This window comes from Martes martes (genome assembly GCF_963455335.1).
Source record: "Martes martes genome assembly, chromosome: 15".
NCBI lineage: Eukaryota > Metazoa > Chordata > Mammalia > Carnivora > Mustelidae > Martes > Martes martes.
In genome coordinates this window covers 39,451,093-39,565,984 of record NC_137903.1, presented here as the reverse complement: position 1 = coordinate 39,565,984, position 114,892 = coordinate 39,451,093, and the positions used below count along the sequence as shown (strand labels likewise).

The 114,892-nt window shown below is 55.5% G+C and overlaps 4 protein-coding genes and 1 pseudogene across 14 annotated transcripts; 4 read left to right on the top strand and 1 right to left on the bottom strand.

Moving 5' to 3' along the window:
- Positions 1 to 14,463: 14,463 nt before the first annotated feature.
- LOC308356007 (left-right determination factor 1-like) lies at positions 14,464 to 18,044 on the top strand (the record flags this gene model as incomplete). The annotated part of the gene is made up of 4 exons (XM_080824607.1): positions 14,464 to 14,713; positions 15,776 to 16,022; positions 16,273 to 16,515; positions 16,839 to 18,044. The coding sequence occupies 4 exons, from the start codon at positions 14,464 to 14,466 to the stop codon at positions 17,200 to 17,202; spliced, it is 1,104 nt and encodes a 367-aa protein (XP_080680733.1). The 3' UTR covers positions 17,203 to 18,044.
- Positions 18,045 to 21,754: 3,710 nt separating this feature from the next.
- On the top strand, positions 21,755 to 25,056 carry PYCR2 (pyrroline-5-carboxylate reductase 2). Its single transcript, XM_080824431.1, has 7 exons — positions 21,755 to 22,008; positions 22,226 to 22,296; positions 22,744 to 22,923; positions 23,035 to 23,256; positions 23,454 to 23,546; positions 23,698 to 23,861; positions 24,354 to 25,056. The coding sequence occupies exons 1-7, from the start codon at positions 21,942 to 21,944 to the stop codon at positions 24,517 to 24,519; spliced, it is 963 nt and encodes a 320-aa protein (XP_080680557.1). The 5' UTR covers positions 21,755 to 21,941; the 3' UTR covers positions 24,520 to 25,056.
- An 18,158-nt stretch (positions 25,057 to 43,214) lies between these two features.
- LOC308355937 (left-right determination factor 1-like) lies at positions 43,215 to 50,647 on the top strand (annotated as a pseudogene). The gene is made up of 7 exons: positions 43,215 to 43,318; positions 44,988 to 45,281; positions 46,618 to 46,861; positions 47,162 to 47,404; positions 47,709 to 47,999; positions 49,737 to 49,936; positions 50,520 to 50,647. The product of its transcript is annotated as a left-right determination factor 1-like (transcript).
- TMEM63A (transmembrane protein 63A) lies at positions 50,012 to 75,516 on the top strand. The gene is made up of 24 exons (XM_080824993.1): positions 50,012 to 50,083; positions 52,952 to 53,134; positions 54,843 to 55,042; positions 56,672 to 56,751; positions 57,818 to 57,884; positions 58,764 to 58,801; positions 60,745 to 60,887; positions 61,944 to 61,995; positions 62,208 to 62,316; positions 63,391 to 63,461; positions 65,287 to 65,367; positions 65,551 to 65,674; positions 65,764 to 65,897; positions 67,013 to 67,150; positions 68,264 to 68,417; positions 70,333 to 70,439; positions 70,567 to 70,653; positions 70,989 to 71,051; positions 71,452 to 71,614; positions 71,957 to 72,062; positions 72,496 to 72,663; positions 73,275 to 73,390; positions 73,697 to 73,762; positions 74,430 to 75,516. The coding sequence occupies exons 3-24, from the start codon at positions 54,857 to 54,859 to the stop codon at positions 74,553 to 74,555; spliced, it is 2,379 nt and encodes a 792-aa protein (XP_080681119.1). The 5' UTR covers positions 50,012 to 50,083; positions 52,952 to 53,134; positions 54,843 to 54,856; the 3' UTR covers positions 74,556 to 75,516.
- Positions 75,485 to 109,657, bottom strand: EPHX1 (epoxide hydrolase 1). Of its 10 annotated transcripts, none has more exons than XM_080824999.1 (11): positions 103,124 to 103,187; positions 91,775 to 91,846; positions 90,527 to 90,643; positions 90,000 to 90,187; positions 87,756 to 87,936; positions 80,725 to 80,952; positions 80,104 to 80,233; positions 79,445 to 79,650; positions 78,649 to 78,757; positions 76,231 to 76,356; positions 75,485 to 75,901 (listed from the first exon to the last, which is right to left on the bottom strand). In XM_080824999.1, exons 4-11 carry the CDS (start codon positions 90,180 to 90,182, stop codon positions 75,700 to 75,702), a joined length of 1,365 nt encoding a protein of 454 aa, XP_080681125.1. In that variant the 5' UTR covers positions 90,183 to 90,187; positions 90,527 to 90,643; positions 91,775 to 91,846; positions 103,124 to 103,187; the 3' UTR covers positions 75,485 to 75,699. The 10 variants fall into 10 exon arrangements, with proteins under 10 accessions (XP_080681125.1, XP_080681122.1, XP_080681124.1 ...); XM_080824996.1 differs by lacking the exons at positions 91,775 to 91,846; positions 103,124 to 103,187 and adding exons at positions 97,806 to 98,596; positions 99,263 to 99,607; XM_080824998.1 differs by lacking the exons at positions 91,775 to 91,846; positions 103,124 to 103,187 and adding an exon at positions 109,538 to 109,624.
- Positions 109,658 to 114,892: the final 5,235 nt, after the last annotated feature.

Genomic DNA, 114,892 nt, shown 5'->3' with positions numbered 1-114,892 from the left:
GGAGGGAGAAGCAGACTCCCCGCTGAGTGGGGAGCCCAATACAGGGCTTGATCCCAGGACACCAGGATCATGACCTGAGCTAAAGGCAGATGCTTCACCGACTGAGCCCCTCAGGCGCCCCCAGGCCCTGGGTATTTAAAGATACTCTCCTGCCCCTGATAAAACATGGCTCTGAAGTGAGGGGTTCTTAAGAAGTAGCCCACATGCCAACCATGACCCCCTGTCCTCTGGGAGTGCCCAGGGCTGCGGGGGGAGGCTTAGCTTCTGACCTCTGCCCCCAGTGGACACCCCCCACCCCCCACCAGTCCTCCTAGATAAGCAAACACTGTGTGAACCCCTTCTTGAATTTGCTGCTCACAAAACCCTTCAGAGTAGACACGGAGTCCAGCCCCAAGTTAGAGACAGAGACACGAGGCTTCCTTATACAAAAGACCCTGCCCCAGGCATACCTCTCAGACAGGCCAGAGTTGGGGCTGAAGCCAAGGACCTTGGGCTGGGAGCCTGTGCTCTTCCAGCACCTTCGGCCCTCCTTGCCTGCCGACCCTCCCCAAGCCCAGCCTGGGAAGCTGGCTTCTCCCTCTGCAGATTACCCCCAGAGCACCACTGGGAGGAGGCCAGGGCCAGCCCCCGCCCCAGAGGAGAAGGTGCCAGAAAGGCCTCGTAGGATCTCTCCATCACCCTCTGCCTCTGTTGGGCCCCTCCCTGAGGGTGGAGAATTCTCCCCTTTGCTGTCAGACAGCTTAGCGTCTCCCTCTTTGCGCCTGTGGGGAGCGGACATTCACAGCTTATTCAACCTCTGTGAGCCCCATGTCCCTTACTTATAAAATAGGGACCCCAGTTCCTGCCTCCTGAGGTGGTCTCAGAGGTTCAACGAGGCAAGTTGTCCCCTCCCGGGGACTAGATTTATGACCCTGTGCTGTCAGACCAGAGCCTGGGAGTGGGAGCAGGTGGGGCTGGCTGACCAGACCCCACTGGAATGAGAGCCACTGCAGATGCGGGTTTGACGCTGGGCTGCGAGACAAGTAATGGCCTCACACGTGGGCTCGTAAGTCTTGTTGAAAAAAATGACACCGTTTTGAAGACAACAGTATTAAAGGCAATTCTGACAATTCAACATCAAAGGGCTCGCTGGCACTGTCTGTTTTGGAACGCTTTCTGGTTCCTCTCCTGTATTCTGGCATTGTTACTGTCAGTAGGTCAGAAACATATCCGCCTTCCCCTCTGCATCCTCCTAACGCGCCTTTGGCTGGGCCCTCAGTGACCTGGTGGACAAACCCGCCCACTGCCCACCCCACCGATGCTGCCTGCGCGGACAGGCCGCTGAGCACCGAGGACTCGGAAGGGCCCTCTGCCTCCTCTCTTGGGCCAGTTACTACTGTCCATCCTCTCCACTCAGCAGATGGAATTATCTTTTAAAATTAGTTTTCTTGGGGCACCTGGGTGGCTCGGTGGGGTAAGTGTCCGACTCTTGATCTCAGCTCAGGTCTTGATCTCAGGGTTGTGAGTTCAAGACTTGAGTGGGGCTCCATGCTGGGCGTGAGCCTACTTAAAATTCTCTCCTTCCTCCTCCTCACCCCCTTCTCTAAAAAGATAAATTTAAAAAATTAGTTTTCTTTTATTGTGGTAAAATATGCACAACGTAACATTGACTCTTTTGACCATTTGAAAGTGTACAGTTCTTGGGTGTCAAGTATGTTCATGCCATGGTTCAACCATCACCCCCATCCCCCTCCAGAACTCTCTCACCCTCCCAAACTGAAACTGTCCCCATGAAATGAGGACCCCCTCCGTGCTGGCCGCTGACACCACCCCTGATCTACCTCTGGATCTAAGGCCCCGAGGGACCTCCTATCAGTGGAGTCACACGGTGTTTGTCCTTCAGTGACTGGCTCAATTCCCAGAGTATGAAGTCCTCAAGGTTCCTCCATGGGGTTGCAGGGGGACAGCCTTTCTTTTTTAAGGCTGAAGAATATTCCATTGTGCGTGTATAGGACATTCTGTTAATGCATTAGAATTATCTTTTAAAATGCAAATCCAATCGTGTCCCTTTTCTTGCTTAGCCCTCCCAGTGGCTTCCTGGGCCTCTGAGTCACGAGCCTTCCCATGGCCCTGGACCCTCTCCGGCCCCTGGCCCTCACCCTCACCCTGGTCTGCAGCCTTGCAGGCTGCTTCCTGACCTCCAACACACACACACACACACACACACACACACACACACACACACACACACTCGGTGTCCTTCCTGGGCCCCACGGGCTGCTCCCTGGCCTGGACCTGCCCTCCCCACCCCCTCATGCTATTCCTGTCTCCCCAGACCTCAGACATGCCCCTTGGGGGAGGGCTTCCCAGTCACTCTCTCTTTCATGACCCTGTTTACTTCCTTCCCATTATCTGGCTTCTCTGCCGCCTTGTTTATCGTCTGTCTCCTCCCCTGGAATGGCCCAGGCAAGGGCCCGGGCTGTGTCTGGGTCACGGCTGCGGGGCTCGCGGGGGAAGGGGAAGCGCTGATAGGCGCCGGGCTGCTGTGGGAGCCGCAGGCGATCTGGGGGAACCGGCCTGCTGTGACTTGTTGTCACCTGCCCTACAAGCTCATTTATAGCGAAGCCGGTACAGGCAGGCGGCGGGTGGCCTGGGGAGGGGCTGCCCTAGCTGGTCAGAGTCCCGGCTTGCTCTCCTCGCTCAGCCCGAAGGAGGCCACCTGCATCCAGAAGTTTGTTCTGGGGGAAAATTGATCCAATAAACACAAAAAAAGGAATTTATTTTCAAATTACATGTATCTGTAAAAAAATGTAAAAATACGTAGTTAGGGAAAGATGAAGGGACCCAAAAGGGGGGCCCCCGGTTCACAGAGCAGGGGAACAGTGAAACACCTCCCTGCTCTCCACGGTGACTTACAATAAACATGTTACTGAGTGTGACAGTTACCGAGAACAGGGACCACGTCGTAAGGTACAACATGAAGTTTCTATACGCAAGTGGTGGGACCTGTTCCCGGACCGAGCCTCAGAACAGGGCCAGCGTCTAAAGCCCCTTTCTGCGAACCTCTGGGCAGTGCCTCCCACGGGGAAGCATGACCTGGGCTTCCACAACGGACCACGTGAGTTTGGACGTGGATTCAGCCTACCTTTCTGGGCAGTTGTCACTTGCTCACATTTGTCACTCGGCAGCATTCTGTCCGTCACGCAACGGATGACGGATAGGCCTTTGGATGGTTCCCAGGATCGAGGCTGTGAACATTCTAGCACGTGGTTTTGACAGGCACACAACACTTGCCCGTTGGCCGCACAACTGCACGGGCCCGAGGATGTGTGTATGTGCAGCTTTAGGAGATGGAGGGAGGAATGCTGACCCGGGGTACTTTCTGTCCCTCCTAACAGTGGGATCATAGCGGCACTGTGCTCTGTGTCAGCTTGCGTTCCCGGACGCCTGGTGAGGGTGAGCCTCGTTTCCTGTTTGTTGGCCACTTGGACACCCTCTCTGCGGCTGCTCTGCTGCCCGTTCCGCTGTTGGGTTTCTGTGTGACTCTTGCTAAGTCTTTCTGTATTCTGACTACGAATCCTTTGCCAAATACGTAAATTGTAACTTCTGCTATCTGGCTTGAATTTTTACTCTTAACGGTGGTGTTTGGGCAGAAGTCTCAAATTTAATATAGGCTAATTTATCAAATTTCTTCCTTCATGGTTAACTTTTAGTTTTCTGTTTAATTAAAATATCTCTGATAGGTAAACATCCCTGAGTTTAATGTAGTTGAATTGAGCAATCTGGTTTGCTGTTGTTGTTGTTTAATTTTAAGCAGTGAGCCCAATGTGGGCCTCTGTCGCGGGATGCTGGGATCATGACCTGAGCTGAAGGCAGCTGCCCAACGACCGAGCCACCCAGGCACCCCATCAATCTGGTTTGTTTGTTTTTTAAAATTTATTTATTTTATTTTTTTTTGAAAGAATATTTTTTTAATTTTTTTTTTTTATTTGACAGAGATCACAAGTAGACAGAGAGGCAGGCAGAGACAGAGGAGGAAGCAGGCTCCCCGCGGAGCAGAGAGCCTGATGCGGGGCTTGATCCCAGGACCCTGGGATCATGACCCGAGCTGAAGGCAGGGGCTTTAACCCACTGAGCCACCCAGGCGCCCCAAATCTGTTTTTTTTAATGATCGTTCTGTCATAGTTCTCATCTCCCTACTTCGTTATGATTTTGTGCAGCTGTAGGAGACAGAGAAACTAAAAACTTTGAGCTAGTTTTAGGATAGTGTTTTACATGTTTAAGAAATCTTGCCCTATCCTATGTTCGGCGAGACATGGACACTTGTTCTCTCCTGAAAACTTTGATAGGTTTGCTTTATACATTTAGGTCCATACTCCACCAGAAACTGATTTGTGTGTATGATGTGAGGTAGGGGTCCAATTTCATTTTTTTGCATATGGATACTTAATAGAGTCAGCATTATTTGTTGAAAAGGCTGTTCTTTCTCTATTGCAATGCTCTGCTACCTTTGTTGTAAATCCAGTGTTCACACCCCCCATGGGGTCTGTTTCTGACTCTCTTGTTCTATTGCTGTATTTATCTATCGCTACCAATATCACACTGTCTTACTTGCACTAAAGACTCTGAAGACAAGTTGTCACTGTAGCTATAAGTGGGGATATTTCCTCTTGATATTTTCTCCAATTGATGTCTGCAATTATCCCTTTCCAACACGACAGTCTGGAGGAAATGAAACAATACATATGAAAGATAATCAAAATCATAAAGAAGGACAGCTTAAAACAACACCGAGAAGTCATTTTATGGCTCTTGGTTCCCAAGAAAGCTAGCTTTGAAGATTCCGTGTTGAGGATTCTGGGAAACACGTGCACTCATTTCATTGCTGGAGACTCAGAAAATGTGAACATGCTACTGGAGTGCAATTAAGCCGACAGAGTAACGAAAATGCTAGTACCATCTGCAATTTTACCCCCCTCAAGAAAGTAGGTCAAAAGAGAAAAGAAGCACATGCACAGAGATGTTTGTAATAGTGCTCCCAGTAGTAAAAACTGGAAATACCTTTGGTGTGGCTCCAACAGTAAATCACATAGCTATCAGAGCGCTTAGTATAGTAAATGTGCATGACAGTGACGAGTAATTCCACTGCATTGAAAACATAATCTGTCAAACTTGGAGGTAGATTGTCTACTAAGATTTGGTGTGTACATGGATACAAGTTGTCAGGGCATAAAAAGAAGAACGAATAAGTTCCTCATAGTGCAATTGCTGGGGACACCTGGGTAGCTCAGTCGTTAAGTGTCTTTCTTCGGTGCAGTTCATGGTCCCGGGTCCTGGGATCAAGTCCTGCATCAGGCTCCCTGCTCAGTAGGAAGCCTGCTTCTCCCTCTCCCACTCCTCCTGTTTGTGTTTCCTGTCTCATTGTGTCTCTGTCAAATAAATAAATAAAATCTTAAAAAAAAAAAGCTTTCAGGAATTCTGGGAAATACAGAAAGGTATAAAGATGACATTAGAATTCACACAGGTTTCTCTAACCCAGGAATAATCACTGTTAACCCAGCGGTAAATTTCCTTTTGTCTTCTGCATATATTGACTGGAATCATACATTATAAACAATTCTGTGCATTTCTTTTTAAACCGATGCTGCATAGTGTGAGTGCTCCTCATGCCATTTACAATTTTTTTTTAAGATTTTATTTTAAAATAATCTCTGCACCCAACATGGGGATCGAACTCACGACCCCAAGATCGAGAGTCACACACTCCAACTAAGCCGGCTGGACACCCCATTTAAAAAATCTTTTAAACATGATTGTTAGTGACTAATAATTTGTTTTGTGTGTACACCATCCTTTGGTCTTTCCCTTGTTGGGCATTTGTACTTTGTCAATTTTTTTGTAATTATAGAAATGCTGTATAGAATCTTGGTAGACAACTTTTATCTGAATCTCAAAGTGTCTTCCTGGGACAGACTCACAAAAGTGGAGCAAGGCTGGGAATATTTTTTAAGTCTTTAGTTCTTCTTCTTTTTTTTTTTTTTATTGAAGTCTAGTTGGCACACGATGTCACATTCACTCCAGGTGATTCAACGGCTCCACCTTACTCTCCGCCCACCGCAGGTATAGCTACTGGCTGTTAAGGCTATGAATATTTTTAAGGTCTCTGATCTATATTACTGACTTGTCACAAGGGGTCTTCACTAGCGAGGTGCCTGTGGGATGCTTCCTTCCCGCTGACCAGGGCTATGCTCCACACATGGGTCCTGGCTGAGGGTCCCAGCGTCCAACAGCCTCCAGGATCCTTTCTTTTCCTTTTTTTAAAGCACTTAAATAGGGCTTTCCTGTTCTTTCTAAGTGCCTTTTTAAAAAAAATTAATTAATTTATTTATTTGAGAGAGAGAGGAGTGAGAACAAGCAGAGGGAGGAAAAGAAGGAGAAGCAGACTCCCCCCTGAGCAGGGAGCCCGATACGGGGCTCGATCCCAGGACCTGAGATCATGAGATCGTGACCTGAGCCAAAGGCTGAGCCCCGCAGGCGCCCCTCCTATGCGCTTTATAAGTACTAACTGATTTAACAACCCTGCAAAGAAGGCCCGGTCCTTCTCCTTGCTGCATAGATGAGGAACAAGGGACAAGCCCAAGGCCACAGGATGCGTGGGCATGACTAGCATGCATCACCACCTGGCAGCAGGTGCAGGGGCTGCGGGGTGGGGTGGGGGGATATCTCTGCCCTGGGAAGAAGCCAGACCCTCTGGCCTGGGTCTCAGGCATACAGTTCCTGACTCATCACTTTCTTTCTTATTTCTTTGGGTGTCCTGAGCTTTGAGCTGTCACCAAGCCTGGTCACGTGAACTGGGGCCCGCAGGCAGCCTGGCGGGTGTCCTTTGGGATGGCAGGGAGGCCCCTGGCTTTATAGTCAAGGGTGTGGCACCAACGGCAGTGTCCAGTGTCGGCAGTGTCTTGAGGGGCTTAGAGCCTGGAGTCAGTTTGGCGGGGCCTACGCCCAGCCCAAAGGCTCAAGAGGATGGCAGTCAGCACAGAGGGTCCCCTACCCCAAGAGAAGGAAGATCTGACATGGGCTGCTCTCAGGAAACTCATAAGAATCCATATTACCGGAGGAATCGACTAGGCCGGCCCAGTCATCGCCTGGGTCCGGGGCTGAGCTCCCTCAGGGCGGGGCCTGTCTTTGTGTCCCCAGCCCTGTCCCCTTTGCATCTGCTGATTGATGGGTGCTCAGGGACTCTGGATGAGGTTCATTGGCCACCCAGGAGGGGCCCGCTGCTGGGATTAGGAGTTTGCTTACCCATGAGGTGAAGGTGCAGCCTGGTCAGGCAGGGGCCCTGGGTTCAAATCCCAGTGGGGTCCCTCACGGTCAGGCTGCATGACCTCGGATCCGATTTAGTTTCTGCACTGTGGCCTCAGTTTCCCTTCTGAATGCCTACGCTGTGTTGAGGGTGGAAAGAGAGATGTGTCAGCAAGGAGGCCTGAATAGACAGACACCACAGGTGCTAAGCCTTGGGGTGTGGGCAGGGAGCCACAGGGCCCCTGTCTGCACCCCATCTTGCTCCTTCTGAAGACAGGGGACACCATTTGGGGTTCCTGGATTGACTGACCTCCCCTCCTCACGAAGAGGCTCTGCCCTTTGACAGTGCTTCGGCTGCCACCCCAAGGCCAGAAGCTGGCATGCAAAGGCCGCTGGGGGTCTGCCTGGAGAAGTCTCAGAGCCAACCCCGTCCCTGGAGAAATTTTGGCAGGCTCCACCTGTCTCCCCTGGGGTGGCTTCGGGCCCTGGCTCCCCAGCCCAGACATCTCCAACATCCCTGCCCCTGGTCATTCCTGGTGACACAGCAAGACCCCGTGGGCTGCTCCAGGTGCAAGACCCGGAGATCTGAATGTTCTGTGCTCATTTGCAAAAGTGGCAGAACTAAATTACCCCGGAAAGGAGGATGGAAGGCAGAGTGAGGGAATGGAGTCAAGTCCTCTCGGACCGTGGCAGGGCATCAATGACCTTGTCTAAGTCAAAGGAAGGAGACCCCCACGCGCAGTGTGCGTCCGAAGTGGGGTTCGTCCGGGGAAGGACCCAGCAGGGAGACGGGCGCTTGCAGCTACAGACTCCTCTTCCCTGTGGGGTTCTGTACCCCAGACACATCCTTGAAAACACATGGAGCAGATGTCACGTGTGCACACATGCGCGCACACACCCCTCTTTAGGAAACTCACCAGCTCCCACCAGGAGCCTCTCAGAGGACCCAGACCAAGAGGCGGCGGCCAGATGCTCCCAGGACAGCTGAGCGCCGCATGGCATAGGAAGCCAGAAGTGTCTGCAGGAGGTGTGGGGGCTGTGTGGTGGCGGCGGGAGGGTCACACCCCCTAATGAACGCACAGGAAGCCCTGGCGGGCTGGCCAGGAGCTTCACACCCCAGGGGACAGCAAAAGCTTGTTTCCTTTCCCAGATAGCTGCTGCGCTCTTGATAAACTTGATAAACCGCTGGGGAAAGGGGCTGCCCCAGCGGGACAGGGCTAATCCTCGGATCCCCCAGTGACTGCCTGCTCATTATTATGTATTGTGTTTACTCAGCCCACCTTTCTAGTCGTCCTTCCGAAGGTGCAAATCCTTCCTGCCCCCTTATCAGCCCAGCTCTGGAGATTAGAGCCCCAACACCATCATCTTCCAGGGCTCCTCCCTGGAGGGGGGGCTGGGGGGGTGGGGCTGGATCCACACCGAGGGACTCAGGACCTATGGCCTGGAAACTGGAAACGGTGATGGGTCCTCATGGAGAAGACTTCTCATCTAAAACAAGGTGACCCCACAGAAAGGCCAAGGCGATGACCTGGGGGCAGGAGAACTAGGGTAGAAAGGGAGGTCAGACGTGGGCGGGTGAGAACAGGAGAACATGCCCCCATTCCGGTGTGATTGCACACCTGGGCTTGTGCAGGTTGAGGTCCTGGAAATGTACCCACAAGACATCTGGGGGCAGGGGGCAGTGTAGGACACACTTGTCCCTGTCTGTCTGTCCACCAAGGGTATGTTTTTCAACCTTGAAGGTGTATATGTTCCTAGTTACGAGTAACCTATTCTGGACTAAGATCTCAAGTCTCTAATTTCCCCCCTTTGGGTTTTTTTTTTTTTTTTCTTAGCAAAAAAGAAATCCAACCATGCATTCTTGTTTCCCTTCCTCCCCTCCCCTACACCCATCGTACACTGTTGGAGCACCGGCTGTTTGTGAGTCCCAACAAGAGAGTGTCTGTCCCTTGCTGGGCTTGCTACTCTGATGGGCACCTGTCTCCTCCCTGCCAAGACTGGAGGGTCATCCTGCTGTTCCCACAAGGGATCAAGGACATCCGGAGAACAGAGGGATGCACTGGGAGGGGAGAGTTGGGGGTGATGAGTTCATCAGGGGAGGATTTTCACAGAGGAAGGGAAATTTATGCCAGACTTGCCAGATGAGAATGTCACAAAGGTAAAGAAGAGGAAAGAACGAGCCCGTGTTGTGTGAGAGGCCAGTGTGTGGCTTGCAGGGTGGCTGGTGGGGGGAGGGACGTGGGCTGGGGAAGCCAGGCGGGGCCTCGGGAGAGCCTCCGGGGTGGGGGACTGAGGAGGGGGAGCCCGTGTCTGTGACACAGAAGTGACGTTAGGGGTCACCCAGGCAGAGGGTCAGGGTTCGCTCACACCAGACTCTGCTCCTCTTTTGGGGTTCCCAAAAGTGAAAATATTCACCAAAAAAGACACCAAAGAGTGTTCTGCAGGAAAGGCTGGTGGGGGGGAAGTACCAGAAGTTTATTTTTATTTACTTTTTAGATTTATTTCTTTGAGGAGGGGAGGTGCAGAGAGAGAAAGAGAGAGGATCTCCAGCAGGCCCCACGCTGAGCGTGGAGCCTGATGTGGGGCTCATGCCTTGAGCTTGAGATCATGACCTGAGCTGAAACCAAGAGCCAGCTGCTCAACAGACCGAGCCACGCAGGCGCCCTGAAGTAACAGGAGTTTAGAGGGAAATATTGACCTACATGATGCTAACTTCAGATGTTAAATATGAAACCTCACCTGCATATCGTGATTATGTTTGGAGCTTTTAGAGAGAGGAAAAAAAACCTTTCCGTTCATCTGTTCTTGCTCTCAGATGCTCTGGGAGAGCCCAGAAAAGACCTCAGGAAAAAATTCTTTTTCTTTTTTTTTTTTTTTCTGAATTTTCCTTTCTTTTTTCTTTTTCTTTCTTCTTTCTTTCTTTCTTTCTTTCTTTCTTTCTTTCTTTTTTTTTCTGGGCCCTTTCTTTCCTCCCTGGGGCAATCAGGAAGCTGAGGAATCATCTGGAACATGCCAGATCCCCATCACCTTCATGGCAGGACAGGCGTTTGTCCCTTACAGGCCTGCTGTTGCCGCCCCAGCCGGACTTGCCCTGCTTGGGTCAGATTCTGTACTGTGTGCCCAGCGAGGCCCATGCAGGAGGCCCGGCATTAGATGGGTTCCTGGGTGGTTCCAGGCAGAAGCCATCGCATACAGGGATAGTCTCACAGAACAAACCTGGCCTGGGAGAAGGCCAGAATCGTGGGAGAGCTGCATGGAGCCCCATGCCCATGCAGAGGGGGAGCCCACTCTCAAAGCCCAGCCAGCTTGCATGTCCAACACAGCCATGTTGTGCAGAGCGACAGAACCGGGCCATTGCACGATCCAAGGAATCCAGGAATCCTGCACCGAGAAGGACCCAGTGAGCTGGAAGGCTGGGCTCTCTCTGGGCCCCCGGGGTCAGAGGAGACTTTGGTTCAACTGTCCTGGGTCTTAACGCATACGCATGTGAGCTCAGTGTACAGCCGACCCTTGAACAACGTGGGGATTGGGGTGCCGTCGAAAATCTGCATAGGACTTTCAACTCCCCCAAAACCAGAAGCCCCACCGATCACCTAGCAGGCTGATTAACACATAGTTTGCATGTTCTACACGTTATATGTTGTATTCCTACAACGAAGTAAGCTAGAAAAAAGAAAATGGCATTAAGAACATCATAAGGAAGGGGCGCCAGGGTGGCTCTGTCCGTGGAGCATTGACTCTTGATTTCTGCTCAGGTCATGGTCTCTAGTTCATGGGATCAAGCCCCGTGTAGGGCTCTGCACTCAGTGGGGAGTCAGCTTCTCCCTCTCTGCCTGCCCCCCACTTGTGCTCTCTCTCTCTAAATAAATAAATCTTAAAAAAAAAAAAGATTATAAGGAAGAGAAAATACACAGCCAGAATCTTAATAAATAAATAAATCTTAAAAAAAAAAAAAGGTTGTAAGGAAGGGAAATTACAGCCCAGCACTATATCTATTGGAAAAAAAAAAAAATCTGTGTGTAATTGGACGCGTGCAGTTCAGATCAGTGGGGTTCAAAGGTACTTGCCTTCTTGTACGGCATTCAGACCATTAATGCTCCCGGCATCCCAACATATCTCTGAGAGAGAAAAGTCTTTACCTGAAGCTACTAGAACACTGTGTGTTAATTACCCTGGAATTCGAACCAAACCAAACCTCATTTTACCATGCCCTAGTTTAAAGAAAAAATTCTTTGCAAAACTCTAAAATTCCCAGCAATACAGGTTGGTAAAGGGTATGGGTATCTTCCGCCTTACAAAGCCTGGGGGAAGAGGGCAGATTTAGACAGCTTTAGAAGTAGGCTTCCCTCCTACAGTTCAGGAGAGGTGATTTTGCTGTTGTCCCGCTTTTGGAGCCCACCCTGAGCCCACAGACTCAAGACCAGACCCCCCCCCCCCAACCACAGTCCCTGAGGGCCTGCCCTCCCTCCCACTAGCTAATGAGCCCCTGGTACAAAGCGTCTCAATCCACATTTGTGTTTTTCTTCTGGCCACTAGCTAATTGCCCAATTATTTTATTTCCCCAGCAAAACTTCAGTCGGCCTGGAATCCACATTCAGGACTAAAAGCCTGTGTCCAGGGAGTCAGGGGATTTGTCCTCTGTCTGTCTGCTTCTCCTCCGTGGTCCCCAGATCGTCTGGGGTTGGGGGGGTGGGGGTGCGCCCTGCCCACTTCAGAGGTCAGCCAGGACCGTGCCCTGGAAAGAGCTTCGGGGTGTGGAAGGAATCCTGGCCTAGGAATTGAAGGCCTGGCTTTCTGCTGGCAGCCATTGGAAACTGGGAGCTGGGGCAAGGAGTCGCCTCTCTGAGCCTCAGTGTTCTTGGCTTTAGAAATGGGGGGGGGGGATGGGGCAGATTGGCCTGGGTAGGCCCTGTGACCCTCAGCTTTCTGAGTCAACAGAGTAGCTGGGAGCAGGAGCAGGGAGCCAGGCTCTCCTGGGGGGAGGCCCCCAGGATCTAGAAGCATTCTGGGGGAGCCCCCTGAGCCTGGGTTCCAGAATCCCATTCCTCAGTCAGAAATGCTGGGTGTTGACTGGTAGTTCCAGTCCCCACTGAGACCAAAGCTGTAGACTCATCTCTGTGCTGGGAGACCCACCCCGGGGCCCAGGGACAGGCCTGGGGGAGGAAGAGAACCCAACAGAGGACCATCTTTCCCATTTACTTTCTTCTTGGAAAAATGAAGTTTCAATATAACTGGTTGGCAATCCCAGGTGCAAGAGGGGCTCAGGCCGCTGAGGATTCCCAGGGGTTCTCAGCCCAGAGGTGTCTCCTGGGTGGGGGGAGAGCCTTGTGTCCCCATGCCCACTCGGCGTGGGAACAGCATCACTGGGGGCCTGACCTCCCCCAGCCCTGGGACAGCCGGTCCCTGTTGAAACCAATATGGGGGGCCACACGGCTTCATTGTGAACTTCCAGGCCCAGGGGCTCCTGGGGCCTAGATGTTGGGGGCCCAGGGAGGGGTCCCTGGCCTGCAAGGGGCAGCCTGGGTGTTACTTCCTTGGCACCGTTGGCCCATGATAAGCCACCGGGCTTCCTCTCTGCAAGTGGCGAGGGTGGCGGACCGCTGCATATTTATGGAACAGCGGCTCAGGATGGCTGCCAGGGACTAAGGGCCACGGGTCCTGGGTTGCCTGCGAATGTGACACTTCTGCACCTTTTGGCTTGACTTAAGGCCCAAATGTTTGCAGCAAGGAAGTCCCTGCTAATCACTTGCAGAGAAAAGCCACACCTTGGCTCCCAGCAGAGGCTGTGCAGCCCAGACAGAGCAGGCGGCAGAGGCTGCGCCGCCCAGAGAAAGCAGGTGGCCCATGGGGTCTCGGGGTGCCGGAGAGTTCAGGCTGCGGGAGAGCTGCAGTGAGCTCTCCGATGGGTTCTCTGTTCTGCGCCTTCCCTGAGCGGTGTTCTGACTTTGCCTCTGAAAGGTGCTTGAGGACACCTGCCTCCTCTCCTGTTGCAAACACCTGCTCAGGGCCTGGGACATGGGGAGCACTCAAGGAATGATTGTTCTAGTCACGTGCATTTTTAGAACAGCCACTGGTAATAAGGGGGGGCAACCCTTATTGTGCACTTACTGTATACCGGGCTCTGGGTTGCATGTTCTCCATGTGCTAGTGTGTTTGCTTTCCAGACTAGCCCTGAGAAGGAGACCCGATTATGACTGCCCCTCCTTCAGCTGGGGAAACTGAGTCACGAAGGCCTTGAGGAACTTGCTAGAAGGTCCGACAGCCAGCAAGGTGCACAGGCCCCATATGTGCCCCCAGCCAGTCTAAACCCTGTGTTTCGGAGGCCCCAGAAGGCTCCCAAGCCCAGGTGCTCAGTACCTAAGGGTTTGGACAAGACAGGACTCTGGGCAACTATGGCCTCACTTTCCAGGTCCTGGTCCCTTGACCCAGTCCCCCTGACTGCCAGTGTGAGCCCACAGCCAGACCCAGGCCATGGAGTGCTCCCAGAGCGACTGACACAGCTGACGGGCCTCAACTGTGGGACTGCGAAGACACTTGCATAGTTGTCCTTCCTGGGACCTCCAGAGAGCCAGGCCTGACGGCAGTGGCTTCCCTGACCACAGACAGGACTCCGTCTTCCGAGTGCCTGTGGAGAGGAGCAGGAGGGGTCCCACAGGGATGGAGAGTAGGGGAAGATGGCTCGGGGGCTTCTGTGGGTACTTGCTGGATGGGGCCTGGCCCAGAGCGGGCCCCATCTCCTTCCTTCCTGACCAACACACCGATACCCAGACTGGCCTCCAGGAAAGGGATTTCAACAGACACCTGATACGATTCTCTTTGATACAGAATAGGCCCACTTTTTCATAGGTTGGGACCAGGGTAGCACCAGGAAAATTTAAGAGGCACTAAAGTCACTCCTGAGCTGCCCAGACAGCCATGGCCAGAGGCCCCAGTCTGGTGGGGCATCCAGACAGGCCTCCGTGCGCGATCTCCACGGCCCCCTCCTTCAGGCTCCTGGACCTGTCTGGCTGCTCAGCAACCAGGGGGTCCGAGGGGTGTGGCCTCCCTCCCTCCGGGCTCAGCCCCAGGCTGCCTATAAAGCCAGTCCGACCCTGAGCCCAGCCAGCCCGGTCCCTCCTCAAGCCTCCTCCCGGGACAGGTCTGTCTGCTCCGCCACCAATCCTCCTCCCCGAGCGCCGCCCCATGAGGTCGCTGTGGCTGTGCTGGGCGCTGTGGGCCCTGCCCCTGCCGGGCCCCGGGGCCGCCCTGAGCGGGGAGCACATCCTCAGCACCCTGCTGCGGCAGCTGCAGCTCCGAGAGGCGCCCGTCCTGGACGCAGGCGACTTGGAGGAGCTGGTCACCCCCGCGCACGTGATGGCCCAGTACGTGGCCCTGTTGCAGCGCAGCCACGGGGTCCGCTCTCGAGGGAAGAGGTTCAGCCAGAGGTTCCGAGGTGAGGACCCCCTGCCGCCGCTCCCGGGTCCTGGCTGGGGGCGGGCCGGGAGAAGATGGGAGGAGCCTGTTCCGGGGGCGCCGCGACAGGGACCTCTGGGTGTGAGAACGGCTTCCCCCAGGGGAAGGGGGTCTCTGTCTGCCCTGAGCGCCCCTGCCGCTCAGGCCCAGGGGGAGCTGCCCCATTGCCAAGGCCGAGGCAAGAGAGGAAGGACCTCGGGGCTCGGGGCTCCCCTCTGCTATTTGTCGTCCTGCTCTAGACGAGTCCCCCGATGTCTCTGAGCTTGTTGGCTTCTCTGGAAACGGGGTTGAACTGGCTCTGATTCCCTCCCAGAGTGGGGGGCAGCTTGTGAGATGAGAGGGAAGGGCTGATTCCATCATTTTCAAGGTCAGCCTGTGGAGAGGTGAATGGCACTGCACCCTCTCACCTCCGTGGGGCTCGGGACCCCTCTTCAGTGCCCAGGGACAGACCCACACCTGCTGCTTTCCAGCTGGGAGGGTGGGTGCCTGGAGGCCTGGAGACTGGGCAGAGGTGACTGCCCTCCCAGTTTTGCTGGGCACCCTTTGCCCAGCGAAGGCTGCATGTGACTCTTGATGTCAGGGTTGTGAGTTTGAGCCCAACACTGGGCATAGAGATTTCTTAAAAATAAATTTTTAGGGGCACTCAGGTGGCTCAGTCGGTTGAATATGGACTCCTAATTTTGGCTGTTGTCATCATCTCCAGGTCCTGAGATAGAGCCCTCCTGGGCTCAACACTGGCGGGGAGCCTACTTGAGATCTTCTTTCTCCCTGTGCCCCTCCCCCTGCACCCCTCCTTGAGGGACCTACGTGCACTCTCTCAATAAAATAAAATATTTTTCAAAACAAACAAAACAGACAACTGCATGCCTGTGCACCTGAGGCCAAGCCCCAGCCCCCACATCGATCCTGCAGATTCCTGGGGACCTCCCTGTGGATCTCCCTGGGGACTCCCAGGGAAATGATATTGGCTGGCCCCAGATCCTGATCCCCTCGCAGCCGCCCTGGTGCTGGAGAGGCCTCCTGACCCTGTTCCTGTCCCCAGAGGTGGCGGGCAGGTGGCTGGCGTCCGAGGCCTCCACGCACCTGCTGGTGTTCAGCATGGAGCGGCGGCTGCCCCCCAACAGCGAGCTGGTGCGGGCCGTGCTGCGCCTTTTCCAGGAGCCGGTGCCCAGGGCCGCGCTGCGCAGGCACGAGCGACTGTCCCCGCACAGCGCCCGCGCCCGCGTCACCGTCGAGTGGCTGCAGGTCCGCGAAGACAGCTCCAACCGCACCTCGCTGGTGGACTCCAGGTGGGTGCTGCTAACGGGGAGAGGAAGGTATGGGAGGGGAGAGGGTGTGGAGGTCGCAGCGCGGGGCGGGGCGTGTATGGTAGGGGAGGGGAGGAGAGGGAGGGAAGGGAAGGGAAGTCCTAGCTCGGGGGAGAGGGGGCGGCAGTCCCGGGGTGGAGGGGCTCCAGCGCAGGGGATGGGAGGAGAGGCTCCCCGGGGGGAACCCCCAGCCCCCAGCTCAGGCTCCCGTCTCCGCGCTGCCCTGTCGCAGGCTGGTGTCCCTGCACGAGAGCGGCTGGAAGGCCTTCGACGTGACAGAGGCGGTGACCTTCTGGCAGCAGCTGAGCCGGCCTCGCCAGCCTCTGCTCCTGCAGGTGACGGTGCACAGAGAGCACCTGGGCCCGCTGGCCTCGGGCGCCCACAAGCTGGTGCGCTTTGCCTCCCAGGGGCCCGAGGGCGCGCGGCAGGGCGAGCCCCAGCTGGAGCTGCACACGCTGGACCTGGGGGCCTACGGGTAGGAGCCCGGGCCCCACGGGGGACCCCGATCACAGGGCACAGGGGGAACTCCAGCTCAGTCCAAGTGGGACATTTCAGGGTGCCCATGGGAGTGAGTGCCCGCAGGAGATTGTCCTTCAGTCTCAGGACAAGTGGCACTTGTGATGTACTGTTTGGCTGTTGGTAGTGACCCGTCCTTGCCACAAATAGCCTTTTGAACATAAGGAGAGCTGGATGGTAAAGCTCCCTCCCAGACGCTCCATCCCCCGTACCCGCCCCTGCCCCGCCCCTGCCCCGCCCCCCGCTGACCTCGGCCTCTCCTTACTCCCGCCCCCCTCGCAGAGCTCAGGGCGACTGTGACCCCGAGGTGTCCGTGACGGAGGCCACCCGCTGCTGCCGCCAGGAGATGTACATTGACCTGCAGGGGATGAAGTGGGCTGAGAACTGGGTCCTGGAGCCCCCGGGCTTCCTGGCCTACGAGTGCGTGGGCGCCTGCCAGCAGCCCCCGCGGCCCCTGCCCTTCGAGTGGCCATTTCTGGGCCCGCGGCAGTGCGTCGCCTCTGAGACGACCTCGCTGCCCATGATCGTGAGCGTCAAGGAAGGAGGCAGGACCAGGCTCCAGGTGGTCAGCCTGCCCAACATGAGGGTGCAGAAGTGTAGCTGCTCCTGGGACGGGGCGCCCGTGCCCCGGAAGCTGGAGCCTTAGGTGGGGGGCAGAGCCACCCAGGTGTCGGGCTGGACAGGTGCACAGAAACAGGTCTTGAAATAGGTGTTAATTTCCTCCTTAGCAGGTGACCCCTGGCCCCACTCAGCATCCTGTTTTACCTTTCCTGCACATTCTTCCATTTCTTGTCCTCTTCTGTACCATCACCCGCCCTAAGCACTTACATGAGTCACTAATGCAGCTGAGTTCTAGAAGGAAATCCCAGCCTCCTTGTTATAGGATGCAGCCGGCTCAGACAGACTGCCTGCTGGGAGTTTCTGTTCTCTGGCAAATTCTCAGCTGAGTATGGTACAACGTGCCCTATGATGTGAGCTGGGGAAACAGACTGATTTACTCTATTACATGATGGGAATTAAAACAAAACTTTAAAAACTCCCCCAGTTTCCCTAGGTAGGGAGGAGGTCTAAAAAAGAACACCCTTTCCCCAAAACACCAACCCATTCAGGATTCTTGTGAACAAACTCCCCTGAGAGATTGCTAGGAGGGAGGACCAAGGGCTTCCACCTGGGGCAGTGGGCAGGGAGTCAGGACACCTGGTTTCTGGATGGAACAGGGTCACAATTGTGACCTCAAGCCAATGGGGTCACCCTTTCCTCTTAAAAGGGAGAAGGTGGGAATCAGCTCTGAGTCATTGCCCTGGGGGTCAGAGAGCCCTAACCTCTCCTGCCCCCCACCCCCAGCACTTCCTGTGCATTGTTGCATTATCTCTGCCATGGTTTTAGAATTTTCCCCACCAGAACCCATGTGTATTTACTTTTTAAAAATGTAGCCAAAAGAGTTGAGTGTAGATAATTCTCCAAAATAAAGTGACGGTTTGCTCTGTGTTTCTGCATTTAGTTTCTGGTACCCTTTACACGAGAGAGAAGGGAGCAATGATGGGGACAAGATCTCATAATGACGTGAAGAGAGGGGGTGACCGAGACCCCCAGACACTGCAATAACTAGGTTTAGATTAAGCTTTCATTTATAACACTTAGATTCTCCACCCCCCCCTCACTCCAAAATCAGTATTGTAAACAATCACTCACACATACCATCTCTTTGGAAAAAATTCTCCCCCCACCTCAGGCAGTGGTTATGGGGACAGGACCCGGGGTGACAATGGTGTGGCAAGCAAACTAAGCCTTACTGAGCCCTCACTGTAAGCCAGGGTGCTGTGCCAGGCAATTTTGTAGAGCTTATGTCACTTAATTCTTGCAACAAATTCCTTGAGGTAGGTATTATGATTCCCATTTTCCAGTTGAAGAAGTCAAGGCAGGGGCAATGCAAAGCTTTTGAATCCCTATGCCAAGGCATGGGTTATAACACTCCTTCCCACTGCGCTGCTGCCCCCCTCCCCATAAGCATGCTCTGCTGAGGACATGGGCGTTAGTGACCAGGTCACCTGGAAGCTGCCACAGCTGGCAGCGTCCTTACACAACCTTTCTAGGCAGCTGGGCTTCCCTATGTTTGGCTGTTGAAGTTCTTGGGCTCTGTTTTTACCTACAAAGCTAATTAATAACAATGGACTAGTGGACGGGGAAATGGAGGCCATCTCTGGACAGGTGGGCTCTGAGAATGTGGCAAGTGTATGGTTGGAGGCAGTGGAGAGGACTTGGCTCGAACAGAAAGGCCTAGATCACCCCCATAAGACGTCTGAATGAAGCCCTTCCAGGTGGGATGCTGTGAATACCAGGGTAGACCACTGTTTTCTTTATAAGAAGGGTGTCCATACCTTCTAAAGGGTTCCACCAGCTACTCAGTGACCTATCTGCGGCTCCAAAAGGTCTGGGGGTTCCCAGCCAGTCCGTTCAATCAGGGGCAAGAGTGGGCCTGCTCCCAACATCTCCTGTGATCTAAAAAATCCAGGAGATAGGCCTCATTTCAGAATGGAAGGAAGAGTTCCGCCGCACAGGGAGACAGTGTGGTAGGCAGGGTGTTCTCCCCAACACGCCCATGCCTCCCGATCCTTGGAGCCTGTGACTGTCATTTTATATTTCAAAGGGGATTTTGCAGTTGTGATTAAGGTTACCGACCTCAAGATAAGGAGATGATTCTGGAATGACCAGGTACATCTAGTCTCATCACAGGATTCTTTCAAAGCAGAGAACGTTCTTTGCTGGAGGCACGGAGATGAGGTTTTAGGGAAAGTCAATGTGAAGATGTGAGTGCTGGCTGACCCGTGAGCTGGACCCAGGTGAGGGAAGCTCTTCAGTCCCTTCCCTGTCCTTGGAATGTGGATTTTGGTTGCCCTTGCCCAGAAGCTGCCCCCAGGACAGCCTTGAGACAGGGATGTGGGGCAGGGACCATCAGGGACGGAACCCTGCTAAGGCCGATCTGAGAACCGTGAGGAGCAGGTGGGCAGAGATCCACCATCTAGCGGGCCCCCAAGACAAGCCTCCTATATAGTTCCCTGTGCTTGTTCAACCCATCTGGAGCTACCTCTTTCCTCCGTCCCTCCCTGTCCACCGCATCTGGGCACCGGCTTCAGATCACACCCAGGTGCTCCCAGGAGGAGGAGAACCAACAAGAGGCAGCAAAGGAGGCCAGAAAGAGTTGAACCACGAAAAGGGAGGGACCTGCCATTGCTGCTTTGCAGATGGAGGGGACCGTGAGCGCAGGAATGTGAGGGCCTTCCAGAAGCTGAGAACGCAAGGAAAGGGGACCTCAGGCTACAGCCACACGGAGCCAAATTCTGCCAGCAGCCTGACTGCGTCATGGTGCCGATTCTCCCCCAGAGCCTCTAGGGAGGGACCCGGATCGGCTGCCATCTTGATGTGGCCTGTGGGACCCAGAGCGGAGAAACCAGACGGACCCACCTCGACTTCTGACCTGCGGCATGTGAGGCAACAGGTTCATTCCGTGATGCAAAATTCGCAGTGCATTTCTATGGCAACAGCAGAAATGAAGCTGGTCTGTCCAAGTCTGCTAGAAGTGAGGTGTAATTACAATATTTTCACATACAACGTGAACACCGTACTTCTTTTAAAAATCAGGTTTGGGGGGCGCCTGGGTGGCTCAGTGGGTTAAAGCCTCTGCCTTCAGCTCAGGTCACGATCCCAGGGTCCTGGGATCAAGCCCTATATCCGGCTCCCAGCAGGAAGCCTGCTTCTCCATCTCCCACTCTCCTTGCTTGTGTTCCCTCTCACACTCTCTCTGTCAAATAAATTTTAAAAATAAAATAAATAAAAAATAAAAATTATTTTAAAAAATCTTTAAAAATCAGGTTTAAGGGCATCTGGGGAGCTCAGTCGGTTAAATAAGTGTCTGCCTTTGGCCTTTGGCTCAGTTCATGATCTCAGGGTCCTGGGATCAAGTCCTACATTGAGCTCCCTGTTCAGTGGGGAGTCTGCTTCTCCTTCTTCCTCTGCCCCTCACCTCTGCTCATGTTCTCTTTCTGTCTCTCCAATAAATAACATCTTAAAAAAAAAAAAAAATCAGGGCACCTGGGTGGCTCAGTGGGTTAAGCCTCTGCCTTCAGCTCAGAGTCCTGGCATCAAGTCCCCACATCAGGCTCTCTGCTCTCTGCTTAGTGGGGAGCCTGCTTCCCCCTCTCTTCTCTGACTGCCTTTCTGCCTACTTGTGATCTCTCTCTATATAAATCAAATAAATAAATAAAATCTTTTTTTAAAAAAATCAGGTGTAAGATGTGCCTGGCTTATAGGACAAGGGAGTGTAGTTACATTCCAAAGAGTCAGATTGGGTCTCTTTACGTGCTGGGATTAAAAGCAATATTCATTTTTTCATTTAATCAAATTAAAAAAAGTTTCTACAATTAACATGGGTTACTGGTGTAATTAAAAAAAAAAAGAAAAGAAAAAGAAAAATGCATGCAAAATGTTCCTCCTTGGAGAGGTTCCTAAGTCAGGATGGACTGGAGTCAAGAGGACTTGGTGTAGGATTCCCTGGAAGCTGGAAGCGGTTCAGGGTCCTCCCTCATTCCCTGGATCACCAGCATTGTTACAACAGTTGAGCCGGCTAATTAGACCAGGAAGGGGGCCTGGCCTTGGGTGGGGAGGGAGGGGTGGAGGTTACCCAGAAAAGGGGAGGCAGAAAAGACAGCATTATCTACTTTGGGAAGGCAGGAAAGGGGCCGATCCCCAACCTAGCTAGGACCGATTCTTAGGGGCAGTGCAGGTTCGGGTGGACAGCCGGGGCTGCTTCCGAGCCCCCCACCCCGCAGGCCGGGAGGGGGCGGGCAGCGGGGGCTCCAGCCGCTCCGGGCCTGTCCGAGCCCCTGGCCCCATCCAACCCCGTAGTCCGCGACCTGTGTAGGCCTCCCTTCCGGCAGGCCAGACGCAACACCATCGGTCTTCGGCCTGGATCCCCGCCCTGGGCCCCACCCGCGTGGGGGTGCCCAACCTGGTCCCTGGCAGGCCCGCGGGGCGGAGACCCGGGCTGCCTCGCAGCGCGCCGGTGGTTCCCACCGCCAATCCCGTGTGCGCGGGGCGGACACACGGCCGGAGCCTCCGGCCGTGGATTGGTCAGCTCGAGATCCCGGCCGAGGATTGGTCCGCGCGGGCTCCCTGCCGTGGATTGGTCGCCCCGGCGGGGTGGGGCGGGGCCCCGTGAGGCCCCGCGGCACCACCTGCCAGGCAGGCAGTGGGGAGGGGTCCCGGGAGCCGGGCCGGAAGCTACTGGCAGCTCCCTGGGTCTGACTTCCGGGGCGTGCGGCTCGCTGGGACCTCTCTCTGCCCGGCGTTGTGTGTTCTGCGTCGGCAGCTGGGCACGTTCGCGCCGCCATGAGCGTGGGCTTCATCGGCGCCGGCCAGCTGGCCTGTGCCCTGGCGCGGGGCTTCACGGCCGCAGGTGGGCGTGCGGGGGCGTGCGGGGGCGTGCGGGCCGCAGCAGGGTCCGGGGACGCCCTCCGCCCCGCGAGCTTGAACTGCTGAGTGTCTGGTGGGCGGGACTGGGCTCGTGGAGCAGCGGGGGCCGCGAGCCCGGTGTGGGTCCGCCCTGCCCTCCCGGGGACAGCGTGGGAGCCGGGGGGCCGCGGTGCCCGGCTGACGAGCCTTGTCTTCCTCAGGCATCCTGTCGGCTCACAAGATCATAGCCAGCTCTCCGGAAATGGACCTGCCCACGGTGTCCTCGCTCAGGGTAGGGCGGCTCAGGGGCGTGGGGAGCAAGATGGGGGCCCCGAAGTGAGCCGAACCGTGCTGGTCGCCGGCCCGCGCCGAATTCCACCCAGGAGCATCCCTGCCCTCCGGGCCGACCTTCCTGGGCACTCCCATCTCACCTGTTTACAGCCAGGGGAACTTACCGGTGGAGGGGTGCTCGGCTGCCCAGGACTGGGGGGGATGGGAAACAGCCACGTCCCGCTTGCCTTAGGGAAGTTTGTGCCTGCCCAGCACCTAGCTCACTTGTCCAGTAGCAACTGGGGAAGACTTCGTGCCACGGTGGCACATAGAGGGCGTAGGTGCAGATCCTGGAGGGACAGGGCAGGGAATTCCAGGCTGCCCCTGGCAGAGTGCATCTGCTCCTGGGTGGAGGGTGGCCTGGGCCAAGGCTGCCAGGCTCTGTGAGCTGGGCAGTCTCCTCCTGCAGAAGATGGGCGTGAACCTGACCCGAAGCAACAAGGAGACCGTGAGGCACAGTGACGTCCTGTTCCTCGCTGTGAAGCCGCACATTATCCCCTTCATCCTGGATGAGATCGGGGCGGACGTCCAGGCCAGGCACATCGTGGTGTCCTGTGCTGCTGGAGTCACCATCAGCTCTGTGGAAAAGGTGCCCATCTCAGCCCTGGTGCCCCTGTGAGGTGGTGCTTGTTTGGGAGGCTGGGAGGCGCGGGTGGATGGCAAGCCCTGGTGACTCACTTGGGTCTTCTCCTCATCCCAGAAGCTGATGGCCTTCCAGCCGGCCCCCAAGGTGATTCGCTGCATGACCAACACACCAGTGGTGGTGCGGGAGGGTGCCACAGTGTACGCCACAGGCACCCACGCTCTGGTGGAGGATGGGCAGCTCCTGGAACAGCTCATGAGCAGCGTGGGCTTCTGCACGGAGGTGGAAGAGGACCTGATTGACGCCGTCACGGGGCTCAGTGGCAGTGGGCCTGCCTATGTGAGACCCTGCGGGGACCTAGGGCAGTGGGATGGGCTGGCAGGCAGATTGGGGCTGTGGGTGTTGCCCGTGCTGGGGCAAAGCTAGCTGATGGAGGAGGCCAGCCTCTGGAGCTAATTCTGGTTGTCGGGGAGAGCAGACTGCAGGGAGCGGCCCTGAGTGTCTGCTGCCCCAGGACTCAGTGAGTGTCTCCACAGGCATTCATGGCTCTGGACGCATTGGCTGATGGTGGGGTGAAGATGGGCCTGCCTCGGCGCCTGGCGGTGCGCCTGGGGGCCCAGGCCTTGCTGGTCAGTATACTCATCCTGCGTGTTCCAGACTGGGGTGTGGGATGGGGAAGGTCCCTGAGCTGGATAGTGGCTGGGGAAGGGCCGGGGGTTGTGGAGAAGCCTGTCCTAAGGTGCCCAAGCTGTTTTCTCTCATCCTTCCTGCTTCCCGCAGGGGGCCGCCAAGATGCTGCTGGACTCAGAGCAGCACCCAGGTCAGCTCAAGGACAACGTCTGCTCACCCGGGGGGGCCACCATCCATGCCCTGCACTTCCTAGAGAGTGGCGGCTTCCGCTCCCTGCTCATCAACGCCGTGGAGGCCTCCTGCATCCGCACACGGTGAGTTGTTCCCCCTCTGTGTCCCCAGGCTGGGCCCCATCCCATGGAGCCTGCCATCTCTGGTCCCTTGGCAGTGTTGGACTCTGTCCATAAGCAGGGATTATTGGATTCTGTCTCGCTGACAGTTTAGCAGGCCTTTCTACGTTTAACACTCACCACAGTTCCTGTGGGGGACGGGGAGCTTGCATTTACAGAAGAGGAGGTTATGGTCTAGAGAGGATTTCCAGGCTGCTGGTGGAGTGGCGGCGCGGCTGCACGAGCGTGTGACTCCAGACCCGCCAACTGTTCCGTCCATACTGTGTGTCCTTGTGATCACCGATAGCATGTGGAGCTACACATGTGTGGTCACCCGCACATAGCTCAGGGGGCGCGTTTAATTTGAGGTTCTAATTTTGGGTGGTGTCCAGTCCTTGAGACTTGGGGGTTACATGCACGGGGAAGCCGTGTGGAGCTCTGGCTTGTCCTTCAACCCCTGGGGGGCTTTGTTGGCAGAGAGCTGCAGTCCATGGCTGACCAAGAGAAGGTCTCCCCTGCGGCCCTCAAGAAGACCCTCCTGGACAGAGTGAAGCTGGAATCCCCCACAGTGTCCACGCTGACCCATTCCAGCCCAGGGAAGCTGCTCACAAAAAGCCCGGCCCCCGGGGGCAAGAAGGAGTGAGGTGGCCTCTGCCCTCCTTCCTGGAACCAGAGCCCAGAGGAGGACCGTGCAGTGGGAGGGCAGGTCCGGCAGTTTTCAGGTCCTTGTGGTAAAATCTCCTTAAATCTGTTCAGACCCGGCTGCACTAGTTTCCCGTCTTGTCCACGTCAGAAGATGCTCCTGGGGTGGGTGACAGTGGCGGCCGGAGGCAGGCCTGTGCACCTGTTGCCGGAGAGAGAGAGGCTGCGACTCCAGTCAGAGCCCCACTGGCTGCAAGGTCTGGAGACCTTCAGCTGGGGTCCTCCATCCCGAGCTCGAGCCAGGGTCCGCTTGACGCCGGGCCAGGGTGGAGAGAGGTACGAAACGTGACAAGGGCTTTTCTCTCTGAATTATAAATGCAAAAGAAGCAGGCAACTTAGAATTGTTACACTTAATCAGAAAAGCACGAAATTAGACCATGCTTCTGTTTAACTCTTACTTCCCTAGGTGTCCTGTTGGAAAAGTGTTACTCAGCACTGTTAAGTTTAGCTGCTTCAATAAAAGTTTTATTTTTTATTATCCTACTTTTTTTTTTTTAAGTAAGCTCTGTTCCCAGTGTGGGGCTTCAACCCACAACCCTGAGATCAAGAGTCCCTTGAGCTTCACCTTACTCTACCCAATTCTTCAATCCTTAGATTTCCTAAAAAGGGTGTGCAGAGCCTGCCATGTGACGGGGGCTTTACAATAGCCATGCATGGGGCTGAACTTGTCACTGTGGCCCCATAGGGACAAGCCTTGCCCACAGGCTCCCAGGTCTGGAGTCGGGGAGCCCAGGCTGCCGCTGCCGCTGGTAGGGCAAGGATAAGCACCACTTGCTTGAGGGGTCTGCCATGTTCTAGATGGTCTGTTGAGCCATTCCATAAGGTCTTGCTGCAAACCCACTTGAACCTTCTGATGGAGGGGGAACTCCTATATATACGGGGTGAAATCTAGAGGCCAGATTCGGTAACTTCTCCAAGGTTCCCAAGCTGAAAGTGGCAGTAACTAGCGCTCTTGTGATGAGCACAGGACGATGTCTGGAAGTGCTTAGTGACCATATTGTATGCCTGAAACTAATGCCATCTGTTAACTGGCTGGAATTAAGATCTAAAAAAAATAAATCCACTAGCAAATTGTGGGGAAAAAAGTAGCCAAGACTCAGATTTAAACCCAGAGATGAGGCTGATGGCAATGCCACAGGCAGCGAGTTCCTGGGGGCAAGCGGGAGGCACCCTGGCCCGCGTAGGGGGGCCTGTCGGCTCTGTCCCGCTATGTGCACAGTATATCCGACTTTGGCCCCACTTGTGAGCAGCAGCTCAGTGTGCTAAACTGCTTGGCCCCTCCAGGCCTCAGCATCTTCGATCAAGTGAGAGGAGGAGTGCTCAGAGGGCAGTCTGTCTGGATCCAAAGCCTGGCAGGTGCATGGCCAACAACAAAGCTGGTGGCTTCCTTCTCTGTGTTTGTGCAGCTGTCTTATCCTCTTGGCTTGCCCATCTTCTCACCGGGGGCGGGGGAGGGGAGGTCCTGGGGCTGGGCCCTGGGCTGCAGGTTGTCAGAGCCAGGGGCTGGGGACTTCCTGTAAGATTAAGGGGGCCCCCCCAAGTATCAGGCCCTGGCCAGGTAGAGAGCCTGTGGCCTGAGCCTCCTGGAGGACACCCGATTGCTGGCTGCAACCCTTTCAGAACCGAGAGCTGGCATTCAAGGCCAGTGCAGCCTCTCCATTAAGTACGTGCAGAACACTCCCTCTGCCAAGTGCCTGTGAGGCCTGGGAGCCCTCTGGTCAGCAAGACTCTCCTTGCTCAGAGCTGCACAGAGGCCGAGGACAGACGTGGACACAGGACCTGTAGAGAATAGGGCAGAGAGGGCTGAGGAAGGGAGGGTGTAACCAGCGCCCTGCCCCGTGCCCACATCCCCCGCCCACCAGGACTCTTGGAGCACTGGGCCTAGATTGAGCCTCAATCCCCACATCACAGCTGGCTTCTTTTGGGACCCCCAGAACTGCCTTAGCTGCTACCCCGATGTTGCTGTCCAATAAAATGGGGCATGAACCTTGGCCCCAACGGTTACCAATAGTTACCCTTGGAAGTGGAGCTGAGCTGGTTCTCTCCACTGATTTTCTTTCTTTCTTTCACTTTAGATCATTGCTGGCAATATTCAGGCCCCCCCTCCATAGTGAAAGGATTAAAGAATGGGGGCACCTGGGGGGGGGCTCAGTCGGTTAAGTATCCAACTCGTGGTTGCAGCGTAGGTCATGATCTCAGGGTTGGGAGATCCAGCCCCATGCTGGGCATGGAGCCTGCATGAGATTCTCTCTCACTCTTCCTCTTCCTCTGCACCCCCCAAATAAATCTTAAAAAAAAAAAAAAGATTAAAAAATGCGCTATTCCCTGCTTCCCCTGGCAGGCCCTGTGTGTGTGACTGTTACTAGGCAGCGTGCTCCCTGGCTTTCAGAGGGACTCTGGAGACCCTGACTGTGCTTCCTTCACTGGTCCAGCGGGTATAGACAGGCCTCTCTGCTGTCTAATCAAATCACTTCAAAGCCTTGACCTGTTCTCCCCTTTTACCAACAAACTTGAACATAGACAGCAATGTGTATTGTGAGTCTGCAGGATCAGGAGCATTGAGAAAACAGAACGCCCTTCTTTTCAAGGTCTGAGCCAGTGAGGAGGGCACACTACCTTTATGAAAGACAGGGGACTATGACATTGGATGAAGAAGCTCCAGAAGGGTGCACAAGACAACAATGAGAGAGGTACTCGGGGCGGGGATGGCAGGAAGGCAGGGACAGAACAAAGATATTTCATTAGAAATGTTTTCCCACTGCTCTGACTTAGGAATCACTCATCATCAAATATATTTTGCAAACTTTTTTAAGGGGGCTGCCAGGCTGCCTGGGCCGTGTGGTGCCCTAGCAGGACGCATTGCCCCGGGTGGCCCACCAGGGCTGGGGTGTGTCCTGTGCGCCCTGCTCTGGCCATGGGAGCAGCTCCCTCTGCCAAAGTGGACAGATAGGTCCTCTGTCTCTTATCTCCACTTACACCCACCTTCTGTGCTGCTAGCCTCCAGAATGGGCTAATCATCTGTCTTTCTGTTTGTCTTACCCCAGCAGCTGGGGTGCCGCCTGGGGACAGGGGAAGGCTGGGGCTGTAGACCACACCCGTGGTCCTGGGGCTTCACACTCAGGAAATGCCGTGAAATAAATGCAGGCAGGCACGGATGAATGAATGAATGCATGACAGCTCTTCTGCTTATGTGGAGGGCTGGGCTCTTTCTTGCCACAGCTCAGGAGGCCTTTGGTTTGTTGGGGGTAGAGGCCCTGTGCACCTGCTAGCCTGTCTTTGGACCTGGTATTTCACTGTTCGTAGGTTCCCACGTGCTTGGGTTTGAATGCCGGGCTCGTGCTCAGCTGACTGGGGTGTGCGGAACACTTAGTGAATTTCTGTTGGGGCCACTCTGTCTGGTGGCTTCTCCTATGGAGGGGGTGCCTCCCTTTTGGCATCAGAGCCTTTCCTATAGCGTGGGGCTCCTTCAGGTAGGAGGGAAGCACGTCAGGAACATCTAGATAAAGAGGGATTGGGATGGAAACCGACTTCAAAGCAGTTCAAAGCAGTTCTCAACTTGGGCGCCTGGGCTGCTCTGTTGGTTAAACATCCAACTCTTGGTTTCAGCTCGTATTGTGATCTGAGGGTTGTGAGATCGAACCCTGGGTGGGGTTCCGTGCTCAGTGTTGATCCTGCTGGAGATTCTCTCTCCCTCTGCTACCCCCCCCAACTCGTGCTCTCTAAATCAATCAATCAATCTTAAAAAAAAAAAATAGGATTGGGGTGGAAATCAATTTCAAAGCAGTTTCCCATTTTAGGAGGGATTACATGTATAAATGTCTTCTCCCCCTTGAGCACCGCTGACCAGAAATGCACTTGGTGGACTGGAGAGAGGTGTGGTTGGATGTCAGAGACTTTCCCAAGCATTGGGGTGCTTCAAGGGTGGGTGCCCTGGAAAACCTGAGAAATCGGCCTCTGGCGTGACAAAGTCGTCTTCAGTGGGTGTGTGTGGGCCTCTCGCTTGTGGGTCCCCCCTGAGTTCTAAGATATGTACATTTTCCACTGGATTTTCACATGTAGGATCTTGTCGGTGGAATCATGGCAAACATTGTTTCCTTTCTGCCATCTTAGTAAAATTTGGCTATGCAGATGGCGAAGACCTGGGTTCCGGTGCTCACTGGTCAAGTGACCTCAGGCAAGTCACTAGTCTGTTTCGATTTCAATTGATTATTATGTCCTTAAAACAGAAAAACAGCACTAATTGCCCATCCTTCTCTGGGGTGGTGACCACAGTAGGTGAGGCACAGCCTGCCAGGCCTTCAGCACTCTGCATGACGCGGTCTCCACTGTTTCCGCAGCCCCCGGCGCTCTCTGCCGAGACTCCTTGTCTACAGCTTCTCCTCCGCAACCTAAACCTTGCACACGCCTGAAGTGACTACATGCCGGGCCCAGGATTCCGTCTGCAAGACCCATGATCTCCTTTCCTCTTTAACAATCATGATGGGCTGCGGGCACCTGCGGGGCTCAGTCAGTGAGGCCTCTGCCTTCGGCTCAGGTTATGATCTCAGGGTCCTGGGGTGGAGGCCCGCGTCGGGCTCTGTGCTCAGTGCAGAGGCGGCTTGGGATTCTCTCTCCCTCTCTCTCTGCCCCTCTAACCCATGCACTCTTTCCCTCTCTCTCTAAAATGAATAAATCTTTAAAATATGTAAGTTATTCAATTCATTTAAACTGAAGAAAAAGTTCACCCATTTCTTCCACCGCACATCCCCACCTCTGACAACCACCAATCTAGTCTCTGTGTCTATGATCTCGCTTGTTGCTCACAGATAAGAGAAATCATCCAATATTTGCCTATGTCTGACTTAACTTCACTTAGGATAACACCCTTGAAGTCCACCCACGATGGCAAGATTTCCTTCTTTTTTAGCTGAGTAGTGTTCCATTATATTTATCACACATCTTCTTTATCCATTCGTCTGTCGATGAGTGGAGTCTTGTTTCGGAGTCTCGGCTACTGTAAATAACGCTGCAGTGAACATGGGCGTGCACATACCGTTCTGAGTGAGGCGTTTTGTTTTCTTTAGATAAATACCCAGCAGGGGCTGGATAACAAGGTAGCTCTGTTTTCCATTTCTCGGGGAACCGCCATCCTATTTTCCAGAGTGGCCACACCCGCTTGCATGCCCACCAACCGTGCACGAGGGCTCCCCTTTCTCCACATCCTTGCCTACCCCTGTTGTCTTGTCTTTTTGAGTCTAGCCATTCTGACAGGTGCGAGGCAACATCTCACTGTGGTTTTGATTTGCGTTTCCCCGGTGATGAGTGACGCGGAGCCTGTTTTCATGCACCTGGTGGCCATCTGTATGTCTTCTTTGGGAAAATGTCTGTTCACACCTTCTGCCCATTTTCTAACCAAACGGTTTTTTGCTATTGTTGTTGTTGAGTTGTGTGAGTTTATGTATTTTGGATATGACCTCCCCCTTATCAGATATATGATTGGCGGATATTTCCCCCCACTTGGTAGGTCGCTTTCACTCCGTGGATGGTATCCCATGCCGTGCAGAAGCTCTTTAGCTTGGCGTAGTCCAGCTTGTTGATTTTGGCTGTTGTTGCTTTGGCTTTTAGTATCCAATTCAAAAAAATCATCACTAAGACCAACGCCTGGAAGTTCACCATCTATGTTTTTTTTCTTCTGGGAGTTTTATGGTTTCAGGTCTTGCCTTCACGTCTTTTATCCATTTTGAGTTAGCTTCTGTCTATGGTGTTAGAAAGTGGTCCAGGGTCATTCTGTTGCATGTGGCTGTCCAGTTTTTCTACAATTTATTGAAGAGACTCTTTTCTCCATCATATATTCTTACCCAGCCTTGGTTGTGAATTAATTGGCCATGTGTCTGTGGCTTTATTTTGGGCTCTCTGTTCGGGTCCTGTCATCAGTGTGTCTGTTCTTATGCTAACACCATGCTGTGTTCCCCTGACTCTGTGGTATAGTTTATAGTCTGACAATATCCAGCTTTGCTTGTCTTTCCCAAGATGGCTTTGGCACTTCAGGGTCTTTGTGCTTCCACACAAAATTTTAGGTCTGTTCTGCTTCTGTGAAAAATGCCACTGGGTTTTCGATAGGGATAGCCTTGAACCTGTAGATTGGTTTGGGTAGTATGAACCTACCTGCCTTTGGGATTACAAGAAATGAACAAGAAATGAGTATTTGTCTACTTCTGTTTCCAGCCCCATTGCCTGAATGTCCCCAGAAGGCTCCCTTTGCTGTACATGGATGTTTGGGTCTCTGCTGAGCCCAGCCCTCTCCCCCATCCCCCTGACCTCTGCTGGGGATGCCTTCTTCCCTGCTTGGCTCCTCTGCCCCCAGCTCCTTCCCCCAAGCCAGCCCTTCATTGGTCCTTGGTTCCCTGGATCTGCACTCTCCCTTATTTTCCCTTGAGCACAATGCTTTGCTCTTCAGTAATGCTTTGGAACTGACAAGGTGCTGTCATCCATCACATCCCACTGGAGTCTCTCCAGGGTCCTGGAGTGCGACTGGGGAGGGCGTGGGCACCCCCATCGCACACATGAAGAACCTAAGGCACTCATCTAAGGCAGCTGGGGCCAAAATCCCAGCCTTCCGATTCCAAGTCCTCCCCTCTTCCCTCATTGTCTCACAGGTGGGTGCTCAGGGACAGCAGGTGGCCCTGCTTAAATGCCTCTGACAAAGGGGCAGCTTCCAGCCTGGGTCCCCCACTGCCCAGCTGTGCCACCAGAGGGCACCAGGCACCAACCGCTGAGACCCCAGCCTGCATCCCCCCCTACACCACCCCCCACCCCCACCCCACCCCTATGGGCACTGGGAGAAGCCCCAGCAGGGACAGGAGATCCGGCCCAGTGCCCAGCCCCAGCTGTGGTATGTGATTTCATGTATTCCCATGACAAAGCAGCTTAGTGACTTTTCGGGGGAAGTGCTCGAATCTTCCTCCTCCATGCAGCCTCTTGCCCCTGCCCCTCAGCGTCCCTGTCCCCAGTGGGAAGGCAGGTGACCTCCCAGCTGCCCCCACCCTGGTTGCATCTCTGAGTAGCCCTGTGTCCAGGCTTGTCAGGGGTCATCCAGCTCAGGAAGAGGCCTGGAGAGTCATATCCCTCAATGACCTCAGGGGGCTTGCTTACCCTCTAGGAACCTCCCAGGGTCAGGCTGTGGTTGGGAGCCGAAGCGGGGGGGGGGGGTGCCCGTCCACGGCCCCTGTTCCCCCGGCACAACCAGCTCTGGACCTGCTTCTCAAACCAAGTGATTGCCTGCCTCGTTTTTGTTGTTGTTTTAAAGATTTTATTTATTTATTTGACAGAGATCACAAGTAGGCAGAGAGGCAGTTAGAGGATGGTGGGAAGCAGGCTCTGCACTGAGCAGAGAGCCCGATGTAGGGCTCAATCCCAGGACCCCGGGATCATGACCTGAGCCGAAGGCAGAGGCTTTAACCCACTGAGCCACCCAGGCGCCCTGTTGTTGTTTTTAATGTAATCTCTACACCCAACATGGGACTCGAACTCACACCCCTGGAATCAAGAGTCCCATGCTTCACCGACTGAGCCAGCCACACATCCCAAACACCTGCCTTTTAAAATTCAGGGCAATAGAGCTTAAACTGGTGTTGCTGAGTTCTGTTTCCAATCTTACTCCCCTCAAGATGCTCTTCTGTCCAGACCCCAGACCTTCCCCCATCTGGACATACCCCCACCCGGGTTTTGCTCACTTCATTTCCTCCCCTGGAAAGGCCTTCTCCCTGCCCTTTCCCCTCTCTGAATGTGGCAAGTCCTCATCTCCCACCCAAACCTCAGAACTAGAGGTTCCGACCCTCAGGTGGAAGGGGGGCCCCTGCCTGGCACCGCCCTGGGAGCCCCACAGATTTGACTGAGTCAGGCTGACTGTGGCCCGCAGCCAACATGAGCCCTTGGGGAGATACAGAGGAAAGGAGGTGAAGACCTGAGATTACCAGTTGATATGTATTTATTTTGGCTCATTTGGGGGCACACGAAATACAGAGCATTCACTCACCAAGCCCCCTGATGTGATGGTGTCAGTATCCTGAGATGTCCAGGGCAGCCCTGGGGAACGGAGACCAGCTGAAGAGCAGCCCCAGAGACCACGCGGGGGGCAGGGGACAGGCAGGGCAGAGCCAGAAGCTGGCCTTGCTGCCACCACGCCCTCCCTGGGTGGCGGGAGAGGAAGTGGGGGAGGGACAGCTGTAAGCAGCATCTGCTTCAGTGGACTCAGTCTGCACCGCTGTGTACCAGGCCAGAGCAGCAGCTATAACCAGACCCATCTCTTCCTCCCCTAAGGGGCTTCTTGACCTGGTGGGGAGGAGTGATAGAGAAGAGCCCATCCTACAGGGTGGATGGGCTGTGCAGAGGTGGGAAAGAGTGCTGGGGCAGACGGGGGGCTCCAGGGAATGTCTGGGCAAGGAGTGACCAGATCGGTCTTGAAAGATAAGGGGAGGGGCACCTGGGGGCTCAGTGGGTGAAGCGTTTGCCTTGGGCTCAGGTCATGCATGATCTCAGGGTTGTGGGATCAACCTGCCCCGCAGGAAGTCTGCTTCTCCCTTCCCCTTTGCTGCTCTCCCTGCTTGTGCTCTCTCTCTCTCAAATAAATAAGCAAAATCTTTAATAAATAAATAATCTTATTTTTTAAAAAAAGAAACTCTGTAAGCCTTGCGACTCGCAGGCATCCAGGTAAGATGTGGGAGAGGTGGCTGAGGATAGCTGCGAGTCTCAAGGCTTCAGGTCCCCTCCCCGACCCCATACTCCCTGTTGTAACTGATGGTTTAAAATTGAATTTGTTTAATTAATGTGCAGATAACCTGCCCACTCCCGCCCCAGCACACACAGGCTTCACCCCATGTACTCAGTAAAGCACTCTGGTTTGGGGGGGTGCTTGGAGGGCGTGGTCAGGCTGGTGAACTGGCGGCAGATCCGTGGATGGGGCAGGGGCTGAGGGGCGGAGGGGGAAGCAGGCCGAGGCTTCCAGCTCAGGGACCCCTTCACTGAGCTCCCAGATACCGTAAAGCACCGAGTACCGGTCAAGTCCAGGGCCAGGCCCTGCACCCAACCTGCCCAGGTCCTCCCAGGCAACCGCGTCCTGTGGGTTTTTACTAAAGAGGAGAACGAGGCCCACAGTGTGCCCGGGGCTGCGGCCAGCGGACGCCGAGCTAGACTGTGTGGACCCGGCCCTGCCGAGGGGAACCCCACCCCCGGGGAGCAGGCAGGGACAGAGCCTGGCCGGGTGTGGAGATGCAATCTGTCACCGTCACTGGAACCGGGATTGGGGTAGGGCGGGGTGGGGGCAGGTAAGGGTGGTTAGGGCTGGTGCGCATGCTTATTGGCCCGCGCGGCTCTGCTCTGCGTTCTCGCTACCTTGGCTGGGTGTGGAAGATCTAGTGCCACGCCCCCCACCCCTCCTCCCGCCCCAACACAGATCTGGAGGCTGGGAGTCGGAGATGCAGGGACCGGCTGGTCTGGTGTCCAGAGGCCTCGCACCCGCTGTGCTCCCGGGTTGCCCTGTCTGCAATCTGACCTCCTCTCCTTACAGCCGTTCTATTAGGGACACCGACAGCCCCTCATTGTACCTCACTTACCTCTTCACAGGCCGTATCTCCAAGGACAGTCACATTCTGGGGCGCCGAGGGTTAGAGCGTGGGAACCCGGGGGGACACAATACAGCCCTTCACAAGCTGGGGGACTTGGAGATTTCAGGGCTGGGGCAGAGAAAGACCAGAGGACAACACGAAGGGCCGTCCTGGCGGGGGGCAACGGGACCTGGGAGGACATCGGTGGACCAGAAGCCCCTAGGCTGGCAAGTAAGCAGGCCCCAGGTGAGCTGGGTGCATGCGGCTGAGCTCCCGATCCCAGAACTTGGAGGCGTGGACAGCCACTCGGGAGGTAAGGACACAGATGCAGTGGCCACCTCCATCGGGAAAGTCACCTGTCAGACCCGCTCCAGACAACAGCGCGGCCGTGGAGGGCACCTCTGGTTGTTGCTGGTCTGGGCTGTGATGTCTCCAGCTCCGCTCCTGGTCTTCCCCGGGCTGCCCATTCTGGAATCTACCGGAATCTGCTCCCCTCTGGACACCATGGGAACAGGCCAGGCCTTGTTATCCTGGGGCCCTCAGGGGGACCCAGCACGAGGACCCGGCCTTCCTGCTAACACCCAGACAAAAACATTTCCTGGGATCCCCGTGGGCCTGCTCGTGTCCCTCAGGGCTTAGTGCTGAACTTGGTCGACTTGTGGGCAGAGAAGGGATTGCACTCTCACACACTCACACACACACACACACACCCCAGAGCACGCTTCTGTTTTACTCGGTTGCCGCTAACACCAAGCTAACACATCCCCTGGAAATCTCCAACTGTAGAAACGGACTCCTCCAAACGAAGTAGGGACACGTCCTAGATGATTCCTTGGTCTAGAATCAGAGTTGCTGGAAGGACGTGAAGACTGTGCCGGTCAAATCCCTCATTGTCCAGAGAGGTTCCTGGGCTGCACGCTGGGCCTGCCTGTGCCCTGGGCAGGCTCCCTTGGCTGGTGTGCAGGCTGACATCGGGCCAACTGCTGTCTGAAGGCACTGGGGGTGCTCCCTCCTGGGCTGGGCAGCCCGGTGCTTTGATCTGAGGTGGGGCCTCTGACCTCCCCCTCAGCCTCCATCCCCTCCCCCTCCCCCCCCCCCCCGCAGGTTGCTGAAGCCCCCTGCGGGAAATGAGAGGCTGGTTCCAGAGCCCTGGGGACCCTTCCTTCCCTCACTTTCTGTGTCACTCCATTCTTAATTGCAGAGCCGAGCAGCAGAGCCTCCCAGGCTGAGCCAGAAATAGTCAGCTTTGTAATTGGATTTTTGTTCTCCTGAAGGAAAGCCCCCTGAGCCTGCAGGGGTGCGTGCAGGGGCCCGCAGGGCTCACTGGGGCCTGGAGTTGGCGACGTGGAGGGAGTGGGGTCCTATGACCCAGAGGTTTGACTCCAACCTGTCCCCTCCCTCAGCAAGTAAGGTGACCTCAGCAGGCCTCAGTTTCCCCATGGGAACGAGGCAGAGCAAGCTTCCTCTTGGAGCTTTCCCTGCACGACTGATCAGGAAAGCTCAGGCAGCACTTAACCCTCACGTGGGCGCCCTTGCAGTCTCTCGGGACTCTCCCATCTCTGGGCTCTCCACTTTCACTGTAATGATGAAGGCGTTCTCTGTACCCCTCGACTCTCCCCTCCCCCGCTTGGAGCCCCAGCCAGTGGCTCATTGCTGTGGGGTGGGCTGGGGTGGGAGCTGGGGATCTCCTAAGCTTCTCTGACAGTTCTCCCGTGTCCCATGGAGATGCCCTGGGGGTGCAAGGGCCCTGAGAGTGCCAGGGGGTGGGGGTGGGCAGAGCCTCTCCTGGGCCTGGGGACCAACACTGAAATGAAGAGCTATTTTCCTGAGAAGGAAATGGAGTGGGGCTCAGCTTCCCAGTAAGGTCCTCCTGCAGATGCAGAGTCAGCCCCAGAGCCCAGAACTGACTGGGGTCACTGTGTGGACCAGGAGCCCTGCTTCTTGCTGGAAGGGGGTCCTGGACAAGTGCAGACACTTACCATCCACACCAGGGCTTGCTTCCTGCAGGGGCCTGGTGTTCCGAGGGCTCTGTGGCAGGGGGCCCACAGTTGGGGAGCCGCTAACACTTCCTGGTCATGGGGAGGCTGTGCTGTCCTGTCCTTGGCGGGAACCTGCAGCATCTCATGCGGACAAACCAGGGAGAAGCTCATCCTTCCCCTCTTCTCCCTCCCAGTGCTTTGGAGCTAGAAGGAAACTCCAGTTTATCTCCCTTGTTTCCCAAAGGCATTGAGATCCCGAGACGCTTGTAAAGTTTGCACAGAGCTAAATCTCCCGTTTCAATTCATTAATTCATTTATTCATTCAACAAATAGATAAAGTATCCATGAGAGCTGGTCCTCGTTCTTGCACAGGGACACAGCCACTGACTGGCTGGACAGTCACTAAGCTGGTATAATCTACATCCTAATGGGGAGGTAGTCCACAAACAATGAAACAAATAGATAAAGAAGATAGTTTTAGATAGGACTAAGCAGCAAGAGAAAGATAAACCTGAATAATTAGATCTCGATGGACCTGGGGCGGGTTGGGGTGGGGTGGGGGGGTGGGGGGTTGGGGTGGGGGTGGGCAGGAAGGGACGCAGGGATTTTATAAATGGGCAAGAGGACTTGACATTTGATGTTTGATGTGATGTCTGATTAACAAGAATTAGTGAACCCTGCGAAGGTCAGGTCCCCTTGCAGGCAGAGGGTCCAGCTAGTGCAAAGGCCCTGGGGTGGAACCAGTGCGGCAGGTTTGGGGACCATAAGAAGAGCCATGTGGCAGGCTGTCAGGGAGCACGTAAGGAGCCCCAGGATCAGAGGCAGGAGGGTGACCCTGGCCCAGGTCAGCCTGGGCTTTCAGGTAAGATATTCAAGTTTTATGCAAAGTGTAGTAGGAAGTTATTGGAGGTTTTTGTGTTTTATTTTATTTTTATTTGTATTTGTGTTTTGTTTTATTTTGTTTTTTTGTTTTTCAAGAATAGACTATTTTATTTGGAGCAGTTTGGGTTCACAGTAAAATTGAGCAGAGAGTATAGGGCATCCCCATATACCCCCCTCCCTTACACACACACACACACACACACACCCATCAACAACCCCACTGTGGTGTGCACTTGTCACAGTGCCTGAGACTGCACAGACACATCATTGTCACCCAAAGTCCATCGTTTCCACTCTCTGGGTTTGGACAAATGTGGAATGACAGGTATCCACCACTAAAACATCATACAGAGTATTTTCACTGTCCTAAAAATCCTCTATGCTCCCTCCTTCATTCCCCCACCCACCCACCCACCACTGGCAACCTCTGGTCTTTTTTTATAATCCCCATAGTCTTGCCTTTTCCAGAATGTCATGGGATCGAAATGTGGCCTTTTCAGTTCGACTTCTTTCACTTAGTAATATGCATCTGAGATTTTTCCATGTCTTTTCATGACTCGAGGGCTCATTTTTGTTTAGTGCTGGTTAATCTTCCATTGTGTGGATGGACCACAGGTTTGTTTGGTTTTAATCCATTTACCTAGGGAAGGACGTCTTGGCGGCTTACAGGTTTTGCCAATTATCAATAAAGCTGCCATTAACATCCACAGGCAGGTGTTTGTGTGGATAGAAGTTCTCAGCTCTGAGTAAATACCAAGGAGCATGATGGCTGGATCGTACCATGAGAGCATGTTTAGTTTTGTAAGAAGCTCCAAATCATTTCTCAAAGTGGCTGCCCCTGTTTGCATCCCCACCCAGTGTGTGGCGTGTCTTCTCACTCTCTTGACAGTATCTTTTGAACAACAGAAGATTTTAATTGTAACGAAGTCTAGTTTATTAATTGTTTCTTTCATGGATCCTGCCTTTGGTGTTCTAAAAGTCACCTCCAAACCCAAGTTCATCTAGATTTCCTCCTGTTAATCTTCAAGGAGTCTTATGGTTTTGCATTTTAAAAAGTTGTCTTATTTTACATATTTTAAAAGTAAACTCTGCCCCCAACATGGGGCTCAAACTCATGACTCCAAGATCAAGAATTTCAAGCTCTACTGCCTGAGCCAGCCAGGCACCCCTATGGTTTCGCATTTTGTATTTAGGTCTGCGATCCGTTCTGAGTTGGTTTGGGGAAGGATTTAATTAATCAAGTAGCTCTGATTAAAGTCCGTTGGAGACCTCTGTGGACTGTGGGGGTGGGAAGGGCAGTGAGGAGGGGGAGGTGGCAGTCCCAACCACCCAACCAAGTGATGGAGGGTCAGTCCCAGATGGTCACAGCCTTATTTTGCAGGTGAGGACACTGGGACTTGCCGGGAGCTGAGTCTGGAGGGCGTAGGACAGTCAAGAAGGAGACGGGGTAGGGGCCCTGCAGGGTGTGGGAGAAGGAAGGGAATGGGTGGACAGAAGGGCTGGGATGTATGCTTCTGGGCCTGGTGGGGTGGTAGGCTTGGAGGCACCTGCAGCCAAGAGGCAGGAGACCACCAAGGAGGAAAGAGAAGGAGGTTCCAAAAAAAAAAAAAAAAAGAGAGAGAAGGGGGTTCCTTCCCTGGGTCCTGCCATGGGTGTCATGAAGAGGTCCCCTGACCAGGGGTCAGAGAGATGGTGAAGTGCTTGTTGTAAAGCTGGTTGGTTGAGTGTAGACCCAGCAAAGGGATCAGTTAAGGCAGATGCAGGGCAGATCTCCCAGCCCTGTTATCCCTCTGCAAACACAGGCCCTTTCCTGAATGTGGATTCCACTGGGTTCAAGAGTTTTGCTGGGGAATAAAACAATTGGGCCACATCAGCCAGAAGAAAGCTGGTGTGGCCTGGGAGACTGATGGGCCCACAGCTGGGCTGACAGCCTTTTGTCAGGCACAGCTTGTGGAGCTGGGTGGGAGCCTGTGGATTGGGCCTGGAAGTCATCCCAAAGCCAGATCCTCTGTCCTGGAGAGCAGGAGGGGGCAGGGGAGAGGAGGGAATGAGGAGACTCTGTATGGTCCTGACCCAGGGCCTGGAATTGAGGATGTCTGGGTGGATAAGGTTGATGGGGGCTGGGAGAGGCAGGTGAGGGGGAGCCAGGATTTGTTCCCAGGCAGAATCCAGGCTGCCAGGTGAGGCCATGACAACACATGGGGTCAGAGGTCATCCTCAGCCTCCATGGGTGGGCCACTTGCTGGACCTGACCTGGGCTCAGAACCAGAGGGGACTCTGAGGTCAGTGAGGTTGGAGCCCAAGAGTGGCTTCACGTCTACATCAGAGCCCAGCATCTGGGGGGCTCCAGGTGGGCTCCCGTCCCCTTCCTATTTGGGGCAGGCCCTGCTGTGGGTGCCCCGGAGATGCCCTGAGGCCCAGCCCCGGGTGCCCTGGGCCGTCCCAGCCCGGCACCCATCAGCCTCCCGGACCCCAGGTCTGGGGGCCCGTGTGGCCCCTTGGGGTCTCCAGAAGAGCTCCCTGGGACTCCCTAAGTTTCAGTTCCTTCAGCTCCTTCCTGGCAGGGCTCCTTCGTGAGCCCTGAGCTGTGCGGTCCCTCACTACCTGTATGTAATCAGCTGAACTTTCTACCCTCTTCAGTATGAGTCTCTCCCTATAAAATGGGAACAATGTACTTTTTTTTTTGCAAGGGGCTCCACGTATTAACCAAGATATCAGCAGAGTGCCTGGCACTGCCTCCTGGTATCCAGTAGGTGCTTAATCAAGAGTGGGAGTCTTTCACAGTGCTACTAATTTTTACACTGTTTTCCTTTGAGAAAATTAAGTTAACAATGTTTCTTAAATCTTTTTACAATGAACACACACAGTACAAGAGTCAAAGATTCCCAGGATGAGAGACCGCCAGGCTCCTTCTCTGGCTCCTCGGCTGTCCTTTCCCCTCCCCCGAGATGGGCTGTGCTCTGCAGAGAGACACGTCGTATTTCTCCCCACCGTGCAAATACGACTGATGGGTCATCGTGACCTATACCTCTTTTTGAGATTGTCATCATAATTTGTTATTATAATGTCATTTTTATTACTGTGCACTGAGCAGATTCCGCCGGTCTTGACCTCCCATCCTCCTTAGCCCCTCCCACCCCACTGATGAGCCAGGGCTCTGGGTTTAACTGATTCCAAGGAGCTTCTTACTTTCTCTGACACCGTAGCCTCCTTTAAGATTGTATTTTATTTTATTTATTTGTCAGAGAAAGAGAGAGAGCATAAGGGGGAGCAGCAGGCAGAGGGAGAGGCAGACTCCCTGCTGAGCAGGGAGCCCAATACGGGACTCGATCCCAGGACCTTGATGTCATGACCTGAGCTGAAGGCAGCTGCTTAACCGACTGAGCCCCCAAGGGACCCCTGTCCTTTCTTTTTAAAACTCAATGATTAGGGGCGCCTGGGTGGCTCAGTGGGTTAAGCCTCTGCCTTCAGCTCAGGTCATGATCTCAGGGTCCTGGGATGGAGGCCTCTGCTCAGCGGGGAGCCTGCTTCCCGCCCTCCCCTAGCACCCCCCCCCCCCCGCCATTCTGCCTACTTGTGATCTCTCTCTCTGTCAAATAAATTAATAAAATCTTAAAAAAAAAAAAACTCAATGGTTAACATATTATACATACTTTTTAAATATTTTTTTCTTTCATTTAACAATGTTTTTGGAAGGGCACCTGGCTGGCTCAGTCAGAAGAGCATGTGATCCTATTCTTGGGGTGGTTGAGTTCAAGCCCCACTGTTGGGTGTTGCCTCATGCTTTTGTTTTATTTTGCTACTACATAAGATTCCTCTGCATGCAAGTAGCGTAATGGGTGTAACCAGATCCCGCTGAATTAAGTTCACCTTGTTCCCAAGTGTTTACTGTTACACGTAATGCTGCATAAACAGCCTTGTATAATAAGGGCCACTTTATACCTGTATGAATGTGTCTTTCGGATAAAGGTCTACAAGTGGATGCAATGAGGTATGGAGTATATATAGTTCTCTCTCTCTGTTTTTAAAGTGGCCCCTGCCCAGCGCCTGACTTTTGGTTTCTGCTTAGGTCACCATCTCGGGGTCCTGGGATTGAGCCCCACGTCGGGCTGTGCACTCAGCGTGTAGTCTGCTGGAGATCCTCTCTCTCTCAAATAAATAAAATCTTAAAAAAAAAAAAAAAAGCTTTTCTCTGGCTGGTAGCAGAAGATTCCTCTTCTGGAATCCCTTTCAATCCTGGACAGAATGCGGCCCCCCGAACCCCCCGCCAATTCACACACAGGAACCTTAATCCCCAGGGCAATGGTGTTGGGAGGTGGGCACCTCTGGGAGGTGGTTAGGTCATGAAGGTGGAGGCCTCTTTATGGCATTTGTGCCCTTACGAGCTGAGCGGGCACCGCGAGAGGCAGCTGTCTGCAAACCTCGGGGGGGGGGTCTCTCACTCGAACCCCCGATGTTGGCACCCTAAACTTGAACTCCCAGCCCCCAGAAGTATGAGAAGTAAATGCTGGGTGTTGAAGCCTTGCCGTCTGTGCTCTTCTGGGAGAGTGGCTGAGCTAAGTGCTGCCATTAAGGTAACAAGAGGGGTAACCAGCCCATGGCCAGCAAGGGAGAGAGTGCAGCCTCCAGCCCAAGGAGCTGGACCCTGCCGGCAGCCTGAGTGAGCTTAGAGCAGTGTCCCGCCCCGGCAGACAGCATGACCTCAGCCGTGTGACCCCTGAGCATAGACTGGCTTGAGCGTGCTCAGACCTCAGACCTGCACAACCCTGAGACTGTTTTTGGAAAGTGTTGTTTGGAGCAGCTAAGTGTGTGAGCATTTATGAAGTGGGAAGGGAAACGTCCACTTCTTTCTCTTCAGACTTCCACCTTGCTGGGATTTTAATTTTTATTTACTATTTTTAAGTCATCTCTATGCCCAATGTGGGGCTCGAACTTATGACCCTTAGATCAAACATTGTAAGCTCCACCTACCACCGAGCCAGCCAGGCGCCCTTGCTCTGATGGGATTCTTGACATTGAGAACATTTTCATGGATCACTCGTTTAATTTTTTTAAAGAGCAATTAAAAAACAAAAAAGTACTCACCTGGAAACAGGTCCACGTGAAATAAATGGACATGAAAAAGCAAATTTCAAAGCAGTACGCATCCTGTGATGACATTTTAATTTTACAATCTATGTTTAAACAGAGATCTCTGTATCAATCCCACCAGAGATTTCTGTCTCTAGAAGGCCTGCTTCCTTCCCTGGGGATGTTTACATTTTCAGCCTTATCTCCAGTCCCAGAGTAGAAAGCAGGCTTTGTCCCCTGCTGGAGGAAGCCCAAGCGTTTTTAAACCTGGTGTAGAGGGCCACAGGATCGGGGTGTGGGGGAGCCACCAGCCAGGATCCCCGAATGACACGTGGCCCCTAGAAGCTCCGTGGTCTGTGGGGTGGGAGTGCAGGGGCGAGTGACCATTCACATGGACAAGTAAGGAAAATATTGTAGGTAGTGCTTTACCAGTGTTGGGCAAGGAAGAAAAACATTACAGCAGAAGAGGTAGCTCTGCAGAGGTGGCTGGGGGTGGGGGGGCGCTGGGGAGGAGGAGGGGGCGGAGGAGGAGGAGAGGGAGGAAGGAAGCAGGTGGTGGGCCAGCGAGACACACACCCCAGCAGCTGGGGTGTGGCGGCCTGGCCTGAGTCTGGAGGCTTCCTGGGGTCAGAAGGCTGTCTCAGAGGGGTGACTTTGAACTTGGGGGATGTATGGGGGTGGAGGGGTGGCCTGGGATGTGCTCAGGATGTATGGGGGGAATGTATGGGGGTGGAGGGGTGGTCTGGGATGTGCTCAGGAGTGGTGGCAGGAGGAAGGGAGCCTCGCACAGCTGCAGAGCCCCCTTTGGCCATTTGTCTCCCATGTCACAAGTTTTTTCCAAGTTTTGCTTCTATCTCTGAGCCCCTAAGTACTTGATGGATGAGGCAAGAGGGACTGAAGTGGGGGCGATCACGATCAGAACCCACCAGAGTCCCAGGGAGGCTGCCATCTGGTCCTGAGCCATCCCATGGACTCTGTCCCTCCCGTGTTCCCACCTGGGTGACAGAGAAGGCTGGCTTAGGGCTCCCACACCCCTCAGGGCTGCTGGCAGCAGAAGCAGGTTGACCTCTGGCAGAAGAGATGGGGCCTTCCCAGGCTCCTATACCCTGGGATTCACACTGCCAATGTGTGGGGAGCCACCCAGAGTCACCAAGGCCACCGGCCTCCAGTGCTTTGTCCATGCCACACGGGAGGGCGAGGGGACTCCCTTCAGCCTCAGCACAATCGGGTGCAGGGTGGACACGTGTGGTTGCACGGTGACCCAGCCACCCCCTTTCCCTGGACTGACACAGGCTCTGTCCCCGGAATCACAGTGCCTCCCCTGAGGGTGGGGCTGTCGCCTACGGCTGCTGGCCTTTGTCCCCAGCGGCCCTGGCCTCCCTGCCTCCTCCTCCAGGGGGCGGCTGCTTCCCAGCAGCCGAGTCTGGACTCCGACTTCCCCCCTTGAAACACCAGACTTCCTGGGATTCAGAAACCCACAAACGTATCACTGTGAGGTGGTAGGATTCTACCCAGATTGACTGACTGATTTTTTTCTTTCCTTCTCTCTTTCTTTTCTTTCTTGGGGGAGGCGTTAGCAATATTAGGCTTTTTTTAAAGGCCAAGTAAAAAGTGCATGAAAAGAAAAATGCCCACATAAGCCCATCTCTTTCCTCACATCTTGCCCTGAAGAAGGATCTTCTAGAAGCTCCTCTTCCTCCCTCCCGTTCCCTTCAATTAATTAAGCAAAATTTTATTGATGATTTTGCCCCTTCTCTGTGTCCTGGGGACACCCGAGGAGACCAAGAAGCAGCTGATAGGGAAAGAGAGCTCAGGTGCAGGGGCGTGGGGTGGGGAGCTCCCAGGGAAAGGGACTCACCACACAAAGCTGTGTTCCACAGCCCGAGGGTGCCCTAGTGCACCCCCCTTGGCGCAGCCTGGTCTCCCCCTCTGCTGTGGGGACCTCACGGTGCTCCTTCCCCTTCCCCCACGCCTTGGGAGGAAAACAGTGTTCACATTTCTAAAAGGAGGCTCTGGGCTCTTTACCGTCTCTGCCGCCCAAGGGCCCCCTGGAGATCTGAGCCAGAGCAGGTGGAAGTGCAAGACCAGGATGAGGGGTTCCCTCCTCTGCATGACAAAGGGTGGGGACTGCCATCAGCCCATTGTCACAAATCTCCCAATCCACACTGGCTTTCTTGGGCCTCTGGCCTGGGCTGCCAAGAGTCAGCAACTCCAAAGAGGACTCCCAGGGCACCTGGGTGGCTCAGTGGGTTAAAGCCTCTGCCTTTGGCTCAGGTCATGGTCCCAGGGTCTTGGGATCGAGCCCCGCATCGGGCTCTCTGCTCAGCCTGCTTCCCTTCCTCTCTCTTCCTCTCTCTCTGCCTGCCTCTCTGCCTACTTGTGATCTTTGTCTGTCAAATAAATAAATAAAAATTAAAAAAAAAAGAGGACTCCCAGTGAAATCCAGATTTCAGATAAACAACAAAGAATTAATTAGTCTAAGTACATCCCCAGCTGTGTCTTGTCTTTTATGTGGCAGCATGACCCCTGGCAACTGCCCAGGTGTTTCATTTCCCCAGTAAAACTCTCCAAGCACCTGCAGACCCTCCAGCCCTTGCAGGAAGTCTCGGGAAGCCCGGAACGCCCCCCCCCATCTGGCCCCATCCTTTGGACAGAGTATCTCCCCACCTGAAGCTTCCCAGGTCAGCAGGACTGGCTGGGAAGAGCTGGAGGGTGTGGAAGGAATTCGGGCTGGCGGCCAGAAGGCCTGATGCTACCATGTAGCCATCAGCAACTGGGGGAGCTCCAGGAGGCGGTCACCTCACTGAGCCTCCGTTGTCTCCGCTCAGAGGTTGGAGGGGGCGAGGCACTGGCTGGTGCTTCCACGTCTAATCTCCGAATCCGTGAACGGCCACCAGAAAGAGGGAGAGATGGGTCCTTGCTGGACACACCCCCATTGGTGCTAAATTTTCACAACTGTGGCCGTGCTGGGCTCTGTGGGCCCTGTTCCGGCCCCGGGGCCGCCCTGAGCGGGGAGCACATCCTCAGCACCCTGCTGCGGCAGCTGCAGCTCCGAGAGGCGCCCGTCCTGGACACAAGCGACGTGGAGGAGCTGGTCACCCCCGCGCACGTGATGGCCCAGTACGTGGCCCTGTTGCAGCGCAGCCACGGGGTCCGCTCTCGAGGGAAGAGGTTCAGCCAGAGGTTCCGAGGTGAGGACCCCCTGCCGCCGCTCCCGGGTCCTGGCTGGGGGCGGGCCGGGAGAAGATGGGAGGAGCCTGTTCCGGGGGCGCTGCGACAGGGACCTCTGGGTGTGAGGACGGCTTTCCCCAGGGGAAGGGGGTCTCTGTCTGCCCTGAGCGCCCCTGCCGCTCAGGCCCGGGAGGAGCTGCCCCACTGCCAAGGCCGAGGCAAGAGAGGAAGGACCTTGGGGCTTGGGGCTCCTCTCTGCTATTTGTCGTCCTGCTCTAGACGAGTCCCCCGACGTCTCTGAGCTTGTTGGCTTCTCTGGAAATGGGGGTGAACCGGCTCTGATTCCCAGAGTGGGGGGCAGCTTGTGAGATGAGAGGGAAGGGCTGATTCCATCATTTTCAAGGTCAGCCTGTGGAGAGGTGAATGGCACTGCACCCCCTCACCTCTGTGGGGCTTGGGCTCCCCTCTTCAGTGCCCAGGGACAGACCCACACCTGCTGCTTTCCAGCTGGGAGGGTGGGTGCCTGGAGGCCGGGAGACTCAGGTGCTGGGGACACATGGCCTGGGGGCTGTGGGACCTGTCCCACCATTGGCCTCCAGAGTCAGTAGCCCTGCAAAAGCTGGTTATAGGCCCCACAAAAGCCAGTTCCTCCAGCTGGGGACATCTCCCTGGGCATGAGAGGGAAATGAAGGGATTTCAGGGCTCTTGCTCTGCTTCTTAGGACACTCAGCTGGTGACCAGAGATCTCCGTGGCAGGGTTGCCTGTCTGTCTCTCTCTCTCTCTCTCCCTCTCCATTGGCCCTCCAGTTTTGTTGTGCCCTTTGCCCAAAGAAGGCTGCAGGTCCGGGGTCATGGCTTGCTCAGAAGGTGGAACATGTGTCTCTGGATCTTGGGGATGGGAGTTTGAGCCCCCACAGGGCATAGAGATTATTTAAAAGTAAAAACAATGGGGCGCCTGAGTGGCTCAGTGCGTTAAAGCCTCTGCCTTTGGCTCAGGTCATGATCCCAGGGTCCTGGGATCAAGCCCCGCGGGCTCTCTGCTCCGAGGGGAGCCTGCTTCCTCCTCTCTCTCTGCCTTCCTCTCTGCCTACTTGTGATCTCTGTCTGTCAAATAAATAAATAAAATCTTCAAAAAATAAAAAAATAGAAGTAAAAACAAAACAAAAACCTACCAGAAAGCTGCATGTCTGTGCACTTAAGGCCAAGCCCCACCCCCCACAGAGATCCCTATCCTGCGGATTCTTGGGGATCTCCCTGGGGACTCCCAGGGAAATGCTGTTGGTTGGCTCCAGATCCTGCTCCTCTCGCAGCTGCCCTTGTGCTGGAGAGGCCTCCTGACCCTCTTCCTGTCCCCAGAGGTGGCATACAGGTAGCTGGTGTCGGAGGCCTCCACGCACCTGCTGGTGTTTAGCATGGAGCGGCGGCTGCCCCCCAACGGCGAGCTGATGCAAGCTGGTGCGGGGCCGTGCTGCACCTCTTCCAGGAGTCCCGCTATGCAGGTACGCGTGACTGTCCTGTACAGCACCCGCGCCCGCGTCACCGTCGGGTGGCTGCAGGTCTGTGAAGACAGCTCCAACAGCACCTTGCTGGTGGACTCCAGGTGGGTACTGCTAATGGGGAGGGAAGGGCAGGGGTGAAGAGGATATGGGAGGAGGGGGTGTGTGGAGGTCGCAGTGGTGGGAGGAGGAGAGGGGAGTCCTAGCTGGGGGAAGGGGGGGCAGGAGTCAGGGCGCAGGGGAGAGAGGGAGAAGTGGGGTGCTAGCTCGGAGGAGGAGACAGGAGGGGAGGGGGCGGGGAGGTGAGGGAATGGGGTCCCCAGCACAAGGGAGGAGAGGGGAGGCTGGGGGAGGAACCCCTAGCCTCCAGCTTAGATCTCCGTCTCCGCGCTGCCCTGTCACAGGCTGGTGTCCCTGCACGAGAGCGGCTGGAAGGCCTTCGACGTGACAGAGGCGGTGACCTTCTGGCAGCAGCTGAGCTGACCTCGCCAGCCTCTGCTCCTGCAGGTGACGGTGCACAGGGAGCACCTGGGCCCACTGGCCTCGGGCGTCCACAAGCTGGTGCGCTTCGCCTCCCAGGGGCCCGAGGGCGCGCGGCAGGGCGAGCCCCAGCTGGAGCTGCACACGCTGGACCTGGGGGCCTACGGGTAGGAACCCGGGCCCCATGGGGGACCCGATCACAGGGTACGGGGTAATGCCAGCTCAGTCCAAGTGGGACATTTCAGGGTGCCCATGGGAGTGAGTGCCCGCAGGAGATTGTCCTTCAGTCTCAGGACAAGTGGCACTTGTGATGTACTGTTTGGCTGTTGGTAGTGACCCGTCCTTGCCACAAATAGCCTTTTGAACATAAGGAGTGCTGGATGGTAAAGCTCCCTCCCAGATGCCCCATTCCCCGCCCCTGCCCCGCCCCCTGCCGACCTTGTCCTCTCCTTACTCCCGCCCCCCTCGCAGAGCTCAGGGCGACTGTGACCCCGAGGTGTCCCTGACGGAGGCCACGCGCTGCTGCCGCCAGGAGATGTACATTGACCTGCAAGGGATGAAGTGGGCTGAGGACTGGGTCCTGGAGCCCCCGGGCTTCCTGACCTATGAGTGCGTGGGCGCCTGCCAGCAGCCCCCGCGGCCCCTGCCCTTCGAGTGGCCATTTCTGGGCCCGCGGCAGTGCGTTGCCTCTGAGACGACCTCGCTGCCCATGATCGTGAGCGTCAAGGAGGGAGGCAGGGCCAGGCCGACCAGGGTGCAGAAGTGCGGCTGCTCCTGGGAAGAGTGCCTGGGATCTGGAGCCTTAGGTGGGGGGCGGAGCCACTGAGGGACTTGGCTGTGTCAGGGCTATTGTATGTCTCGGAGAGAGCTGGGGGTTACTGCTGATGGACAAATGCTCTGTGCCATCCACTGAGCTCTCTGTTCATTCAGCTCACCTCCTGATTGTCATTGTTTCCTTGCTCTGTTGCTGGACCTGGGCTGAGCTCTGCAGAATGGGCCTGTCTTAGGGTCAAGTATGGGTTGTGTATTCCCAACCCAGATAGTAAGGACATTTTCTAACAAGTGAAACACGGTTTCATCTGTATTTCTCTATTTACCCGTTACCCAGAGGGAACAGGAAGTTCTGAAGGGGATTAGGTCAATGTGCTTAGAAAACCAAGGAGGGAGCTAGAGAGGACTCGGTCAAGGTCTCAGTTGTTTAGGAAGCTAGGACTGAAGCCATTCGGGGTCCAGGGCACCCATCCTGCTAGAAGCCAAGCAGATGTCTTTTTGTCACTGTTGATATTTTACCTTCCTGGGCACAGTGAGTGGGCTTTGTTTCAATTCTACTTGCTACAAAACAAAAATGTCTGTGATGAAAAAAATAATGAGAACTGTAAGACTGTACGTCAGCCTTTAGCTGTGGAGGCAGATGAAGGGAGCAGATGTTGAAAATGAATATGACATTTTCCAATGCACTGATCACAGGGACTGATAAGCTGTGACTTTGAACCCAGCCTGGTCATCTTCAATTTGAGACAGTGTGCAGAGCTCTTATTAGCTCTGAATTCCATACCCTCCAAACCTCTATTTCCTTCCCTACACAACAGAATAATCCCTGCCTCCCATCCATCTACTGGAGATTTAAGAAAATGGTGTTTTTACCAGCACCTGCTACACCGATCACACGTGACAAGGGGTTATGGCTTTCTGAACTCACATTCGGACCCACTTGGCCTTCTCTTGATTTTGAAATAAACTTCATCTACTGAAAGTCAAGTTTAGAAATCCCTTTCCTCTCTGCAATTTTGAAATCAAAGATTTGAACATCTCTCTCTCTCTTTTTCCCCTTGGTCAGTGGCTTCACCATTCTAACTTCCTGGTGGGTAGAGCCTGGCACTTCCTGGGACCCCTCAGTACAGACCAGGCAGGTGGTGAGTCAGGGAAAGAATGAGGATGGGGGCGTGAGGGATGGGAAGACAGGCAGTCTGAGAAGTCTGGTACGGCCGCAGAGGCGGGTTGGGGGGGAGGATATAGACGTCCAGCCAACCACAGGCAGGAGCCTGGGGGAGGTTAAGTGCGAGGCCCTTGGCAGCAGGAGGTAACAGCAGAAGAGGACAGATGCCCAGGCGCTTGTCAGGAGGACGAGGGTGGAGTGCAGGGGCCCTCAGCAAACTCCAGGAAATAACGAGTGTCTGGGATGGTGGGGGGTGGTGCGGGGTGGGAAGGGGGACCAGGAGGAGGCCAGATGGGACGGAAGGGAACTGTTGGAGAAGCAGGAAGATGCGCCCGGCTCCCACCCCGGCGCCCCTCACCGCAGAGAGCCACAGGCCGGGCCATTCAGGGGCAGGGAGGAACGGAGAAGGCCTTGAACGTGGCAGTGAAAGAGAAGAGCTCAGACGTGGGAGAGGCCCCAGAGGTCGCCAGGGCGCCCACGTGAGGGTCCCGAGGGGTTGTGCCGGGAAGGCCCCGAGGGTCCCCGGCTCCCCGGCTCCCGGGCTCCCCGGTTCGGGGCTGCAGATACGGAAACCCCGGGCCGGCGCGGGACCTATCCCTGCCTCCCGTCCCGTGCGCTCCGGCCCGCTCCGGGGAGAAGGAGCTCCCGGCCCGGCCGGGCAGCTCGGAACCCCGGGGTCGCCAGCGGCCCTGCGACCTCCGCCCGGAGCTGAGCCGCGCGTCCTCCCGGGGGGCTGCGGTCCCGCCGGGCGAGGGCCGGGGCGGTGCGCGGCCCGGAGGGGGCCGCCAATGGGGCAGGCGCTCGCGGTTCTGCGCATGTGCGGGAGGCGCCCGAGTTTCCCTTTGCAACTTTTGAGTGACGGGGACACCGCCCCAGCAGGCCAGGTGCAGACGCCGCGCCTTCGCCGCAGGTAGAGAGGAAGGGGCGCAGGGTGGGAGCGGGGGGTCGGGTCCCCGGCCCACAGCCTCTCCGGACTCCCCACCCCCCCCGCCCCCAGGCTCCCTCTCCCCTCCCCTTCCCCTGGGGACTTGTCCCCGGGAGCCCGACCTCGCAGCCGGGACGGGGAACGAGGAGCGCAGCCGGGGGCCGGGGTGCGGGGAGGGGTGGGGCTCTTCTTTCTCCTACTCTGCGTGGCAGGCCTGGGAAGGGGCGGGCGCCGGAGTCCCCCGCCGCTGGGCCGGGGTAGAAGCCCCGGGGACTGTCCCTCAGTGACCCCTACGGGTGCCCCGAGGGAGGCCCAGGGTTGGGGAGGGTGAGGAGAGTTCTGCCAGGAAACCAAACCGCCCAGGTTCGGGGACCTGATCAGACTGGCTACCTGAGACTCTGGGTTGGCCTCCCCGTTTCAGCCCCAGGCGGTGTCCTCAAGGGCAGGACTCCACGGGGCGGGAGACCGAGTGGCTGCCAGCTTCCTTCCCCGCTGGGCTTGCGGGGCTGCGTGCCAGCAGCGCCCACAGGGCCGGGGGTTCCTGGTTAGGCCGGTGGGCTGTCCTTCCCAAGTCCCAGCTGGGGCATGGGACAGGGGTGGGGGGCAGCTGTGGAGACACGTTGGGGCCCTTCTGAGGCCCTGGCGCCTACGGGGTTGAAGACACTCATGGGGGATGGGGAAAGACTCCCCATCATCCCATCAACCAGTATTTCTCCCTCCCCCCACCCTCTGACACCTGTCAGAGTCCCAAGTGTGCTGCTTCCAGGAGGATGGGAAGAGACACAGAGGCCCCCTCCTCTTCACAATGACCTCTTGTTTGTTTAGTGTCCCCGGGAAAGGTTCCTCAAACATTAGAGGGAGTCCTGATGTTTTTTTCCCCCACTAGCTGGAGGAGTGACTTAAAATAAAAACCCAGACCTTTTGAGTGCTCACTGGGCCTAGGCCCTGGGCTAAGTGCTTCATGGGCGCTGTCTCAGGTGTGGGCCTCCCAACAGCCCTGTAAGAGGAACAACATCATCGCCCCCATTTTATGGAAAAGGAAGTCAAGGCACTGAGCATTTAAGCCACTTGTCTAAGCAACATGGCACAGAGACCCTGTAAGTGCAGAGCTCAGGGTGCCCTTCTGGGTGCCCTGCCTCCCTGAGACTGGCGGGCCCGTGTCTAGGGAGGGAAACAGTGGTCCAGGGTCCCGGGTCCTGTCTGGTGGTGCTTTAAGACCTTTGCATTCGCTGGGCAAGCTTCTCTGAGTCAGGTCCTGTGGCTGAAGGGCCGCAGCTGTGCGTAGTCTTGCTGTCGGGAGATTTGTGCTGATAAAAATACCCTGAATTTGAATGGGGCCTTCTCACAAGACCCAACAGGGCTCACGAACCTCCTGCCACATTCTGTTGGCTTTTCTGGAAGGAGGGTGTAGGTGGTCGGGTGTGCTGACAGTCAAGGGCCTGTCCTGGCTGCCTTGGCTGCCAACTCAGGTAGCTGGTGGGTTAGCGTTGGCAAGTTTGAGGCCGGCTGTTGGATTCAGCCCTCCCTCACGATGTCACGGCCAGATTCTGGGGTGCACAAGGGCTGCACTTGGAGGTGGGGGCCCGAGTCACCTGCTATTCCCCTGGCCTCTCCTACCGTCAGGTTACTAGAGAGCTCTCCGTGAGGCACGGATGGGGCATTCGCCTAAGCGGGTTTATAAATGGGAAGACTGCCCGTGGGTCCCGTGGACGCGGGGGCTACTTCCTGGTTCACCCCACCGGTCCCAGCCAGGCAGGGCTGCCCTGTGGTGCTTGTGCCCCCAGCTGTCGGGTCAGAGCTTGTCTGTTCGGGAAGATGCTGTGGGGGTGGGGGGCGCTGGTTCTGGAGGCACCGTGATGTTTCAGCAGAATTTGGAGGGGACGTGTGTATAGCGCAGGGACAGTTCACAACGGAGCTGAAAGATCTGAGAGGACGGCGGGCCTCCAAAGCCCTGTCCTCACCTGGGCGCTCCCCCAAGAAGGGGCTGACCCGGCGGGGCCATAGTCTGAGGCGCCGTGAGGCTCCCTCCCAGGCTGTCAGTGTTTGCTGGCTGGCCTCACGAGCTCTTGCCCAACTTTGTAAAACCACCCCAGGGAGCCTGTTTGGCAGGAGGAAAGTGACTTAGAGGTGTGCCTAGAGCTGGAGGGGGAAGGGGGAGCACAGGAAGCTTCCTCCTGCGGGGCCTCTGCTCCCAGGGACAGTGCTCTCCCTCTGTGAGCATTTTTTTTTTTTAAAGATTTTATTTATTTATTTGTCAGAGAGAAAGAGAGAGCACAAGCAGGGGAAGCGGCAGGCAGAGGAAGACGCAGACTCCCCGCTGAGCAGGGAGCCAGTTGCGGGCTCGATCCCAGGACCCTAGGATCATGACCTGAGCCCAAGGCAGATGGTCAACCCACTGAGCACCCCAGGTTTCCCTCCACAGCAGTTTCTTCCCACGTCAGCTTTCAGGCTTCCTTGTTCTTCTGTGTTCCCTCTCCTGATGCCAACCCTCAGACAGCAGCTGCCCTTGGGGGCCCGCTGAGGTCCTGGACTCAGGGGCTGACCTGGAGCCCGCGGCCACCCCTGCCCTTGTAGGGGGGACACTCCCCGGTCCCTGCAGTTCCAGGAGCCGGAGAAGGGGGGAGAGGCTGCCGATGTTGGAGGAGGAGAGAGGAGCAGGCTGCCCAGAGGAGGGCCCAGGACCAGTTCTGGGAGCTGGGAGGAGACCAGGCTGGGGGAGCCCCCCTGGGGGGAGAGCGAGAGGCTCCATGTGGGTGTCTGAGTTCAGAGACTCAGGGCAGGTGTGAGCACAGGGCAGTGTGCCAGGCTGGGGGAAGGCCGCCCCCAGTGACTCGGGCCACCTGTGTTCCTTAGGGAAGCCTGTGAAGGCTGGCGCTCCTGGGTCCTGCGGTCAGGAAGGCCCTGCGGGAAATGAGTAGCAGGCCGGAGGCGTCCTGGGAGGCGGCCGGAGCTGCCTCTGTGTGTGCCAGAGCCAAAGCCGGAGCCGGCTCCAAGTGAGGACCTCTCGGAGGGACGCGCCCACAGTCCTCCCTGCTGGTGAGTGTGGGGTAGGGGGAGGGGCAGGCGCTGGGCCCTGCTGTTGGGTGGTGCTGCTGGGTGAGCCGCAGGATCTGCCTCCCACGGGAGTCTCCGGGACTCTGTTCAGAGCCACCAACTCCATGGCTCTGGCCTCTTATCTTCCAGCCATTGCCAAATCTCTTACAGGGGTGAGGAAGTGACTCGGCCTTCTGGGGGATCCTCCCAGGCCCTAGGACCTGCCACCCCACCCCCTTCCCGCTTTTTCTGGCGTGTGTGTGTGAGAGAGAGAGAGAGAGAGAGAGAGAGAGAGAGACTGTCCCCAGCCACCCAGCCCCCGGGGTCAGAAGTGGTGCTCACCAGCCCACACACACCCGAGCAGCATTCCCAGGTAGTCCAAACACCTGGTTGGGTTGTCTGTACCTTTTCTTCTTATCCCCAGGAGTTTTGTTTCCATAACAGGTTAGAAATATCAGAGCTGGGGGCTCCTGGGTGGCTCAGTTGGTTAAGTGTCCGACTCTTGATTTTGGTTCGGGTCGTGATCTCAGGGTTGTGAGATCGAGCCCCGTGTCGGGCTCTCTGCTCAGCACAGAGTCTGCTTGAGGGTTCTCTCTCCCTCCCTCTCCCTCTGCACCCCTCCCCCACCATGAACTCCCTTTCTTAAAGAAAGAAAGAAAGAAAATCTTTTTTAAAAAAGGAAAAAGAAATGTCAGACCTAGCAGGACCCCTTGACAAACGAGTTTCACCAGACGGGGCAGGGGGAGCTCGAGGAAGGGGTGCCGAGGATTCCTGCTGGCTTTTTGGCCGCAGACAGCATGAGAAGGGGGCCAGGACTTGGGCGTGTGTCAGTAGACAAACCCTGGAGGTTTCCATAGGCTTCGCGGGAGTGCTGGCAGCCTCAGAAAGGGAAGGTCAACAACCAGCCAGGAGCGATATTTGCTTTGGAAATGCTGGGCCTTCCAGTTAGACCGAGGGTACCTGGGCAGGGAGGTGAGAGGACAGGGCTGGGAGTGCGCTCCAGGGGTCCCTGAGGAACCCCCCTCCCTCTCTCCCATCCTCCTCTATCTCTCCCTGCTCCCCCACCTTGCCTCGGCCTCCTCTGGCTGCCCCTTCTGGGCCGTCACTGAGCTAATGTGTGTTTGTCATCGTGCCAGACGGGGAGTGTGGCATGGCAGGAAGAGGCTGGGTCTGGGGGCCGATTCTGTGCTGACTCACTCCGTAGAACCCCCGAGCCTCGGTTCCAAGTGGATGGAATGGCCTGTGTCTGAGGTCCGGGCTGGACAGCCCAGGAGTAGTGGGGCCGGGGGCCCGTCTGTGGCTCCAGGGGATCCACCATTGTTGCCTCCCTGGGTGTCCCTTCTTATTTGTTCAGTCCTGCTTTACTCCCCACCTTTATCTCCCTCCTGTCTGTCCCCTGCCTGCCCTCTCGAGCTCCCCGCAGCTCCCACAGGATGCTCTGGTCGGCGGCCCCAGTGGCCCCTGGCCTTCCCCTCCTTCCCATTCACCCACTCCAGGAGGCGGCCAGCTGTGTCCCGGACCAGCCCTCCCCCCTCCTGACACTGTCCCCACAATGGAGCTATTCTCCTGTGCTCTGCCAGGCGCGTGGGGCCTGGTGTCAGCCGCTCCCCGATTCCTTGCTGCCTGCCCCCACCTTGGGCTCCACCAGCACAGGCCCAGGAGACCGCAGGGGCATCCACACCCTGACTGTCGGCCCACGTTTTCTCTGCAGGGAGGACAGTCGCGATGACCGGCCCCCGGTCCCTGGAGCTGTGGCAGTCTGAGGCGGTGTCCCTGCGTGGGCGGCTGGGCCTCGGGGACCGGCCCAATGACTCCTACTGCTACAACTCAGCCAAGAACAGCACCGTGCTGCAGGGGGTCACCTTTGGAGGCGTCCCCACCGTCCTGCTCATAGACGTCGTTTGCTTCCTGGTGAGATGCCCCCTCCCCCCCACCCCGCTTCCCCCCAACCCTGGTCCCCCCGGGCCTTCTGGGATGGTCAGGTGAGGAGCCAGGCACACCTGAGTGTGGATGCCCGCTGTGTTGCCCTCCAGCTGTGGCTGTGACCTGCGTGTGTCCCTCTGCACAGCAGGGGTCAGGAGTCTTTCCTCAGGGATTTCTGGAGAAGATCCCGCCAGGCTTTGCAGGGAAAGAGCCCATGCGGCTGTGCCCTTGATGTTGAGTTAGTGGCCCGTCACGTGGGGAGGCCCACGGGAGGGGGGTGTCTGCAGGGATGAGAGGGGAGGACAGAAGGTGTGGGTTCAGATCAGAGTGGCCGCACCTCCTGGGTTAGAAACATCACCTCCTGTCCTCACTGGATCCTGGGCCTTTTAAGGAAAAGGCCCCCCTTACTCAGAGCTGGCTCACACAGTGGCTTCTCTTTCGTGTAGACCTCCCCGTTCCCAAACCAACCCCTCCAGTTAGTAGTACACAACTTTTCTCCCCTGTGCCAACCCACCTTTGGCCAGGTGGCAGGCGCTGGGGTCAGGCGCACCTTCCTTGGCCTGCCCGCCTCCTGATGGCTTCTCTCTATGCGTGAGAGAGCCCATGGGAGTAAATGGGGTGCAGCGTGGGTGGGGGCAGTGGGCCAAGAAGACACGTCTGGGACGGAGGTAGCCGTGGCTGAGGGGGCCTGGCTGAGGTGGGAGTCTGCAGGCAGTGGATTTTTATCATGGGATGTTCTGGGGTGCACCTGGGAGCCGGCGGGGCCTGGAAGACGTGGGCGCATGGGAGATGTCCACACCCCAAGAAGGCAGGGGCAGGAGCTCGCCCTGAGCAGCCTTCAAGTTTACCCTAAGGCATGACTCACCTGCCTCTGGAGATGGTCGCCAACTCCCCACCCGCCTGGAACTAATTCCTCAGGGAGCAGGAGCGCAGGCCCCGTGGGGTTCTGGCTTTAGGGAGACAAAACCCACATTGAAAAGTTTAGCTCCTGACCGGGCAGCAGGGTTGTTGATGGAAATGGCTGTCTCTGCCTCCCTGAACCTGGAGGGAGGGAACCTGTGTGGGAGCAAGGAGAGACCTGCCCAGGTCTGCGGAGGTGTAGGGCAGCTAAAACGATGAGAGATGAGATGAGCCCAGGGCCCCAGAGCAGCAGGTCCTCGGTGGGCACAGCCTGTCCGGGAGAACCGCACACCAAGTGAAGGTCTGACGGCTGCTCGCTTGGCCTGGGGCTGTGCTGCATCTTGGAATCAAACATGCAAATCTGTGTGAAGGGAAGGGAGACTGGTCCCCACGGCAGCTGCGGGGTCTGGGCTTGTCCTCCTGCCAGGAGCCAAGGAAGGCCCGTCCGGGCTGGGGAAGTCGTGGCTGTTGATGTGGCCCTGAGAGCAGGGAACGGGGCAGGTGTGTGGGACGAGGGGGGCCCCAGGAGGCCCAGCGCAGTGTGGGTGGGCGCTGGCAAAGGGGGTGTGCAGAGCATCCAACCGACCCTGGCACAGTGTGGCCTTGGGCAGCTCAACACCGTCTCTGGGCCCTCCCAGCTCCGCTGGACTTAGGGCGATGGGCTTTGCCTCTAAGACCACTGTCTCTCTCTAACGAGAAGTTCTTTTGTCCTTCTAGTGTTTAATTTCGGTGTTTACCATCATAAGAAGGAGATTCTGGGATTATGGCCGCATTGCACTGGTGTCGGAAGTTGACAGGTAATAAGGACACGTCACCTCAAGTTTGTGTGTATGTGTCCCCGTCCGTCCATGGGACAGGCTGGCGGCCCCTGGGGGTGCTGAGTCTAGACTGCACTTGTTGCCCGGCTGGCGCTCCAGGAGCTGTTGGCTTCAGGCTGCGGAGGAAACCCAGCTGCCTCGAATACGTAGGGCTTTTCAGGGAGAAGTTGTCATTCTGACCTTGAGTATTTTCAAGGGTCTCTTTCTGGAAATGAGCTAGTCTAGGGCTGGGACGAGGCGAGGCAGGTTAGGGAGCTGCCCCTGTCCCTGTGCGGGGTCAGCGTGGGGGGCTGGCCCTGCTTAGCCAGTGTCAGCTGAGTCTGTAGGGGAGTAGGGTCCCCCTTGGCCCGACACCCCCCTACCCCAGGCTCTGACGGCTCAGGACACCCAAGGGGGGATTGGACTCCAGGCCTGCGTGCCAGCCTCTTCAAGCTCAGCTGCTGCCGCACGGCCTGGATCCTATGTCAAATGCAGAATGGGAAGCTGTGGGGGAGACCCTCGTGTGCCCGCTTCTCGCCCCCCCAGCCTCCTCGGGTGCTCACCACACGACCCCTGCCGCTCTTGCTCCATGGGGCCGTGGTGTAACACGGTCTGTGCATGCGGGGCAGGGGGCACAGACACCTTCCTTCCCCGTGGCCTCGGTGCTGGTGTTTGCAAGCCGGTGGTGCTGTGGATCGGACAGAATATGGCATTTGTTCTGAGTTCTATTTAACACCTGGGGAAACGGATCGCGGACGTCCGTGCTCCAAGGCCCTATATGTGGACGAGTGGCAGCGCTGGGGCCCCAGGACGTGGGGTACGGGTGTGTTCTGCTGATGCCTAAGCCCTGGGCCCTCGTCCCCTGTGAGGTGGAGTGTCACGGCTCTCACGCGCAGGTGTGGGCCTCGCCCTGTCTGCACATCCTTTGGGCCACATCACACCTTGTGCCGGCTCTGCAGTGGGCTTGAAGCTTTGGCCCGGAGCTCTAAGAGGCGGCAGCATGCTGGACGCGGAGTGTAGACCTGGGGAAAGAATTTTCTGTCGTTCTTCCCTTTTGTGTTTCTAGTGAGTCCAGATTCCAGAGATTATCTTCATCTTCCTCTTTCGGGCAACAAGATTTTGAAAGCGAGCTGGTTGGTATTGAAGGGACTGGTGCGGCCGCGGCAGGGGCAGGGGCGGGGGAGGGCCGCCATGTGCCTGTTCAGCGGCTGACTCAGGACCCTGCATCCTGAGTGGCCGGTGCTGGTGACAGCTCTTCCCTACACCGACCAAGCCACCCAGATTGGGATGTGCGCAGGGAGGACGCCGCTGCGGGGAGCATGGGACGGGATCAACTCTCAGGCAGAGGGCTCCCCGCAGCCCCTGTGATCGCAGCGCTCGTCTCTGTGATCACACTCAGGGACAAGTGTGACAGTTTGTTGAGGGCTTGCTGCTGGTTTGAGCCACCGCTGGGCAGGGATCATGCCTTATCCAGCCCTGTCGCCCTGAAGGGATGGTGACCAAACCTGTGTGTCTCCCAGCCAGGGGACAGCCCAGCTTTAGGGGGGATTGTCTGTAAGAGAGGCGATGGACAGTAAAACCTAGAGACCCCCCTTCCCTCCATAATCCCACTGGAGGGGGGGACCGTCCCATCCATGAGGCTCGTTTCCCTGCATCCATCTCAAGTCTCAGCCTGTCATTCCAGACAACTAAACAGAAGCCTGCAGAAGCTTCTCTGCAGCTGTCCTGAGCTCCGTCAGCTCGCTCTTCAAGTTCAGCATTTGCCCCTAGAGCCTGTATGATTCTGCCAATTGTCAAAGCTTGAGAGGTTTTTACAAGTGTTCCAGGCATGGGGTGGGAGCATGGAGACCCTGTCACTCTGGGGACACGTGGTAGCTTGCTGAATTGGGAACAAAAGCATTGCTTTCACGCCAGGGGAGGTTAGCGGGTTGTTTAATGTCACAGACGATGATCACATCTGCCTCCCAAAGACACAGATGTTCATGGCTGCCCCCTGTTCTCTGCATTTCCAGGGATGCTGCCCCTGGCTGACCGCCATCTTCCGCCTGCAGTGAGTACAGCGCGGTGGCTGGGGTGTGTGTTGGTGTGTGTGTGGGGGTGTCTGGCTGGCTGTCTTTCTTGGGTGGGTTTTTGCGTGTTTGACCCACGAGGAGGAAAGGCCAAAATGGCCCGCCCGTGAGATGGGGTCTCTTCGCCGCTTCTCAGCTCAGGTCCAAAGCCAGATGTGGGGGCTGAGAATTGGGGGTCCTGGACGATCCCTGCATGAGCTCACTAAAGCTGATTTTTTGGGCTGTAGGCGGGAGTGATGCCTCCTTAGTATCTAACATGGACATGCCTGGCCAGAGGCTCTACCCATCAGGCTTCTGTGTCTAATTCGGTGCAAAGAGGAAAAATAATGATGCTTTAGTACATTCACCTCATTGGGTTAAAAGTTGCCTTGTTTTTAAGATGTGGGGGCTGCAGGGAAAAATCCTATCCAGCTAGGGTCTGCTGCGATCGCAGGGAGCATCCTTCCAGGGCACCCAGATACGGGAAGGACCTCTCAGAACTGATGATATGTGGCAGTTATGGGGTGCTGGGGATGTCCCTCTCTCTGGGCCTCAGTTTCCCTGACTATAGGAGGGGGCCCAGGATGACATGGTGGGAGAGGGGCATCTGCCAACCCCACCCTTCTCTATCACTGCAGAATCGTGTCACTAGGAGACATTTCTCCTGACACTGTAAGTCACATGTACTCCGCACAAAAAGTCCACCACATAAGGAAAAGAATCAGTGAGAACAAATTTGAGGTTGCCTAGAACCCTCCATGCCCTGCCCCTTCCCTGAGATGCCCAGGGTGTGGTCTTTGGTTGGCTACTCTCTGGCCATGCCCCCGCCCCTGGGCTGGGGACACCCCCCCAACTACCACCCAGAGGAGCGGCAGAGGAAACTGACTCATCATTTCCATGGTAACCCACAACAGCAGTGGGCAGATCGGCTCTGAGGCTGGATTCTCTCCCTATGCCCAGTTTTTCTGGTTCCGTGTCCCCTCCAGTCTCCCACCCCACCCCGCGCAGGAACACACATTTCTCATGGAGGGCTGTCGTGGGGACCGCCGTGTATCCTGCTTTGTCACTATGACACTGTATCAGACGTGTTTCCCATGTCCACTCCCTGGAGTTTTCTCCTGTTCCTGTCTCAGAAAGGACAACACTTTGACATTTTTGAGGCTACAACTAAATTCTAACAGCTGCTCATGGCCAACATTACAACGGACATTCAAGGAGGCCCCTCAGGTTCCTTAAAGTTGCCTCTCCCAGTGAGAAGTCAGAGGTGCGTCCCCAGAAACACTGTGGATGAGCGTCACTAATTCATTGTTCTGAGTCTTCATCATTACCCTTCCCACCTTCTTTCAGGAGCCTGGCTCCCCGGGGCACCTCCCTATCAGGAGAGTGGGAAAGAGGGAAATTCCCCTTCTACCTCCTGGCACGGAGGTCTGGCTGTCAGCCTCTGGAATTTTCCAGGTCCCCAAGCCAGCCGGAGCTTCCAGATATGGGACCCAGGAAAGGGTGGAGCCCCTGTGAAGTCCCGGCAGGACACAGGGAGGAGGAGGGGTGGCAGAGGACCCAAGAGCCCTGGAATGCTTCCAGGACCGGCAACCCCCTGCCTCACAGCTGACCCGAGGGAGCCCTGGGAAAGAGGAGAGCCCCAGCAGCCCCGTTGTCAGTGGCTTTGCTTATTCATAGCAGCGGGGTGGGGTGGGGGGAGGACTAAGTTTCACACCTCGCCCCTGCACAGATGGCTCCCAGGCGTGCTGCTGTGGGGCAGGCTCCGGAGTCCCCACACAAGCTGTGTGACCGGGGACGCCGGCTGCGCCTCCATGTCCTCGTAGGTAGAACACCGGGTTGGGATGGGAACCCACCTCCTGGGCTGGTCCCGAGAATCCAGTGAGGTCACCTGTGGCTGGGCCTGTCACTGCCACTCACGGAGATTCCATGTGCGTGTCTTGGCCAGCGATGACCAGATCCTGGAGTGGTGTGGGGAGGACGCCATCCACTACCTGTCCTTCCAGAGACACATCATCTTCCTGCTGGTGGTGGTCAGCTGCTTGTCCCTGTGCGTCATCCTGCCTGTCAACCTCTCGGGCGACTTGCTGGGTAATGACCCCTCATCCCATGCGACCTGGGCCCAGGCAGAGCCACAAGTCTCCCTGTGATAGGGCAGAACCCCGGGACTCTTGCTCACATTCAGACGTGAGGAGTCCTCAAGGCGACTCTTGGAACCCTCCCCTGTGCCCCAAGGTCTGGAGAAGAACCCACCCCTCCCCCCAGCCAATAGCTGTGCTCCCTCCCCCTATGTCAATTTCTGATTCTGTCCCAGTTCGAGGACTAAAACCCCAAGATTTGTCAAATGGGGCTTTTGGAGCGTGCTTTACACTCTCCTGCCCCCATGCAATCCAGAGACCATAATTAGCGGATCTGGAAGATGTTGGTGATGCTCAAAGTCAAAATCAGAGCGTGGAACAATGTTTCCAAGCAACTGCAGGAAGCCAGCTTCCAAAATGCCGTCATGAATCCACTTTTTCCTTTTCCTTTTTAAAAAATTTTTAAAGTAATCTCTCTACCCACCCTGGGGCTCCAACTCATGACCCCAAGATCAAGAGTCGCATGCTTTGCCGATAGAGCTGGCCAGATGCCCCAAGAACGCACTTCTTTTGCCCAGTGATTCCCAGCTTGGTGTTGGGTCCAGCTTAGGGTGATTTTAAATTTTCTTTTTTTAAAGATTTTATTTATTTATTTGACAGAGAGAGACACAGCGAGAGAGGGAACACCAGCAGAGGGAATGGGAGAGGGAGAAGCAGGTTCTCCACTGAGCAGGGAGCCTGATGCAGGGCTTGAACCCAGCACCCTGGGATCATGACCTGAGCCAAAGGCAGACGCTTAATGACTGAGCCACCCAGGCGCCCCTGATTTTAAATTTTCAAAGAGTGTCACTGGAATCTCCGAGTAAGAGGAATTCCAACGTTGACTTTCCCACATAGTGGGTTGGGAAGAAGCTGTCGGTTCAGCAGAGGCCTTGGTTGATGGGGCTTTGGAAAGACTGGACAGACGGTCAAGGTCCTCTAACGGGCCCAAGGCCACACACCGAGGTGATCGGGCCCTGTTCCCCTCCCCGAGCCTGATCCTGGGACTAAGCGTCTTCCTTTTCTGTAGACAAAGACCCTTACAGTTTTGGGAGGACGACGATAGCAAACCTGCAGACTGAGTGAGTATGGGGTGGGGGCTGACGGGGGTGCGGGGGGCACCCACCAAGGGGAAGGCAGGCTCTGGGGCCCAGGCTTGGCCAGAGAGTCCTCAGCCAGCGGGCAGATGTGCGAGAGCCCCTCCGCGGCAGGGGCGTGTGGCCCGGTCCTTGCACCTGCACTCCGGCTCGGGAGCCAGCCCTCATGGCAGGTGGTGCTCCCCCTCGACCCCCAGCAATGACCTTCTGTGGCTGCACACCATCTTTGCTGTCCTCTACCTCATCCTGACCATAGGCTTCATGCGGCACCACACCCAGTCCATCTGGTACAAGGAAGAGAGCCTGGTGAGTGCGGCTGGGGGCGCAGGGGGGAGTCGGAGCCCTGCAGTGCCCCTGGCCTATGGCCCGGCGAGCAGTGAGCTTAAATTGAGGGCCTCTGTGGAACCTGGCTGGCGTGTCAGCATGCAAAAATGCCTTTTGCTTTTTAATTTTATTTATTTTTTTAAAAAAGATTTTATTTATTTATTTGACAGAGATCACAACTAGGCAGAGATGCAGGTGGGGCGGGGGGAGCAGGCTCCCTGCTGAGCAGAGAGCCCAACACGGGGCTCGATCCCAGGACCCTGAGCCGAAGGCAGAGGCTTAACCCACTGAGCCACCCAGGTGCCTCTGCCTTTTGCTTTTTTAAAAAGAATTCTGATTATTTTAATTTATTTTATCTTATTTTTTAAAAGATTTCATTTATTTATTTACTTGAGACAGAGAGAGAGATAGCAAGAGAGGGAACACAAGCAGGGGGGAGTGGGAGAGGGAGAAGCAGATTGTCCACTGAGCAGGGACCCTGACGTGGGACTCGATCCTGGGACATTGAGATCATGACCTGAGCTGAAGGCAGATGGTCAATGACAGAGGTGCCCCCCAATTCTGATTATTTTAGAACACAGATTTTTTTCCCCTCCATTTTGCCAACTAAGCCCTTAAATTTGTGGGGTTCAGGCTTGTGGTTGCCGATTTTCAGCACCTTCGTGGAAGGTCGGACTGCGAACAGCCCTCTCTCCTTGTCAGCCACAGCTAGATGGGGGCACAGGAGTGCCTGTGAGTTGGTTCCAGGCCTGGGTTCCCTCTTATCTGCTGTATGACTACATTTGAGTCACTCGCCCTCTCTGGGTTCCTTCTCCCTGTCTTGTCATGCAAGAGAGGCTCGCAGGACTGCGGTGGAAGGGTACTATTTGTGCAGCCTGCAAGACGATTCCGTGGGAATGACAGCTGTGCGGCCTTGGCCAGGCGGCAGGAGGGCACCCGAGCCTCCCGAGCTCCCACTGTGTTCTTTGGGGAGGCTGGAACAGGGCTGCAGAGTGGCGCCTGCCTGCAGACAGGCTTGCCCCTCTGACTTCTCTCCCTGGGGTGTTTCTCCGGCAGGTAAGGCGGACCCTGTTCATCACGGGCCTCCCGAGAGACACCAAGAAGGAGACCGTGGAGAACCACTTCCGGTGAGCAGGGCTGCGGTGCGACAAGTGCCTTAGGGGAGCGCTCCATGTCCTGTCTGGGGACTGGGAGACCTCGAGCAGGGCCTGGCCCTGCCACATGGGCATCACGTGGCTGCTGGTGGCATGCAAGGTTTCCAGCTGGGTTGGCCTGTCCTCTGCCTGCCACCATGGCCACCCCAGGTGACCATAGTAGCTGGAGGGGAGGCCAAGGTGTAGGGACAAATAAACAGCTGGAGAGCACCAGGAAGATGACCTCCCCTGGGCGCCTTGGCATCAGCTGTGCAGAGTCTGATGCCCGAGACAGAGCTTGGCTCCAAAGAGAAGCGCCCGGGGCTGGCTCTTCCATGCACAGGCATCTGGGCAGGGGACACGTGTGTCCAGGGCCCTGTCCTCACAGAGTTCACCATTCAGTGAGTCCAAGCTCTCCCTGGCAGGACCTCCTTCTCCACGGTGCTCGCTGAGCACCTGCCCCAGGACTCTTGCAGGTGGTGGGGTGGGGAGGAGGTGTGCGCAGGGTCAGCAGTGAAGCAGCAGGATTGGGGGGGCACAGAACAGGTGCAGAGGCCCCTGGACCCCGTGGGCTGCAGGTGAGGGAGCCGGCTTCAGTCTGTCCTCACTCCCACCAGCTCAGTGGCCAGTAATCTGTAGAGCGGGCTGGGGCAGAAGACCATGTAGCTTGGCACCATTTGTGAACTACGCAGAGGTGTAAAGCGAGTGTTTACAACTTATTGACTAACCTCTTCAGCAGCTCCAAGTATTTTAGAAGTACTCTTTTATGTAAACACCGTACTGGCGTCCTTTTTCTCTGTTCCTTGAAACAGCTCCTGAGGGACCCTGCTGGGCAGCATGGAAAGCAATTGTGTCATTTGTTGTATAGCCTTAGCCAAGAAAAGCTCCCTCCTACCGCACAGACCCTGGGTCGGAGCTCTCCCAGTTGAGGTGGCTCTTTTGGTGCATGGGGCTGCAGCAACCCCTGGGACCCGACCTGGCATCTGCCTTGTGGCTGGGGTGCTCACGCTGGGGTTCTCTTCCCCGGTGATCTTCCTGGGCCCCGGGCTTGTCCTGCTGTTCAAAACAATGATTGACATGTGGTGGGCTTTGTCCCTCACAAAGATGTACCCAGAAGTGTGCCTGGCATATGGCGGGGGTGGATTATGTGTGTCGGGGGAGGGAAGGTCACGCGGTACTGCAGGGCTGCCCAGAGGCAGATCGCGGTTCTCAACAGCCACTAGCTGTGTGGCCTGGGGCACAAGTCCTATAATCTGTCCAATGCAATTTTCCTCATCTGGAAAACGGGGATGAAACCTCCCAGGTTACGATGAGGATTAAATCAGTCCCTAACAGTCCTTGGTCAATGGCAAGGATGCGCACAGCATGCGTACAAGTAGACACAATCTTACCAGGATGGTTAACGAGGGTGCAGACATTTTCTGGGCTGAGGGTCCTTTGCTTTCATTAAACCTGAAAGGTCTGTGACCTTCAAAAGGGTCACAGATGGGATAGAACTTCAGGGGTCCACGGTCGACATGACCTAGAGCCAACGATAAATATCTTCCCTTGGGTGGGTGGAGAATGTCAGCTGTGGTGTCCAGCCTTGGCCACAAGCACCCGCTGACTTAAAGCCATGAGGGTCTAAACCTGTCACTTGCAGTGACTTTCATGCTCTTAGAAAAGGCCTCTTTGTATTAAATTTCAAAATTTCCCCTGTTGATAAAAGACAAAGAGAAAAGAACTCTCTGTTGGCACAAAAATAAAAGCCGTGGAGATTTGGGGGTCTCGCCTGCCCGGGGGGGGTCCTCTTTTCCAACAGGCATTTTTCTGGGCACAGGGACGCATATCCCACATGTGAGGTGTTGGACGTCCAGCTGTGCTACAACGTGGCCAGACTGCTGTCTCTGTGCAGGGAGAGGTAAGGCGGGGGGCGGCCTGGGGACCCCCTCCCCTGCCAAGACCCCACCCTCCTTCCTGCTGGCCCTGGGGAAGGCAGGAGGGCGGCTCTGCCCCTCTCTTGCTGGGGTCTGGTGGCGGCTGGTGTCCTAGGCTGACGTTCCCGCACCGCCCTCCACACCCCCCCACCCCGCGCCCCGGGCAGGAAGAAGACGGAGAAGAGCCTGAGCTATTACACGAGCCTACGGGCAAAGACAGGCCAGTGGACCCTGATCAACCCCAGGCCCTGTGGCCAGTTCTGCTGCTGCGAAGTGCCCGGCTGTGAGTGGGTGAGGGCCCGGCCCCTGCAGGAGCACACTGCGTAGTCCCCAACCCCCATGCTGGCCGCCTGGTCACCAGGGGGTGTGTCCGCCGGCAGGAGGACGCCATCGCTTACTACACGCGTCTGAAGGACAGGCTGACCGAGAGGATCGTGGAGGAGGAGCGCCGGGTCCAGGAGCGGCCACTGGGGATGGCCTTCGTCACCTTCCAGGAGAAGTCCATGGCCACCTAGTGAGTGGGACCCTTCCCCAGCCAACTCTGGTCCCCCTGCAGGTGACTTGCTGTCCCTGTTGGATGCAGGTGGTCCTGCGGAACCCATCCCTCGGATTTGCGAGTGGCATTTCCATCTCCTTCCCCGGGTGTGGCTGGGGACGTCGCACACCCCCGGTCATCCCAGCCCATGTGTGTGTGATAGCTGGGCAGGGGTGACTCTTCTGAGCTCCTCTCGGCTTGAAGCAGACTCACCTTCCTGCTGGGCTCTCACCAGCTGCCCCAGGGATCCTGTTGCCTCTGTCCAGTGTTCTGCCCAGCAGAACAGATGCTGCCCTCCTTCAGATGTCTGCTCTGGACCACAGATCTTCTTCTGTGTCCGGGTTGCCCAACCCTGTACAAATGCACACCACCCCCCCAGGCACTCTGGGACTCCCTGTTGCTGAGCTGAGGCCTGGGGAGGGTTGCAGAATGTAGGCTGGCATGGGGAGCTCGCTCCCAAAGCAGTCCTGTGCCTGGGATCGGGAGAGCGCTGGTGACAGCAGGTGGCCACACAGATGCCCCTTCCCCTGTCTTCTCTGTGGGCAGCATGGGCCCAGGGATGGACCCTGCCTCAAGGCTAGAGCCAGGAGGGACCCGTGGAAAGAGGGTGTTCTGAGGCAAGAGTGGGGGGCATGGTGATGGCAGGGGGTGAGGTGGCTGTCCTGGGGAGGGTATCAGAGCAGGAAGGAGTGGGGGGAGGGCTGGTGAGACCCTGGCCTGGTCACAGGATGTGCCCACAGTGCACCAGTGTGCGGGGTGGGCAGAGGGGGTGGCCCGGGGAAGAGCCGTGGGTCGAGGTCGTGCAACAGTATGGGAGGCAGTCAGACGGAGGGGGCACACAGCTGGGTGGTGGAGCCTCAGTTTCTCTATCCGTGAAGCAGAAGTCCTCCCTGGCTTACTCAGTTGTTCTGGGGATTAGAATCCTCCCCAGAGAGTGCCAGGCATGGCTTTTCTTAGCATCACCTGTAATAAACTAATAAAGCCAAGGTCCCTTGCCCCGGGGGCCCCCTCTCTCACTGGGTCCCATCTGCCATGTGTGTACGTGGTCCCCAGGCGTCCAGACAGACCCTGGCCACTACTGCTTTCCCTGGCAGCATCCTGAAGGACTTCAACGCCTGTAAGTGTCAGAGTCTGCGGTGCAAAGGGGAGCCCCAGCCGTCCTCCTGCAGCGGGGAGCTCCACACCTCCAAATGGACAGTGGCTTTTGCCACTTACCCCGAGGACATCTGCTGGTGAGCCCCTGGGGCGGGGTAGGTGCCTGCTGGGACTGCCTGGTCACTGGGAAGCCCAGGCGGGAGCTGGCAGTCAGGGAGGCCGGCATGTGGCCCCTACTCCTCTCTGGACCAGGGCTGTGGGGGGCGTGTTGTGTGTGCGGCTGGTTGGGCGGGGGGGGGGGGGCGGCTTGTCCACGCCCTAGACTTCACTCCCATGAATCCAAACTATCCCAAATAGTATCATTTCTATACATGATCAGTTACTTTTCAGTTGAGGTGTTTCTCTTTTTCATACTTAGTATCTTTAAAATGCAAGTATGTTACTTGGTTGGGACTGGGCCCTGCAAGGCTCAGCAGCAGGGCTGGCTTCCAGCTCTTGTCCCCTGTCCCCCACCCACCGCTCCGGCCCCATGCAGCCTTCGGTCAGGTGACAGCCATCTGTCTGGCCTGTGGGACATGCGGGGGAGCTGAGCTGTGTCCACGAGGCCATCAGTGAGCCTGGAGCATGATGCAGGGGTGAGGACAACCCCAGGAGAGGCCCAGCACAGTTGGCCTCAGTACTGCCTCCCCCTGCCAAGATCAACGTTTAGGTGCTCCTCCCCACTGGCCTCCGACAGTTCTGCTCCTTGCGTCGCAGGGCTTACCAACCTTGGGGGTGGTTTGTCTGTTCGTGGTGGGCTGGGGCCCAGGCCCTGCTGTCCCCTGCCTCCCCCTCCCTGCACCCAGCCCCGGCCCTGCTGGGGAGGATGTGTCACTGGTCACCAGGGCAGCAGACATGGCTGGGCAGTCCTAGGCCGGAGCCTCGTTTTTCCGCCTGGGTGCTCACGGGACCTCTTTGGTGGGTTCTGGCCCTGACGCTGTGGCTGGGGAGCCATGCTCGCCGTGCATAACCTGCTTTCCCCCTGAGCTCAAAGGGACCCCAGATCTGACATGGCTGAAGCTGAGGGTCAGTACAGAGCGCTTGCCTGTACCCCTGAGGTCAAAACGAGCCCCTTGCCAGAGTCCTCTGCCCGGTGTCTTGCCGTGTCTAAATTTGACCCACTGACCCACCTACTCTGGGGCCGCTGCTGGCATGGCAGGCAGCCAGAGCCCAGGAGATAAGCCTCCAGGGCCTGTGTCCTCCGCCTGCAGGAAGAACCTGTCCATCCAGGGCTTCCGCTGGTGGTTCCAGTGGCTGGGTATCAACTTCACGCTCTTCGTGGGACTGTTTTTCCTGACAACGCCCTCCATCATCCTGTCCACCATAGACAAGTTCAATGTCACCAAACCCATCCACGAGCTGAACGTGAGTGACTGTGCTGCAAGGCCTCTTGCAGGAGAAGGGAGAAGGGTGGTGAGAAGGCGTGCGTGGTGGGCGGATCGGGAGCCAAGGGACGGCACTGAGCTGGGAGCAGTGGCTGCGAGCAGGGGTGAGGCCAGCGGTGCAGGTGCAGAGAGGACACTCCTGCCAGGGCCTCTGCCAGGCTGTCCTCATCCCCACATCATGCTCCAGGTTCACCGATGGCCCCGTGGACACAACTCAGCTCCCCCACGTGTCCCCCAGGCCAGACCGGTGGCTGACTCCTACATGGGAGGGTGCTGGGGGGCAGGTAGAAAGGAGTGACAAATGCTTCATGCATTGGGATGGCAATTGTCCCTGTCATGTTCTGGCATCTAATAATCTTCTTACAAAACCATTGAGCCTAGATAGGAAACCGATGAAGTTTTAAAATCTTAGATAAATCCAGAATAGCCAGACACTTCCTAAATGGTCATCTGGTTAAAAAGGCATTAGTTTCCCATAATTAGCTCTGCTGGACCCTAAGTCATTTTTCTTTTTTCCAATTCCTCTTGGCATTCTGTGAGTCACGCTCTGGGAAAGCACATGGGGCTGGCCCTTGCTGTGCCGTTGCTGGTTGGTGAATTCTGAGCCTTGGATTTTTGTCCAACGGCTGGAGTGAGAGCACCTGCCTCAGCACCCTCTCTGGCTGCGGGGCTGGACCCACCATGAGCTAATGTGTGCTTGGAGCTCTTCTACCTGATGTGGTATGAAAGTAAAGAAATACACAACAAACACTAAGCAGTTTTTCTTAGAATTAAAGCCGGTAAATGTTCACACCTTTGCCAATCTTGGGACGTGTGGCCAAGGCCTGTTCTTTGGAGGTAGACCGGTGGAGTGGCGCCCCCTTTTCTGTTCTCCATAAACCAGTTTGGGTTTCTTACAGTAAAACAGGGATCTACAGACACTGGCCACCATTCGGAGGACAGACCCCTCCCAGATCTCTGGTCCATGGCTGTTCTGTAGTTAATTTAGTCTCGTCTATTTCTGTAACCTTTTTTTTTAAAAAAGATCTTATTTATTTGACAGACAGAGATCACAAGTAGGCAGAGAGGCAGACAGAGAGAAAGGAAGGGAAGCAGGTTCCCTGTTAAGCAGGGAGCCCGATGCGGGGGTTGATCCCAGGACCCAGAGATCATGACCTCAGCCGAAGGCAGAGGCTTAACCCACTGAGCCACCCAGGCGCCCCATCAGTAACATTTTTAAAGAGATTTATTTATTTATTTATTTATTTGAGAGAGAGAGAGGGAGGAGGTGGGGGAGGGGCAGAGGGGGAGAGAATCCCAAGCAGACCCCACTGAGTGCAGAGCTTGACTCAGGGCTCCATCCCATGACCCAGAGGTGAAATCTGAGCCCAAACCAGAAGTTGGAATCTCAAGCGACTGTACCACCCAGGGGCCCCTCATTCAGTAGCATTTTCTAGAAATTGGCCTTTATCGAGTTTCTGAAGTATGCCACTTGGTTTTCACCAGATTTTCTATGGTTATGCTCATTTTATCAGGGAAAGTGGTGAGTCTGTAAGCCCATGTGATGATAATTGTGGGTGCTGTGGGCTCACATGGGATGGGGCCCCCACTGGGCAGGCGGGAGCTGAGTGGGTGGCTGCCCCAGGGCGCCTCCCACTCAGCTTCGGTGTGCCCACCTCCCTTGGCAGCCACTGCTGGTTGTGTACCGGGGGGCCCAGAGGTGATGGGGGCTGCCTGTGAAGTTCCTTGCTTCGCTTCGAAGAGCTTTACTCCCGTCCAGGCCGGTTACGGCCTGTTCGGCCAACGTCATGGGACACACACCCCGTCCCAGGCCCGGTGTCAGCTCCGGGGGATGTCACCGCGTCGCGGTGCCCATGGCCCCTCCACCTGTCTCCTCCGTGGCCCTTGTGTTCCAGGACCCCATCATTAGCCAGTTCTTCCCGACCCTCCTGCTCTGGTCCTTCTCGGCCCTGCTCCCCACCATCGTGTACTACTCCACGCTGCTGGAGTCTCACTGGACCAAGTGAGTGAGCACTGCCAGTGCCCGACCCCCACCCCCAGGGCAGGGCTCCCCCCCACCCCCAGCAGGGGCCTTCCGGGCACATGGAGCACCTTGGGGGCTGGGAGGACCCACCCACGGCTTCCTGCAGGTCTGGAGAGAACCGGATCATGATGTCAAAAGTCTACATATTTTTGATCTTCATGGTGCTGATCCTGCCTTCCCTGGGCCTCACCAGGTACCCCCTGCCGCCACCTCTCGGAGCTCATGTCCCACTCGGGGTGCTGTGGGGCTCAGGGATTCTTCTGGAGATGAGGTATCTTCCTTAAATGAAGCTTGAGAGCAAAACGGAGCTTGGACCTTCCCTGTAGGGAACGGAGAATCTGTTTTAAGGGAGGGAGTTGCTGGGAGAGCGGCCCGACCGGGTAACCTGCAGTTAAGCGGCATCTTAGACAAGGAACATGGACCTGGAGGTCCTGCCTGATGCTTTGAGCAGAAAAATGTGAAAACGCCTGGTGAGCGCAGCGAGCGCTGGACAGAAATTCTCATGGCACTCGTTTTTTTTCCCCCCAGTCTGGACTTTTTCTTCCGGTGGCTCTTTGACAAAACTTCCTCGGAAGGCTACATCAGGCTGGAGTAGGTGTCGGCTGCACCGCATTTGGGAGCCACCGTCCCTGGGACACGTCCCCCTGGGACCCGGCTGGGGCAGTGGGGGGGGTGGTCCAGAGCACACTCTGGGACAGTCCTCTCCTCCAGCGGCCCCGGGGCCCGGCACCTCCCCAGCACCCCTCCCAGCCCGGGCAGAGCCTTCGGCGGGCACCGGGGGAGGGGATCCACTCTGTGCCAACTGTGCCTAAATGCGGGTCATCTCTGAGGGCGGAACTCCATTAGTGGCCGTCTTGTTCGTTCTTTGAGACTTATTCCTGAGAATGGAGTCACTTGGGGAGGGAGGAATAATGAGCCCTGGAGGCACCTTCCGTGGTGGGAGAGAGGCTCCCGGCCTCAGCTCACCCCCCACCCACCGGTGGCCCCACAGGTGCGTCTTCCTGCCCGACCAGGGTGCCTTCTTTGTGAACTACGTCATCGCCTCGGCCTTCATCGGCAACGGGATGGAGCTGCTCCGGCTGCCAGGCCTGGTGCTCTACACCTTCCGCATGTTCATGGCCAAGACAGCAGCCGACCGCAGGAATGTCAAGCAGGTACAGGGGCGCAGCGGGCGGGGCCTGGATGTAGACTGCCCCCAGGACCCCAGCCTCCGTGCCATGCTGTGTGGCTCCGTGGGGGGCCTGACCCTGAAGCCTGCGGGTTGGGGTCACTGTCTGTCTGTCCTGAGCACCCCTGATCAGAATGAGAGACACACGAAAGGCCCGCGAATCCTTCGTGGCCCTGGGTGGCCTGGGTGGGAGCCCAGTGAGGCTGGGGGTTTGCGGAGGGCAAAAGGGACCCCAAGAGGTGGGGGTAGCTGTGCACCTCCTGTTTTGGAAGTTGTCCGCGTGTTGTCCCCCGGCAGCCCGGACTGAGCTCCTCGCCCCTCCACCCAGACCCAGGCCTTCCAGTATGAGTTTGGCGCCATGTACGCGTGGGTGCTGTGTGTCTTCACGGTCATCATGGCCTACAGCATCACCTGCCCCATCATCGCACCCTTCGGTGAGTGGCTGGGGGTGGGGTGCCGGGTCACCCTCCGTCAGAACGGCTCTGCAGCGGACCGCCCGCGCTCAGCCAGGCCCGCACCGCTGCACGCCACCGGGATCTCGCCGCCACGTGCCACACGGGCTGCGAGGCAGGTGTGGTTTCTGTTCCCCTTTGACTGATGAAACCCAGTGATGAAGTGGGACGGAGTGAGGAGCAGACCCGGATTTGGATTGGGGACCGTGTGACCTTGGAGACCAAGGTCTTGCCACTAAAGTAAACATCAGGTTCCCAGGTTTCGGCACCAAAATATGTATATATTTATACATTAGACATACTACTTGGGTTCCAAATGGGCAGGCCACGGAGCCAGTCCCAGGAAGCAGGAGGTGGTGGGCCCGTGGCTGGGGTGGTCCAGCAGGGTCTGCTGCTCACAGCCCCACCTCCGCAGGCCTCATCTACATCCTGCTCAAGCACATGGTGGACCGGCACAACCTCTACTTTGCCTACCTCCCGGCCAAGCTAGAGAAGAGGATCCACCTGGCAGCCGTGAACCAGGCTCTGGCTGCGCCCATCCTGTGCCTCTTCTGGCTCTGTTTCTTCTCCTTCCTGCGCCTGGGTGAGGGGCCCTTCTGACCAGGGCGGGCTGTGGGGGTGGGGGGCTCACGGTGCTGCATGCACACCGGCTGGTCGGATCTCTCACTGGGGTGCCCTATTGGAACGTGGGTCCCGGGCAAGGGCTGGTGGGGGCAGCAGGGCCGGAGCTGGCTGGAGCCCGGGGGACCCCGGGGACCCCAAGTCAGTAGAGAAACCTTACAGAGAAGGCCTGAACCAGAGAGGGCAAGTCGGTGTAGGCTGCCGTTTGGGGTGTGGGTGGGCCCAGGTCATCAGCACAGTGCAGAAGTGGGGGCCCGTGGGAGGAGAAGCGGACACTCTCAGGCCAATAAAAAAGGCAGAAGGATTGTGACCGAGCCCTGGTCGGGCGAGGGGGCCTCCATCCCACCTAGCCCAGGGCACGGAGCTGCCAGGGAGCCGGCCCAGCAAGGAAGCGGGGCTTGGGGTCCCAGCTCCTGAAATCTGACCAGGGATGAGGCCAGCCATTCAGCGGGTCCCCCTCCAGCTGCTCCTGGCTAGACGACACCCTCCTGGCCGCGGGAGAGTTCCTATGTGGTTGCCGCACCAGCTGTGGCACCTCTCCCCCCAGCACGGCTGGCGTCCCTCTGTCCCCAGGTCTGAGGGCCCCCCTCACCCTGTTTACGCTCCTGGTCGTGCTGCTCACCATCTTGGTCTGTGTGGCCTACACCTGCTTCGGATGCTTCAAGCACCTCAGCCCTCTGAACTACAGGGTAAGGGGTTCCACAGGGACGTGGGTGGGGGAGGGGGTGGGGGCGGTCCCCACCTCGTCACAGCCCAACCTGTCAGCAGTCTTGTCCATGTTTTGTTTATCCTTGGGGAAGGCACGGGTGGCTGGGTGCGATGTGCGGCTTCCCTCCCCCCCAACCCCCTGCGCGGCCCGCTCCCCCCACCTGCTGCAGGGAGCTTGGTGCCCACCAGTACTGTCATCCGGGTGGTAAAGGTCGGTTTGTTCCAAGGCTGCTGGTTCAGGGAGATGGGTTTTGTTGATCACGGTGAGTCTTTGCTGTCATCTGCAGACGGAGGACTCGGGCGGCAGTGACAGGGGAAGTGAGGCAGATGCCCCCAGGCCAGCGGCCTTCACGGTAAGTTCTCCTTCTTCCCCAGCCACCAGCCTGGGGGGCTCCCTGGGGCGGGGCCGGGGGGGGCACAAAAGTGCTTTGATCACGTGGCAGCCATGGTTCCAGAAGGAATCCCTAGTCCCACAGGATGCTTCACCCGCACTAGTGAAGCCACATTTCAGAAGTAATCGCTGATGCCCGTGAAGCCACATTTGGCCAAGATGCCGCCCCACCCCCTGGTTCCGGTTTCAGGCCCTGGTTCCTTCTCTGCAGGTTTCATGCCCCCTGCGCTCAGGCCTCTCCCGGGGCAGTGTGGTAGGGGCCTGTGGCTGCGGAAGTGTACAGGAAACGGGGTGGCCCCAGTGCCTGCTGTGGGAGGCCCCCAGGGTCCCTGCCAGAGACCCAGGGTGGAGCAGCCTTCTCTCCTGCCCCTCCCTTCCCTGGGCCGGGTGCTCCTGTGACTGTGTCTGTCCTCGGACCAGCCCCAGTGGAGAGAGGGTTCTCGGAAAGTCACCTGCCCCTGCAGACAGGGGAGGAGGCAGACAGGTGGAGGGCTCGAGTCCCCTTCTTCACTGGGCTCTGGGGCCTCGCAGCAGGAAGCAGGGGAGGAGCGGGTTCGGAGTCTCGTGCCCGGCTCCCCCCGCACCCCCGGCTCCAAGCACTCAGTCCCTCCTTCTCCGTTTGCTGGTAGCCCTACGTGCCCCGGATTCTGAGCGGCTTGTCCTCAGAGAGAACAGCCCTGTCCCCGCAGCAGCAGCAGACCTATGGCGCCATCCACAGCATCAGCGAGACTGTCCCAGGGTCCCGGGGACAGTGACAGCAGCATACCTGCCTACCAGGAGGCCTGAGGGCTGCCGGGCCAGGCTCAGAGCCAGGAGAGGAGACCCAGGCGGGAAGGCGGCTTGACTCAGGCCCCAGCCGAGCCCAGGATGACTTCCCACCAGTTTTAAGCACAGCTGCTCTTAAACGATGGAACCAGGAAGGTGTTCCTGCCCTTGGCTGAGGAGGCAGGCTGGGACTGCCATTGGGTGGTGAGTGCTGGCCTTTCTGGCCACGGCAGAGGGGACGGGAGCTGAGCAGCTCTGAGCCCGGCTCATTTACAGGTCCCTCTCCCGCACAAACGTCCAGCTCTGTAGCTGGGATGCCGTCCCTGGGGATTTGGGGCAGAATCCCGTATTGGAATTGTGCACCCACAGCCCCATTGCTGTGGTGACAGAATCTGGTACCAGGGAGGACACGCGACTTGCCCAGCACCAGAAGACCCCTCAACTAGCCAATAACCAAAAAGCCTGCAGCGGATCCCAGCTGGAGAGGGGTCCAGATGATGGCTGGTGTCCAGGCCTCCCCCTCTGATCCGGGAGGGGGTGTGGGAACAGGCAGGCAGTGGGCCAGGCCGGGTTGGGTGGGCTGCAACCCTGGCTGGAAGGACAGGTGGCCCCTTCCTTTTTCTCCCTGTGGGGATGGGGACTGGCAGCCTCCCACTGCCTCCAAGGGGTGCCAGAGGCACATGGGCCAGGTGGGTGGTGGCCCAGGTCCCTTGCCACCCCCCCCCCAGCAGCCCCATGTTCTGGGCAGCCAGGGACATGAGGAGGGGGTGGAGCATCCCGGTGTCCCCCCCCCCCCCCGGGCCTGTTCTGCCCTTCCCAGTGGGGACCCCCCCTCCCCAACCCAGACCCAACCTGCCAGCTGTACTGGGACGGCTCCCCATTTGGGACGGGGTGTGCCCATGTCACCTGCTTCCAGCCATTCTTAGGAATAGAATCATTTATCATCACTGACATGCGTGTGGGATCACTGGAGGGGGACAGTGAGCAGGGGGCCAGCAGGGGCGGGGGACAGGTGTGGGGTGTACATCATTGCAAAGAGAAGAGGGGGGTCTCCCTGCTCCTTGGGAAGGCCCTGGGGCGGGGAGGACAGCTGTCGGCTGGGGAGCCTGCGGGTGACAGCCAGCTTCACGGGCATCAGCGCTGTTCCAGCAGCCCCACGAATTTGCAGATGTCCCGGGCCAGCAGCTCTGGTTCCTCAAAGGCGGCAAAGTGGCCCCCACGGGTCATGTAGGAATAGGAGACGAGTTTCGGATACTTGAACTTCACCCACTTTTCCGGCACATGCATTAACTCACAAGGGAAGGCAGCAAAGCCTGTGGGCACGTGGACCTTGATCCTAGAAGGACAGAGATCCCACTGAGGGGCAAGGTGGCATCCTGGTCCCCTTCTGTCCCCCACAGCGGGGGCTCTGGGACGGGGGAGTGGGGGTCTGTTTGCCCACCCACAGGGAGCCGGAAAGGACAGACCCAGGGTTCTCAGCACCCTCTTCAATTCCAACCCACTGGAGCCTCCTCCTGCGGAAGGGCCAGCTGCACTGCACGGTCTGGCCATCAAAGGCCCTCCCTGGGAGTCGAGCCTCTCAGGGGGTGGAGAGCCGGTGGTCTGGCCACTCCCAGCCCTGGAGGCCCGTTGGCAGGCACCTGCTTCGGGCTCGGCCACACTCACCGGTCGTGCTTGTTGGCCATGAAGCCCTGTCCCAGGTTCTCCTTGTAGAAGCGCTGGGAGGAGGCGATGGAGCCCGTTGTCCAGTAGAGCATGACATTGGTCAGCAGGTCGTCCAGGGAGAACTTCCTGCAGGAGCAGCCCCGGGAGGCCCCTCAGAGCCTGGCACAGCCTTCAGGCTGTGAGCCCTGGGGACCCCCCACCCACCCGGCCTCCTGCTCAGACACCCCAGGCAGGTGCATATTATCCCTGAGGCCAGGCAGGCTTGGACCTCCCCGCCTGGCATGGGACCCCACCCAGGCTGCGGGGCTCCACGCGTGCAGAGGAAAGAGCCATCTGGTTCTTACTGTGGGGGCACGTGGAAACCTGAAACCCCACATGCCACCCGGGCTCTGTCCTGTTCTTGCTGGGTCTCTTCATGCTACCCTGTGTCCAGAGACCCCAGGAGCCCTCCATGGCCTCCTCTGTCCAGGTGCTGGTGCCCACCACCTCTGCCCCCCCAATGCCCTCCCCCTACTCATCTTCTGCCCCTCTCAGCCTCCAGCCTTCCCTCCCAGAAGAGCCCCTCAATGTGCCCAGACCCACTAGCTTCACACCTTGCCCCCCCACTGCCATGATACCCCTTCAATGCCATCAGCCCCGTGCCTTCTGGCACCCAGACCCACCTGATGGTCCACAAACCCCAGGGGACACCAGCTCTGTGGAGCAGCTCCCCTCGTGCCTTCCCTGCTTGATTCCAGATCTGGGGGCTTCGGAGAGCTCCCGCCTCCCATGCTCCTCCCTTCACTGGCCTTCTCCAGGGCCACTCTGCCTCCCCCGCCCACAGTCTGGGGTCCATACCACCCAGGCCTGCCTTCCTGTCTCCCCTCTGCCCCTCTCTCTGCATCCCTGCAACTGCCAACCCACACTTGCCAACCCCTGTCCAGGTGGGGGCTTCCCACCAGACTCTGTCCTCCCCAACCCCCCGGGTGTTGCTCACCCAGCCTGCTCATTCCCCCCGGAGCACAGAGAAAGTAATTTCCTCCCCTCGACCCCTCCCTGGGGCTCCGGATCACCCATCTCAGTCTCTAACCAAGCAGGCACCTCCCACTCAGCAAGTCCACACCAGAAGCAGCCCGCATCTCTGCCGAGCCCCTGGTGGACACACACACTCACAGATGCAAGTGCTCTCACACACGCACGCTCACATGTGTCTGTATCCAAATCCATGTGCACATTTCCACCATCCAAATGGGCACAGACGCTCCAAGGCTCCCCTCCTCATTCCCTAGTTCCAGCTTGATGAAGGGCATCCCTGCAGCCTGGTGGGGAGCTAGAAACTACTCCCTCTGCTGCTGTCTCCCCCCACTCCCACTGAGCCCTGGCTATCCCCGCTCCCCCCCCCACTCCCACTGAGCCCTGGCTGTCCCTGCTCCCCCTGACTCCCCACTGAGCCCTGGTTGTCCTGCCATTCCCTGCCAAGGACCTGCTGGTAGAACCCCTGCGCCGCCAGGCCTTGCCCAGTGTGGGGCAGGGAATGAATCCCACGGTGAGGGCTTGTGCTTGGGCTCATGGTGTGGCCCCTGCATACCTGCCCCCATCCTCAGCAAAGTCAGTCTTTCCAAGAGCACCTCGCGCGTTTCTATCCCTCCCACCTTCGCTTCTGCTCTGCTCACTGCTTAAACTCTCCTCCATCCTTTTCACCGGCAAACTCCCACTCACCCTTCAAGGTCCCGATCAAATAGATTCTCCCGGTTGTTTCCCCTCCCTACCCCAGAGATGGAGCAGATCCTCCTTTCTCCGGACTCACACAGCCAGGGCTCATTCATCCAGTGTGTGTGTGTCGAGCTCAAGCTTCCTTCTAGGTGTTGGGGCTAGAGCACTGCCTAGACACAGTCCCCGCGTCCCAGGTGGGACCCAGCCCCAGCTCACCCCACTCCCACCCCAACACTGGTGCTCTGTGCACCCCCAAAGCAATGAAGAGAGGGATGGGTGCTAGAGAAGCTGAGTCAGGGCTGACCTTGATGGAGCCCGAGTCAGGCCAGAGGCCTAGAAGTCACGTTCTCCTAGGCTCCCTGCAGTTGCCTCCAGGCCTGGCTTCCCCAGGGCACATGGTCAGGTGGCCATGCTGGGCTCTCGTGGGCTCTGGAGGGAGGGGGTCCCTGGCTTCTCCCACCTCTTGGCAATAAAGGGGGCTTGTTGCTCTCTGGACCCGCTGATCCCAGGAGGGGACTGTTTAGCAAATGGACCATAGACATTCTCCAACCCTGTATCCCGTTCTGGACCACTCTACTATGAGGCTTAGAGAGAGTTGCTAGGCCTCTCTGTGCCTCTGCTCCCTCATCCAGAGGAACTGGGGCCATATTCACCAGGGCGAGGGTCCGAGGGGCACCCAGCCGTAGGTAGGACATGCTGGCTGGCAGCTAGACAGCAGGGTCTCACCTCTCCAGGCCTCCATCCTCCAGGTCTCGAAACTCCGGGTTGGTCCAGGTAGAAAACTTCTCCAGGATATAGGCAGCAAGGCCCACAGGGGAGTCATTCAGAGCGCAGCCTGGGGTGGGGAGAAGCAAGGGAGGGGCTGACTCGGGCCTGGGACCAGCTAGCGGTCAGGGCCCTGTGTCGGGGCACAGCTCTGCCCTTGCTCCTGGGGCTCTCATGCACCCCCTATCTACTCGACCCTCAGCCTTGGAACGCTCATCTGAGAAAAAGGGGTAATGCTGTCCCCACTGCTCCTGGGTCTCTCCATGGCATGGGCAGCTTCCCACATTTGGGGAGACCCAGATGGGCTGGCTCGGTCCAAAGAGCATGCAACTGTTGATCTGAGTTTCAGCCCCACGTTGAGTACAGAGATTACTTAAATAAATAAAAAAAAAAAAAACTAAAAAAAAAAAGGTGGGTTTTTTTTAGTTTATATGCTCTGATTCTTAAAAAGTAAGAAACAGCCTCAAAGTCCAAATTAGGGGAACAGTTTCAAATGCATCCTGACCCCCTCCAACCCCCAGAGTCCTGGGGCTGCCAGGCCGCAAGGCTCCCTGCTGAACTCAGCCTCAGGGTGCAGGGCTCAGGGGTCCAGACCCCGGGGCCCACTGAGCCCGCTCCAGCAGGTGTCCGCCTCGCCTGACCTCTGCCCAGCACTGCAGCCCAAGAATGAGCTTGGGTCCCTCCGGGGAGAATTCTGCCCATCCCGAGCAGCGTCGCAGGGTTGGGTGAGGCCCCCTGGCCAGAAGCACGCACTCACCCACGGTGTCGGGCTTGGTACACTGGATATGCATGTAGCCACTCTCCCTCAGCAAGCTGTAGAAAACCTTCTCCTTGAAGGGGAACAGCAGCTCCATATCCCTCTGCGTGTAGCCGAAAAGCCGCGGGAAACGCCGTCCCAGAAGAAGGGTCAGGATGCCAGGATTTACAATGAAAGCCATGTTCAAGTGCAGGCCTTTCACATGGCTGAGGGCAGAGAGAGGGTCTGGGTGAGGCTGGTGCAGGGCTTGGGGAGGGGAGATGAGCCCTCTGGCTGTGGTGCCAGCCCTCTTGGAACCTGCCCCTCTGGGGCGGCCCCATGATGGGGAGGAAAAGACAGAGTTTCTAGAATGTTCTGGTCTCCTCCGGGGCCTGGTCCTCCAGAAAGGTCCACTGCCTGACTTTCCCCTCCTCTACCTGGCCCCCTCTGCCGGGGCACCTGGCCCAGAGTCCCCAACCCCCCTTGACTCCCAGGACAGAATCCACATCAAGGTGCCCCAGGCCCAGCAGGGTGACAAGGGGGCCCTCGCTCCCCTCTCCTAGGCCCACAGACACCATGCCTGGGTGAGCCCCGGCGAGCACGCACCAAGGCTCAGAAGGTGTGCTCAGGTGGACCCTCTGCCCTAATGGCAACCTCCCCCACATGACAGGGACTCTCACCTGGGCACCATCTGAGCCATGTTGGTACAGATAAGGGACCCCCAGTCCCCGCCCTGAATGTAGAATTCCTGGAAGCCCAGCCGCAGCATCAGCTTGTAAAAGATCCTGGCTGTGGCCACAGAGTTCAAGCCTGGTTTGGAGGGGAGAGAACAGAGTCACGGAGGGGTCACTCCCCGGGCTCCCAGGAAATTCCTCATCTCCCCCACAACCCTTGCCCCAGGCGGGGGTAACAGCAGCTCACAGAAGGGGAGAAAGAGTACTGGGGCCCCATGGCGGCCTGGCCACTGGTGTGTGCCTGGCCTCTGGTGGGAGAGAGGGTCAGTGAGTGGACGGCCACGCAGCAAGGGGCGGTGGGCTCAGGCTGGCACCGCAAGGTTCCGGGGGCCTGTGCTGGGTGAGGGCTGGCCTGGAACCGGTGCGGGGAGCCCCTGAGAGCACAGGAGTGCAGGCCCCAAGGAGGACAGGCTTCTCTGCCCATCCCCCACCCCCAGCCCCCAGGAGAGCCCGAGAAGGAGTGTTAGCCATCTGGGCCCTACCCCCAGGCTCCAAAGGGAGCTGCCCCTGCTGGCTCCCTGCCTGTGGGAAGACCTGACCCCCAGAGACCCTAGGAGCACTCCGTACCCTTTTTGGAGGATGCCTCCGAGAAGCCGTAGCCAGGAATGGAAGGGCAGATGACTTCAAACACATGCTCCTCGCTCAGGCCGTGGCTCCTGGGGTCAGTCAGGAGCGGGATGATCTTATAAAATTCGTAGAAGGAGCCGGGCCAGCCGTGCACCATCAGCAAGGGCTTTGGGGTGCAGCCAGATGGCGGCTGGGGGGGCTTCACGTGGATGAAGTGGATGTCCAGCCCTGGGGGACAGGGCACAGTCAGTCCATGGGGATGGGGGAGACTGCAGCCATTTGTGCGCTGTACCCCCCTTCCCAGAGCTCGGGCAGCGCCCCACGGTACTGAGCACAGCGGCCACCCACACTGGCTGAGTGTCTACTGGGTGCTCCAGCCACAGGGGCGCCCTGCAAGGTAAAGACTGGGACCATGGCCCTTACACATGGGAGCATGAGCCCTGCCTGGGGCTGGCCGGCCGCGCACTTGCCAAGGCTGCCTAATATTGTGAAGACTGGGGGAGGGGCGCCTGGTCGGCTCAGTTGGTAGAGTGGATGCCTCTCCTGATCTCAGGGTTGTAAGTTCAAGCCCCGTGCTGGGTGTGAAGATCACTTAAATAGAAAACCTTGGGAAAAAAAAAAATGTTGAGGGGCACCTGGGTGGCTTAGTCGTTAAAGCGTCTGCCTTCAGCTCAGATCATGATCTCAGGGTCCTGGGATCTAGCCCCTCATCGGGCTCCTTGCTATGCGGGGAGCCTGCTTCTCCCTCTGCCTGCCTCTCCCCCTGCTTGTGCGTGCTCTCTCTCTCTGTTTCTCTGACAAATAAATAAAATCTTAAAAAGAGATTGGGAGAAAAAAAACCCTGTCTATCCAGCACTAGAAGCTGAAACAGATTATAGGTTTACACTGGAATATGATACATTTGTTTAAGATGACAATGTAAATACGTTTTTATTTAACATATAAAACAACACTGCCAATTGGTAAAACCAAATCACCAAGTCAAATATCTCATTTTTGTAAGCAATCGTATGTGTGTGTATACGTATACTGTGTGTATATGAACTCACATGTATATACATTTTAAAGTCTGGAAGGACAGGCTACAAACACCTAAAAAGTAGTTTCCTCTGAGCAATGGAGAGCTCGGGCGAACACGAGAGGGGGTTGGTAGGGGCAGAGAGAGAACCAGACTCCTCACTGAGCAGGGAACCCGACGGGGGGCTCGATCCCAGGACACCGAGATCATGACCTGAGCCGAAGGCAGCTGCTTAACGACTGACCCACCCAGGTGCCCCCAATTATTTTCTTTTTTTTGTGTTTTCTGAACTTCCTAATACTTCTAAAAGGGATATAAACTCAGAGCATAGCTTCTTTTAAGTGGAGACATTTTTTTAAGGTTGAGTGGTGTGCTGGGTATTAGGAACACATCCAGGCCAAGGGCGTGTGAATGGGTTCCAAGCCCCGCCCCCGCCCCCCCCCCGCCCCCCCAGTCCCTCCGAGGGTGGTCCCTTCCCAGGCAAGTGACCCGGAGAGTGCCTGGGCGTTAAAGGCAAACACAGCCTGCGCTGCTGTCCCCTGTGGGGCCCTGCACCACGACCAGCTCTCCACGGCCAGCTCTCGTTCTGGGCCACTGCTAATTCATTACATAAACAATATATGTTTACTGTAAGAAATGGAAAATCCATATAAATCAAAAGGGGGAAAATCACACATAATACCACTAACTGAAGAGAACATTATGTTGTCTTTCCAAATTTTTAAAAGTAAATTTGTTATTTTGGAACAGTTTTCTTTAAGGGTGGGGCTCAAACTCATGACCCCAAGGTCAAGATTAGCGTATTTGGGCTGCCTGGGTGGCTCAGTCAGTTAAGCGTCCCACTCTTGGTTTCAGCTCAGGTCTTAATCTCAGGATGGAGCCTACTCAAAAAAAAAAAAAAAGTCTCAGGCTCCACGGAGACAGCCAGATACCCTTATGGAATAATTTCACATTTATAGAAAAACAGTGAGGCCATACAGGAAGTTCCCACGAACCCACACCCAGTTTCCTGGTCATTAACAGCTTATGTTAGTCTGGTACATTTGTTACAAGGAACGAACCCGTACTGATACCTTCGTAACTCCACTAAAATCCATCATTTATTCAGATTTCCTTAGTGTTAGAAACATTTTTATTTTTAAAATTTTCTGGCAGGAAGAATCCCTCCTCACAAATTGGTTCGCATGCCATCCGGCACGGCCAACTGCGAGCACGATGCATGATGCACCCGCAGGTGTCTAGAACTTAACTCTGGCATAACTGAGACTCTATGCCCATTACCGAGCATCTCCCCACCTCCCCGCCTCCCGGCCCCCCCCTCCTCTTCTCTGCTTCTAGGAGCGTCACAGTTGGGGATTCCCCCCCATCCGTGGGATTGTGCAGTATGTGTCCTCGTAGGACTGAATTATATCACTCAACAGAATGTCCTCGAGGTTCACCCATGTGGTCATCTAGGGCAGGGCTTCCTTCTTTTCTAAAGGCTGAAAAACGCTGGTGTCCACAGACAATGGACTATGGCTCCAATGTCCTGAGTTTTTACCTAATGTCCTTTTCCTGTTCCAGGATCCCATCCAGGACCCCATGTTATGGTCCGCTGTCATGTCTCCTTAGACTTTCTGGACTGTAGCAGTTCAGACTTTTTTTTAAAGATTTATTTATCTGAGAGAGACAGAGAGCCATGAGCAAGCAGAGGGAGGGGCTGAGGGAGAGAGAATCCCCAGCGGGCTCCCGGCTGAGCGTGGAGCCTGACGTGGGGCTTGATCTCACGACCCTGAGAAATCACGACCTGAACGGAAACCAAGAGTCGCATGCTCAACTGAGAGTACCACCCCGGCACCCCCAGCTCAGACGTTTTAAAGAAATACAGATCATAACTTTCTTTGAGCAAAACCAGAACCCTACATACACCCTACTTCCGAGCCTTTTTGTCTGTGTCCCTCCAGGTTGCCTGCTCTAGCGTTCATTCTGGAAGGTAACTGTTCCTCCTCCGGAACGCACTGCACCATGTGAGAGGATGTCTAACTCATCTGCGTGCGCAGCTGGGCAGCCCCACGCATACACATGTGTGCTGGTGTGCACGGATGGTCCCTGGAGGCGTGCACGTGAGCACGCGTGTGAGGGAAGCGGAAGCCGTCCGGGGCGGGAACCGGGGAGGGAGAAGGGGCGAGACTGAGGCTGCCTATTCACTGTGTCCCTGTATACTGTTCGAATTTTAGGGGCGCCTGGGTGGCTCAGTTGTTAGGTGTCTGCCTTCGGCTCAGTTCATGATCCTGGGGTCCTGGGGTCGGGCCCCGCATTGGGCTCCCTGCTTGGTGGGAGGCCTGCTTCTCTCTCTCCCTCTCCCCCTGCTTGTGTTCCCTCTCTTGCTGTGTCTCCCTCTGTCAAATAATAAATAAAATCTTTAAAAATAAATAAATAAATATATATGTATATATTTGAATTTTAAAAATGAAGAAAAATGTTCAAAACCCATACTTCCTAATTTGCCCTACAGGGGGCTTCCCTTGGCGGAGGAAGCAAGCCCCCTGTCCCCCAGGTTTCCCCACTTGTCTGTGGTGCTGTGGGGTGCTCCAGGCCCAGGATGTGGGCTCCCGCTGGGTGGTGAAGTGGGCATGAGTGGAGGGGGTCAGGGACCAGGGCCCGAGCCAGGACAAGGGCTGGAAATGAAGGGTAAAGTGCTGAGCTAGTTGGGGCCCTGAACCTTGGCCTCCCAGTGACTCACTAATGCTGTCCTCTCTGGGGCGGGGGGTGGGGGGTGGGGTGTGTGTGGCTGCCCTGAGCCCTCCGGAGGCCCTACCTGCTCACTCCCAGTCTCTGGAGCTAGAGACTAATCTCTGGAGGGAGGCCCAGGCCTCCTCACAGGACAGGTAAGCAAATGCAGAGCCCCAAACACGGGGTAGGGGCAGAGAGGACCCCAGAGAGGGGTAAGCTTGTGGGATGAATGAGGATGGCAGCAGACAGAGGGAGGAGGGAGGAGGGAGGTCTTCTTGGACCACGCAGGCTGGGCACCCAGGGAAAGAGAAGCACGAAGGCTCGCTGGGCTGGGGTCAGGCCGCCAGCCAGGAGAAGTGGCTGACCGGCACACGGGTTCAGTCACAGTGGGCTGTGGCCCAGGATGACTCGATGCCCGAAGTTAGCCCCTGTGGAGCGCTTGCACTGTTCTGTGCCATGATGTCTGGGGGGTAAGACTTTCTCAAGCCTGAAGCTGCCAGGAAGGGAACAGCCCTTTAGTGCCACTTGCCTCTGGGTTTTTGAACATGCTGTTCCCTCCTCCTGGACCACCTTCCAGGAGGTGCCACCATAAGTGGCAAATTCCTATTCATCCTTTCAGTGTGAGCTTACATGCCACCACCTCCTCCGGGAAGCCTTCTGTCACACTTCCAGGCGGTATGTTGGGCTCACGAAGCTCCCAGAGCCTCCTCCCTCACAGAAACCCTCCCCCTGTGCTGGGGTCGTAGGCATCACCCCTGAGTGAAGTCAGGGAGCCTGTTCCCTGGCTGTGGGGTCCCAGGCCCAGCAGAATGCCTGGGTCCAGGAGACGCCTGCCTGTCAGCACCGGCTAGATGACTGGTAAAGAGCTGGGGCTGCACAGTGATCCCAGTCACCGTGAGGAAGCCAGGCCGTCTGGCGCAGGGGTGCAAAAGGCAACCTTTGGAAATCACATACGAGGACCTGTATGTACTTCAGCATGGAGAAAATGGCTTAGGTCCTCTTGTGAGGCTCATGATGAAGACATCAGTGTCCCCTAAGGGGCACAGCAACAACCAATTTATATTTAAAATTAGTCCTCACCTTATTAAATTTACAAAATAAAGTTACAATACCTAGCTCTCTATTAAGCCTTTGAGTTCAACTTACAAATATTATTTTCTCCATACTGTTGAAATTTTATTATTATTTTTAAAGATTTTATTCTTAAGTCATCTCTACATTCAGTGTGGGGCTCAAACCCCCAACCCCGTGATCAAGAGTCACACACTTCACCGACCAAGCCAGCCGGGGGCCCCAACAGTTTCTGTTTGATTCTAAATCTTTCTGGGGTTAAGACATGCTTTTCCAACAGACAAACAGACCAGTGGAACAGAACTGAGAGCCTGGAAATAAACCCAGGGATGTACAGTCAACTAGTCTTTGACAAGGATGCTGAACGGGAGAGAAGATGGTCTCTTGATCAGTGGTGCCGGGGTAACTGGATATTCACATGGGAAACAATGGAGCTGGACCCCTACCTCACACCACTCACAAAAATTAACCCGACATGGATCAAAGACTTAAATGTAAGACCTGAAACCACGAAATTCCTGGAAGGAAACACAGACACAAAGCTCCCCCGACGTGGGTCCTGGTGATGGTTTCTCGGATGTGACACCTAAAGTTCAAGCAACTGAAGCAAAAAATAAACACGTGGGACAACCTTCTGCAGAGCAAAGGAAACCATCCACAGAGTGAAAAGACAACCCGTGGAATGGGAGAAAACACCTGCAAACCGTGCGTTTGGTAACGGGTTAATCTCCAAAATACAGAGAGAATTCATACGACTCAGTAGCAGAAAAACCACCCAGTTAAAACATGGGCAAAGGACCTGAACAGACACTTCTCCAAAGAAGACACCCAGACGGCCAACAGACACATGAGAAGATGCTCAACATCACTGATCACAGGGAAATGCCAATCAAAACCACAATGAGATGTTACCTCCCACCCGTCAGAATGGCCACGATCAAAAGACACAGACGAGAGATACCCAGTGCTGGCGAGGATGCGGAGGAAAAGGAACCCTCGTGCTCTGCTGCTGGGATTGCAAATGGGTGCAGCCATTTACAGTATGGAGGGCCCTCAAAAAATGAAACACACAACGACCATATGGTCCAGCAATCCCATTCTGGGGAAAATGAAAACATTAATTCAAAGAGATATCCGCTCCCCAAGTTCACTGCAGCATTATTTACAGTAGCCAAGACACGTCTACGGATGGAGGGATGGAGAGAGACATCATGGTGCATGTGTGCACAATGGAATATTACTCAGCCATAAAAACCGAGGAAACCCTACCACTCGTGACAACATGATGCCTTCATCTCGCTAAGTGAGATAAGCCAGACAGAGAAAGGCAAACACGGCAGGATCTCACTGATGCGCGGGATCTCAAACAAAAACAACAAACTCAGGAAAAGAGATCAGACGTGTGGTTATAGGGGGGTGGGAGAGCTGGAGGAGGGGGGTCAGAGGGTCCAAACCCCACGTGCAAGGGAAGGAAGCACCGGGGGGTGTCTCGTAGCCGACCCTGCTGTGGGTGTGGAGGGATGGTAAAATCCTGAGTTCTCGCCACATGCAGACAAGGGCTTTCTGTCTTTGTGTCGTATCTGTAGGAGCAGTTGGACGTTAGCAGAGCCTCTCGTGCTGATCACTTCACAGCAGACATCAGCCAAACCATCACGCTGCATGCCTCAACCTCACACCGTGATGGGTCTCAATGATTTCTCCATCAAAGTGGGAAAAAAACCTTTTCCACTGAGGCAACAGTTCCCTCAGCCCAAGTGATCTTGAGGTGACCTTGGCAAGACTAGCTGAGAGGCGCCTTCCCTCCAGGAGAAGCTGTGGGACAACCTGCCATCCCGGGGGGACGCGAGGCGGAGGGCTGGAGACAGAAAGGGCAGTCTTCCACAGGACCTTGCCTGATGGACACAGTAGCCTGGACTCCGAGACCTCGAGAGGGGCTGAGCTGCCCATGGTCATGGCAGGCCCGGGCCTCCGCTCCCTCCTCTCCACGGCTGCTCCATCCAGATTCTGTGTTAGTTTGGCTTTGAAATGATTTATGTGTTTTCCTGTCTTGCTCGAATGCCCACTAGATTGGTGGGGATTCGGCGTCTTTGTGCCCAGCAGAAAGGTGACCCCACAAATCCACCGGAGGACCGGTATTTGGGTTCTAAGTGGGGTCCGCATCACGTCCCGCGCCGACGAAGGCCACTCCCACGACAGAACGCCCTCCCCGGCTGCTGGTGTGCAAACGTACCTTCGATCCTAGTCTTGAAGTGGGGGTACCTGTTGAGAATCTCCACCTGCTTCCTCCAGTCAAAGTCATTCCGCCAGTAGGAAAGGACTTTCCTCAGGTACGTGGAGTTGAAGCCAAAATGGAAACGCGCGTCCTCCAAAGGTGGGGTCAAACGGACCCTGTCGATCCTCCGGTGTAAGTCCTGGAGCAAAACACGGGAGCGGGGAGAGACAGGGGTTGGGGGCAGAGCACAAAGCAGGTTTGTTTCCAGAAAACGGAGCACAGCCTGCTGCCACGAGACAGCGTGAGCTGGCGAGGCAAAGCTGCGTCCCATCCCACGGGAGGACGGGAGGTCGCCGGTCTGCAGATGTGCGTCCCCGCCAGTCAGGTTGACCCCAGGAGAAATCTCCTTGTTTCCCACAACAGTGGCTCTTCCCAAAGCCTATGTTGTTCACTTGTTAAACAATTAATTTATGAGAGAGAGAGAGCGAGAGAGAGAGCGCCTGCATTGATAAGGGGATGAGGGGCAGAGGGAGAGAGAAACTCCAGACTCCCCACTGAGCGCAGAGCCGGGTGCAGGGCTCGATCGCAGGACCCCCAGATCGTGACTCGAGCTGAAACCAAGAGTCGGCCACCGAGCCGACTGAGCCCCCCAGGCGCCCCTATGTTCTTCACCTTTGACTTTAGTATTTTTTTTTTTTTACTTCACTCTTACCTATTTTTAACCATACGAACGATATGCATCTTTCATTCATCTAGGCTTACGCGTGGCAGGGACCAGCAAACCTTTTTTGGTCAGAGGCCAGCCAGTAACTATTTTAGGCTTTTGAAGCCGCCCCGGTCCACTCTGTCCTTGCAGCATGGAAGCAGCCAAGCCACAGGCAAGTCGCGGACGAGCGGACACGGCCGTGTTTCAGTAAAACTTTATTTACAGACATGGAATCCCTCATGCCATGTGATTTTCACATGTCTCAAGACAGTGTTCTTTTCTGGATGGTTTTTCAGCCATTTGGAGACACATAAAAGCTATTCGGATCAGCAGGCGCCAGGACAGAGCTGTCCCAAGGCTGCCGTCTGCAGACTCGGAGACTCAGCACTGGGAAACGCTGTAACTCTGCTGGGATCAAGACACAGACCAGGAAGCCTGCTGGGCGAGCATCGGGCTAGGACGTGGTCCGCCTCGGCTCAGGGGGCCTCCCAACCATTACCTTCTCGGTCAGCGTCCCGAGCTCTCCAGCACCCAGGTTTCAGATGTCTTAGCTCTGGGTCTGAGAACCCACGAGAGGAGTGACCCTTGGGGCCCTGCCTCTGTCCTGAACAGCAAGGCATGGCAGTCCCCCCCAAGCACCCTCCGCCTGCTTTCTTTTGGGTGCAGCCCGGTTTCTGCTTTTCGCCGAAATCTTACTTTTTATTGGCACTTCGTACGGCATGTATCCTTAGTAATCCCTCAGTTCCCTTTCCTTTGTGCCCACTTCTTCTCTAGATTATGGGACTGCAAGTGAATGGCGGACAGGACTTCTCCCTTCTCCAGAAGCCCAGCATCATACCTGCATACAGCAGGTTCTCCAATATGCACAGAATGAGAGCAAGAACGGGCAGGGCCATCCTGGGTCCCACTCACCCTCCTGGCCCAGCAGCCCACCCCACCCGGCACCCCAGACTCCAGCATGTGGGGGAGAGGTGCACACTCTGGGGTTGGACGGACCCGAGCCCAAATCCTGCTTATCTCGGTCACTTTGTCCGAGCTCCAATTCCTGCATCCGTAGAGGGGACGACAGTCTTCAGCTTACAGGGTCACTGTGGGGACTGCACAGAACCACGAGCCCCTGCCCCCCAGCAGGCGCATAATGAATGCTGACCCTGACAGCATCTGACATCACCTCAGCCTTGCTTCTCACTCAGGATCTCTGCCCGAGCCCCGTGGGAACCTGCTGGCTTTCTCCTGCTCACTCCCAGGGCTTCACCTGGCGCAGAGGAGGAGGAAGCAGCTGCTTTCCGTTTCCTTGGATGCACGTGCCTGGGACAGCTGTCACCACCCCCTCACCTGGGTGCGGCTGGAACTTGGGCAGGGGAGGGAGGTCCTGCCCGAGGAGGAAGGAGTAGAGGGGATGGGTGGGCAAAGGGGCAGGCTGGACATGTCTCTCTCGGCACCTGTCCGATGGGAGAAGAGTGGAGGGAAACCTCCCAGCCGCAGAGGCAGGGGAGCCCCAGCAGGGGCCTCGCTGTCCTCCCCCCTGCTCAGCCCCCCTGCCGAAGCTACCTTACCTGGATCTCCTCCTCGGAGGTCTCTACCTTGAAAGGGCGGATGCTGCTATCCTCCGCGGCTGCGGGCCTTGCCCCGGGCCCCCACCACCCATCTTCAAGAGGCAACGTTTCCTCCTTGTCCCGGGAGACAAACCAGTAGATGACAAAGCCCAGCACGGAGGTGAGGAGAATCTCCAGCCACATGATTCCTGCAAGAGCGAGGAGTGTCCGTCAGCTCCTGAGACCCCCAGCCACGCCTCGACCCCCCGCCGGAGACCCCGAATCCCCACCTGGTCTCCCGTTGCGCCCTCGACATCAGGTACTTTTTTTTTTTAAGATTTTATTTATTTATTTGACAGACAGAGATCACAAGTAGCAGAGAGGCAGGCAGAGAGAGAGGGAGAAGCAGGCTCTCCGCTGAGCAGAGGGCCCGATGTGGGGCTCGATCCCAGGACCCTGGGATCATGACGTGAGCAGAAGGCAGAGGCTTTAACCCACTGAGCCACCCAGGCGCCCCCAGGTACTTTTTTTTAAGGTAAGCACCATACCCAGCACGGAGTCCAGTGTGGGGCTCGAACTCACGACCCTGAGCTCAAACTCTGAGCTGAGATCGAGTCAGACCCTCACCGATCCCCCAGATGCCCCAGACCTCATGTACTTCTGACCTAAAAAAAAGAATATAAGCACAGGGAAGTACTAAACACCAAGAAAAAAAAGACAAGCCTCATTTGTAAGCTCATCAATGAACTATGAAATTCATTCTTAGAATTGGAAAAATATGGATGCAGGGTGGCTTCTCCACAGCCCCCAGGCGTGGGGACTGCCCTTCCGTGGCCTCATGGTTCTCTGGTTCTCCAATGGGCCTTCGGCTCTGGAAGCTTCTCTCCACCCTCATGAGTGCCCCCCCCTCCCTGCCCCATGCAGTGCTGGGCTCCAGAGGCTCCACTCCTTACTGTCTCCAGTCCCCACGGGTGCAGGGACCAGCACAGAGGCCTGGGCGGGGGGGGGGGGGAGACGGGGGAGTGTTATGAGGCCATACATCTCAGCTGTAATTTTAAAACCTCTTTAGAAGATAGGATTCATGGGGCGCCTGGGTGGCTCAGTGGGTTAAACCTCTGTCTTCAGTTCAGGTCATGATCTCAGGGTCCTGGGATCAAGCCCCGCACTGGGCTCTCTGCTCAGCAGGGAGCCTGCTTCCTGCCCCCCACCCCCTGCCCCGCCTGCCTCTCTGCCTACTTGTGATCTCTGTTGGTCAAATAAATAAAATTTAAAAAAAAAAAAAAAGAGAAAGAAGATAGGATTCACAAGCTGTACAATTCCTCTGCCTCAAGTGTAGGATCTGGTGATTTCTAGTTGGCCAGAGCCACAATTTTAGAGCATTTCCATCAGCCCAAGCAACCACAATTCCGCTTTCTGTCTCTATAGACCTGCCTGTTCTTAGGACAACCTGAGAAGCTGTCCGGGTCCTCTTTGCCCAAGGACATGCTGGGGCCATGCCGAGGCCCTGGGGTTGGCTGCCACCCCCCTGAACCGGGCCACCGGCAGCTGGTCCTTGAAATTCTGGTCCGTGGGCATCCAGAAATCGCTTAGCCTCCCTGCCCTTCCCTCAGCACTGCAGAGATCAAATACCCTTTGCTGTCCCCATCCTACTGACGCAGGGGACAGGTGTGTGCCCCTCCCTGCCCCCCAGCTCCAGCCAATGCCTTCTCGCGGCTGGTCTGCACGGTCTGTGCAGGTGACAGGCAGTGTTGGGGAGGGCTTCCTCGGGGGGAATGACTCCGTGTCATTTAGCTCACCTAATTATCGTAATAGTCGCATTTTGCAGTTGAGGAAATGAAGGCTGAGCAGTGTGTCCAAGCCCCAAGAGCCTGTAAACGGGGGAGGCAGGTTCCCAAGCTGCATGGACATGCACCCCAGACCACCTCTACTCCCTGTGCTTGGTTACTGGGGGAAGATCTCTCTGCACGATGGAACTGTGGGCCTCTCGAAGGCAGGGAGGATGTCCTTTTTGGCCCTAAATCCTCTCTATTCCCCTCTAAGGTGGCAGGGGGCCGTGGACGGCACTGTCCCAACTATAAGGGATGAACCAAAACCTTGCAGGAGAATTGCCTACAGTCTCTCTGGAAAAGGGGCAGAATCTACTAGAACTGGACCTTGACAAAGTCTGTGACTCAGCAAATCACCGCTAGGTACAGACCCAACCTAAACGCAGTCCAGCCCAGGGAAGAGATGTGGAGAGCAAGGCTCAGGCAGGTGCACGACACACCTCGGGGGGTGCGGGGTCACTGCTGCAGGGACACTCTCTTAGGAGCCTGGCACGGCTATGGTCATGGCCCCGAGTCTGCAGGCTGCCCCTTGACTGTGGGAACCCACCCAGGCTCTGATTCTTTACTCAGCAAGACCTGCTGATTTGGAAGTCACAGGCGGCCTGGTTCCTGGAAGTGGGAGTGCTCTGGGGAGGTGACACGCCATCTCCCAGGCCCACCACTCTCCACGTAACACACAAAGCCCTTGTGGGTCTGGGGAGACCCGGTCTGGCTTTCCCAGAGAACCCCCATTCCATGGGACCCCCCCAAAAGAGAAACTGGGACTACTTTGCCTTAAGAACTGGAACATCTCGGGGGTTACAAAAAGGGAGCTTCTCCTGTTTCCGGTAGCTGAAATCCCGAGTGACCAAAGCACTCTGAGCATCTGTGGCCTTGTAACCTGGGGGAAACCACGCCTGGCTCAAAGCAGGTGCTCTGGCCCCGTGCATTCCTTCCCCTGAATCCCTTCCTACTGGGTGCAATCTTCAGGCTGGCAGAGCCCCCGGGAGATTCCCGCACTCCAGAGCCATGCACAGGAACCTGTCGTCTGGGAGTGTCCGCTCCCCAAGGACATGGCTTGGGAGGATGGAGGCAGCATGAGGGGGGGACCTCTGGCTGTCTGCATCCCGCAACCCCCGTCCCGGGGCAGTTGCCCATCTTTGTTTCCATCTGTCCTGAGAGGCTGCAATTCTCACCCCCAGGGACAGATCTCTGTCTCTTTGGCCTTCACGTCCTCAGGGAGAGCTCTTGCACGGGGTCTGCTCCTGCCAGGGGAGAAAACACTCTGCCCCCTTCAAAACACCAGCGTTCAGGAGCCACCGTGAAGACTTCACAAGTCTCAGGTTCTAGAAGGAGCGTGGTGGCTTCGTGGGGCGGGCTCCTGACGCCCGAGCCTGGGAGGCACACTCAGAAAGCTCTAGACCCTTATTCGACCCGATTCTGTTGCTTAGTGTTGTTTGGTTGTAATGCATTTTCCCAGAACCCAGACCTGACGCTCTGCTGGGAGAGGTCGGGGGGTCAGAGGGGAGGAAGTCTTTCTCAGTGGAAAGATTTTTTCCTCAGAGTCAGAGTACCCTTCCTAAAACAGTGATTAGCTTGCCTCATAAGGAAAATGTAGTTTTTCTTGTAAACCAGCCTGATTTCTTTCTTTTTTAGCACACTAACTGGAGGACAGTGGTCATGTGAGATCATGCTCAAAGGCACCCTGACGACTCGGGTAAGAAACAAGATCATATGGAGTTTAATTTCCCAAATTCTTCTCTGAGGTCAAGCTCTGGACACATACTTATGCAACTTGGGGAAAAAAATCAGTGATTGGGGCACCTTGGTAGCTCCATGGGTTGAGTGTCTGCCTTTAGCTCAGGTCATGATCCCACAGTTCTGGGATCGAGTCCTGCATCAGGCTCCCTCTGCCCCACTTGTGTTCTCTCTCTCTGCCTCACTCTCAAATAAATAAATAAATAAATAAAATCTTTAAAAAAAAAATCAGGGTCAGTTTGCAGTGAAGAAGCTAATTGGGCAATATGGTGACCTTAGGACTGAATGTAAAATACTTGAAAGGGACAAGGAAAGCCCATGGGGCTGTGAACTCGTTTTCTCCTGCCTACCTGGGTCTGACTTACAAAGCCAACTCTTAGATACACGAGGTCAAATAAAGAAGGTGATTCCATCTCCCGCACGCATGGGTGAAACGGACATCCTTCTAAGAATTGAACTGAAGACATCTTTCTGTTATGCTTGGGGCAGAAACCCAAGTTTTAAAAACAGACGATTCGTTTAAGGACTGAGACTAACAGCTCAGCTCTTTTCTTATAACTTGAATTTGGTCCGTAATGGACCAGGAAGTCATTCATTCTTTTAAAGTAAATAAGGGATTTGGATTGGTGCCTTGGAAAAGTCTTCTTGGACAGAGATGAGCTCAGCAGACACCATCGGTGTGCATGTGGCTGGGAGTTTTGAAGGCTACAGGGGAGTTCACGAGACACAAAGTAGGAAAGTGCACGTGTGGGCGAGGAGCCCCGAGATCTACACCTGTGCCCAGCGTAGGCACTGACAGTTGCAAGCTTCAGGGCGCAGTCTTCCCATTTCCGTCTGTTCCAGCTGTCTCTACCTAGCCTCCTGGAAACTGCTGCTTCTTCATGACGATGCCACGAGTGTTAACGCAGAAGTCAGGATTGCCATTCAGATGCCTCTTCTGGAAATCCTAAGCCAGGACTTGGGAGCAAGGTGAGGAAATGTGCCTGGGGAGGTGGGTGCGTTGTGGCTGCGGGAGAAAAAGGCGGCCTGGCCGGGTTACTGAAACCTCGGCGTCCTGCCCCCGTTGCCTGGAGGGAGCTGGGTACTCAGCAAACGTGCCCCTCCAGCCCCACCCTCCCCAAGGAGGCAGAGTGACTGCCCCGAACTTCTCCCGCTTCCTTCCTCGCTTGGAATTTTGCTTTTTGTTGGCAAAGCCCAGCTGAACACTGCATTTCCTGGCCCTCCCTGCAGCTCAGTCTGATGGAGCGATGAGGTGCTGACAAAGAGCTGCAAGTGTGTTTGGGGAAGAGCCACCTGTGGCCTGGACAGTACTTGGTATAAATTAGGAAAAGACACCCGTCCTTTAAAACGAGATCAGAAAATTAACCTAGTGTATTGTTTGGTCCTAAGACGCCCCATTGTCATCTCCCAGAAAGCATCTGTAAATACATATGCAAATCCACGCTGTGGACAACGTCCATGGCATCCTCTTGGGTTGCATAGTGCACCACCTGAGCAAGGGTGCATGGGTCCTGCATGCATATGGCAGACTGTGTAAAGAGCGCTGCCTCAGCTGGGAAGTGTGCACCTATTGCCCTTCCCCTTCCTCCTTCATGCTTCCAGGGATACAGATGTGATGCTTGGACTCTGGTAGCCATTTTGGGCCATGAGGTCATCTTGAGGAGAGAGGTCAGCGCTAGGGCGATGATGGTGATGATGGGTTCCCGCTGACTGTGGCTCTAGCAGCCCAGTCCTGGATTACTTACTCCAAACTTCCTTCGTGTGACAGGGAAACTTCTACATTGTTTGAGCCACTGTCCCTTTGAGTATTGTAATATAGAAAGCCTAACATCATCCTCACTAATTGTGAAAGTTAGGGGGAAAAGAAAATATATCCAATCCCCCTGCCCCTGTGGACACATTCTCAACAACAAATGCTCAGTCTTCGAAAGGTTCAACGCTGCATTCGTGTTCCATGGCTGAGACGTATCTGATGACAAACATCGTCCTGGAAACAATTTGAATGTCCATTGGCCGGGGATGGAAGTAAGCTGTCATGGACTCATCAAATGAACTTAGGGACGGCTGCCCCAAATGTGCCCCTTCGGCACGGTGATGAGTTTAAATAAAAGCCACTTAGGAGGCAGCCGGTGCAAGGACCCTCAGACCCTCCTATTTGCCCCCTGAAAACAGGAAACAAACCTCCCAAATGAAAAATACCCTTCCTGTGTTAAGAAGTAAAAAGACACCCTTGTCGCCGGAGATGGGGACTTGAGAGTCGAGAACGCGGCACACACAGGCCTTGTTCTGTTTCTAATCTACTCGCCGTGTCTAAATTCTGATTAGAATTCCCCGCAGATTAAGGCTCGCAAACACCTGCTTTCTATATCCTGTTAATTCGTCATGCGTTGATTGTCTCTTTGTCTCGAAAGCATAAAAACTGTCTGCCTTGGTCCTTTCTTCGGGCCCCAATTTCTCTACTGGACCTCCATGCACAGGTCATAAAACTCTGATGTTTTTCTTCTGGTTAATCTGTCTCGTGTGAATTGAATTCTTGGTCCAGCTAAAGACCCTGAGGGTAGATGAAGAACTTTTCCTTCCTTACACTACGCAGAAGGTCACTTATCTGTGGCTCCAGAAAGATCTCCCCGATGAACAGTTAAGTGAGAGCAGGAGAGCATGACCAACAGTGCCACCCGCGTGCACCAAAGGACACAATGCCCTATGGACAGTCTCGGACTTCACCCGGATCTTGGCAACAGTGACCGCCCCAAAGAGGGAACGATCTTTTTTATTCTTTTCAAAGATTTTATTTATTTGAGAGAGGGGGGCATGCCACCAGGGGGAGGAGCAGAGGGAGAGAGGGACTCTCCAGCAGGCTCCACGCTGAGTATGGAGCCCAATGCGGGGCTCGACCTCATGACCCTGAGATCAGAAGTTGAGCCAAAACCAAGAGTCAGACACTCAACCAACTCAGCCACCACGCGCCCCATGAGGAAAAGTCTTGTGCTGAATAAGCTTTTGCACTTTGAAAAAAAATCACCTTTTACCAAACGCATGTACCATCCTTTCAAAAACAACATAATCGTACATTTTTTAAACCACGAAACCCCGTAAGGGGGACAACAGTCCTCCCTGTGACTCAGCATCAACGGTGAGTCAGATGCCCCCTCTGGGCCAGAGGCACTCAGAACCTACTCATGCAGCTATGGCTGGGATCCTGTTCAGTGACTTCCTGGGGGCTGAGACCTCACTGAGATAAAGGATAATCTGGAAGCCTGGGGACCTCTGCGGGCCATGGGCCTGGTGGAAATGTGAAACAGATGGGTGAATGAGGCTGGCCGGGCTGCCAGGGGTCCTGTGCCCAAACAGGGCCATCCCTTCCAGGCGCGGGGCTCCTGCTGCTTGCTGTGCGGGCGACAGACACGTATGTGGTTCTAACCTAGATCCCGGTGCCCACCTGCCAATGCAGTGGCTCCCAAGCATCTTGGACCCTCCGCGGGGGCATCTGCAACAGCACAGTGATCTTGTCCCCCTGCGCCTCTGTCTCCTTCTGGGGCTCCTACTCACTGTGGCAGGCACTAGGCACCTTCTGCATGCCGCGCCCTCAGCCCATGCCATGACCTTGAACCCCCTGCGGCATTCCACCCACATGGATGGAACCTGTTGGCAGGTTCTAGCAGCTCCATCTCCAAGATGGTCTGGAAGCCACCTCCGCCACTATCTCCCTTGGACCAAAGTGAAGCCCCGGTCCGGTCCCCACCCATGTGCTCTGTCCCCTCCCACCCCACATCATCTGCAGCCAGAGGGACCTTCTGGAAATGCAAACCTGCTCGTGTCCCTTCCCTTGTTACAACCCTCAAATAGCTTCCTGCTGTCCTTGGAACAGAGGGACACTGGCTCAGCCTTCAAGGCCCCTGTGGTCAGAGCGGTGCACCTCTCCCTTCCTGGCCCTCTCTGGGCCCAAGCCCCATCTCGGACCCAGGGCATCCCAGGCTCTCTTTGAGAACAGAGGCCGAGGGGGCCCAGCTCTGCCTCCGGGGGAGGACTCCACCCTCTGCCCCATGGCGCTGAGGGTTTCCTGACTGTGACTCACACTCACATGAGGGGGAGAACGTCACCTCCTTCTGGGGGAAGTCATCTCGACAGAAAACTCTGGGGCAGAGGCTATGAGGGGGGACACGGTGGCACCACAGGCCGCTGTGATGCCAGGCCAGACAGAAAGGTGGGGCTCGGGGTTCTGTGCCCTTCCCCAGGCCCGCCCCCCCACCACCCCAAGTCTCACCACTCCTCTCTGGAGGAAGGCAGAAGGAACATCCCCGGGGAACGGACAAACAGACGGCTTCCCTTCCATTCCAGGGCTGGCCGTGAAGAACGGGAATGTCCCTGCCGCCGATGCACTGCTCACAGCCGCTGCCCCAGCAAACGGGCTTCCCAAAATTCCCAGGTCCTGCTCGCTGGGGCTGAGATCACCCTGGGGGGTGGATGGCCAGGGACAGAGCAGGAAAGCCTGGGGGGAGGACACCCTGGCCAGCCACACAGCCTCTGCCCCCGCAGACATTTCTCCCTGGACCCCAGCGGCCAGCAGGGCCTCAGGATGGGTGAGGCCCGGGACAGCTGCTGAGCAACACGCCCTGTACCCCTACCCCAGAGCCAGGCCCTGTTTTCCTCCCAGAAGGCCTGGAGCAAAGCCTGGGAGAGCAGCCTGGAACCAGCACCCAGGGGAAAAGAAAACACCGTTTACAGGCAAAAACAAAGCAGAATGCAAGGGCAGTAAAAACAGCACCGGGGCGGGGTGCAGGCTTCGTGGGGGAAGCCCTGCTCTGGGCCTGCGTGGGGGCACATCGCCACCGGACACGGAGTGTGTCCCCCACCCCCAAACCGACTCTGTTCATGCCTCTGCGTAGACAGACAGAACACGACCTGATTCGTGCTGCAGCTGGATGGCATGCTCTTGGAGTCGGGAGCCCGCGGGCCGGTGGTCAGGCGCTGGCTGCCGGCCTCCAGTCCTGGCCCTGCCACCCACCAGCCACGCGACTTCAGGCCAGTGACCCCAGCTCTCCAGGCCTCACCGAACTGGGGGATTCAAAGAGTCACTTCGGGTAAAGGGGCGATGCACCCGCCCAGGGATTCGCTTCGGATTTTAAGTCCCCAGAACACGACAGGTCAAGGAGGGGGACCCAAACCCATGTCCTTATCCAGCACTTTCCCTGAGGAAGTGCTACCCCGGCCAAGATGGGGAGCTGAGGAGTGGACCTCAGAGGAGGGAAGGCAGAACGTGTGGGGCACCCAGACCCTGCCGCAGTGGGAGAAGGGAGGACCCCTGGCAGGGCTGGCTGACCCCCAGCACCTCCGGAGGGGGCCCAGGGACCTGCAGACCTGGCTGCTGAGCTAAGGGCTCCCCACAGACCCATCGACACAGCCCTCCACGCAGGCCTGAAGGTGGTAGTGCGGGGCGGGGGGGGGAGCATGCTGGGATCAGTATGTTGGTGGCCGGTGTCACCGAGGCCCCACTCCATCTCCTGGCTGCCCTAGGACACCAGGACACCAGGCCAGTTTTCCACTAGTCTTACGTTACAAGAGAAACGCCCTGAGCAGAGCACAGTTCCCTGCCTCTGAGGAAGAAGCAATTTACCTGGTTTGGGATTTCAACACTTGGCATCTCTACCTGAGTAGAGAAGAGCCCCATTCTGGAGGATAAAGGAGTGGGCCATGCATGCTGAAATGCTGTCAGTCACGTACCTGATCTCCTTCCCCTCTGTCCCCGGGTCAGCCAGCCCTCAACAATGTGCTCCCTGGTCTGGAAGCTTCCTCAATGGTATGTAAGCTGATAGCACTGTTGGCCGGGCCTCGCTGAGTAACCTAAGCTGCTTTCTCCTCTGGAATGTGGTGAAAGGCCCCATGCTTCATGGAGGGGGGCCCTAAGGACGAGAGTCAGGGTGTCCAGGAATGTTTTGGGCTGTTGGTATCTTGGTGGGGGTCAGTTTGCTAGTGGCAATGTCTGGGTAGCAGAAAGGAATAAAAAGTTGCAAAAGGCTAAAAATACTTCTGGAGTTCGGTGGAAGGTCCTGGTGGACAAAGCAGCCTCTGAGGGAGGGAGGAAGGTGCAGACTCGGTGAGGACATGGCCACCCCCCCCCCGGGGTGGGGGGGCTGGGCCTGCCCATTCCTGCCACCTCACAGTGACCACATGGTCCAGCAAGCAGGTCCTGCCACAGGAAAACAAAAAACCCGGGAAAGCAGAAAAGTACATCCACTTTCCCTGAAGACTTGGAAAGCGAGTTGGACTCCCTGCACACATCACTGTGTGGACCCACCAAGAAGACATCTGAATTCAGTGTATCAGTCTTCTCTAAAGGTAAAGGCAGCAAAAACTCCTGTTCTCGATCCAGGGACCTTCCATTCCTCCCACAGTCGCCCTTTGTGGGTCAGCCATAGAATCTTCTGGAATGTCTTGGAGCACCTCAGAGAGGGAGGGGTTGCAGCACTAGGACAGCACAGCCCCATGCTGGACACAGACGGTGGGGTGTCCACACCAGGTGTGTGAGCCGGGCTGGGGAAGGCCTCAGCTGGGCTTCCAAAGGTGAGGAAGGGTGCACCGTGACCTCCCTCGGGAAGGCAAACACACCTTGAGGGAAGTGAAAACCCCAGTGTGAACTCGGTTCACACTGAGTGTGTTTGGTCATGTAACCAAAGATGGGACCCCGCGTTCCCTCCCTGGTGAGAGAGAGGATTTCCTGCAGCACATACCATCCCTCTCCTCAGGGAAGGCAGGTGGCTGGATCCTTGGCAAAGCCTGGGTCCCCTCTTGGGGACCTGCTGCACCCCCAACCCTCTCCACACAGCACCCTGGGGCCCCTGCTCCAGCCCAGGAACACCCACGGGAAGGTGGGTGGTGACTCCAGGGGGCCAGCTGGGCTGGGCAGGGACACTTCTTCAATCCCAAGCCCCTGCCCTCTGTCCAAGTGTTTGCCCTATGGCCTGAGGCAGCGGTCGTCACTTTGCTTGCGGCTGCCCCTGTGGACCTGGCACAGGGCCTCCCCAGGCCCCATCAAAACTGACCACTCCCCACAGACAAGTTTCCTCCCCTGAAGGTCCATTTGGACTTCTTACCCACACAGTTGTCACACACTCGCACTCCAGGGGCCCTCACATTGAACACCCCAACCCCTCCATTTTATGGGTGAGGTCCAGGGCAGGGACATCCCAATGGCACAGCTAGGACACGCGTCCCCTCTTCTTTCAGTGCCAATTCTCCTTCCGCACTACCGTGTTACGTCAGAGGAAGGGAACACCAACGATGGGGTTGAGGGCCTTCCGGAGGTAGGTTTTGGGCATGAGCTCCCAGGGACTCTGTGAACCCCCCCCGCCTGTTCTCCCTGTGTGCCCTCCGGCCCTGAGTGTAGGTCCTTGGCGCTAGTCCCTCAACAGCGGCCCCCAGCTCCCCCTGAGCCCCCCTTATTCTGTGTGCCCATGTGTGCTCTGCAGCTCTGTGCACCTGCACTTGAGAACAGAGGCTGGGCAACCCGTGTCCTCGGGTCTGGGCCTGGGCCAGGAGGCTGAAGGGAAGAGTCAGGGTGCATGGGTGGGGGGTGCCGTTAGCAAGCCTGGGGCCTGTCAGGCTCTTCCATCCATGGCTGGGGCTCCCTGCGAGCTCCTGTGGGAGCATGGGACAGGTCCCTCTCCCCAAGCGCATCTGGCCACTTTGACCAGACACCCCGCTCCCGTAGGTGGGTACCAGCCAGAGTGTCCCAGGCCCACGGGTGCACATGGGTTGGAGCAGAAGGTGCTGAGGTTCACTCTGGTTGTCCTGCTGAGCAGTTACTGTCTGTGTGTCTGTGAAGGTCTTTCCTTTCCTGGAACTGGGAGGGGGGCAGAGAAGGGAGCGGGCGACAGAAAGTTCTGGAGTCCTCTCGCTCTCAAGCTAGGCCAGTACAGTTTACACAAGAGGTCACTCACACCAAAGGCCCTGGTGGCAGCCAGCCCCACACTCAGAAAACACAGATAAGAGTTCATCTGTGCCAGGAGCGCTCCTGCCCCAGGGCCTTTGCTCTTCCCTCAACCTGGTGCACAGTCACCCCCAATGGCAATCTGCCACTCCTACCTCCTCAGTGTTATTCAGATGTCACCTCTCAACCCAGGCTTCTCTTTCACCTGACACTCCTTCCCTCTCCAGGTTTTTCCCATCTTTGAAGGTACCTTATATTTTACGAGTTTATTTCATGGCCCACCTCTCCCTCCATAAACCTGCTAGTTTCCTAAGGGCATGATCCAGGAGGAGCCCCCTGCCCTGGACAGAGGGTGGTCCCTAAGCACTGCCCACACTTCCCAGGGAAACACCCCAGTCCTCACACAGTCATCCTAGGTGTGGAAATTTTGGAGGGGGGGGCTGCTGCTGAACAATCCCAGAACTTTTTGCTAAGTCAGACCCAGTGGGGCTAGGCCTTGAAGGAAGCCACCACCCAGCAGAGGACAATGTTACTTTCTGGAGCTGGGAGCTCTCTTGGGAATGTTTACTGTCCATGCTGCTGCACTCAGGGGAGGCTCACGTCGTCAGCCATTTCCCCCAAGAGCTCATCCATCCAAGCAAAGGCGCTGGGTGGGAGGCAGAGATGTCCAGTGCACAGGCCTCCCCTCTCCCCCCCACCTACCCGGGGTGCAGGATGCAGAGCCCTCACAGAGGTGCCAGGGCCGGGGACAGGGGTGTCTGGCCCGGCAGGCGGGAGGACAAAACCAGGCTCTGCGGAGCCCAAGGCTTATACCGCGGGAGGCGGGAGGGCAAGTGGGCCACGCAGCTTTAGAGAAAGAAGTCAAACAGCCCAGCGGGATTGCTGGCGCTCTGACCCCAAGCCCAGGCCTCTCCCTAGCTAGGCGGCAGGTAGGGCGGGGAGAGAGGGGCGGGAGGGGAAAACCGGGAGGCAGACACGGAGGGCAGAAAAGCACGCTTCAACTGAGAGATTTGGGACAGGTTTTAGGGCTCCAGCGACAAACAAGAGCGTTTCACTGCGGGGCGCGACGCACCCTGGAAGCAATAGTGTCGGGGAGTGAGAGGCTTGGGGACCCTCGCCGCCCCCCTCCCCGCCCTGTGCGCCCGCCCGAGCACGCTCGCAGGGCCTGCCCCGGCCTCTTCCCCGAGCCTCACGCACCTGCAGCCCCAGGTTGGGGGAGGGCGGAGGGGGCGAGGCGTGGGCGCGCCCAGCCCTCGGTCCTCGTGCAGCTGCGGGCCCCTGAGGGGTGAGCGAGTCACCTGCTTGCAAGTCCCACTGCCGCCCGCGCCCGCAGCCGTGCCCCTACACTCGCCCCTTTCACCCTTCGCGCCCCACACTCGCCCCCCGCAACCGCGCCCCCAGCCGGCGCCCTCGCACCCCCTCGCGCCGCACAGCTGCCCCGCCTCGCCCCACCCCCGCAACCGGGCCCCTGCACTCTCCTGGTGTCGGGCCCCTGCACTCTCCTGGTGTCAGCCCCCTGCAACAGCGCCCCGCACACCCTCCCCTCCTCCGCCCCCCGTAGCCGCGCCCCCAACCCGCGCCCTCGCACCCCGCCGCACGCACCCACAGCCGCGAACTCGCGCGACCCCCCGCCCGTAGCCCCCGCACCCCCTTACGGTCGTAGCCTCCCAGACCCCCAGGCTCCGGCGGCGGCGGCGGCGCGCAGTCCCTCGGACTCCGGCTCTGCAGGCTCCGGCGGCCCCGCGCTGACCCCGCCCAGACTCGGCCCCCAAGGGGCGGTCCCGGGTCGGGCCCGGGGCCTGCCGAGGACCCGGTTCAGCTCCGCCCCTGTTCCGGGAGCTGCACAGGCAGGTCCCGTCACCCGCCCCGGACTGCGCCCCTGCTGGGGAAGAGGGCGCCACCAAGTACAGACTTGCAGCCGAGGCGTTTAGGGACTTGGAGGAGTTCGGGGCAGCCCCGGGTCGGCTGACTTCGGGGGCAGAGGCGTCCTTCCCGTTTCTTCGCTGCGGCCTCTCACTGCCGCTGCCCCTCGCATACCTGGAGGGCCAGGAGCGCGGCCCAAGTTTAGAACAAATTCAGTCGTCCGGATGGAGGCAGGAGCCGCTCTGAGGTCTTCCCAGCGAGGACTGGAGTCTGCGGTGCAGACCCGAAGGGGGGTGGTGAGTTCCCTGACTCGTCCCACGGGCGCTGATCGCAGACCTCCGCGAGTGGACCTCCCTGCTTCCCTCCTCGCGACCCCGCAGCGCCCCGCCTCTGCGCCCAGGAGGTGGCTGTCGCCACGCCGGGCACCCTCGGGCCTCAGCCGGCAGAGGGCCTGTCGCCGGGGGCGGGATGCTGGGGACCGGCCCCTCACCCCGGCCCCGGGACTCTGCCTTTCGAGGAGAGGGGCTGTTTCTGGCCGGCGGACCCACGATTCATCTTAGCCTCCGGGCCTTTGCTCGTGCCGCAGCCCTGGACGGATGCCTTCCTGAATGCCGCGTGCAGTGCCGCTGAGCCTTCATTCGATACCCTCCTGCAAAAGCCCTCCATCACCCTGCGGTCCTGGGCATCTCCATACTCGTTCAAAATTTGCCCTCTGTTGCATCCTCCCCTCCCCCATCCTTCCTCCAATCTATCAAGCAGAACCTCTGGCCATTTCACCAAGGGACTCGATTTTGCTGTTATTCTTAAAACGGCAGTGATGATGAAAACATTTTAAAATTCGATCCTGGTGGTGACGGCACCGCCACAACCCTGTGACTGTGCTGAAAACTACTGATTTGAACACTTTAAGAGGGTGGATTGTGTAGCATGTGAATTATATTTCCGCGAAACGGGTATTTTTTATATAAAATAACATTAGCGACATCGTAACCTCAGGGCTCACTCCTGTATGCTAACATTCTCCTCCTTGGGTACATCACCCATCCAGCATTAGGATATGCAATCTAAGACAGAGCAAGATATTTCAAAGTGCAATCTGCGTACGGGCGGTCCGCGGTCCGTAAATAAATAAGCCCGATTCCGAGCCAGCAGGGCAAAGTTCAGACAGTCACATTTCCACTGCTTTCTGTCAAAAGCCACCCAAAGGTTTATGAAGCAAAAGAGTGGGTATAATGCGACCTCTAGAATACATTGTATATTTTTAAAACCAGAACAAAGGCTGTTGCTCTGGATAAGCTTCTGGAGAGTTTCCAGGGATGTCAGGAAGGATGAAAAATAACTTCCGCGAGGGACGATTTTAAATAAAAATTGTAGATCAGTTCCTGATTCACCACCAAGGAAACAAGATTCTTTATGTCAAAAATGCACACATGAGGAAACATCCAATATCAAATAAAGTGACATTCTAGAAACTAATGGCCCGTATCTCCAAAAATGTCAGTGTCCAAACAACGTCAGTGTCACAAAACACAAAACAAGAAGCTAGTGAATCATGAAAACCCACTGTAATGCTCTATCTGGACCCGGCCCTGGGCTGGGAACAGTTCTAGAAAGGACTTATTGGGGACATCTGAGGAAGGTCTATAGATAAAACAACAGATTATAAACGTTAAATATCTTGATTTTGAGAACTGAATTTCTCCTGAGTCAGTATTTGTGATCTTAGAAAAATATACAGTGAAGTATTTAAGGAATAATAGAACACCAGGTCTGAAATGGTTCTGTCTATGGAGGGAGAATCATAAGGGAAATGTTGCAAAATAGTAACAACTTTATACTATTCTTGCACCTTTACTGGAAGCTTGGAATCATTTTGAAATAAAAAGCTTAAAAACTTGTGGATCAGGGAGGGGCACTGGGTTAAGCAACCGACTCTTGGTTTCCGCTCAGGTCGTGATCTCAGGGCCGTGAGATCAAGACCCCCTATGTCAGACTCCACACTCAGCATGGAGTCTGCTTAAGACCCTCTCTTCCTCTGCCCCTCCCCACGTGCTCCCCACCCTGCAGTAAAACAAACAATCTTTTTAAAAATTGTGGATCAAACATACGCATTGATCTCAGTTACTGAAAACAACATGAAAGTAACTACAGAGGGATTTTTAAAAAAGCTACATATTCCACAGGGACAAAGTGAACGAGAGAAAAGGTAAGAGCAGAGGAGAGATGTCAAATTTCTGTAAGGTGGAGAGTAGGGTAATTGATTAAGCAACTAAAGCCGAAAACCTTTCTACAACCAGAACTACAGCCCTGGCCAAACAGGACCCGCAACTCACTTTTGTAAATCAAGTTTTACTGAACGAGGTTGTACTTGTTTGCATATTGTCTATGGCTACAAGAGCAGACATGAGCAGTTACCCATAAAGCCTAAAATATTTATGATTTGGCCCTTTCCAGGAAAAGTTTGCCAACACCCACCTTACAGCTCAGCAAAGTCTTAGGAGCTCAAGGCATCAGGAGCCTCTGAAGGCAGGGTTGTGGGTGGGTGTGGGGACACCCTGAGTGTCCCTGCAGGGCAAGAATGCAAGACAAAGACTTACCCACGGGGGCAACTTTACTGGAACTTTTATTGCTTCAGGAGGAGAGTTTCAGTGTTGTAAGGTGAAAGGTGTTCTGCAAACGGATAGCAGTGATGGTTGTCCAACAACAGGAATCAACCGAATATCACTTAAATGTACACTTAAAAATGGTCAGGGGCGCCTGGGTGACTCAGTCAGTTCGGCGACTGACTCGGTTTCAGTTCGGGTCGTGATCTCGGGGTGGTGCGATCGAGCCCCATACAGGGTTCTGCACTCAGCGGGGGGTCTGTTTGAGATTCTCTCTCTCCTTCTGCCCTTCCCCTGTGCGCTCTTGCTCACTCGCGCTCTAAAATAAATAAATAAATCTTTAAAATGGCTTAGATGGCAAATTTTATGTCATATGTGTTTTACTGTGATAAAAAAAAATTGGGGGGGGGAACCCTAGAAGGATTAAAGTCTATACAAGAAATTATATCCCCTGTCCCTGGTTCCTACTCCAAGCCCTCTGATCTGCCTACCTTGGGAGGTCAGGGGTTTATTTTTCTGAAACTGACCGGAGAGACTTCCCACTCAGAGGCACTCGCATAAGTAGAATCAAGTGGAAGTGTTTGCGCTGAACTATGAGTCCCTCCTCAGCCCCTTCCTGCTGTGGGTTCACAGATCACCACCTCCTGGTAATAACCCCCAGGCAGGAAATGGAGGATCGGTGTCTGGAATAAGTGAGCAGTTCGCTCCCCATCTGAGTGCCCTCCACTGAGGCCAGTCTGTGGTTCTCACCCGGAGCTGCCAACTGGATTTCAGTGTCAGCTGTCTCAGTCCTAAATATTAAAAGATCAGACACTTGGGGAATGCCTCTGACATGAAAGGCAAAGTACAGAAAGTGCTCGCAGGCGACAGAAGAAACTAATATCTACGGAGATAAGAAATGAATTGTATTTATGAAGCAGGAACAGGAGGCAATAGACAAAAGGAGCATTCCTACAGTTAGAAAACACTGTCGGAAATAAAATTTTTCATGGAAAAGTCAGAGCACGGAGTTGAGGGATTCTCCCAGAAAAACAGAACACAAATCAGAAGATCAATCTGGGAAGTCACCAGATTAATATGAGTTCTGCAGGGGAGGAAAAAACCAGGGTGCCTGGGTGGCTCAGTCGTTAAGTGTCTGCCTTCGGCTCAGGCCATGATTTCAGGGTTCTGCGAGCTCAGGCTCTACGGGGAGTCTGCTTCTTCCTCTCCTTCTGCCCCTCCACCATCATCCCCTTGCTCGTGCTAGCTCTCTCACTTGCTCTCTCTCTCAAATAAATAAAATCTTAAAAAGAGAGAGAGAGAGAAGAATATAGAGAGAAGGAAGTAACTAAAGAAATAACCCAAGAATATTTCCCAAACCAAATATTTCCCAAGGACAGGAGTCTCCAGATTGAAAAGACACAATAAAAAGCCAGAATCACACCAAGGCAAGTCACTGTGAACTTTCAGAATATTAAAGAAAAGATAAGCTCCTAGAAACTCCTAGAGAGAAAAACTAAAATGTAAAGAGGTCAACACAAACAGTAGTCTTCTTCTTCTTTTTTTAAAAAGATTTTATTTATTTGACAGAAAGACAGTGAGAGAGAGAATACAAGCAGGGGGAGTAGGAGAGGGAGAAGCAGGCTTCCCTCGGAGCAGGGAACCCGACGCTGGGCTCCAGCCCAGGACCCTGGAATCATGACCCAAGCTGAAGGCAGATGCCCAATGCCTGAGCCACCCAGGTGCCCCAAACAGTAGTATTCTTAATAGTAACACTGATGCCCTAAGACAGTGATGTAAGGCCTTCAAAAGTTGGAGGGAAATTATCTACAACAGAGAGTTCCAGAATTATGTATGAGGGCAAATGGGAGACATGTTGACACATGCAAGGGCTGAAAAACCATTTTTACTTCGCATGTATCCTTTCTTGAGAAGCAACTAGCGGATGTGCTCCAGCAAAACAAGGGCATAAATTACGAAAGGAGAACACATGGTCCCGGAGCAGGGGATCTGACAGAAAGGAGAAGCTGCTGGTCCTGATGACAAGTGTGTAGCAGGCTACACAAGGTGCTGGGAGGCAGGTCTCCAGGGAAAAATGGAATTAACCCATTAACTGATAGAATTAAACTTTTGGAAAATAATATGAATAGAAACTTGTCAGATCTGAGGGTATATTTGGGAAAAAACTAAAGAAAGGAACATGGAAAAATAAGCAAAGTGGAAAAAAAATCGAGTAATTACAAGAAAACCAGAAAGTTGTTCAGGAAAGAGAAAGTAATCACGGTGCACTGCTTGGCTCTGCAGTGAGCAGTATTCATGCAACCATGATTGTGTGAATTACTGACTTAGCAAAAAGCTACTGTTGCTAGATTGGGAGGATGCAGTGGGAATGGTCAAGGTGTATAGACTTTATCTACTATAAAATCAATAGACAATGTCCCAAATTGACAAACCTGGAAATACACATTGTAAGTATGTAATTTCAAAATACAGAAGTAAATGCTAAAGGCCTTGGAAGGTAGAATAAGAAAAATGAATGATGGGGCTTGTTCTATTTTATCCCAAGCCCTGATTATTTTATTTAAAAAAAAAAGTGCAGGGATAAAAATAAAAATTAACTTGGGGATGCCCAGGGGGGCTCAGTCTGTTAAGCATCTGCTTTTGGCTCAGGTCATGGTCCTGGGGTCCTGGGATCGAGCCCTGCTTTGGGTTCCCCACCCTCATGCTCTCTCTGGGTATCCCTCTCTCTCTCAAATAAATAAATACTTAAAATCTTTAAAAATAAAGAAAGAAAAATAAAAATTAACTTAAAAATGCTGTTTTTGGAGGTCATTGGACCCTCCAGATTCATTGCTTTTTCGTGAAGATTCTAAAGCATGTCTGGTGCTCTTGCCAATTCCAGGGTTGGATCACTTCCCACAAACTGCTGTTCCTCTCTCTCCTCATGGCGAGCTTTTCCTTGGCTCCCATTCACCACGGGGCTCCTGACCCGCCCAATCTGCTATCGGGACACTCCCCATACTTACCAATAAATTCCTTTACCAGGCACCAATTGAAAGCTTACTGATTGCATCAGATCCTGCCTGCATTTTATGACAATTACATTCTCAAAGGGCATAACGCCCACTACACATTACTGCAAAATGAACAGATTACAAACCCACTGGGACATTAAGATGTGAGGGCGGAGATGCCAAATGGGTATTTTACAAAACGTTCCGGAGAGAGAGACTTTTGTAAGAATATTAGTTATACAGAATAGTTTCTTCTCTGCGTCGTCTCACCATTTTTATAGTCAAGTATATTTACCAGTCATCTGTCAGCATCTGTTGTTACCAACAAACCGACCAATAAATAAAATCCAAACAGAATCCCCAGTTTCTAATAACTTGCCCATGCATAATACATAAGACAATTTGCAAAGGTATCTGCTGGGGATATCAGGAATGACAAAATAATATGTAATATATCCTATGTACTGAGTTACTACTAATAGAAAACAATCTTAGATTTTCTATAGATTTCACATTTATAAAGAATGCAAAGAGGAGAGATGCAACTTGTTGGACTTTAAAGCATTTTCCCCGCATCCGCAGAAAGGAGGAAGGATAGAGGATTACTCACCGATCCCCAAAGTTCTTCTAAATGATTTCACACTGACTCTCCAGACCACTTTCTCCCAGGTGTCCCGGGTTCTCTGACTGTACCCTGTTCTCAGGACTTCAAGAGCAAGGATCAGCGATATAACCGTGTGAAGATCAGAGGTCAACAGAAGGGAAGCTCATGAGTACACAGACTTCCAAGTCAGGAAAGGCTCTCTTGGGCCCTCTAGGGGTCTGCACTGGACACTGCATCTTTTCACTGCCTTAATTGACTGAAAATAATTTTGTTCCCGTTCAGAACAGATTGGAGGCGGGGTGGGGGTGGGGCTCTTATTTAAACCTCGCGTTTCAATCTGTTATTTGAAGCATCAGCTGAGTCTGTGAGGTGTTGAAGACAACAGCAATTTCAGCCCTTGTCCCATTCCACCCCGAGCCTCCATTCTCCTCAAAGAGTAAAAACCAAGTTTAACCATTCTAGTGGATTCTTCCTGTATTTGTATATTTACATTTGCTTTCCCACTCACATCTCAGGCACCATAGACTGAAGACATCTAAAGATACGGAGATTAGCTCTGTCTTCAACGACATCACTCCCTGGACTCCCATCCTCCCCAAGTCCGCCAAATAATTTTAGTGGTATCATTATTCACTGTTCTCATCATTCTAAAGGCAATTCAGCACTGATCTTTAGAACCATGATCAATTTTCTTTTCCTGTTTAACATGTTTCTCCTTAACATTAATACTTTTTGAAATTTGTGTAATTTCCTGTGGATCAGCCCCTACTTCAACACCAACCCCTCAATAGTAAATTCATTCAGGCTGGATTTCCTTCGATTTCATTTTTTTTTTTTCTTAAAGATTTTATTTATTTATTTGACAGAGAGAGAACACAAGTAGGCAGAGAGGCAGGCAGAGAGAAAGAGAGGAGGAAGCAGGCTCCTTGCTTAGCAGAGAGCCTGATGCAGGACTCGATCCCAGGACCCTGAGATCATGACCTGAGCTGAAAGCAGAGGCTTAACCCACTGAGCCACCCAGGCGCCCTCGATTTCATTTTTTTAAAGTGCCTCGGGAGACTGCTGACCTCCCTCATCTGGTCTGGTTGCTCCCCTGCCTGGAGCACCACCGCGGCGGGGCTGCCTTTCACCCCCACCCTAGGGATCTTTTCGGTGTCTCCCGTTAGGTGTCTGCTTCCTGTATCCCCCACTTCTCCCTCTTCCGTGGCTCACTCCTTTAAGGTTTTAGAGAAGCATATCCCTGATTGCTTCTTGTAAAGTCTTGAGCCATCGTGTAGATTACTGTTCTCAGGGATTCCTGCCCTTTGCTTAGTGACCTCAGTGCCTCCCTGCAGATGAATATAATTCCCAGGTCACTGACTCGAGGCTTGGACATGGCACCTGCTCTGATCAACAGAATAGGACATGACATCTGAACAGAGGCTTCGAGAGCTGCTGTGAGATTCTGCTCTTTCCTCCTCGATCCTGGAATCAAAACATTGATTGTGAGTAGGAGCAGGACTGTGGAGCCACAGATCCCTCTAATTTGAGCAAAAAATTAAACTTTTTTCAAGGTACTGAGATTGGGGGGTTTACTTCAGGAAACATAATCTAAGTGTGTCTGGAAAACATGTTTATTCGATGCTTCCCCTTCCCGTTAACTAATGCAACATTCTAGAATGGAAAGAATTTTCTTTCAGAAGTGTGATGGCCTTGTTCTGTGATCTCCTGGTTTCTAGGACTGCCGCTGACATAGTCCAAAGCCATTTGTCGTCTTCTTTTTTTTAAAGTTTATTTACTTAAGTAATCTCAGGACCCCAAGAGCAAGAGTCGCACGTTCTTCCAAATGAGCCCGCCAAGTGCCCCAAGTCCAAAGCCATTCTAATGCCAGAGCCTTTTTAAAAACGTCTTTCTCCCTCAGGAAGCTTCTAGGATCTTTTCTTTACCCGCACAGCTCTGAAATTCCAACATCGTTGGTTTTCATACTTGGTTGACTTTTATGCTGTCCAGGAGGGCCCTTCCAGTCTGGAAACTCATGTCCTTTAATTCCGCAAATATATCTTAGGTCATCTTATTGGTGATTTCCTCCACTTCATTTTCCTTTTCTTGGGAATTCCTGTTATCCAAATCTTGAGCTGCTTTTCTTATCCTTTATCTTTTTTTTTCCGGCCTCTTTTTTTTTTTTTTTTTTCCCTTCTCGGCTTCAATTTCTGAGCTATTTCTGTATTTTTTTCTCTTCACATTTCTGTGTTTTCATTCCAGTGATCATGTTCTTCATTTCCAAGAGCTATTTGTTGTTGCTGCTCTAACCTAGGGTCCCCTGAAAGCAGAGTGTAAGACAAGGGTTTGCAGGTAAGGAGCTTATTTGGGACGTGACCCCAGGGACAGGAGTAAGGGTGAGGAGGTGAAAATGTAAAAGAGGAAAAGATGATATGAGGAGGTGTTTTCTTTTCTTTTTTGGGGGGGGGTGCAGAGGGAGAGGGAAAGAGAGAATCTCAAGCAGACTCCCCTGCCGAATGCCCAGTCTGATGTGGGATTCAATCCCACCACTCTGAGATCACACCCTGAGCTGAAATCAAGAGTCGGATGCTTAACCGATTCGGCCTCCACAAGGTGCCCCATGAGGATGTGTTTTCAACTTGGCTGCTTCTCTGGTCAGCTTGGCCACTGCTCTGGGCAGCCGGTCCTTGTTCCTCTGGAACCTTCCAAGGAGGTTCCAAGTCTCAGAGCTCTCCACCAGGGGACGAAAAGTGGGAGGAACAGCTCCCATGCCTCACTGGCCCAGGGTGGACCTCACAGGCTTCGGCTCTCCTGTTCTTGCGAGTCGTGTGTGCATGGATGTCTAGAAGAGTGGTCAGACCCGATCCATAAAGAAGTGGAGGAGGACAGTGAGTGGCAACCATCCAAGGCTGTAATGTGCATCTGACAAAAGCTTATCTGTAGCAGGCTGAGCAATGGCTCCCCTGATGTCCTAATCCCTGGAGCCTGTGAATTTGCTGCCTTATGTGGCAAAAGCATCTTTGCAGATAAGACTGACACGGAGACACGATCCTGGGCTAGATGCGTCAGCATTAAACGTAGTCACAAGATCTTTAAGACAGGGAGGCAAGGAGGTCAGAGAAGACAGAGGTGACAGGACAGAAAGAGTGTGGGAAGATGATGTGATGTGGAGCCATAAGCCAGGGAAGGAGGACAGCCCCCCAGGGGGCCGGCAAAGGCAGAGAAACAGACGCTCCCTTAGACACTCCCGCAGGAGCAAACCCTACTGACACCTTCACCCCAGCTCTTGAAGACCCGCTCTGGACCCATGATCCTGTAAGAGAATACATTTGTGTTGTTTCAAGCCACTGAACTTGTGGTCATTTGAGATGGCAGCCACAGAAAAGGAACCAGATCTCCCACACACCAAGGCTTGGAGAAAACAGTTGCAACACACACAACAAAGGATATTCTGGTCCCACAGAGCACCCCTATTTTTTTTTTTCTTTAATGAACACACAGAGATGACTGTGCCAGGCACTGGTCTAAGCGCTTTCCAAATACTTACTCACTTAATCTCTGTAACAACCCCATGAGGTAAATACTACTTTTATTGCCAATTACAGCTGAGGAAATTGAGGTGCTCTGGTTAAATACCTTGTCCAAGGTCCCAAGAACCCTTACAGAAATGACAACTCAACAGGAAAATGAGCAAAATCAGAATTCACACAACACACGTGTGAAGGTGTAAACTCCCATGCTCCAGAAAGCACACCAAGTGGGAGTAAGAAGAGTGAAGATGAATGGCAGGAACCAGGAGAAGGGAGGGGGATGGAAAGAAGGTGGCAGGGAAGAGACTCGGACACCCCCGAGGTGCTGGGATGGTGGCGGGAGCAGCCCAGGAAGAGCCGGCAGCAAATCACTCAGCTCTGGCAGCTGGAGGCTTGCAGCAAACTGCGGTGCGCTCTCTCTCGTTTTTAAGATTTTTACTTTGAGAGAGAGCAGGAGCATGCGAGGAGGAGGGGGAGGAACAGAAGGAGAGGGATAAGCAAGCTCTGTGCTGAGCGTGGAGACTGCCGAGGGGCTCTATCTCAGGACTTTAACCCTAACCAAGTCGGGTGCTTAACCAACTGTGCCACCCAGGCGCCCCCCTCCTTCTTTTTTTTTCAAAACACCTTATTGGGGGTATGATTGGCATACAATAAGCTGCAAATATTTAGAACATACAATTTCCCATTTTGAGGTATGTGAATGCTCATGGAACTGTCACCATGATGGAGTTTGTGAATATATCCACAGCCTGCAAAGTTTGCTCATGTGTCACTGCAATCCCTTCTGTTCCCTGGCCCCTTGTTCCCCAAGGAAAGCACTCCTCTGCCTGCAGTCACTCCAGGTTATTTTGCAGCTTTTGCAGCTAGAAGTTCACCTACATTAAATCATTCAGGATGTTCTCATAGACCCGGGTCCTTTAACTCAGGGTATTTCGAGATTCATCGATGTTGTCGTGTGTGTTGGTAATTACTCCTCTTTTTCATCACTGAATGGTATTGCTATGTATGGATATACCACAGTTTGTTTATCCAAAACTTGACTTGTTGGTGGACTTTTGGTTGTTCTCAGTTTGGGGCTATTAACGAATAAAGCCAGGATTAACATTCATGTACAAGTTGGGGCACCTGGTTGGCTCATTCAGTAGAATGTGGGACTCTTGATCTCCGGGTTGTGAGTAAGCGCCAGGTTGGGTGTACAGATTACTTAAAAATTATATTTATTTATTTATTTGTTTATTTATTAGCTATTTGAGAGAGACAGTGCATGCAAGAGAGCACAAGCAGGGGTAAGGACAGAGGGAGAAGCAGACTCCCCACTGAGCAGGGGGCCCGATGTAGGGCTCAATCTCAGGACCCTGGGATCATGACCTGAGCAGATGCTTAAACCGCTGAGCCACCTAGGTGCCCTAAAAATAGTATCTTTTTTTTTTTTTTTAAGATTTATTTATTTGTCAGAGAGTGAGAGAACGAGACAGCATAAGCAGGCAGAGTCGCAGGCAGAGGCAGAGAGAGAAGCAGGCTCCCTGCTCTGCAGGACTTCCATCCCAGGATCCTGGGATCATGACCTGAGCCGAAGGCAGTGGCTTAACTGACTGAGCCACCAGGAGTCCCTAAAAATAGTATCTTAAAAAAAAAACAGTACATCTAAAAAAAAAAAAATCATGTACAAGTCTTTGTGTGGATGGTAGATTCATGGATAATTTTTAAAGAAACTGCCTGTTTTCCAAATGGTCATACCAGTTTGCCTTCCTACCAGCAGTGTGTGAGATTTCTGGTTGCTCCAAGTCCCTATCAGCTCTTGGTACAGTCAAGCTTTTAAATTTTAGCCACTCTAATAGTTGCGTTGTGGTAT

What these genes read in the sequence shown, in the direction of transcription:
- PYCR2 (XM_080824431.1), top strand. Translation starts at nt 21,942, where the DNA reads ATGAGCGTGGGCTTCATCGGCGCCGGCCAGCTGGCCTGTGCCCTGGCG. An exon ending in TGGGGGCCCAGGCCTTGCTG is followed by an intron (nt 23,547 to 23,697) that starts GTCAGTATACTC and finishes TGCTTCCCGCAG; the next exon opens with GGGGCCGCCAAGATGCTGCT. An exon ending in GCCTCCTGCATCCGCACACG is followed by an intron (nt 23,862 to 24,353) that starts GTGAGTTGTTCC and finishes CTTTGTTGGCAG; the next exon opens with AGAGCTGCAGTCCATGGCTG.
- TMEM63A (XM_080824993.1), top strand. Translation starts at nt 54,857, where the DNA reads ATGACCGGCCCCCGGTCCCTGGAGCTGTGGCAGTCTGAGGCGGTGTCC. An exon ending in ACCGCCATCTTCCGCCTGCA is followed by an intron (nt 58,802 to 60,744) that starts GTGAGTACAGCG and finishes TGTCTTGGCCAG; the next exon opens with CGATGACCAGATCCTGGAGT. An exon ending in GAAGGCTACATCAGGCTGGA is followed by an intron (nt 71,052 to 71,451) that starts GTAGGTGTCGGC and finishes GTGGCCCCACAG; the next exon opens with GTGCGTCTTCCTGCCCGACC.
- EPHX1 (XM_080825002.1), bottom strand. Translation starts at nt 90,182, where the DNA reads ATGTGGCTGGAGATTCTCCTCACCTCCGTGCTGGGCTTTGTCATCTAC. An exon ending in CTTCAAGACTAGGATCGAAG is followed by an intron (nt 80,953 to 87,755) that starts GTACGTTTGCAC and finishes CCTGTCCCCCAG; the next exon opens with GGCTGGACATCCACTTCATC. An exon ending in GGAGGCATCCTCCAAAAAGG is followed by an intron (nt 80,234 to 80,724) that starts GTACGGAGTGCT and finishes CCTCCAAACCAG; the next exon opens with GCTTGAACTCTGTGGCCACA.